Here is a 144,179-nt window from a genome sequence, read left to right on the forward strand (position 1 = left end):
CTCACTAAAGTTCCTCAAGTACCTCATCAATACACTAACTATACGAAATACCAGGTTTTAAAATAATCTGAATACCACCCCAGGTCTATTGTGAATTATGTTTTTTAAAGAATACCTGAACAAACCTGGCTCAAGCAAAGGGTACCACTGGGTAATGTCTAAATAGAAATGAGTCAAAATTATATAAAAATGATAATCAGAATATCATTTATATTAAATTATGGTAAGGTTTATTCAAGTGAATATGTTTACAAGGCAAAATAGAATATATACACCAACAACAAATATTTTCAACTGGTCACAGGAATTAGGGTAACTGAAACAATTTCACACAAGATACCCTGACCCCAATTGTTACATTTGGTCTTTAACTGGAGAAATCTTAGCGAGTTATGTTTTTATTTTCAGCTTACAGATACTGTTTGTTGTAGTTCTTTAATCCTTCAGAAACCAAGGACTTTTTTAGTGGAAAATTCATTCACTGATTACATGGACTGTCTTCACAGCAGTTTTTACCTGTAGGCACCAGGGTGCATGCCTTTCACATAGAAAGAACTGTAGTGTAGGATTGTAAAACTCAGCGAACAGCAGCAGAGAGCACCCAAATTACCCTGAAATCAGATTTTAAAGATTGTTGCTCTCTCAAAGATATAATGTACATTCAGAAGTTAGGCTTGTGTTTCTTGACTTCAACCATAAGATGGTGGATGTTAATTAGTTCAGAACGCACTGCCAGTCCTTTGAATGGAGGCTGAGAGAGTACTTTGTGAAAACGGTGATAGTACTGAATCAGTTGTGTTAGGGCACCCTGCGAAGGTATTAAAATAAAAAGAAATTAAAGAGCATAATAACAAAATATACACAGAGGTACAAATAACTGATAAAATGCAGGCAACACGCAAAAAAGTGCTTTAACAGGGTAATGAGCCATCTTGAGAAGTCACAATATGTTCACTGTGCCTTGGCACCGTTTCTGTAACTTCCAGGAACTACACTGATAGGCTAAAATTACACTCTTTAAAGTGAATTTCATAATTTGATGTTTTGATGCAAAGTGCTGTTCTGGGCAGCCCACCATGGTATGTGGTTTCTTTAATGTTCTTCTAAGCACTTATTGAACACTTGTGTCTTCTGGATGGAGGCACTGTCATCCTGGAAGTTTCCACTATTATCAGGACAGAAATGCTTAATAAGAAGATAAATATGATCACACGGGAACTAATATTTATCCACAAGCATAAAAATCTCCAAAGCTAACCAATCAACAAGTAGTGTACTTTGTTAAATACACAATACAGTTATACTTGAAAATAACACAGTATGACATTGTAGTACCTGCACTCTTGAGCATAACAGTGTTTAAACTGTGTTCTGAGAGGTTTCAAGAATGGATGACAGAAGATTTGTTGTTGAATAGCACAGGCAAGTAAGAATGTCACTGCATTTTGTACACAACAGCAATGACTGTAATAAACCAGTAAGACTTACTTTAGTGTGTGCCACACTCATCAACTTGTTGAAAAAAAAAAGTAAAGGCTAACATATCTGACTTTATTGCTTGCTCCACTGTCCATTAAACAACTGCTTGATTTGTTTGAACTTGGTTTAGAGAATCCAGCCCCAAGCCTCATGACACTTATGTAGTTCTCAAAAGAATGTTGTCATTGTAATTTCCACTTGCCATCCTGGATCAACACTGCCATATGATCAAGATTTTTTTTTTTTTTTGCATATCAAAATGTACATTTATGTAATAAATTTGATCAGCATGATTTTTGGAATTTAAGAAAGCTAAGAGACTGTACATCATTTATTACAGGATGTCTAAAGATACTGTGTCAAACTTCCATCATAACTTTTTTTTGTTCATTTTGTTGTCAGAAATACAAGTCTCATGTTACCTCAATATATAAAAGTAACTTGAAACTTCGAAACATCTTATACTGACCTGAATGATGCCAGTGCCATTTTTAAAGTTAGTGAAGGACCGCATGACATCTTGGCTAAGGTTTTCAACGGATTGTTTCCATGAACTAGCAAAGCCTCTCACCAAGTGGCTGGCACGTGCTGAAAAAAAAACCAAAAACAATTCAATAAATGCTCATTCATTTCCACAACCCCAGTTTCCATTAAAAGGAATATCTGATGTAAGGCAGGTAACAACCCAGGACTGAATGTCAGTCAATAGCAGGGTATAATCATGCATATTGCCACATTTACTTACAACTCAACCAACCAACTAAGCTAATATGAACATCTTTGAAAAACGGAAGACCTAGAGTAATGCACAAAACAAAAAAGAGTAAAACATGCAGAGAACGATTAAAGTTCAAATAAACAATGACTAGTCTGGGAATCAAAGCCAGGTCCGTGGAGCATTGAGGCGAGGTTAACCAACATGCCTCACTCTATTTCAGGTTATCTTCAATGAATCTCATCAATCTGCATGAAAATACCTTACCAACCAGCAGGGCTCTGCATCACATCATTTTCTCATTAATCCTTGTTCATTGAAAGCTTGTATTCCTGCTGATCTCTTACCTTCCTCACTTTTCAGTTTTTCCATCTGACCTTTTTCTATTAGAGCCTCACTTTCTTTCACAAAAGCAATCATTCCTCCAAATGGTGGGGACAGAATCTCCTCAATAAACTCCTGTTTGAAAGAAAAGTCTACATATGTCTACATGTTCACAAATACCATAAGCAATACTAGATACTCTAAACAAAATTTATTTTAGAAATTTATTTCCAAGGTATACAGTATATTCCTCAGGAATACAAATGATGAAGAAAGATTTTATGAAATTAACTTGTGACTAATGCACATGCATTATAGAATTAAACTTGTGAAAATAAATCCATTTAAGATGCTTTGGGTAAAATTAGCATACTTGACCATTGTATACTGTACTATACCCACTTGTGTCCTTGCCAGCAGCAGTTGCTGGAAGCCTTCCACCTCTTTGCTATCATCCGCAGCTCTCTCCTGTGGGTGTAAACAAGATACTTCAGTCATTTCCCTGTGACAACTGCATTTTTAAATGTAAGCAATCCAGGTCATCAGTTAATTGGTTATGTATGTATTCAATTCTACTCAGCCAGCATTTAAAAGGCGATAGATAGATAGATAGATAGATAGATAGATAGATAGATTTATTAATCTCAAAGGGAAATTCACATAATCCAGCAGCAGAATACTAATACAAAAATAATATTAAATTAAATAGTAATAAAAATGCATGTAAAAGCAGACAATAACTTTGGGTAATGTTAGCATTTACTCCCCCGGGTGGAATTGAAGAGTCACATAGTGTGGGGGAGGAACGATCTCCTCAGTCTGTCAGTAGAGCAGGACAGGGACAGCAGTCTGTCGCAGAAGCTGCTCCTCTGTCTGGAGATGATCCTGTTCAGTGGATGCAGTGGATTCTTCATGACTGACAGGAGTTTGCTTAGTGCCCGTCGCTCTGCCACAGATGTTAAACTGTCCAACTTTACTCCTACAATAGAGCCTGCCATCTTAACAAGTTTGTCCAGGCGTATCTTAAGTCATTGAGTAATACAGTAAGATGATATAAGCAAAAATCTGAAATGTTGATGACCACTTTGATTAACAGGTGGTAAATGTTGAGTATCCCTAATCCAAAATGCCAGGGACCAGAAGCACTTCAGATTTTGGATATTTTTGGATTTTAGAATAGTTGCATATACATAGTAAGATATTCTGGGGACATCTTTGTTCAACAAGGGAAACGCAGCCAAACCAAATAAGAAAACTCTTATTACCTAGCCATCATTATAATGTCCATAGATGTGACAAACACATTAAACCTCAAAAGTCAGAAATATGACACATATACTGCATTTTATTTCCCTTTTAAGAGGATAAATGCTGCATATTTGCACTGAAGAAAGTTTATGGTTTTAGTTTATATAGGCTACCTGTTCTTACTTCTCATGGAACAGATCGACAGATCAGGAAGATTTCAGTTAACTTTCACTTCATCATGCCCGCTGTTGTGGAAACTATTAACTGGTGTGCATACATAAAATATAAAAAGGCAGTTTAAAGAAGTGTCCAGTTTCACTAATGTAATAGAAGCAATTTACTGAACTCCCACCACAATAACGGCACCTAGCGAGAATGAAGCTGCTTTTGATAAAAATAAGCAGTGACATTCCATTAAGGTATAGTGCAGGAGCTAGCATTTCACTCATTTCCTCTACGCAGAGCAACTGTCCCATGTCACTTCATGGGGATGTTGATAGCTGATTGAATGATGACGCTTCATAATGCTTGCTGCATCATGAAGGGGCCCAAATACTGATCATCAGTCCTGTGTCCTAGCTTTAACCTCCATGGCCCTCCGGGTTAAGAATGAACAAACCAGTTTGGAATCTGCACCTAAGCTGTTCACATACACTCAGCAGTAAAAAAAAACCTGTCCTGGTTACTTTATGAGGTCAGTTGTCTGCCTTAATATAAAATGTCCCTGAAATGTATTATACGTCCTCAGTATTGGAGAAGTTCTGTTTTTTGAAAGTTGGTCAACAAAGCAGCAGTGACTTTACACGTAAAACATATTCTATAGCAAAACCATTTAAAAAAAAAAAACACACAAAAACTACCTACTTCCTTCTTTCAATTCCTAGAAATGTAATATGAAGATACTGTGCAGCACCAGATCTTGGAGAAGTTGGTTAAGTGCACATTCTGTGTTTTACTCTACTAGCAAGCTAATTAGATATACATGCTATAATATAGTTTATATTGGCAAGAAAAGATGAAAACCAAATGCTCAATGAAACATAATGAATGCACACATGCTTTTCAGGAGAAGAAACAGAATACAATACATTTACATGATATTACATATAATTTAAATTATTAAAAATTCAAACGGATCAATATAATTAAATATTGCTGAAAAAAGTTTAACATTAATATGAAATATTGCAAGATTTATAAGAAATTATCAAGTATAAGACTTGCCGTAAAAAACACAGTACCAGTGAATTGTCAGAAGAAATTATTCAACATAATCTTTTTCCAATGATTTGATTTTCATCACATTTACATTTATGTATTGATCTTATGTTCTTATTCAAAGCTGCTTACAAGTCACAAGTATTACTTTAGATATTTTTAAAGTACTTCAAATCAGTTGTGGGTGTTCAGCAGCTTCTCAGGTACAGGCCAATGCCTTAGCTTTTAGTTCAACAGCTTGTTTCCCTTTTAAAATGCCTTCATTGTCCATGACAAATAAATAAATTTTTCATTTTTCTGATTCTCTGGTTTGACTTGAACATTGTTAGTGTACAATGTATGATTTTATTTATTTTTTAATTTCCATTTTGCAAAAATTTTGTCAGCGAAAGAAAAATGAAACACACTCCTTGAAATAAGACTTTGTAAAAGTTTCTTTGAAGCTGCCAGTTTGGTTCAGCAAACCGTATATTTAGTCTTTAATATTCTGTAACAATTATAGGTAGCAGAGTATAATCGAGGAAAACGTAACACACAGTGATGTCAGTGAACAGGTAAAGACACAAAACCATTGATTGGTTTTACCAAGAACGAAAAGATGAAAAGAAATGACGAAATTCAGAATCCTGCAAGAGTTTCTTGAGACAAAGCCCAGAAGATATTTCTCTTACCATCAGCACACTAAGCATCATATCATAGTTGTTAATGAGGAAGATGAGTTGCTCCTTTCGAGATGGAAACTCAGCAGCCATGCGCAAGACAAAATTTTCTACCTCCACCTGTAAAAATTGAACATATAGAAAGAAGTGATAGTGTTTTTTTGGACTCTATCTAAACATCTTGCACTCATGTACAAAAAGAGCTGAAGATGCAATCCTGTTTCAGTGTACATTTGTATTTATTACCTGCAGCTGTCCAAGTAGTGCATTAGTCTTTTCACTTGGAAACGTCTGGTTGATACTAACGATTGCAGATGAAAACTCTGCATACCTCCGTGTAATCTAGGTAGATAAACCAAAGGAAAAAGAACATTTGAGTTTTTCTGTTGTTGTGAAAGAAAAAACATCTGCATTTACTTGATGTATAAGTGGGTTAAGCACATAGATGGATGGCTGCTAGTTAGTAATAAGGGAAAAGAGCAAATGATCTGCTGTATAATAAAGAATGGAAAAACAGTGCAGACAATAGAAACACCTCCAGTCTATCCACAAAAAAAAGTATAACTTTATCAAGATTATTAAAAGATAAACTAAGACACCAGCCTATTAATACACAGTAAGGTGTTTTATATGTACATACAGAAATTCACACATGCCAATTAAGATGTACAAAACAGTTAAATTCAATAAATGAATTAAACAGTGTTTCACTGGTTAGACCAACTTCAACATATCTGCCGAAGACATTTAATTCAGACTTTTAATAGCGGCGGTATAGATTTTAATCAGTGCCCAGTTCACATGACTGCAATCTTCACTTACATAATGTGGCCTGGTGTCAAGTGTTCCAAGTCTCTGGGGGTCGGTGTTACGAATACTTTGAATATTTAGTTCCAGGATTAATTCAAACCTTGGCCACAGGATTTCCAACACTGTCTCCCAGTATCTAAAAGAGTCCCAGATGACTAATTAAATAAAAAGAAAATTTCCAGAAACTCCAAAAGAAATTATAATTTATATTAAACCAAGTCAAAAAAAACTAAAAATAGTTTTGTTGAAAAAGCAATGACATTTCTTTTGTAAAGATAAAAAAAATAACTGCATTTATTGTGGGTGTTAATAAAGCTACTGCATTGTAATATCCATCCATCCATTTTCCAACCCACTGAATCCGAACACAGGGTCACGGGGGTCTGCTGGAGCCAATCCCAGCCAACACAGGGCACAAGGCAGGAACCAATCCTGGGCAGGGTGCCAACCCACTGCAAGACACACACAAACACACCCACACACCAAGCACACACTAGGGCCAATTTAGAATCGCCAATCCACCTAACCTGCATGTCTTTGGACTGTGGGAGGAAACCGGAGCGCCCAGAGGAAACCCATGCAGACACGGGGAAAACATGCAAACTCCATGCAGGGAGGACCTGGGAAGCAAACCCAGGTCTCCTAACTGCGAGGCAGCAGCACTACCACTGCGCCACCGTTCCGCCCGCATTGTAATATATACTTTAATAATTATTTTTGTTCATACAGATTTATTTTTCACTTAGGTAAAAAAAAAACTGCTTTTTTATTTCATCCATTACTGTATTATTAATAATCATTGTCATGCTGCATATTTTTCATATATGAATGTCTTCTGGATTAAATAGGTGAAAGCAAGAAAAACTCTGAAGCGGGAATTGGTACAAAAAGTAAAATAATTGTGCAAAATCTCTATATAAATATTGCAAATAAGCAAATTTCAAAGCCTCTACCTGCTATGACAAATGAACATTTAAATTACTACAATAACTGAAACGAGAAAGAAAATACAGTAGCAATAATTGTGTTAGGTACATTTGTAAACAAACAGCTTAAATTGCTTTTTAGCTTTCACAGCTATGAAAATAAACAAACAAGAGTGCTACAAGACAAATTCAGAAAACAAAATACAACACCTGCTTATGATTTCATTATTCTGTATGTGTCAAGTAATGAAAATAACAGCAAAATAAATTAACATTTACACTTGCACAATAACGTGTAGTTAGACAGGTGACTTGGTTTAACATGGACAATCTTGAACACCTTTTCAGTCCCCTGACTGCATTATGACAGAGTTACTTTGAAAGAGAGATCATATACTGCAATAAATTTGGCAAAGTCTTTTTGGTTGCATACACAGTCTGTGGTGTTAACCATTTACAATGTTGATTTAAAATGGACATGAATACCCATGTTGAGCATCTGATTAGTACCATGCCAGAATAGTAACTTTTTCAAAGAACAGAGTGCAACAACAAACTCCTGATTTAATTTGGGACACAAAATGCCAAGGCATTGTCCTTCCCCTTCTTGTCCTCTTACAAAACCTATCAACATTTACTTTTAAAATCTGTAACATAACTGTATTTATGTTTCCCCAGCCTTAACCAATTTCAGTTCCACTTAGAGGGGACACATTGAATCCTGTCCACAGCATGCTCAAAAGAAACCAGATTGTTCATAACTGGTTACTAGACAGACTACTTGACACTACTGGCAACTGCAAAAATATTATTACTATACTGATTAAAACGTGTTCAAAACATAAACTTGCATAGGTACATTTTCACATGGTTGTTGTTGCTTTAATAAAATTGTCTAATGGGCAGTAAATATTTTCATGAAACTAAAAAGGCCATACGCCTGAAATATACCATGTTGTGGAAAAGCTTTAAACCACTGGATTAGTTAATCCTTCTCCCTGCACCAGAAAAATGATTTTATAACTTCATAGTCCATAATTTCTTCAGAATCAGATGATTCTACTTTAAAATAGCTATACCAGTTCAAAAATCAATAAAACTTTCAAACAAGTCCATCTGTTTCATTGTATAGACAATAGGTTATTCAGCACTCGTTGTCCCCAACACTTAGGGATGACTTCAGAAGACAGAATGTTCACCCTCTGCCACCCTAACAAGTACAAAATCAATCGACCATAACACCTATCTAGTCTATTCTGTCAAGATGGCAAAGCTCTTGCCTTTTAAAGCCCTTGCACGAGGTAGCAGAACAACAAAATTACTAAACATTAGTGTGCTGAAGATTTTGGCTAGGTGAAGCTTTTACATAACCTTTGCCTGGTAACCTGATGAGTGATAAATACAGTATGTTTAGGGGTTCATACAGAAGAATTCCAAGATGTTTGTCTTAAGGCTTTGCATTAGGTCATACTATGAATAACGCATTTCATTTAAAATCTTGCAAAAGAATTCCCTAATACAACTGAATAGATTATGCATGTGAACGACCAAACATACTTACTTGTCTATAGCTGGTATATTCCTTTTGACAGTGATAGCTCTGAATCTCAGGATAATGTGAATGCACAGAAATATAGCAATACTATCATAACAGTCCGACACATAGGTAGCAATATGTTTCTATAAGAGAAGAAACAGGCAGGCTTTAAAGAGATAATACAGCCAGTTGATCTATGGGAAAAGAAAATATCCTAATCTTCTCACCAGAAACATGGCAAGTGTTTTCCCCATTATGGAGTTGAAGAGATCCTGAGCAGAATTCCCTGTCACCATAAAAAAGTCGCATAGAAAAAGGTATTCACGACAGCTGTTGTCCAGTAAGGCATAGTGCTGACTGCGGAACAGTGTCTCGAAAGGATACTGAGGGGGAAAGATAGTGTTAATTGGGCAATATACATATACAGAAACTTCTGTAAAAATCTGTTTATCATACATCTGATCTGCAGATATTTAAAAGTGTATAATATAGTCTACCTTTTTCTAACATCACACTTTTTCATTCATTCATAACTAAGAATAGCTGTTATTTGCACTTACCCGAGCATCACTCTTTTGAGCCGCATGAGGTACTAGGATGGGAGCTTCCAGTTCAGTGGAGGAGATTATGCTTCCTCGATTGCCTAGTGTAAAAATTGTGTTTCTGTTTTTTAGGGAAGGTTTGGAAAAGAAACGTTTACTTGGATTAAGGAAAAACACAACCAATATGTAATGAGCATTGCAGAAAAAACTGCTTATTCAAAAAGAAACTGTTAAAAGTGTTTATAAAAAAAAATTTGGGAAAAGATTATGCTACAGTGGTAGTCATTCAAATAAAAGTACTTGGCATCAGGACACTTGTTGACCTGCTTAAATCGAACATCAGAACGTTTTTCCCTTTTCACTCAAATACCAGTTTATACTTATCCTATGAAGGCCTGCAACTCAACTCTTTTAGAAGCACCCATTATACGTCTATACTAACCCACAACATTTTTTACACTTAATCTCTCAATGGCCAAGAAAAGATTGCCAAATATCTGAATGGCAATTCAAAAACATTTGTTCCTTAGATTAGGAGGGCCTATTCCTGTGTTAGGAGTTTTCACTGATTGTCTTATATGCTTTTACTGTGAAGTGCTACCCAACTTCCACATTCACAAACTCTCAATAACAATTGTTTTTGCTAAAAAATTACAGTGGCATACCAATTCTTCTGTGGTTTAACCAAAAAAAAAATCAATTATAAATGTTTACTAGTATATTTTAACAGATGCTTCACAGATAGCATCATAATTTTAAAACATTTTAGTAAAATAAGCAACTAATTAATTCTTTAATATGTGAAAAAAATAAAACTTCAAAAATTAAATAAAAAATTGAATAAAAATTTATGTTTGATGACTGATTAGGGAATAGGTTACATACATATGTATTCCATTTCCTCAATGGGACAAAAAATGTAATGCTACATCCACATGTTGATACACATTTCTATATTGTCAACACTGAATGCACCTAACTGGCCTGAATCAGAACACATAAAGCTTATCTGAATTTCAGCTTGCATCAGTTAACAGACTATAACTCCAGTGCTCAAACATAGTCTTGAATGTGAAGTGCACTTTAATTTTATAGTCAACATTATTAACTGTAATAGTATCTCATTTTAATACTGTCAAAATATAATAAGGGTTAACATATAAGGGACCCAAAAAATTCCGGAATTGTTATTAAAAAATAAATAAAAACAGAATGGCATTAAATATACGCAATTCCCTTTCAGCCAATGTGTATCACATCTCAAGGGAAGTATTTTCACATGTCCCAGCACTTCTTCCTTTCCTGAAAAAACTTCCTTCACTTATTTTTTGTCACAGGGAGTGAGATCAGGAGAATGCAGAAAGTGTGAAGCAACAACCACATTGTTTTTTGGTCAGGAACTCTTTGAGTGACAAAGCAATGTGTGCAGGTCCATTATCACGGTACAACAGTCTTTGCAAATGCACTGTCACAGAGCAAAATGCAGCTTTGCATGCACCACTTCTCATGATTTTTTTTTTTATGGATGCTTTCCCACAGATGTCTCAGAAGTTCAGTGTAATTGATGTTGCTTATTAACTGACCAGTCTGTTCATGGGGGAACTTTATTAAAAAAATCTATTCAAGTTAAAAAAAAAAAAAAATGAAAAAAATTGCCAAAGTCAAGTGGGCATTTGTAGAATAAATGGCAGAAATACACATCTTGATCAACACAGCACAATGACACATGGCAGATTGATCAACAAGTCTGTAGGCCTAAAATATCCAGCAGCAAACAGTTGATAACATCCTACTCTTGTGCTATTGATGGATTCCGGGAATTTGTGGGTACCCTCCTCATATATTGACAGACACACTTACATTTGGACCATTATCTGAATTATCACTGTGAAGGTGTGGATTTTTTTTTTTTTTTTAAATAAGGGTTAACTTTTCCAAAATAATCACAATAATGTGTTCTGCATCACTGTTTCACTGTTGTAAAACTTACTGTATTATTAAAGAATGTACTAAATTACCAAGTAGCGCAAAAGTATTACAAAAACACAGCTATAAAAGAGAAATAGCAGGAACCAATGAACCTGATCAATGCATTACAAATACAACAGTTGCATGTTTTATATCGTTTTTCTATTTCCTTTTGCACTTTGTTTATACATACAGTAATTGTGACTATGTAACATGCACTTGAAGGATGATGGCTGTCATGTTTCCTCTTACAAATACCTAATGAAGGTCATCAACCAAATAGTTCAATCCTTACTGTAAGCAATGGTGTGTTAACATTAAAAGAAGGGGAGTTTATCTTAAAAAAAAAAAAATAGAGCCATCTTTCCTTAACAGAAGAAAACAAATTAATATATCAAAATGTTCACATTAAAAAAGGGGCTATCCTTTGGCATAATGCAGATATTGTAAAGGAATTTAACCAAAAATGGTTGTCATGAGAGGTAAAGTCTGAAGTCTGAACAATACAAATTAAACAACCACAAGTGCCTAGTAAGAGCCCATACCTACAGCATATACAACTTGTCAATATAAGGAACAGTTTAAATAATATAGACTACCAAGAATTCCTTCACCATTGACTGTGCTTGAATGGTTCTTTGAGATGGAAAGGTCAAAGATTTCTAAATCTTGTGGCAGAAATTTGCATAAAACAATCATGGTTTCAATACAGGAAACAGCTGGTTCTGCCAAATTCTAACAATTGTTTACACCGATTTCTGTCAGATTTTCCCAGTTTTTCTTCTTTCCTTGCTAAAAGATTTGATAAAATTTTGAGGATCTACTTTTCAATGGATAGCATATAAATTAAAGTAAAAAAAAAGTTTACACATTATTGATCAAGATGCATTTTAATGTGCTTCACATGAGATGTCACATACCTCGTAGAAGAACATAATTTAAATTCTACTTTGATCTTTTATAAGATTTTGCAAAATGACACAATACTAGAGAGAGGAAAATGGAAATTAAGAAATAGAGTCTCTATGCTTAGGCTTTACACAAGTGATTATTTTTTTAATTTAAAAGGATATCTTTCTTGGCAGTGTCCTCTACACCCATTAAGTCATCTTTATCAGCTACTTCTTCATACTGTAGAAAATAAAGGGAAGAAAAATTAAAATATCCCTCAGGTTTTATTGATATTTATTAAAATGAATAAACACCCTTTTGTTTTCACCTCCAAGGCAGATTACTGTATATGTCCCATACTGAGGTTTATTTACAATCTGCCACAGATAAGGAAAAAAAAATGTGAAGCACAAAAAGAATTCACAGTTAATGAATAAAAAAAGGATTTAACTGTTGTCTAGGACTTGACTATTATATACATTATCTCTAAATAAATAACCAGGCGGGACGGTGGCGCAGTGCTGCTGCCTCGCAGTTAGGAGACCTGGGTTCGCTTACCGGGTCCTCCCTGCGTGGAGTTTCCATGTTCTCCCCGTGTCTGTGTGGGTTTCCTCTGGGCGCTCCGGTTTCCTCCCACAGTCCAAAGACATGCAGGTTAGGTGGATTGGCGATTCTAAAAATTGGCCCTAGTGTGTGCTTGGTGTGTGGGTGTGTTTTTGTGTGTCCTGTGGAGGGTTGGCACCCTATCCAGGATTGGTTCCTGCCTTGTGCCCTGTGTTGGCTGGGATTGGCTCCAGCAGACCCCCGTGACCCAGTGTTCAGATTCAGCGGGTTGGAAAATGGATGGATGAATAAATAAATAACAAAACTTGTAATGTGTATTTCTTTAAAGGAAGGTCCTGTTTAAGACATTTTTTAAATACTTCATTCATATTACACCACCATATGTACAGCATTTTTCCACTTTGTTTCAGCTTTTGGAAAAGAGTAACTTCACTTTTCAAGAAAACAGGACTTCTGAGTATTCAATGTGCTTACAAAGCTGAAACAAGCACAATAAATCCTTAATCTAATTTACCTCACTTCAGTAAACATGAAATTTAACTGAAAAAATGTTCTTAATCTGAATTTCATTCTTTATGCTAATCTATTGAAGACCTTTACTCGAACAAATTACATTGTTAGTTAAAACACAAATGAGTTTAAAATATATTTTTACTTCACCTCGGTTGTCCTGAAGTGGTTTATTATGTGGTGGGTGAGGCAATGCTCTGTATTAGTGCATGCTGTATCTATTGCCCCAAAATCAGAGAATATTGTGCTGGGCTCCCATAGTGGAGAATGGAAACATGTCAAGCAATACTGGTAGAGCAAACAAACTTTTTCTTTCCTCGATCAAATATATTTTTAAGTGCAACTGAAATACAGAAGCAGCAGAAGTGTTTCAAACCACTGCTTATAAAATTTTATCACCGTACCTTCAGAAATGCTTCCCTTTTTAGCAGTTAAAATCTTGCAACACCATCAGTATAAGACCTTTAGAAACCTGACAATCTCTAAAACCTTGGTGTTTAAAGTACTACTACAGCATATTAGCTTCAAAAACTTATTATGCTTACATTTCATTTAAAAAAAAAACAAATATATGAAACTGTACATTAGATTATAAAAAAATCTTTATAAAAAAGTCTTTATATTTATACTTTTTATCAAACTTCACACATTTTAATACTAATGTTGTTTATATTAGTCATATTTTTTTTCATATTAACTGTCACAAAATGTTTGAAAAATAAGTTCCTCAATAAATATAATCTGCAGTAAAAAAAACAAAACCAAATGAGTATTTAGCAAATTCAGTGTTATGGCAATTAGTCAAACTATATCACCCCTTTTCATAAAAGGAAAAAGTATTGATTTGTTTGAAGTTCTTTAACCTAACCTAATTCTTTAACACTACCAGCATGCATGATATGGTTTATGTATCGTCCAATTAGCTGTTATAGTGTTTATAACTAATTCAATTTCTGTTGTGTGAAAGTGATTTATGTGGTATATACAATAGCTATATATAGTCAGTTTTTAAGTCAAACAAACACCAAGAAGGAAAAGTTTTCTAGTGAATTTGCACAGCAATAGCAAAAAAAGACCAGAATTATATGTTGAAATGATGTCATGATGCTTACTTGAACTTTCATGAGTCGTCCAGTATATGATTTGAAGTAAGAAAAGTAGATCTTGCACATAATGTCGACATATTCATCACGGATCTCTTTGGCTACATGACGCTCATTGGCCAATAAGAACTGATAGAAAAATCTGAAACATTACAAGTCATTGTAAATCATAGTGATATTCATTTAGACATTTGCTCAGCAAAAAAACAAGTTAAGGAAAACACATGTCATAAAACCTTCCACTCTTGAAGTGTACAAATTAATAAATAAATAGTTCTGGTACCTATATTTAAGTAGGGCATTCTGTGGGATTTGATAGTTAGTCATGGGCTTCCTGAATGAGTAGATTTTCTGCAGGATGAACTCACGAATCTTGGTAACAGCCTAACAGACAAAGGCAAATTGTTAAAATGTAGCATAAAAAAGTAGCAATTGATAAAATTATTAGGAGGTGTATTTTAGTTGTTTTGCCAGACTAGTGATCTTACCTTGATCTTGAGCTTTTCCAGAACTTCTTGCACATCATTACATGCTAGTGTTTCTCTGAAGGACTGTTCTTTCACATAGTTAATCTTGTTATCCAGCTCATGAAGCTGCTCTACAAATTCTTGCTCAGTAACAGGTGTGTCTAAAATTATTCTAAACAGGAACATAAAGCAAACACTTTAGGACTTGATGAGTACAGTATGAAAATGTCACAACTCAAGTAAGATGTATGAGATTTACAGTTATCAACTAAAATTAGTCTATGCCAGGCAAAGATAATGGAAATGTGTACTCTGTCAAAGTTTGACTAGCACTCATCATCTGAGAATCTAACTATAAGTTTTTACTCTCAATACCGTTTTACACTTTACAAGAGTATGCTGCTACTATGAAAATATGAAAATATTTTTAGTCTTAATACAGTTATTTTATCAGTAAGGGTGCTTTGTAATAAGTTCTTGTTAACCTTTAAATGTGGAAGGGTGTGGAAGAAACCTGTGTTATTTCATGGAAAATAACTTTCATGCAATGAGTTTCTAGAATATTACATGTAGGAAAGTTGTTCAAATGATTCAAAGACATAATCTCATATGACAAGTATATGAAGGTCTCTATACCAAGCATGTAGCAAATATTAAGTGAAGAAGGGAATGCAAGTGTATGATTGACATGAATAGTTCAGATTTTAGCCATCACCCATACTGATGTAAAACTCTTGATGAGTTTTGAACCCCTTTATTTTTGCTGTTTCTGACATCTTGTGGATATGGTAGTACACAAGAGGAAGGGATCTTGAGAGTCAATACAATATGATTTATCTCAAAATTCCAAAACCTGAGCATTCACCACCCAATGGTTACCAATGACAGGCCTATAAGTCACTCTCCTTTTGGTCTCTGAAGTAATCAACATATATACAGTATATATATACACACACAGTATATATATATACATATGCCAACATTCCAGCAGCTTATTGTAAAAAGCTTGTGGAGGGCTACCCAAAACATTTGGCTCAAGTTAAACAATTTAAAGACAATGCTACCAAATATGAACAAAGTGTATGTAAACTTGTGACTGACTGAAATTGTGTTAGTCAAAAAAAATTAAATCTGTCTGTGAACATTGTCAGAAAAAATTACCTTTGCCCTGCCCAAAGTAGATGTCTTAAACAATATGCCAAATATATAGTTTGTTAGTATAATATCTGTGGAGGAGTTATAAAGTGAGTTTTAAAGAATTCACTCAAAGTGTATGTAAACTTCTGTCTTCAACCATTTATGTTTAATACACACTTATTTTTTCTTCATCTGGGATCATTTAACTTATTCCTGATAATCAGCTGGTTCCATTCAACAACAAAAGGAAAAACTTAAGACTTGTCAGACTGTTAACAGGAAATGATACACTTTTATGCAGGTGAAGTATACCTCATCCTTAAATATTTCATGGTTGGTTTTCAAAATGAAATAAAGCTGACAAAACTATACACTTACATCAGCTATAGCTGCTTATTTTTATTTTTTGACTCTTAACGTACCCAGTAGGCCTACACTAATGGCCACTGCGCTTTGTTTAGTAGGAATTCTTAAAGTTAGTCTTCTACATAACACCTTTTTCATTTACTTTTATCTCTGCCTCAAAATTTTTATTTCTCAGTGCTTTTTTAAGTTATTGTATACATTATTGTAATGTCATGAGTTGCACTCTTTGGAGAACATTTTAACAATATTCTGTAGTTGTAAAATATAGAATAAACTGATTGAAAAAAATCTGTTCTTACGCCATCATAGAACTGGGGACCATTAACTCATCCACCAGCTGACTCAGTTCACTGCGTACAGACTGACGATTCTTGAGTTTGATATTCATGGCAACAGACTGTTCCTGGAGTGTCTGAATCTCTGAACTGATGGAAGACAGGTCACTCTGGAATGAGCTCAGCATCTGTTCCATTCGCTATGCAATACAATAACAAATGCAATAACTGGAATTAGTAGAAGGAAGTAGGAATTTTCAAAACACACATTTTAAGTTGCAGGTGCTTTTAAATGTATTATCAAAACAGTATCAGTAACAACGATTTAAAAGTTACTTTATAAAAACTGGAAAACAATACTGCATTAGTATTTACTATATATATCACACAGTAAGCAGAAATTGAGTATCTTAACTGCTATGCAATATCACAGGAAACCAATTCCAGTCATTCACAGTTTATTGTAAAACAGTGTATTCTAGATGCAGCAAGACTGCAACATTGTCCCGATTGGCCAATTCAGATTAACTTGTTGTATGTTTAGACCGTATAAGCATGTAGTATGAAATCAGAAAAGGAATAATGAAAAGAAAAAGCTCCACTACTTTATGCAGAAGACATTCAAGAGCAAAACTGAATGTTCATTTATCAAATAATTCAAAGCACCATATGACCTTGGTGAAGTCTGATCTTTGTTGACAGGATGGCTGTTACTCAGTACTGAGTTAGGAATCACTTGTGAATAATGACAAAAGGCAGTAATAACCTGGTGTGCTGTGCATAACTGATAACTAGGATTCATACCGATTACATCAACATGGTTAATATTTTGGATAATATATTTATGTATACTATTGAATACATAATAAAATACTGAGGTCTAGTTGTGTGTGTGTGTGTGTGAGATCCACTTCCTATAAGCGATCTGATTGGTCAGTTTGGTTTTGTTGACACAACTGAAGGAAGAAATGTGATTGTGAGACACACAAAGATCAGTAAAAATGTAGGAGGCATGCTGAGAGTCACCATCAAAGAAGGTAAGTATAAAAGCAGACAAGCAAGACAGACCCCTCAAAATGACAGTGTCTGAGAAGCAGGTTTAAGGGGAACACACTCGACAGATGAAGCGCTGGTCAAGAAAGGTTCAGACACACAAAGATACCGAGGAAATGTGCTGAAGGTACATGTAGGGCAAGAGATATGAAATGTTTTAAAATTTATTCTATGAATATACATATATGCACACACATATATGCTGCACATTCTATATATACACATATAAATCTTAAAGTTGTCAATGATAAAACCTCCACTCAAGTAAGTAGTCATGAATAGGCACAAGGAGGTGTTTTTGATGGGGCTCTTTTACTTTACTGTATTACAATAGTCTCATGGGCAGTATCGCATTTCTCTGCAAAAGACGGACTACTACAAAAGCATCAGCATCTGTATGTTTAGTTCTTATGTACTCACCTCAAGAATAGAGTCACAGGCTGTAATCTGGTTATGCAGAGAAGCAATATTCTGACTCTCTTTGATATCTTAAGTTATATACAGTTAAAGAGTGGTTTTTAAAATATTAGTATGGAAGTCTGAAGAACTGGTCAAAAATATACTGAATCTGTAACTTGTACAATTGTTGGTACAGTATAAACTTTATAACCCCCATGTGAGATCCATTACAAACATTTTAAAATTATTTACAGATATCACTATTCAAACTCTTGAAATAAGCAATGAAAAGTTCTGATTCTAGAAGGATATTGACCTTGATGAAGTCTGATCTTTGTTGACAGGATGGCTGATACTCAGTACTGAGTTAGGAATTGTAACTAAGTAGACTTGCATACTTTGGAACACAAATTACATACTGTATATACTGTGCGTGACTACTAAGTATTTACTATACATGATTACTATGTAGATAACTGAACATTCAAATTTCAAATACCACAAACATTAAACTGAAGAAAATATCTTCTTAAAAGACTAAATTAAACATGTACCTACTGTACAGTATATGCCACGTTATAGTGTTATATTCCTTCGCACGGCAGTCATAGTGTGACACAATTTGCTTTGTACCTCGTCATTGTAAATGGTGGCCTTCCCAGGTGAACACTGCTGAGGGCATATCAGCTACACGAATGTGTTAAGCACCATGATCAGATGAGGACTGATCAAATGATGATGGTACCTCACTTTAATTTTCGATCTCAATCTCCAGATCACTCGCAACAAAATCAGTCAGATTCAGCACTAATACACAAAATGTCATCCATGGAGTATTTTGTTTTGTGCATTCACTTTAGTCTCTCGCCAGATGTCGATGCCATTTTAGAGGTTATTTGTTCTTCACTACTCATGCACAATCAGGGAATTGAGGTTAAATCAACAAAGCTAACTTTCCTTCTAGTAATGGTGAATTTTCTCACAGTTTACAGCCGATCACTGTCCTCTACTCCTGAATTTTGCCAAAAGTCGACATTCACCCTGAAAGAGTTAAAGAATCAAAAGTTGCATTGTATCATTCTTAAGCACCTACATAGGCTGCTGTTCACTAAAATATAAATATTAATATATATGGAAGATATTGGTTTTGAATGTAATGTACTGTACAACTAGACTTAATGTTTGATTATCAAAGAGAATAATAATTTCAAAGTGTGCCTTCCTTGCACTCACACTAACTTTAAACCACATCACCTTCCACTTCTGTTACTTAGAATATTCTAAAAGGATACAATCTTTGATAGAAGCCTGCTCAATGCGCTGTAGCTCCGATTCTACTTGCTTGGAGTATTGCCTGAGATCAACTCCCTAAGAATAAAAAATACATTGAGTAAAATAGAGAAGTAAGGAGAGGGTTAACAAATTCAACATAGCCAACTTACTGTTTTAAGGGCTTCTTTGACAAGTTCATCTTCAAGGTTGGCTTGGATATGAACTTGAAATGAAAACACAAATTCTGTTATCCATGGCAGGTATTATTTTGACAACATAAAATATTTAAATTACACAGTCAAACAAGTAGACTATTACAATTATTGTGACTATTATATGAGCAACTGCATTATGAGGTTTCAAGAAGAAAACAGAGAATTTGTATAAATTAACAAACTTACATGGTTCCGGCTTGTAAGACATTTCTTGGATTTGTCTTTTCTTAAGTCATTTTGATAATCTTTTACCATATAATAGTGATATCTGATCAAAATTATGGCTACCTCCCACTTTGACTTTATTAACTTGTAATGGAGTACACCCATACTTTTACAGTGTAAATGTCCAATTTATAAAATCTATCTGGATTTTGTTTACAGATAGTTAGTTAGGTAGTTATCATGCAATAATTACAACAATAAAAGGAGTTGTCGAAGAAGGAAAGAATTTCCCGTTAAACTGGACAACTATTACATACAGTAAATAATTATTAGATTTCAACATAAAATTCTCTTAATCCAATTTAAAGTTAGTGGGTTGAGATAATCCTAGCAGACTTTTAGCACAGGACATAAAACACTCTAGATATATAGGTCACTATAATTTAAAACTCTTTCCATTTAATTTTATATAAAGTTTTATGGTGTCCAAAAGAAACAAAATGTTGTGTGCTTCACTGCACTTGTCATCTATCCATTTGTCAGTTTCCACATTGGAAATATAGATCACATAAAAATAAAGAGCAAGATGTACATAAAGTAATTTGCCATCTACAGAAAAACTAGAATGTTTTAAATTTAAAAAAATAGAATACGTTTATGGGCTGACCTTTACTGATTGTAAGTTATGACACTTTTCTGAGGAAGACAAACAATTTAATTTCAGTGACAGACTTACTTTATTTCTCACCATGTGGAAATTAAAACTTCAGATTAAAGATTACAGAGTACAATGCATGAACATCTGAATAAGCATAAACACTGCATTTTTTTACTGTAGTAATGACATGAATACAAATAATACAGATGAGTCAAGTATGAATAAATATCAACTTACTGTCAACTTCATCAAGAATAAACTCATCTGAGGTAAGGTCAAGCTCTCCCAAGTTCAAATCAGACATCTCCTCTATATCAGCCTTGCCCTAACATTGTTAAAGATATGTGATATATGAGCACACCCAAAAGAAATTAAGAGTTTAAGGTCAAGTTCAAGCAAACATAAGACAAAAATTTACAATAAAACAAAACGATTCCTGTGTATGTGGTATACGAGTGTGCTACAGTTCTATTAAAGCTAATCTATACCATTAAAACAGCCGAACTGCTGAAAGTACAAACATACTGTAATAGAATCTCATAATTCAAAATAAATGCAGTGCTTTAAGTCTTGTCAAAGTGTTGTTTGACCTTACTAACAGAGCTTCCATATCTCCGACAGTCTCTTAATCGAAACATTCTTTCATTTGATTACTTCAAAAGTGTCTTATTACATAACTTTTCTCTTTTCTAAGGACACTCCAAAATGTTTCATGGACCTAAGCAGATGAACTTTACTACGATCTTCACCTTTGTTTATTTTCAGATATTGTATGATGGACACAGGTTAGCTGTGTTGACTCATTTTCTACCTCATTATTGTTTAGCTGATAATTAAGGTAAAAAGAAAACAATTAAGGGATCTGAGTGTCAAATAGCAAGTCAAATAAAATGAAGGCAAAAAATGTTAACTAACAGCAAAAAAATCATTAATTAAGAAAATGGTTTAAATGAAACCTTGCAGCCAATGCAACCATCCAGTAAGGGGAATCCCATTTTCTGAAAATTCCTTGAAGACTGTACATAGCAGCAAGTGAAATGAAACGTCAACTTAAATAATCTGGTACCATATTCTGAATCACTTTATTTAACTGCATTCTTATTACAGCAAGACAAACATATACATGAAACTAGCATGTCGGTTTTAAACTGTCTAATGCCACTCTGCAAAGCTAAAAAGAAAAGAATTGATCTAATGCACAAAAGTTTTCCTCATGGACCACTGTGTATAGCAGGTTCAACAGTAAGTTGATAATATTATTAAATATTATTTGACTGATGTCTTTATCTGAGGCCACGTACAACATTTGAGATACAATTGGTTATATTTCTTTTGTTTTTCCAACTGGCTCACAGGCAGGAGAACTGACATGCTCATGGTCACACTATGTCAGTGGCAGGATTTGAACCCATAACTTCAAGCTTTAAATCCAAAGTTCACTATAGTAAAGTCCACTGTGCCACACTGCCTGCCAATAATTTAAAAAAATCCCTACAAATTTTGCATACACTAAAGCACTTAATTACATAATTCTTCTGATGAAAATTGACACCGACTGTCTTACATTTCCACAGCTCATTTATAAAGTATATAAAAAAGGAACTGAAACACCATTCATAATGTACTGCACACTCCTGTCTACAGCATAACATAGTGTTTAATTACTTAAAATGATTACATTTAGTTGCTGCAAAGAATGAAAATGGGTGCATATAAACTGTATGCCAACAAATCATCTAATAAATGAAACACGATCGTATTCTGTTTAACAGCTGAAACCTTACACGTTTTTAACAAAGTTATTGACAACAGCCAACTTAAGCAACATTTCGCTATGCTGCGTAAAATACACAATATATACAATAAATGCTGCATATTCTTATATAATTGTTACATTAAAATAGATCATGTCATATGTTAGACGAACACAGGCAACCTGCACAGCCGGTTTAGGCAAAATTTGTAAGTGAAGACCTGCAGGTGTCGAGAATGGACTTTTATAAAAACACACACAGCTTCCAACCGTATCGTCCGCTTACTACCTTGAATCAAAACTCACCTCTCCGTGCAAGGCGGTAATGAGGTGATGATCCCCGGCGGCGCCCCCGCTGTCACTATTAGGCCTTATCTCCACAGCCGCCATGGATATCAAAATAAGGACCCCTCCTCTTCTCAGCTGACACCAACAGGAAACCTCACACTTCGACCTTTACGCATGCGTAATAATGGCGTTCTTGTACGCAGATTTAAGTAGATCTGCGTAGCTGTGTAAGAGTACTACGTTAAATATGTCAGTAGCGCAATCAGTAAAACATATAAAGACGTAAAACATATATTACAGTCACGACATAGCTGTAATAAACTGTTAAATATTTGTTTTTCATAGCCACTTAAAATATAGTCTAAACACTGAAAAAAGTTATGAGCGTAAATATGTGTCTGAAACAACAGCGTACTAACCATCAGAAAGAAAAATTAAAATGAATTGACTGTGGATTATTTATGTATTTATTGGAAAGTAAATCATGCTGAATTTTTGGTAATTGTTATTTGAATCTCAGCAGAAGGTAGTTGATGTTTCCCAGCCGGACAGACTGTGGACGGAACACGCTGAACTCACATTTCCGTTATATTCTCGCGCAAACACCGCCTCTTCCTTTTCTCCCCTGGTCGAGCCGCCAAGATGGTGAGTTATTGGTGACTGGTTTGAAAAAATCCACTAACATCACGAGTAAAGAACTCCTTTACGTTGTTTTTTTTTGTGTTAATGTGTTGAGTTAAATGTTATAGTACCCGACTAATCGAATACTATAATAAAATGCTTTTATTTCAGTTGATTATTTATCTGTAAGCTGGGCTGAGAAAATGCTCGAATTTCACATTATGAAGAGCTTTCGCTTTTTTCGATTTATTTGAGTGCGTATTGATTTGAAATGCATCAAACGTTTTATTCTGCAAGGATCGTTTCCATTACTGTTTGATAGTGTTCAACCGTTGTACGTTTTGTAAAAAAAAAAAAAAAACATTTCCAAATCGTTCACACAAGTGGGCCTTTAAAGATAACGCGGCGTCTGGTTTGGAAGGAACCTATAATAAATAATGAAGGCAAACTGAGCGAGTAAGTCAGATGTCGTTAGTTATAAATGTGTATGGACGCAAGCAATGCACAGTACGAGTGAATGTGCATTAGGTATCATCAGTAGTGCCAGTAATTTTACACGTTTTCATAGGTAATAGTCGAATTTGAACCTGGGCCATCAGCGAAAACGTGTGACGCAAGTCGAAGTGCTTCGGATAGTTAGTGCTGCTGTACAGTGTTGTTTCCTTTAATTTTTCTTTCTATAGTGGGTAAGAAGGGGTAGTATATCTGCGCTGTCATTCCACGAAGGCCATATAGTTGGGTCACGGTTAGGATGGATGACAAGAACGAGTTATGGGTGTTGGGTTTGCTTTGGAGTATATTGCACCAGTTTTTGGTTTCCATTTTTTTTTTTTTACTGTTTAGTATTAAATGAGTTATTTAATAATAGTAATTGCGAATTTCCCCTTGGGATTAATAAAGTGTCTATCTTATTTAGAGAACAGGATAGATTTCCGCTTTCTCGTGTTTGCAAAAATTTCAGTTAAAACTCATTATACTACAGCTGCCAAAAAGCGAATGCACGTAACTGATGATTACTACTTTCCCTTTTCTCAGAGTCTCGTAATCCCAGAAAAGTTCCAGCACATTCTCCGTGTTCTTAACACCAACATTGATGGGCGACGGAAAATTGCATTTGCTCTTACTGCCATCAAGGTGGGTGATGATTTTGATTCACCTGTCATCAGTTACTGTCTGTTCCTCAGATGAGAGAAAAATGTTCATCTGCTCACGTTTGTATTTAATTTCTTTAGGGTGTTGGCAGACGTTATGCTCATGTGGTACTGAGGAAAGCCGATATTGACTTGAGCAAAAGGGCTGGAGAATTAACAGAAGATGAGGTAAATGTATTTCATTTGCATTTTCAGTTTTGATGCTTAGTCTTTGGATAGTTTTGTTTTGCAGTCTTGTTCTGCTGCAGTAAATTTTTGACCTGAATAGCCTTGTGCTGTTGTGTATTTTAGAACTTTTTTTTTAATCCTGTAATGTTCTGCACCTGTAGTGCAGTGTGCTATAATGTAGTTTTCAGCAGCGCTCATTTTCCATCTGTCTTCTTCTGAGACCCAAGGAAGTAGGTGATGATAATGATAATAAACCAAACAGTGTGCTGAAATAGTGGTGACTCGCATGATCGAATTAAAATTGGAGTGGATTCTGTGCCTGTGGACACCCACTGCACGCCCAACCTACATGGAAAGGGGTCTCTCTTTGAACTGCCTTTCCCAAGGTTTCTTCCATTTTCCCTACAAGGTTTTTTTGGGAGTTTTTCCTTGTCTTCTTAAGAGTCAAGGCTGGGGGACTGTCAAGAGGCAGGGCCTGTTAAAGGCCATTGCGGCACTTCCTGTGTGATTTTTGGGCTATACAAAAATGTATTGTTGACAGCCCTAAGTTTTTTTTTTTTTGGTTGTTTTTTTATTGCATAATTTTGAAAGTAGCTTCAGCTACTGAACTGTAGTCTGTACCCCTGTTGCAAGACCTGACTGCTCTGGGGAAACCTTGTGTTTTTGTTTTGCTGATTTGTGTTGTAGGTGCTGAAATAATTGCAGTTTAACCTTTTTAAGACAAAAGGTGATCCAAGTGGAAAATTTACTTTAGGAGGTCTTGTGGTTCAGTTTTCATTGTGCAGTGGCACCACTATCAATCACATTCTAATCACAACAATGGTATGTGGCTGATTGTCATAATTTTGTTTTCATGGTACATGCTGCCCTTGACAAGGTGGTTTTAATTTAGTTACAAGCTCTGCCGTTGTCAAATGAGTAGATTTTACTTTGTCTCAATATACTAGTAAATGTTCAGCCTTGGAATGGCATACATATATTGACTCTGAACTGAAATCTGCGACACCATCAGCATAATGCAAGTATTCCTAAAATGTTGCTTAGTTTGAATGTTTGAGGTTTTATTTTCAAGCCTACTTAAACACCTGCTAGTTGTACCTCAGTGATGACTCTTTAACTCTGAGTACTGGATACTGCCACTGAAACTGAACTAGACAAAACGAAGTATAGTTTACTGTCTGTGATAACTTTTTTAAAGTTTAGATATGTACTAGAAGAAATGGGCTCCACTTTGAGTAGTATAATATTTATAATGGACTATTTAAGTATCAAAAATGTGATAAGTGCCATATTACTTTGCTGTGTGTGGTTGTTTTTTATTTGCATATTGTCAAAGAAAACTCTGTATTCCAGAATGTAAAACTGGTACTGAAAGTTGTACTATGAAAAGTTAGTCTTCCCTAAAACAGTTTTTAGACTTGATATCTAAAGCAGGCGAGCTTAACAGAATGTTTTTGACACTGGCAATGGGATGCGTTGATAGATTTGTGTAGTTTCCTTTGATAAATACAGTTTAACCTTGGTTCTGTTGAACAGCAGTGTTGAGATATATAAAATAAAAATGGAATGATGCATGATGAAAAAAACTGTGCTAATCACACCAGGACAGTTTCAGAAATATTGCATCGGTCTACTGTAACCTAAAAATATCCCACAATCCAAGTGTAAACACTCGAAAGGTCCTCTGTATGCATGCGACTACTTGTACATTTTCCTAAAGGATATGCTTTCATCTGACACAGATGATCCCATTTTGTCCACTGTTATTGATGTTGTACATCTGTGCTTTAGTCAATGCATAAAAATATATTGCATAATGATTTTCTTAGAGCATATGGTTTGCTATATAAATGTTTGTAGCTCTTAGTATTCCAAACATTTGGTGAAATTACTTATTTTTGAAGTTGATCAAGTGTAAAGTTGTTTGTTGCATTGTGCCAGAAATGTCAATTGGAGTAGCATTACAAAGGAACTACAAAGTAATTAAGTGATATGTAGCAATTTCTCAGTATTTTTAAGTTTTACAAGTACTGGACTAAACTAAACCGGTCTTACTCTGGTTACTCTGAATGGTGTGACTTGCCTTATATACTGGCTTATACTTAGCAAATTGAAGGTCTTTGAAGCAGCTTTGATAATTCTACAAAGATACAGTGCCAACTGATAAAAGGATCATACTTGGCAAAGTTTTAAATTGCCACATTGTATGTAATTTGACGGTTAATGTGAAATTCTTGCTTTCTTAGGTTGAGCGTGTGGTCACAATCATGCAGAACCCTAGGCAGTACAAGATTCCTGATTGGTTTCTGAACAGACAGAAGGATGTCAAGGATGGCAAGTACAGCCAGGTAAAAATGTGTTCCCTCTTAATTTATGAATTCTTTTTTCATATAACTGCTGTATTATGAGTTGAGGTTCATGTTTATCCTATACACAGTGAAATTCTTAGATTTTGATAGTAATGCACATTTATGGTGCACGAAGAGTGACTTTGTTGCATGTTTAGCACCTGCTGGTAAGAATTACTATATTTTGTACATGTTAATATAATGCTTCTGAAAACCAATGTATAATATGTTGCCATTCACTGCCAATGTATTTTTACTCAATCACTTAAAATTGGACATTCAGTTTGCCCATTAACCTCCATATTTTTTTTCAAAGCTGAAAATGTCTTCCTGAATTTCATTCTCTTAGGTCTTGGCTAACTCTCTAGAAAACAAACTGCGTGAGGATCTGGAAAGACTGAAAAAGATCCGTGCGCATAGAGGCCTGCGTCACTTCTGGGGGTATGTAAACTCTACACCATTTTCTATATTTTTAAATTTCATATTCGTTAAGTCATAATGTCTTCTATAAGGCAACTGAAATGTACAGATTTAGAACACTGCCAAGAATTTTATTTTATTTTATATTTTTTTACTTAAGCAATTGACCCCCTTTTTTTTTTCTCCCCCCTCCCTCTCTCTCTTTTAGCCTGCGTGTACGTGGTCAACACACAAAGACCACTGGCAGAAGAGGACGAACTGTTGGTGTGTCCAAGAAGAAGTAAATAGGTTTTTCAATAAAGGATGTTTATTCAGTACAGCTCCTTTGTGTTTTCATTTTCTTTAGTGTCATTTCCAATGTGTATTAAGTTGGTGGTTTACTCACAACATAATGGTTCAGAAATCCTCAAATATATGTAGTTTATAATTTAACCATACAGTAAATCCTAAGATCACTGCAAAAAAAATTGCTTTATGGCCTCTTGAAGGCATAATCATTTTACAGTTTGAATTATATACAAGAATACCTGTTGATATATCTTCCAATTTTGTTTGTGCTTTAGATAGCCTTTAAATACAAGTTTGACCTGATTCTTCAGAAATTTCTAAAGCCAATTTAACTGGATAACTTGCTGTCCATACACAACTTAAATTGTAGTGCTTTTTTGTTATGCACCATATTGCAAGCAGAACTGTTAGCTTTCTGAAAAAATGAGTAAAAGTGTGTGGGGTGTTTGAGGAGTTGGATGGATGGACAGACAGCTAGGCAAGGGATTCTGTATTGTGAACCTGGATCTATGCTGTGTCCAAGTGTGCATATTCTGGCACTTTCTTGCAGTCGCACATTAACATAATTTTATATGTTAAGTCAGCTCAGACTTGCTAAATTTGTATATCCACAGTGTAAGGTATCATTAAGAATATATTGCATAAGTTGTTCTGGTGGTTAAATTTGTATTTCTTTTCCACATCAAACCTAATCATGTAACCATTTTTAAACTGATTGTCCTTAGCCAGGATCGAACATTCAAAACCTGTTGCAAGTTATCCAGTGAACATGCTCAGTATTAGTATCCTTTAAAGAGGAAAATTGATACCACATGTTGTCACTTCAATAATGAATAGAAAAATGTTTTTATCAGGGGTCTGGAAATCTAATTTTTTTCTACTTGTCCACGGACAAGTAAACTTAGAAAATCCACTTGTCCGCCAGTTAGATTCGCTTGCCCATAAACAAATAAAAGTGAAAAATAGTTTATTTTTTCTGATCTCTTTAATTGATACCAAAACTTACTTCCATTTTAAAACTGAAAAGTTCTTTCAGGGAGTAGTATTTTGCCACCTTGCTCTAGAACATTATATAAAAGATTCCCTTATTTTAACTCGCTAATGAACAATGCCTTTATTATAGCTACACTAGTTTCACATATTACAGTTACATAACAGAACACTGTCCTGATTAATTTTCTGCCATGTTCTTCAGCTTTTGTCTTGAAACATCTCCCCCAAGAATCTTTACCATCTCAGACAGCATGGGCTGAATGCTATTCATTTCTGCTTGAGCTGAACTGCACGGTTCCTGGACTGATGGTCCTGCAGAAGTGGATGCTGATGACTTTTCAGGTTTTTTTGAGTGATGTGCCTGTTTCCAGGTGACAGCCAGAATTCCATAGCTGGTAGTGGGTCAAACTCTTCTAAAGAAGCAGTATTGAACAGCTAGCATAACGCTCAATCTCCGAGCGTTCAACTTTAGAAAATGCTTTTTCAATTGAACCAACTTTTCTTCCTTTTAAACTCATGCTTTGACATACAGGCAATATGTTTCGCAGATAGCTGATGCGACAGTAGTGTGTCTTTTCTGTCGACTTTCTTGCCAGTAAATGTGGATGTTTTGTCTGCAACAAGTGGATACTGACGGCAAATTTGGCAAAAAAACGGAGTCGGTGTCGTCTGCATTTACCCACGGCAGCTCTTTGAGCCATTGCGATTGAAAAGACTGTTTTCGTTTTTTATCATACTCTCGGTCCCTTTAGCTTTTGTTTTTGTTTTTCTTGCTCTCATTGTCAGGTTTTTACGGAAGCGTATTAGAGCCACGGTGAAAAACAAAATACGGACACAGTGAAGAAAAAAGTAAATGTCGAGATTAAAGTTGACATGTTGACTTTATTCTTGTAGTTTTTTGTCAGTAGAATGTCAAACTAAACTTCATTTTAAAATGAATGTTTAATTTACTAGATTTTCTCAAACCCCGTCATAAATTACTGTAGCACATTAAATGCTTTATATTAAGTGTTCCCTGACCCAGTTGTTAATCTCTACGCGCTTCTTAAACTGACTTCCTCTTGCACTGAGAGGCAGCGGCAGTGATCACTGCACATTGACTTCATGGTATTCCTGCTCTATGAACATTCAGAAAGATAAATACTTGATATCATTTTCACGCTGAAGTGTATTAAAGCATGCATTAAACATGGGTGGCGGGGAGCACGGTGGCGTGGCTGTAGTGCTGCTCCCTTGCATTAAGGGGTCCCCAGGTCTATGTTCAGTGTAAAGAACTTTATGGCAGGTGTGAAGAGGCTCCAGAAAACTGGATATATGAATGGGTATCACAGGTTTAACTGAAATATGCAAATGTTGGGTTTGTGGTGTGGTGGTCGGAGACACGAATGCAGAATTCAATGATGTTCTTCTGAGCAGGCTTTCTTTCTTGCATGCGTGCGTGCTGTGTCTATCTGACATACTAAACCTTCAGTTCCTATTCTTCCTTTTTCTTTCTGCACATAACTAATCGCCACATGATACACGTCTCTGTGAAATTAAAACTACTTATAAACTTAGACCTCAGAGTTTTCAGAACTTTAAATGTATTAAAGCATGTGGGGATGTGGTGGTTGCACTGCTGCCTCACAGCAAGGGGGTCTCGGGTGTTCCCTGCCTTGAGTTTGCATGTTTTTCTGGTGGGTTTACTCGGCGTGCTTCAGTTTCCTTTCAAAGTCATGTAGGATATGGGGTTTTGTTATGTATTATTGACTCTGCTACTGTATGTGTTGCTCATATTCACCCTACGATGTGCTGGCGCCCCATTCAGGATTTGCTCCTGCCTCGCACACGATGCTTGCTGGGATGGGCGCAACCCTGAATGGATGGCATAATTAAACATGTATAACACAGATTTTTTTATCGTTCTGAAAACTCTGAGGTTTAGGTTTATAACTAGTTTTAATTTCACGAAGACGTCTATCATGTGGTGATTGGTTATATGGAGAAAGAAAGGATGGATAGGAACTGGGGGTTTAGTACGTCTGATAGAGACAGCACGCATGCAATAAAGAGAGCCTGCTCGGAAGAACATCCATTGAATTCTGCTTTCGTTTCTCCGACTACCACATCATAAACCCAACATTTAAACAATATTTCAGTTAAACCTGTGTGATACCCATTCATATATCCAGTTTTCTGGGGCCTCGTCAAACCTGCCATAAAGTTCTCTACACTGAACATAGACCTGGGGACCCCTTAATGCAAGGGAGCAGCATCACAGCCATGCTACTGTACCCCCCGACCACCCATTATAATGCCTGCATTCTAAAGTGCTTGGCTAACCTATCTGATCATCAATGGAAGTGTCCATAATTTCAGAAGCGTCGCCTTGTAAATGGTTCTTATCCACCACAGTTGGAGACAAAGCCTGGACTTTGACAATATCCATGGTAATTTTACAGAATTGTGGATAATGTTCTAACCTAAGAATCAGGTTCAAAATTAAAAATTAGGGTTATGCAAGCAATCTTCATTAGTGTATGTTAATGTAACCACTTGCACCTGAAACATTGAGGATGTAGCAGTGCTGTAAAATCCGTTACTAACACGAATCGTTCACATACTACCAGTTTTTATATTTTGATAGAATACTCAAGCATTCAGTATTCTTGTCAAATATTTATAGTCCAGAACGGCATCACCAGTGCCAGACCTGGCATTATGGTGCACAAGGAAGGTTCAAACACAACACACAGCCAGTTTAGAAATGCCAATGTCTTGTGTATGTGGCTTGTTTTTTTTTTTTTTGTTAGTAGTATAGCTACCAATATGGTTCTAACAGGAAAGAAACAAAGTGCAAAACAACTTGAGGTACTCGCAGCAAGTATTTGAGAATGTTTTTGGTCAGCAGAATATTCTTACTGTAAAGTATCACTTTTCCCTTTGTGTTTTAAAATAGTAAAATCGATTCTGAAATTTTTCAAGTATGGAAGGCAGAAGTTTTTGAGATATGATAGGTCTACTTATTGATCAGGAGTTTGCTGTACTATGTACATGTGATAATTAACCTTAAAAACCTATAAGCTTTCTGTCCACCTCCTCTTTAATCGTCCCTTAATCCACTCATGGACTTTACCAGCGTAATGCCTGTCAAAGTATGACCGTCTTTAAGGTTGCCTTTCTTTATAACAGGAATAGTTGCGTTTGGAGTGTAGAGAAAATGTCAAAGAAGTAGACCGTGTCCTAGAGAGTCAAGTCATTGGCCTGGTACTGTACTCTGAATTACTGCTGTTTTAAGTATTTAAAGATCCCCAATTGTAGTTAATTATTAAGGAGAATTTTAAAGTTTTAAATTTTTGTATTATAGACTGATTCATCTATTTCTCCATTTTATAATCCAAGTAGTTGTGTTGGGTTTGTCAGAGTAGCACAGTAGTTAATACTATCAGTGGACATAGCCACTGTATATTTAGTCCTTAAAAACAAATACTGCACAGTGAAATAGCACAGATTGTTCATGAACCTGCCAACCATTCTTACACAGTGTAACTTTACAGTTCATGCCTGTTTCCAACCAGATAGTACAAATGAGTCCTTAAGAGAAACAAGGCACCTGATTTACTGATGTCAGAACTTGAAAAAAATCTTGATGTATGCCTGTTCTATGGGTGAAATGGAGGGGCCACATCACAGTATAATTGTTGTGCTGGGGTTTTTTTTTTTTTGTGTTTTCAATTCAGTCATTTTTATGCTCTTTGCATCCAGTAGCTTAATACCAAGTACTGTATTTTTAATTGTATTATGTACGCCAGGTCATCCATATTTCTCATAATTATACAGAAAACATCCTTGAATGTTTGCCAGTAGATTTAAAATGGTAGTGAAGTGCTAACTTGAAATATTTAATTTCTAGAAATTACGAATTTATCAATCAATCAATCAATCAACATTTATTTATATAGCACATATTCATACAAAAAAATGTAGCTCAAAGTGCTTTACAAAATGAATAGAGAAATAGAAGACACAATAAAAGATAAACATAAGTCAACATTAATTAACATAGAATAAGAGTAAGGTCCGATGGCCAGGGTGGACAGAAAAACAAAAAACTCCAAAGGCTGGAGAAAAAAATAAAATCTGTAGGGGTTCCAGACCAAGAGACCGCCCAGTCCCCTCTGGGCAATCTACCTAACAAATTATCCACTAATCCATATGTTTTATTTATACATTAATCTTTGTATAGCTTCTTTAATTTTTCATTTTGCCTCTCTAAGGTGTGGTTCTGCCCTGGCTATAAACCAAAAGTATCACCCCCAAAAGTCCAAAAAATTCAAGTGTCAATTTGACTGACAGCATATGGAGGATCTGTACTTGAATTTAGGGTGTGAGTGCCCAGCTAACTGCCCAGCCGGGACTGTTGTGGACTGGAGTTCTGTGCACTGTTACCTGAGGATGTGTACATCTCTCAAATATTATGCCCATTGGCTTTAAATATAGCAGTGGTTAATTTTGATTTATGCTCTGTTGGTTTATGAAGAGCCATGTTGCTTTGTGAATGTTCATGTTTTACGGCCTGGAATGGAAAATGACAAATCTTGAAGACTACATGTATTATTTAGAAGAGGACAAACACCAAGAGGTGACAAGTTTTCTGTAGGGAGTAAGTAAAAGTCAAATGATAGGCTGATGTTTGTGCATGGAAATCTCAAGTACCATGATCCCCAATGTTTTTACAAGAGCAAAAAAATTGTGGGCAGAGATCCTAACAATCATTAAAAAAATTCTTAAACTAGACTGTTCTTTATAAAATCTAACATAAGCGATGTTCTTCATGATTTTGTCATTTTATTATAGAGAGTTAAGACGCATGCTGTAGTGTGTACTTCAATAACGAGTGTGATGACTTTATGTGTAGAGTTATGACAGAGTACCATGTCATCAGTAATGGGTGTCATTGCCCACAACATGCCTGCACCCCTGGAAAAAAAGGAAGGTGATGAAGGGTGCTAGATAAATTTAAATACAAAACAGCCAGTAAAGACATCATCATCATAATAATACAAATAAAGATAATAATCAAAATTTGCAATTAGGCATTACCAAAAAATGACACAATAATAGCAACAAATACAATAACACTATACAGGTATGTGTATAAAATGTCTATCCCTTACAAAAATGAAATATACGTAATATATACTGCTCAAAAGAATTAAAGGAACACTTTTTAATCAGAGTATAGCATAAAGTCAATGAAACTTATGGGATATTAATCTGGTCAGTTAAGTAGCAGAGGGGGTTGTTAATCAGTTTCAGCTGCTGTGGTGTTAATGAAATTAACAACAGATGCACTAGAGGGGCAACAATGAGATGACCCCAAAACAGGAATGGTTTAACAGGTGGAGGCCACTGACATTTTTCCCTCCTCATCTTTTCTGACTGTTTCTTCACTAGTTTTGCATTTGGCTACAGTCAGTGTCACTACTGGTAGCATGAGGCGATACCTGGACCCTACAGAGGTTGCACTGGTAGTCCAACTTCTCCAGGATGGCACATCAATACGTGTCATTGCCAGAAGGTCAAGGCCAGAAGGTTGTGTCTCCCTGCACAGTCTCAAGGGCATGGAGGAGATTCCAGGAGACAAGCAGTTACTCTAGGAGAGCTGGAGAGGGCCATAGAAGGTCCATAACCCATCAGCAGGACCAGTATCTGCTCCTTTGGGCAAGGAGGAACAGGATGAGCACTGCCAGAGCCCTACAAAATGACCTCCAGCAGGCCACTGGTGTGAATGTCTCTGACCAAACAATCAGAAACAGACTTCATGAGGGTTGCCTGAGGGCCCAAATGTCTACTGCGCCCTGTGCTCACTGCACAGCACCGGGGAGCTTAATTGGCATTTGCCATAGAATACAAGAATTGGCAGGTCCACCACTGGCGTCCTGTGCTTTTCACAGATGAGAGCAGGTTCACCCTTAGTATATGTGAAAGACATGAAGAATATTATGCTGCCTGTAACATCGTTTAGCATGACTGGTTTGGTGGTGGGTCAGTGATGATCTTGGAGGCATATCCATGGAGTGACTCACAGACCTCTACAGGCTAGACAACGGCATCTTGACTGCCATTAGGTATCAGGATGAAATCCTTGGACCCATTGTCAGACCCTACGCTGGTGCAGTAGGTCCTGGTTTCCTCCTAATGCACGACAATGCCCGGCCTCATGTGGCAAGAGTATGCAGGCAGTACCTGGAGGATGAATGAATTGAAACAATTGAATGGCCTTCACGATCCCCTGACTTAAACCCAATAGAACATCTGTGGGACATTATGTTTCGGTCCATTAGGCGCCGCCAGGTTGCTCCTCAGACTGTACAACAGCTCAGGGATGCCCTCATACAGATCTGGGAGGAAATGCCACAAGACACCATCCGTCGTCTCATTAGGAGCATGCCCCGACATTGTCAAGCATGCATACAAGCTCGTGGGGGCCACACAAGATACTGAAAAGCATTTTGAGTAGCAGATATTAAGTTTTTGAAAAAATGGACTAGCCTGCCACATCTTCATTTCACTCTGAGTTTAGGGTGTCTACACAATTGAGCCCTCTGTAGGCAGAAAACTTTTATTTCCATTAAAAGACTTGGCATCCTTTTGTTATTTGTATAGATATCCAACTTCATATTGAGATCTGATGTATCTAATGTGTTTCTTTAAAGTGTTCCTTTAATTTTTGTGAGCAGTGTATCTATAGTCATATGAAGAAGTTTGGGAACCCCTCTTAATTCTTTAGATTTTTGTTTATCATTGGCTGAGCTTTCAAAAAATACTTGCAGGCAAATCCACAACTTCATAGAGATGCTGCCACTAAATATTTGCAGGCAAATCCACAACTTAATTCAGGGAATGCCTGTTAAACATCTTAGATTCACGAGTAGCGATTTGGGTAGTGAACACTTTGATGAATGAAACCTGTTATCTTTACAACGGTTGGCAAACACGGAATGTAACTTGAACACAACACATGTACATTATATTGAAAGATATGTCCACATATTTTTGGGTGTATTGCAATATATTTCATTTTAGGATCTTTATGCAAGAGAAAACTAATAAACTTTGGAGTTAGGCTCTCTCTATATTCCAACATCATGTTACTTTCTACATTTGTGAAATTTCCAGGCCTGTAGGTTTATGTACAGAATAAGAACCATTCAGAGTGTATTTCACATTGTGATAAAAGTAAATTTAGTTTCTGCATTTTAGAAATATCACAAAACTTGATGCATTAAAATGATGTTGACTAATGAATTATAAAAAATAACTGATATGGGTGCGCTACTTAAGAAAACTGTAAACGGAATAGAAATTTAAATTTACTAACTGGCCGTAAAGTCTTCATTTGTCAAAAGAAAGCAATTTTAAGGTAAAATTCTTGCATAGGTGCATTCAATTCTATACTTATAATCTGCCCATCAAGCATTTGGTGTAAAAACTTTAGTGTCTATCATTGACGTTCTGTATTCTTTAATTTAATGCCTTGATATTAGCATTATTAGTTGTATGTTTTCAAAGGGCACAGCCATTTTATGCATTGTTTCACAATGAGCCTTTGGTGATGCATGACATTATCATGTTCAGACAGGCATTTAAACTTTACATTTTTTAAAGAAAAAAACAGCACTAGAACAAACAAATAATAATAATACTAATACTAATAGCATTAATGTGTACCATCCCAATGGATGTTGTGAGGGCAGCCATTTTTGCACCAGTACACTCGCCACACATGAGCTATTAAGTGGTGAAGCTTTCTTAAAAACAATCATAATAGAAATGGTAAGAACAGTTGAAAACTTGAATCTTATTTATTACAAAAGCGGACCCCACAAATTAATTTACTTGAAGGGATCAGGGAGTTCATAGCATCTGGTAATTTGTTTATAATCTTAGAAACAAAATGGTTCAATTGACAATCGTGCAAAATAAGAATGAGAAATGTGTCCTCACTGTTGAAACCAATTAAAAAGTAAACATAAGTATTTTTGGATAAAGGGAGGTGATGTGTTGAGATCACAACACAGACCTGATAATGGTGAAAAGGATGAGATGAGGAAGAAAGCCCAGGGCAAATCATTTGTACTGACCTGTTTAACAGCTCCTGCAAGTGGTCAGATAAGAATTCAGATTTCTGTAACTGTAACCAAGGCCTGGTAGAAACAGATAAATGTGTTCATATGTATTAAAACAAAGCACTGAAAAGAAAATGGCAGAATACTTTGTGTATTGCAAAGTACACTTTCTTCTGCTACAAGGGTAATTGGAAATAGGGTCTATTAGTAAATGTTGCCACTGCAGATTAATTAAAATGGATCATATTTACTTTTTCATTTATTATTGTGTGACAGAGCAATATTTAGGAGATAAATGAGAAGGAATTGAAATAGGCCATTTGATGATCTATTTCCAAGTGGCTATACATTTTCACTTGGTGTCTAAACAAAACAGCATGTAGATTAAAATTTAGCTTAAGAAAAATGACTAGCTGTTTTTTTAACAAGACACAAAATGTTCTTTGATTTTATAATTGTTCTTCAGTGTTACTAAAATTAATTTGAATGCATTTTCTGTACCATTGCTTTTAAAGAATTCCCCCTTTAAGCCTGGTGTACATACAGTACCTTGTGTCTCTAGCGACCCATGATGTCATGTTTGCAGCTGTCACCGGGTCATATGACGTAATATGGACGCAGTTCTGCTGGTATACCTCATTCATTTCATCCAAACTAATTTAATGCCAATAATATGCCAAAACAGATTAAAATTACTTTATTTTGATCATTTATTCGCCTAAAACATATAGGGTTGTTAGTGCTGCATTTGTAAACAGCACTTCAACAAAACCTACTTTTTTCAAGATTTCTTTGTATCTATGTATGTTAATTACAGCTGCATTTCTGTTGTGTTACTTTTTATGCAGGCATTTACGAATTTAGAGCGGTAAGAGATAAGAAGAGAAATGACATGATGTTTATCAACAAAGTCAGCCCTTATAAGAGTTGTGTCATTGATAGAGTCAGAGAGAAACTGGGAGGCGCCCAGTAGGGAGACAAACAATGAACAACAACAACACAGAGTTAGGCTGTGCAGAGTGTTACTGTACTGCACAGGATTTGTAGAGGGGCTGAGCTCAGTCAAGGAGGAAGTAAGCACTGAGTAAAACAGCACAAGTTATATCACCTGTAACAAAAACAGAAGAAAAAGGGGATAAAAACGACAGAAGGTGCCATAGATGTTCAGTATCCCTGGACTGCAAAACAATTGACCCCTGCAGTGTGTGCTGAAAGCCATGTTGTATTGATCTATGACTATTGTGGTGAGCAGCAGACTATGACTGTATATATATATATATATATATATATATATATATATATATATATATATATATATATAAATGAGATATATAAGTATTAAAATTAAAAATAAGTAAATATTAGAAATTTGTTTAAAAAGAAATAAAGTGTTTGGGGAAGAGGTTTCAATAATACTTTGGACAGTTACGGTTATTTGTGGTTTGATAAATATATATTGTATTGTAACTACAAAGGTGTGCCACTGAGCCCTGAACCTAAGACACAATATCACCCAACACAACACCGGTTTAAAAATAATAGATTTTTGTTTTCACCAACCTCAATTCCAGTATACACAGCCACAAATGCCACAATTATAACACAGTTATTTTAACTGCTGCATCCCAACTCTGACTTGCTGAGGTGAGGTGGTGGGCTCATTTTTATGTCAGACCTAGGAATATTTCAATTGCCACTGCATTGTCTGTTGGGAGCAATTCTGGGTCATGTGGAAACCAGTGTTGTCCTCCCAAGGCAGCACCCTCTACCAGCACCCAAAGAACCCCACTAGGCTGCACTTCTGCACCCAATTCCCATCCATCCCTATGGGTATCCTAACATGGACCAGCCTAGAGGAAAACTGCCACCTTCTGTGTGCGGGGATGCATTTCTCCCTGTATCCACCTTCACCCAGTCCATCCATTATTCCATGTGCCCAGCCAGGACACAGATTGCAAGGTGTTATGGTCTGGTTTTGTCTCCAATCCCACAGTCCTTTCATAATGGCCTCCTGGTTGGGCAAGAAATTATCCTCCTTCCCAGTCAAGATGCCCATCCATCCTCCGTAACACTTATAGTATATATATAGTGATAGTGTTAGATGTAATAATGCTTGTTGAAAGTCCCATTCATGCAAGGGTTTACTGCTGAAACAGCTAAATCAATATTGGCTCAGAAAATCACTCAGCTAGGTTTTGAATGACTCAAGCAGGTAGTTTCCACATCTATCTTTAATACTGTTCTCTAGACAGTCTCCAGTAACTATTTTCAGGTGAAGCACTTTCACAGGATTTTCTGTATGTGCTAAACTAGATACCTGATGGTTTACCTCAAAATGAAACTCAGTAGTATTAATTCTGCTCTTCTGTGATGTCTTTTTCCTTTTTCAGTAACTACCTTGGACACAAATCATATATTTTCTAGGGAGTCAACAATTCATTGCACAACAATGATGACCTATGTTAGCCAAATATTTCCACTGATGCCTCCAGTATGGACAAGAAAGTAAAAAATGTAATTGAATTGAATAGAAAAAAGTAGTAAGCATCATTATTAGAAATTTATTTTGAATTTACAGTCATATTACGAAGGACTTTCAAAAGGTTTCCGCACTTGTTTTTAACTTTATTATTAAGGATTTGAAAAACAAATTACGTCAGTGGTTCTCAACCTGTGGGGGGGGCACGAAGTAACAAAAAGGGGGGCGCAAAGATGTGAAAAAAAGAAAACAAGAATCAAAAATATTACAAAAACATCTGTTGAAACCAAAACAAATTAACATAAACTACATTCTGATACTAGAACAATAAATATAGAGTTAGATAAATGTCGATAAAAGTTAAGTAGGTATAATAAAATATGCACCTACATTTCAAAAATATGTTGGGGGGTGTGATTAAACCTGTTATGAAAACTCGGGTCACAAATACTTAAAGGATGAGAAACGCTGAATTACGTCACTTTTTTACGATGCAGTTTTCACTGTGTCGTACCAACTTTTTAATGCCCAATTACTATTCCTGCATTCACCATTTCCAATGAAAATATAAAAGTGCGTAAACTTTTTAAATGTCCCTCATATCTGGTCCCAGAATCTGCCTTTTGGATACTAAGATCAATGAGAGTACCTTAGAATGAGAACTGAAGTGTGCATTGAAACACGTGTGATTCACTGAATAAAGTAGAAAAGTCAACAATAGTGCTAGATCATTATTAGTATAGTGTTTAAAAATAAAGGAACAGGTATTAATTGGCCAGCTGCTTTCCTGCAGTTTTAGCTCCAAATGAATAAACATACTTCTTGTTTAAGAATATGGACAACAAATGGGCATGGAAACAAGACAGAGATCACTAGGTGCACAGGGTAACACAGCCTTGAGTGCTGTTGGAAAATGTTAAATTTGTAGGACTAATTTGATTGTGAGTGATGAACTGCAGGCAAAAAGGCAGTTGGTAATATTTTCACTTTATAGTTAGTGATTTTTGTAATGCTCTATTCAGCTTTGGTTTCTGGCTTGCTGTTTATTCTGCTGGTGGGTGCTCAGTCTTGAAATGAAATCATTTCCCAAGGTTTCCAGGAAGAAAAATGTTTGATCAGGATAACAAATGGCAGGGTTAAGTCATGTGGATAGTTTCAGAGAGAGAAAGAGACACACAAACACACCAGCAGTAAGAACCTTCCTACAACATGCCAGAATGGGCTCACAGTGATTGCTATGGAGAAGGAAGGAAACGAATGAGACAGAGAGAACAGCAAGAGAGAAGGAGATGCAAGCACGTAATGTGCCTCCCTGGAATTCACAGGTGTTCGTAAAACTCCTTGAAAAAAGACTAGGGAGCACACTTACAAAAATGAATGTAAAATTCTTGGTTGAATTCTTCTGACAGACTTGTCAGTGGGTTGAGTTGAAGATGTGGCCTTTTAATTATAGTTAAAGGCCTGGAGTGCCATGGAATGCTTCTGCTTGTAGAGGGAGTTTTATCACGGTGTCCATTGAATAAACAGAAAAAAATATTCAACTGGCAGGACGCAGAGCTAGTATATCTGTGCTCAAATGGATGAGCCATCTTCCTGATAGACCAAGATTAAATAGATCCACAAGGCCTGCAGTTTGGTTGTTTTTCTGTGTATTGTACTTTACAGTGCTTTTTGTATTTATAGCTTGCTTTAGTTATTTATGTTTAATGAAGGTATCTTTTTACCTAATTAATAAATTTCTGGGTGTGAAGGGTGCCATGAAAGCCATTTTTATCACAGAGTGTTTAGAAAATTGATCTACCAATAAAATATTTTGTAGACTTTTTCCTGGCAGATGTGTAATTTTTAGTGTAAATTTACTATTCCAGCTTGTATTTATTACCTTTGGGTGATTTACTTCAGTGCTGGGCAATACAAGGTTTAGACACATGCAGATAGAGGAAAGGCACTGAAGCTACATGTAGGACAAGATATAGCAAATATTTTAAATTATTCTATTACCTGTTTTCAACATGTAGCATGGCTAGTTTACAAATAAAATCAACAGGATGATGCAGCCGCCACCACCCCCCCAACCCGAGGCAGTAGCATAGATGAATTCAGTCATCAATTTAAAGTCTGGATCACACATTTCAGTTTTAACTGTAACATGTTCCCTTTTTAGTATGCTATTTACATACATCTCCAGACCTCTTTCTGCTTTTTCCACTCCATCTGATTGCATCAAATGTAACCTGTCCAGCATTAAATAGTATATGAAATGGGAGGGCCACAGTACCCAAACTCGCCATGAGTTGTGGCCCCCATTTTTGAACAGCATACAGATGCCAAATGAGGCAGTCCCTATAACAATTGTAAAATGCGTTTTGTGGGAATCTAAATGTATCATTTTAATTATTGTTATACTTAGATATGCTGCATGCTTTTACAGTAATGTTATACAAGTATATAAGACATCATTTGTTAACATTCTGATTAAGTTCAGACATTCCGGAGAAGCATCTGTGAGTGCTACAGATATCGTCAGCGGTGTCTTTTTAAAATTGAAACAAAACATATCAGCTTAACTTTATTGTAATTTAAAAATTCTATTAAATCAATCTAAAAGAAGTAAACCAAACGTATCTTCAAAACATATAAAACATTAAATGTTGCCAGATTTATTTACGAATAGGATTCATTATTGTAAATGAACACATTTTAAAATCTTCATCTTTTTTAACGAATTGAAGCTGCAATGCATACTACAGTGAGAAAGAACACAAGCGGAATGTGACGTACTTTTACATGGAAAAAGAAGTCAGACACATAGATCTTGTCTGATTGGCTGAATTCTGAAAGAATTGACAGATGAGCACGCCTAACGACATACCCTTCTCCAGTCAGATGACTTTCCTCAGCGGAAGTATGAATTCCCGAGTAGCCTAGCCAATCAGATTGGTACATCGGTTTTAAAAAAAGTCGCGCGACAGTTACGTCATTCCTTTATTATTATTTTTCCCCCTCCTTATTCAATGTGCGATGTTACGAATGATGCATTGTAGATATTAGAGCAAAGTGATGCGAATATTTGCAGGTGAGATTGGAGTTTGGAGGCTTTGTTTATAGATCATTTGCCATTATTGTTTACTTGATTTCTTGCCTGTTTGGTCAAAATAGTGTTTTTTGGCTGGCAGGTTTGTCTCGAACGCCTATGACCATCTGAACCGACTCTGCATGCCGTTTCTTCTTTTGACGGCGTTAAGCATGTAAGTCTCCTCGGTATAGCATTAGACTTTTAGAAAAGCTACTTAACCGTTCTTGATGAAAACAATGATTTAACTTAACAGTTTCATTTAGAGTGGTTTAGTTAACTCATTCTTTTGTTATTTTTATTTTTTACCTTACATCGAATTTAACGAACTGAACTTGTTTACGTTTTGAGAATAGTTTGCCTAAAACGTCTTTTTGGATATACTAATTTTTAACATTATACCACGGCCTATTATTTAACGGCTCGAGCACTTTTAAGACTATCAACTAAGGAAAGTTCATATCGTGTGTGTATTCGGTGTGGTACTCAAAAGATGTAGTTGCACAATTCAAACAGTCGTTGGTGTCTTTCATCCATTTTCCAACCCGCTGAATCCGAACACAGGGTCACGGGTGTCTGCTGGAGCTAATCCCAGCCAATACAGGGCACAAGGCAGGAACCAATCCTGGGCAGGGTGCCAACCCACCGCAGAAAACACACCAAGCACACACTAGGGCCAATTTAGAATCACCAATCCACCTAACCTGCATGTCTTTGGACTGTGGGAGGAAACCCACGCAGACACTGGGAGAACATAGGAAGCGAACCCAGGTCTCCTAACTGCGAGGCAGCAGCGCTACCATTGCGCCACCCATTAATTATTCCCATTTATTGAAAAATAGTTTTTGCTTTAAACTTTAATTGAGCAATATTTGGTGAATGAAACGTTTCAGGTGAAACTTTACACCTTAGTTAAGTATAGCAGTTACTTGACTTCATGGGTACGAAATAAAAACAGTTTAATGTTCATTTCCAAATAGTCTTAAAATAACAAACGCAGAAAAGGTGTTTACGTAACTCATCGGTGCGAGTTTTAATAGGATATGAGATTTCCTCAGAGTCAAAGACTGGGCCTTGGCAACTAACTGTACTAATTTAATGTCTCAGTACAACTCATTGTTTCCTTTTTACATTTCCCTTTGTGCCTTGTTGAGATCCTAAGTTTGCACATTGCAGTGCATAATGGGGGGGTCCATAAAAGTGTATCCAGTTTCTGGATTACATAACACGTACTCCATGTCAGTTTTTGCTGTTTGTGTTCAGCTCATTTTCTTTGTGTAAATTTTTATGACTTTGACAGCTATGGTCGGTGAAGCACTGAAGGCTATGTGACCCACTAAAGACTGTTTGGTAGTCATTGTCACTGGCTGGTATTTTAAATTATGTAAGGCTACCCATCTAATTTGAATGTGACTAACATAAATACTTGCAAAAGGTAATACTAAATAACATGTTAAATTTCATCTGCCAAATTGCTTTTTAATGCTTCATTAATTTTTTTTCTTTTTTGTGATCAGTCATGATTGCAAGCTTTGAAAGCTTTTCATGTTGCTGTTCTGTTTTGAACACCAGTGGTATTTTGTGTGTGCTTTAAGGCCATATTTACTAATATAGTGGCATTTGTTACTCCTATGTTAAGTAAATAGGTCTTCAGAAATTAGTGAATAATTTTATTAAACATATATTCCTAACATCATGATTTGAGCATTCCTCAGAAAGCGTGCACACCATTTTTCAAAAACTTTTTATTTGTGTAGACATTTTAAATTAATTCTCTTCCACATCCCTAAAGACTTGCTAATTACTTCCCTTGATGATTCCAAAGTGGTCCACAGTCAGATGTGATGTTTATGTGAATGGGCCCTACGTAGCCCTGAATTAGTTGAAGTGAGTGGTAGAATGTCATGATCTATTTAATTATCAAAGTGGTCTCTGTCTGTGCTTTTTGGTGGTGTTTCACTACCACCTACAAACATCTGGATACGTATAGAAAATGTTTTTTTGGTTGAGCATGAAATCATGTATGTAGTAGTGCTTCCTTCATTTTGGCACCACCAACAAATTGACAGAGCCTCCAATTTGTCACACAGTTTCCTCAAACATTACTCATTTGTTGATGTGAATGACTGCCTCAACTGCTTTAAGCTTCTTTTCAGTGCTCTGTTTTTCTCATACTTGTCTTAATAATTTGTAAACAGCTGTTTTCCTATATTTATCCCTTTTGCTTTTTCACCCACTTCACTGCTTTTGTAAAAATTCACAGATAGTAGAATCTTACACACTGATATCAAAGGTAGCATCCATATATTATTTAGTCTTCAACAAAAGGTTTATAACATTGCAGAAACTACCTCACAAAAAGAACTTGGAAACATTTTGAAAGTCAAAGGTTTTTTATTTTTTTTAAAAAAGCACTTTTCTTTCAATTTGTTTTACTTAAGAATAATGGTCTGTGCAAAAATGTAACATTTGTTTACTGTATAGGAGTAGTAATTCATTTCAGATTTCTGTCTAATTTTAAAGCTTTCTCTGCATTTATTAATATGGACCGTAAGGTCACTGGGTTAAATGTTACCATCTAACACAATTTCTTGAATCTGTACCTAAGTATTTGAATGAGAAAGCATTTGTGATGTCAAGCCATATTCAAAACTTGTCAAGGGTATACTGCTTGCTTCAGAGATTGTTTTAGGACATGAATATTACCTGCCTGTCAACCAGGATTAAGCTGCTTACTGATCCAGTATTTCTTTGGTGTGACATTTTGCTAGCTCTTCTCATAAGATTCTAGGAAAAGTAATTCAGTTTCTGTCATTGTCACAGATTTGAGATTCTACCAAGATGGCATCTGCAGTTTTTGCTGACAAGGAAAATGCAGAATTGGGAAGGACTGGGTCTGCCAAAGTAAATCCAAGACTGCAATCAGCACCAGGTAAGCCGACCTTGTGAGGGTTCAGACTTTAGTTCGATGTCTAATGCTGTCTCACTTTTACGGAACGTTGTGCCTAAGCCATATAAGCGATTGCAATCCTTAACACATTTTTGTATGAGTACTATATGTTTAGCAGAAGGATTGTTCATTTACCTAAATGAAAACAATAGTGCATATCAGTGTTGGATGGAATACTCAAAGTATTTAGATACTGAATATACAATTCTTATTGTAGTCAGATATGTATTCTGATTGAATACTCAAAATGTGCAACTTCTTCAGAAGACTTTATGAATACTGTCTGAGTGAGGAATTGATGTATAGCCTAGTTCATAAAAATGGTATAATAAGTTAAATATATTTAAACATTTACCTGAAAATGCATGTGAATCTCGCATAACACAAATGCTCTGTTTTTACTGTTCAGCAAAAACAAGGAAAAACAACTATTTTTCAGGAAACCTTTATTAATAAAAAGTTGAATTTCTGAAAAAAAAAGTGACTAGCTCAGAGTGCATTTTAGCCATTTCTCATTCTTTACGTGTTCTTTTAAAAAACAAACTTAATTGAAATTATCATTAAAAACAATCAGATTATGCATTTTTTTAACATGGCATAGTTACGCCTAATTAACCTGCCAACTAAATAATTCAGTAAAATAGTATTTACATATAACTTATGCACATCCTCATGTATACCTTAAATCAAATCAAGTGACATGCCACTTTCAAAAGATGTAAGAGTTTTATTTTCTCATCTAGAGATAGCATTTTATGCGTCCTCTTCTCTATTGAGGGATTGTTTTGACCACTTAATTGTTTTTTGGGGCCATTTTTTCACTGAAACAAAGGCCCTTTGATTCCTGGCATCTGCTATATTAAGAGGCAAGCGCACCTGAAATGTAAACTCCAGTTGGCATGCGCTGTGTTGTGTAATTACCTTACCTGGTCAAATAAAGTCAACTGCAGATCACAGTTCAGATCCCCATTTTAATTTTTTTGCCTGTTTCAAGCTTCAATTAGGATCAAGAGGCTAAAAGGCAGACAGAATATCCAGAATCAGCAGTGTGTCGCTGAACATTTGATGTTTCCTCCGCATCTATAGCGCTGCTGCATAAAACATCAAATAATTACTTAACTCCTACTCATTAATTAAAGCACAAATAAATATAAAGCAACAAACACTTTCAGAAAACTGGGCAAAAAAAAAAAAGATTTATGAAAGAGTTTAGCTCTCCTGAACAGAAACCAAACCACTAGAAGAAAGGCATGTCACAAACTTGTTTTGCATCTACAATGCTGCTGCTTCCAGCACGACGGAGCGAGAGCAAGCAATAGGCTTCCTAATGGAAATCATTTAGAACCTAATTTCCTGTATCTTGAACATTAAATTAACCAGTTACACACACACAACACAAGTAGCAAGTGAACAAGACACAAGGCAAACACTGCTCAAACAACTTGTTCAGGAGAGACTTGAGAAAGACAGCGAAAGTTGGAAAAAGTCTGAGGTCCTTGGAAATGTCTGGAGGCCACAGCAGATACAAGTATACCTACACATAACTTAATTCTCTTGGATTCAGTGTAGTGCTAGATGAATGGCACCTTCTAGGTTTGCTTTTTGAAATTTTATTTTTTTTTCTTAAGATTTTTAGATTCACAGTTGATTAAATCTGCAAATAGAAGGGCCGGCTGTGCATTTTTCTTTTTCAGGAAATGCACTTTAAAAGTGTTTAGCATTAAATTTCATGAAGTAACAGTATTCTTAAATACATCATTAGAAACTTACTGTAAGCTGAATCCTGAATGCACTTACTTTTATTTTATGAATACTTACTGGCGGTACTTGTATTGTACTTGTCCAGTACACCCCAAACCTCTGAATAGCATATGTATGTCTTTTAAACATTTTTTTTTTTTGGTGATTATTTTCTAGTTTCTAAAGGCATTGGTTTTGGAGGAAAAACATATCACAGTCTCCACTCTGAAAACCTAAAGGGGAAACAATCACAGTTGGTTCGCAAAGCTCTTGGAGCAGTGAACAAAACTGTATCTTCAAAACCTGTGACTGCAACGAAGAAAGATCTTTCTGGATCAAGAGTATGTCTGCATTACTTTATTTCATCAGAGAATTAAGTCACAAATTACATTATTTAATTATTGTTCTTTTTCTGATTCAGTAGTTTCTGTGGTGTTGGCTCTTCTGTGGCTTAACTTTATAGCATACTAAACAGTGTGTTATGATGTAAATTTGCAGAATTTGAGAAATTTAGCTAGTAATTTTTTTATACAGCATACTTCTGTGCACATGCCCAGAGAATATAATATATAGCTTAGTCCAAAAAAAAAAAGCAACACAACCGAAAAAACATGTTGAATCCAAAACACCATGCAATATGTATGTAGAAATATGCAATTTTATATTTACAGTTTTTTCCTAAGGAAACAAGGTTCTTATTGCATGTAAATACTAAAGTAATACTATGCCGAAAAATATTTTGTGTTTAATTAGTAGTAATGGTTTAGGAAAAATTTTAGCATCATGTTTTCTTAAAGAACAGCGATCAAAAAGTTTTATAATACAGTACAAGGCAATGGTGACCAATACTTTACTTGTATCATAAACATTATCTCCTTTCTCCACAAAAACATTCACATTTTTTCTTGTCCATCACTACAAACTATATGAGGAAGTAACATAAATGGAAAATAATTAATTTTTGGGTTGTGAATTGCTTTAAAAAATGAAAGAACAGGAAAACACTAAAAATCACTTAGGCAAAAATACAACACATTTCTGATTTTTTATGCATCATTGGTGATAACACATCTACTTCTAGCCAAGTGCCAGCAGTAATAATTTCATCAGAGCTAGTGATTCAGAGTGCCACTATCAGAGACTGACAAATGATGAATTAAATAGGCTTGGATACTGAAAACAATACTGACTGCTTAACCAATATCTCAAACAAATGTATATAGTACTAAAATGTCTCCTTCATTGAAATGGTGAAGACTTAGTATGCATTTGTTAACCTTACTAACACATCATTGCAGAAAGTTTATAGCTCCAATCTACGTACTAAACACACACAACACATTTGCATTGTTTTTCTGCATGTACCTTTGTGTGTGTTGTTGTGCTTTTTTATGTTAAGCTTTGTTGGAAGTAGAGGTTTTGAAGAGATCTTGTTGGCTTTGGGTTTAAAGTAGTTTGTTTCTAGATATTACCCAGTACCCATCAGTAAATTGTGTTAAATTAGACTAATTTTTGATGGTGTACATTATTTATTTAATTACTGTGTCTGTAGGATAATGTCATTTAAAGTGACAGAAATTAAAGTTACGTTTTCTTAGCATCTCGTTTGCAGGGCCCATTAGTTGTTCGAATTCCTTATATCCACTAATGTTTTTTTTTTAGCCAATTAAGAAGATAAGTGCTCCAGTTAAGCAGTACAAAGACTATACTGGGATTGAAAAAAACATTCCTTATGATCCAACAGGTAAGCACTGTTCACTAAACTTAAAGTTTTTGCTAAGTTAGTCCTGAATTTTTACTATAGACAGTGCATGTTTGCACATTTTATGAATACTAACTTCATTTTGCCAGCTATATGATGTCAAAGCGGAAGTATTAATCTGTCAAGCATTTCAGAGTTTTCCTTATAATGTGTGAATCTCCACTTTAATGTTTTTCTAGGCTATGATTTATTAAGGTGCAGTACACATTGTACTGTATATGCCTTTCTAATTACTGCTTAAATATATTTTCTGTAGAATTTGAGGACTACTATCAACTTCCTGAAGATCAGAGTATTGATCACTTGTGTCTGGCACGTCTTGCAGTTCCTGCTTACAAAGAAGCTGATGACTCATTGGATTTAGACTGTCCAATGAAATTGTCACCTCTGAAGATGGTAAAAGGTATGTGCAAGGTATCTAGAATATTACAATCATAAGGGAGAGTACTACTACAATAAGAGTTCATGCATTGATCATTGAGACAATTTGGTACTTACATAACTTTTTCCAAATTCCTTCTAGTGTTACCTCCAGATAGGTGTCATTGTATAAACTAATTGCCACCATTTGTTTTTCTTAAGGTGGCATTGTGGCAAAATTCTCAAGAGTGATATTCACATTTTCACAGTGTTTATGTGGGTTTTTCAGATCTTTTCAGATTTTTCAGTCTGGTTTCCCTACATCCCAAACACATATATATTAACTAAATACATTGGCTCAAAATGAGTGTGGTTGTGTATGAGATACTCAGTGATGGAATGGTGATACATCCAGGATTAATTCTTACCATTAATCTAATACTTCTGGAGGGGTTTTTACTCCCCTCAACCCTGAATTAGATTAACTAACTGAGAATTGTATTTTGTAATGCTTTACTTAGTCATCTATATGCTGACTTATGTCTTCAGTAATTAAATGAATGGCTAATATTCATTTATCATAATATCAATTATGGTAACAGAGTCCAACCTAATCACAGTTTCTCTTCTCCACAGCTGTTTTTATGGTTATTTTCTTCTTTTGTTTCATTTGCTCCCGTTATGGGTCGAACCAGCAGATCATTTGTTTATATATCTTCCTGTTCTCTGCATCTTTCTTTGTCATACACCACTATCTGCATGTTCTCTCTCACCACATCCATAAACCTCCTCTTAGGCCTTCCTTTTGCCTGACCGCTTCTTCCCTATAGCATCCTTCTCCCAGTATACCCAGCATCACTCCTCTGCACATGTCCAAACCAGCACAATCTCATCCCTCTGGCTTTGTCTCCAAGCCATCCAACCTGAGCTGACCCTCTAATGTACTTGTTCCTAATCCTCTCCATCCTTCTCACACCCAATGCAAATCTTAACATCTTTGACTCTGCCACCTCCAGCTCTGTCTCCTATCTTTTTATCAGTGCCACCATCTCCAACCCATATAACATAGCTGTTCTCACTACCATTTTGCAGACCTTCCCTTTCACTCTTGCTGGTACTTGTCTTTATCAAAATTACTCCTGACACTTTTGTCCTCCCACTCCACTCTACCTGCACTCTATTCTTCACCTCTCTTCCACACTCCCCATTACTTTGTACTATTGATCCCCCAAGTATTTAAACCCATCCAGTTTGGCCAACTCTACTCTGTGCATACATCCTCATCATTCCTCTGACCGACCTCTCATTCACTCACACTTACTCCATCATGGACTTATTGACCTTCATTCCTCTCCTCTAGAGCAGAACTCCACCTTTCCAGGGTCTCCACAACCTGCTCCCTTCGCCTATTATATATCACATTATCATTGTCATTCACAAACATCTTAGTACATGTAGATTCCTGTCTAATATCCTCTTTGAACCTGTCTGTCACTATTGCAAATGCAAGCGTTCAGAGCTGATCCTAACGTAATCCCACCTCCACCTTAAACGCATTTGTCACTCCTACCACAGACCTCACCACTGTCACAATTCCCTTTCCTGTGCCACTCATACATACTTCTTTGCCACACCTGACTTCCTCAAGTAACACCTGTAGTCATATGCTTTCTCCAGGTCCATAAAGACGCAATGCAGCTTCTTCTGGCCTTCTCTATACCAGTGTTTCCCAAACCCGGTCCTGGGGGGCCCCTCTGTGGCTGCAGGGTTTTGTTCCAACCAGATTTCTAATCAGTGACAACACCTGATAGCACTGATCTCATTTAATTATCTTTTTTTTTTCTCTTATTCTACATTCAGAAAAGCACAGCAGCATGATTTTTACATTTATAAGACATTTAGAAATATTTCTGCTTTTGCTATAGATTTAAATGCTTAACTCTCTTTTGTTGATTTCATTATATTTTGCCCTTTTTCTGTGCAGTTTTTCCCCTTCGTTGTAACTTACTAACAATTAAAAACGAGCAGAGCAGACACGCAGGCAAACAACACTGAAAGGCTGCTACTTTAGTGTTAGACCCACTGATTATTAAATGATGGATTAATTAAACAATTAGAACACCTTGAAAAGTAGAATGAAAATCACGATGAAAATATTGTTAAAAAGAAAAAAATACATTATTCCTATATAACTTCTTGGTACATTTTAATATATTTAGTTTTTTTGTTTTTTTTTACACCAAACTTAGTTTTCTAATTTCTATATTGTTCCCAAAACACAGAACTTGGGAAATAACACATCACTTAATTAGCCCAGGAGTCCAATTAAAAACAAAAGCTGGTTGGAACCCCCACAAGGGGTCCCCAGGACCGAGTTTGGGAAACAATGCTCTATACTTATCCATCAACACTCTTAGAGCAAACATCACATCTGTAGTGTTCTTTCATAGCATGAAACCTTACTGTTCCACTACTCTTTTCCATAACTTCATGCTGTGGCTGATCCATTTTATCTCTCTGTAGTTACTACAGTTCTGCACATCACCCTTAACTTCATGCTGTGGCTGATCCATTTTATCTCTCTGTAGTTACTACAGTTCTGCACATCACCCTTAATTATTAAAAACTGGTACCAATACATGTCTTCTCCACTCGTCAGGCATCCTCTCACTATCCAAGATTGCACTAAGGAATCTGCTTAAAAACTGTACTGCCATCTCTCCTAAACACATCCATGCTTCTACAGATGTATCATCTGTACCAACAGCCTTCACATTCTTCTTCATCTTAATCGCTAGCCTTAGTTCCTCCTTGCTAATCCATTGTACTTCCTGGTTCACCATCTCCACATCATTAATCTCTCTCTCTCTCCCTCTCCCTCTCCCTCTCCCTCTCCATCAACCTCACAAAGTACTCTTTCCATCTGCTCAACATACTTTCCTTGCTTGTGAGTATGTTTCCACCTTTATCACCCTAACCTGCTGCACTCTTTCCCGTCTTGGTTCCTCTGTCTAGCCAATTGGTACAGGCCCTTTTCTCCCACCTTAGTATCCAGCCTCTCATACAACTGTACAACTCATCATTCATTTTATCTTTAGCCTTCGCCACCTCTGTCTATACCTTACACCTCATCTGAGTGTACTCCTGTCTTTATTCATTTCTCTTATTATCCCACTTCTTCGCCAACCTCTCCATCTGTATACTCTTCTGTACTTCTCCATTCCATCACCAGGTTTCTTTGTCATACTTTCTCTGTCCGGATGTCACACGAAGAACCTCTTTAGCTGTCACCCTTACCCCTCCTTTTAGAAGTTCCAGCATTTCATCCTTGGCTCTGCCCTCACTCTCCTCTTCTTGATCTTCGTTATCCTACAGACCACCATCCTATGCTTCCTAACTACGCTTTCCCCTGCCACCACTTTGCAGTCTCCAATCTCCTTCAGACTGATCCTCTTGCACAGACTATAATCCAACTGTATGCATCTTCCTCCACTCTTGCACATCACCATGTGTTCCTCACTCTTCTTAAAATGCATATTCACCACAGCCATGTCTATCCTTTTCGCAAAATCCACTAATATTTGACCTTCTTCATTCCTCTGACAACATGCCTACCCATCACCTCCTCATCCCCTCTGTTCCTTTCACCAACATGTCCATTGAAATTTGCTCTAATCACCACTCTTCTCTTCCTTGGGTACACTCTCTACCAATTCATCCAACTCATACCAGAAAACTTCTTTCTCATCCATCACACACCCAACTTGTGGGGCATATGCTCTAATAACATTCATCATCACACCTTCAATTTCCAGCCTCATAATCAACACTCTGTCCAACACTCTTTTCACCTCCAAAATACTCTTGACACACTGTTCCTTCAGGATAACCCCTACCCCATTTTCTCTTCCCTTCCACACCATTGTAGATCAATTTGAACCCACCTCTGATGTACCTAGCATTACTGCCCTTCCATCTGGTCTCTTGCACGCACAATACAGGGTGGTGCAGATCTAATTATGAAATTTTCATTAAGCTATAACTTATTTTTATTACATGGAGAATTCACAGGTTTTTTCTGTCCTCCCTGGCCATTGAACCTTACTTTTATTCTATGTTAGTGTTCTCTTATTTTAATTCTTACTTTGTCTCTTTTGTCTTTCTTCATCATGTAAAGCACTTTGAGTTACATTATTTGTATGAAAATGTGCTATATAAATAAATGTTATTGTTGTTGAATGGAGGACAAGTGGGACATTACATGGAAAATCAGTGAATTAATTCAATGTAAGTCCATTTTTGTTTATTGCAAGATATTTCAAACAGTACTTTTGTCTTTCATTGTTTTCCTGCATTGCATTAAAAGTTGCATAATTAGATCTGGACCACCCTATATATTAACCTTCCTTCTCTCCATCATATTGAATAACTCTCGTTCCCTTTACCAGTCATGCTGCCAACATTCAAAGTTTTCCTCCCTTCCGTTCTCCTAGCCTTCCTCCTCTCCTCCTGCCAATGGACACCTTTCCCCCTCTTCTTCTCTTTCAGCCAACAGTAGCCCAATTTTCCCCAGCATTCTGTTGGCTAACAGTATTGGTGGTGGGTGTGGTTAATCTGGGCTTTGACCAATCCAGTTTCAAAATGTATGTCAAAATTTTACATGAGATACCTTTACTGACATAACCCTCTCCATTTATCCAGGCTTGAAACTGGTATGAAGAAACACACTGGTTTGTGCTTTCCCTTGTGGTTGAGTTAGCTGATTTTATGGTTATGTTGGCTACAAATTTTTAAAACATCTGTATTTCAATTGCAAAGCAGTCTCTCATCAGTCAGTTGGCAAGGTGTGTCACAGACGTTTCCAATATATTTCTGAATGTATATTTTGACTAGTTTATAGCACTGTGCATATGCACTGTATGTGCTACCTCACTATTTGTTAATGGGACAAATTAATGCAGCCCTCCCTATTGATTAAAGTCTAGACTGTTATTTGTTAGTTTGTATTTGCTTTTAGTATTATAGCATCTGAAGTGCTTTTTGTGTGCTATCATGTAGTAAGATTTTTTTTATATACTTTTGAAATTCCTAAGTTTATAAAAATGAAGTTAACACTGCAATATAAACTTGGCCACTTTATCACTAGACAAGTGTACCTAATAGGTAGGAGTTATTTTGCCTCCAGTGTAGCTTGAATTGTTCACGGCAGAGGTTCATCAAAATGCTAGAAAAATTCGTTAGAGATTTTGGTCGATGGTGACTTAATAGCATTATAAAGTTCCCACTGTTTATTTTTTTTGCCCATTCATTTATGTAGTGAGACTCCTGTCCCAACTCATTTCAACAGTGCTTAATTGGAATGACTTGTGGTGAGCGTGTGCAGTCTACTGGAGTAAAATGAAGTCGTCATTATGTTTGTAACAGGCTTGAGATGACACATGCATTGTGACATGTCACAATATTCTGTTGGAAGTATCCATTTTTAAAAGTGTACACTGTGGCCATAAAGGAATGATAGATGGTCAGAAACAAAGCTTAGATATGGTATGGTATCCAGGTGAAGGTTAATTGGTATTCAGAGGCATAGTAAGTGACAGCAAAATATTCCCTATGCTATTACACTATCCACCATAGATCAATGCTTTTTACTTCATGTTTAGAATATCGTATAAAAGCAAAAGCAAAAATCTAGATTTGTCAGGCTCAACAGCATTTTTTAAATTTTCAGTAGACCCTTTTTTTTGATATACCCCATATTACCTCATCTTTTCTTTTTCTTAGATGGAAGAAGTGGAAATTTTTGTAATCTTTTTTGCTGCTTGTAGTACAGGGTGTCCCACTCAGGAGTACAACTTTAATAATGCGAATTACTCGCGAACGCGTGAATGGAAAGTTGAGCTGTAAGAACTGAACATACCTGTATTTAGTGGAAAACAAGTCCACATTACAAAAGGTGCTGAAAATGTCCTCCCCCAACGTCCGCGCACAAGGAAACGCGATGCTCCATATTTGAGAATGTCCTCTGCAACATGTTACTGTCGATGGCCGCAATTTCAAGCTTGATGTTTGCTTTCAGTTGTTCGATGGTCCTGGGTTTGCTTGCATAAATCTTGCCCTTTAAATATCCCCAAAAATTTGGGGGAGTTAAATCGGGCGATCGAGGTGGCCACAAACCTTTCGAGATCACCCTGTCTCCAAAAAACAATCGGATCTCTTTCTCACTGACGTGAGATATGGCACGTTGCCCCGTCCTGTTGGAAGTAACTTTCTTGAAGTTCGTAGTCATCCAGTTGTTTCACAAATTTTTCAAATAAGGACAAGTATTGCATGCTTGCTTTCGCCACTCTGCAGGGTTGGTGTCTGGGGATAGACAGCCGTTTGCGCCTGGCCGCTGCCACATCCGGGGCCGCCATAGCGGCGCCCGCTATAGTGCCCGCCTCTTTATGACACAGAATCAATTCTTCATTAAATAAGGAATGTTTTGAACCTTGTTGCATGATGATATATGCACGCGTTGCAGAGTAATTCGCATTTTTAAAGTTGTACTCCCGAGTGGGACACCCTGTACATCTACTTGAATTTCCAATGTCCAATCAAGAGATGCACTGCTACACTCTACTGTTATAAACAAGCTGTTATTTGAGCATTTGTGAACTTTGTTAGCTTAAACAATGGTGGCCTTCCTCCTCTGACCTTTCCTATTAATAAGGTGTTTTTGCCCACTGAATGGCTACTTAGTGGATTATTTAATGTTTACAGTTTTAAGAAAATAGTGCAGTAGAGTGTGTAGTATGTAAACGTGCTGGAGAATAATTGCTCCTGGTATGCTGGAGCAATGTAATGTTTGATTGAAGCACAAGTAAACCTCTTGATCATGCGTGCAAACATTTCGTAATGAGTTGCATGATTAACTGCGTGTGTGCAGGCTAATTGTGTTCAAGCACAGATGTACCTAAAAGTTGGCCACTCAATGTTTATTGCTTGACGGGTTTTCAGTATCAGTTATTTTACAGTCATTTATGATTATAGATGCATTTTGTTTTCAATTGATTTTTATTTAATTGATAACCTAATTTCACTTTATTAGCTCAGACACTTCCTATTTAAGTGTTAAAGTCATAATTAACTTTTGCATATCAAATGTCTTAAATTTACCATGCTTGTGTTTTCTTTCAGAAACTGTTAACACAGAAGATGAATCTTTTCTGGAAACTCTCGGTGAACTAACAGTTTTTCTACCACCAGATATCTGAACTTTGTTTATGTTGTAATATTTTTGTTGTGTTCATATATTTCAATTTCAGTATCTTTTTTTTTTAAATAAAGTTTCTTTTTCCATTTAATTTAAATATAGTTATTCTGGATGTTTATAATAGTTGAGCTTAGGATTTTGTAAAATGTAGCTTCTCAGAATTGAATTAAGCAGGTCTGAGAATGTCTGTGTGTACATACACATGGTTAGCTAATGCCTAGCACTACTGTCCATTAACTCTGGATTGATTGATTTTTGCTTACATTCAGTGTTTGCAGGTCCTTCTGTTTTGACTGGTGGCCAGAATATCAAAAACCTTTTTGAATGTTAAGGCACCAGCTGGATGTCCCTGTTTAGTAAACGGAATAAACAAAAACTTTGCACGGTGGCACAAACTAAAAGTGACAACATAATAGCCCAACAAATAAACATTTTTTTTCCCTTGAATAATTTCTCAAAAATGCTTTAGTTTTCTTATTTTCAGGGCAGGAGTGAACCTTACTCTTGAAGTCCTGAAGTATGCTTGTTTTTCTGGAGAGATTTTCAAACTTCTACTGCTGTTCTTTTGGGTTTGCTGCCAGGGCTTGATGTAGTACTTGTATTGTTCCCAATAGCAGTTCCTTCAGTAATTCAAATGGAGTGATGGTAAATTGGAAAGGCATCCAGATGGCCCTGGAATTTTTTTTATAAGGCCTGTTGATCCCAACACCATTGGCACAATTACAGTAGTTTTACTCCACATCTGGCTCATCTCTAATTGCATTTCTTGATATTTGGTTAATTTTTGTCTTTCCATTTGGAGTATGAAGTAATCACTTGTGACTGAAAATTTAATGACCAGTGCTTTATCAGGCTGTTTTTGTTTGACAAGTAAGTTTTCCCTTGTTAGGGGAAGCACAGGTAACTCGTTGGATGCCATCCGCTGCGGACCATCTGGTTTTATAGAGCCATGACTGGAAAGGGCAGGGCCAGCTCTGGATGCTGCAGTTGGGTTAGTTGCCCTCACCAGGTGGCTTCTTGAGAAGCTGCAAGTGAAAAAGGAGAGGTGGTTAGTGTGTACCACTTACCTCAGCAGAGCCAGGAAGGGGATCCCAAAGCGCACATGCATGGATTTATATGAAGTACAAGTGCAATGCAGATTGTCTATAGAAATAAATGTATTTCTGCAAGTGCACCTACTTATTTTTTTAAAACAAAGATCTACTCCTTTCCAAATTTTTCAGTATTTATCAGTATCAATAGCGCTCTAATTTTCCACAGGAGGATTTTTTTTTTATTAAAGAAGCTTAATAAATAAATATGATAACCAAAAAAAACCCTCCCCCAAATACACACCAGCGTGACTTAAAGGAAAGAAAATTTCTGGCTTGCCTAAAGATAAAATTCATTGGCTGAATGAAAACCCTCAGTGTTGGTGTGTCAGAGAAGGGAAGTGCAATGACGCTCAGTTTTGTTTTCATTCTGTCTTTCACAACTAATATATGACAGGACAAAAGTTCATTCCATAACTGAGCCTGCCTTTTTAATTAGCTTGTTAATTTAGTGACCCTCTCCTGAAGTGATGTTACCAACCCAGCACACCACAGGGTAGAAAATTACACCATCTATCACAGAATATGTAAAAGATGTCAGTTCCCATATTAAAGGAACACAGTCTCTTAAGGAAAAAAGAACCTGCTCTGCCCTTTCTTATATAGTTCTCTGTCATTGGAGACCAGTCCAACTCCAAGTACTTGTAAAACTGCACCACCTCTCCATCTACTCCCCAAATAGCAACCCAACATAGTCACTTTGGCGTGGTGAAAGTCAATAAGCAGTTACTTGGTTTTGTTGATGTAAAGTTGCACCCTCTAACAAGGTTCTCCACCTGACTCCTATAATCTCTCTCATTCTTCTTGTCAATGTGCCCATTACTGCAGAAACATCAGAATTTCTGCAGGTTATATGACCTGTTGTTCTAGTCCGAAATTTAGAGAGTGAACAGAAACGAAGACAGCACTGTTCCTTGTAGTGCTCCAGCATTATTCACGTCTGTATAAGAGATACAAAATCCTTGAGACTCACAAGCTGTGTTCTGTCTGACTGCTAATTAATTATCCAGGCCACCATAGGCTAATCCACTGATATACCCCTGATTTTATTGTTAGTGAGGGTACAATTGTTTCAACACAGAAGGTAATATAGTCAATGATGCAGTGGCTGAGTCTCTCAAAATCATCCCTATGTGGCTAGCACAGAGCCATTTCAACTGCCACACTCCACTTCTTTACTGTCCAGGTGGTAACTGGATACTGTCTAGTAACAGGCTTGTAAGTGGAATAAGATGGATCAGATTGTGGTCAGACCAAAGCTGCCACAGGTTTACAATTCATCTTTAACATTTGAATACAGCGGCTTCAGCTTGTTCCCTCGGGTGAAATGTGACGCAGACTGCTGGATGTTTGTCATGAACCATGTTACTTTGGAAGGAAATGAAGTCACCACTTACTATAACTGCAGGGTCCAAATGATTCATCATTAGATCGTCGATCATTACTAAGTGAATCATTTCTGTTGTGGACTCTGTTGTGAAACTTCTATCCCTAGTCAAATAACATGAATGTCTAAATTACACATTTTAGTTTAATATGCTACCTTTTCCATCATTCCATATTAACATAGATGACCAGAACCCCTCATGTCTGTTTTCCACATTGCAGTGAGTCTATCCAGCTTTAATAAGAAGCTACCCCTTGGAGGTAGTAGCAAAGGAGAGAATGAAAGCAAAACTAAGCCCCATTGTGACAATGCTGCATATCCTTTCTGACACACTAACACTGAGGACTTTCAAGCAATGAATTGTTCAGCAGAAGTGTGTCAAACACTACAGGACTGCTTTATACCAACATCAATACATCTGAATAACGCCTCACTGTACTATTAACTGCCAAGTCAGAAGTTTTATTTCGTTTTAGTCATTCATTTTGTACATATATATATATATATATATATATATATATATATATATATATATATATCAAACACCAGCCACTTTATTAGGAACACATGTTCAATTTTTTTAACAAAAACATCTAATTAGCCAATCACACAGCAGCATTTAAGCATGTAGACATTGTCAAGATGACCTGCTGAAGTTCAAACAGAGCATCAGTATGGGGAAAAAACACGATGTAAGTGACTTTGAACGTGGCATGGTTGTTAAGTGCCAAATGGGCAGGTCTGAGTATTTCAGAAAATGCTTGTCTACTAGGATTTTTATAAACAGCCATCTCTAGGGTTTACAGAGAATGGTCTGAAAAAAGGAAACTATCCAGTGAGCGGCATTTCTAAGGGCATAAAATACCTTGCTGAATGAGTTCACTGTACTCCACTGGCCTCCACAGTCACCAGTTCTCAACCCAAATGTCCTTGCACCCCCTGGCGGTGGCCACAGGCTCCAACAGGGTTGAGATCCCATGCTTATGACCCGTGGCCCCACTGGAAAACGAGGGGGCTGCCCTCTGTCGTCCCAAAGGAGAAACTGTCCTGGAAATACTCTCTCCCCAGTTCCTTCACAGGGGGCTCACCCTCTGGTCAGGTTACTGTATCTGTAATAGATCAAGACATAAGAAAAAAATGCAGGGCTTGAAGTTGACACCACAATTTGCTATTCTTTGGTTACTGGTGTTCCTCATGCAGTTGTTTACATGTTAAAATACTTCCCATATTTTTAATAGATTTAAATAGGTAAAGGAGGCAAGTAAAGCAGCAAATAACTGAATAGTAGACAGTGTTATAAGAAAGAGCAAAAGAAATTTGACAAAAGAAAGAAGACCATTGAGTCCATCAAGCTCATTTGTTTAACAAGTAGTTAATCTGTTCCAATATCTTATTCGGATACTTCTCAAAGGTTTCTGCTTCAACTACATGTTTTGGTAGTTTGTTCCACATCTCATTTAGTAAAGAAGTGCTTACTGGCTTCAGTCCTGAATGTACTTCTCCTTATTTCCCACTGGTGTCATCAACTGCATGATTCATTGAGAAGTTGAAAGAATTCTGCTGGATCTACTTTATCAATGCCTTTGAGGTTTTTGAAGACCTGGATTAGGTCCACATGTATTCTCCTCTGCTCCAGACTAAACAGGTTTCATTCTCGGAGTCTGTTAAAGTAGGAATGTCCTTAAGTCATGGAATGCACGTAGTTGGTCAACTGCTAATAGAAGCTGTACAGTTTGTGTGTGTGGTGAGTAGCATTGTGGATTTGCCATCACTGGTGACTGTACTTGGTGGGAGGTGAATAGAAACAAGGAAAAGGCACACATTTTACATAAGCCTAAATCCATCTTGGTTGCAATAATTAACGCGGATTTGGCAAAGGTTTTGGTGAACAAAAAAGAAGATTTCATAATTAACTCGAGAAATTTGCCAGCAGGTTACTAACCAGTTAGCAGGCAATATTTATTCTCTGTTGACAGTAGATTGGCATACTGCAAATCTTTGTCAAATTACTTTGATGAAACCAATACACTCCCCACTCACTGATTGTAGTCAGAATAGGTGCCAGATACTAGGATGTTACCAAATCTGGATAAGGCATGCCTTGGGCACCAATCATGAAAACTTTTAAGATTAATAAAAACAGGAGAATTAAGGATTGTTACATTCAGGAAAGGGTGGCACTATAATACAGTGGTAGCACTGCTGCTTTGCAAAAGGGAGACCAGGGTTCACCTCCCAGGTCCTTCCTGTATGTAGTTTGCATGTTCTCACTGTGTTTGTGTGGATTTCCTCCCACAATTCATATTTACGGATGCAGGTTACGTGGACTGGTGACACTAAATTGGCCCAATGAGTGTGTGTATATGTGTGTGTGTGTGTATGTGTTCACTGTGGAAGAATAATTATAGGGTAGCATAGCATTCATCTTTTAAGAAATAGCATAAAGGGATAATAAATGTCGTAAACAAGATAAAGGTCAAGTGAACAACAAAATATACACTGAAATACTCGTATAAGAATTGGTTTAGGAAAAATACTGAAATGGTCAAGTAAATAAAGAATGCACCAGAAGAAAGGCTGGTGTAATATACAAAATGTACTGAAGGATGACTAAGAGATGAATAAGAAATCAGCAGATGTCCTATAAACAAGCAGAATGGACAGTTGCTATATGCACAGAAATTTCAAGGGTGGTGGCTTAACCCAAAGAGTATAAGAAGAACCAGAATATAATACAATAGACTTTTATTTTATATAAATCATTTGGGTGTAAATCAACGAACCATCCATAGTAAATGTTTACATTGATTGACACTGTATGTAAATTCAGTAGTTTATAAAATGAACCTCAATTATTCTTTGTTTCTCTGATCATTCTGACCATGCTGTAACAGACTGCCTTTGAAGAATGCTCCCTCCAAGGCATTTTGACAAGGAGTAATTAAAAGATACAATGAACAGCTTTTCTCCTGCCTGATTACTGAATTGTCCTGTTAAAGGACATTTCTTTCTTAAATAAGATGTTAAATTTCGACCACATCACCCTGCATGCACTGGTGTCCAGTGATTGTTCCTGCTTTGTGCCCCCATGCTTGCTTGCTAGACTCCAGCCTGCCGTGTTTTTGCTCAAGTATAAGTGGGCTTAGAAAATGGTACGGTACAATGATTAATACTGAAATGATTAAAAAAAAAAAAGGTTGGCCACTTCCATAAGTCATAAAAATTATGAACCCTGTGATTTAATTACATGTAAATTATAAAGATTTAACACAGAGTTGTATTAATAACCCAAATGAGGCTTTACTTTACTGAGAAAATGATCTTTATGTCAAATATAGTGAAATGGAAGGAGAAAGGGACTTTTGTCCTCCTGTTTCTTTCCACAGTGAGGTGATCAGGCCTTGTTTCTGTCTAGTTGGCTGACAGAAGTTTTATAAGGTATGCAAGACATACCATGGGATTGTGCTGTAGAAAATATGAATTAAAGTCAGATGTAATGAGATTCACTGCATCTTTCTGAAGTTCTAGCTCTGTAATAGATTTGTACTGTTGCTGTGCAATATGTGCATAATTAATGCACTGCAAAGAATGAAAATCCTGCACATTACTATGTTCATATCTGATGCAGCTTCGCTACAGGTGCTTTACATGTTTTGTGTGGCATCAGTATTTGCGCTCATTTTGGTCTTTTCAGAATGTGATGAATGTGACAGAATGCAACTTAAATGCAAAGTTATTAAGAGTAGATTAAAAGAAAAAGGATAGCATGGGTTCTTCAAAGCCGTACATGTTCCCTGTGGTTCTCTAGTTTTCTTTCCATATCCACTGGTTTTTTTTTTAACAAATCTGCATTTATATGTGTACCAGTTCTGTATTTTGTAATTAGTATAATCTATACTTGTATTTTAACTGACGATTGTTCACAGCACTCTATACCTACAGTCAGTGAAGAGCTCCATACAAAATATCGTACTGCATTGTACATTCCTGGGTTGGGTGTGTGCATCAGTGTGTCCTGTCCACGTTTATATAGGGTCAACATTCTCATGTGTACAGAGTACTGTGAAATTCTTTCTCTATATTCAAATCAATTTGCAACACATTGTCACCAGAGAGTATAATTACCTTGCCTTGAAGCTTATGTATTCCTTAACTGAAAAAATCTCAGAACATGTCTGTCATAGCAATATACAGTATATTTTGGTGGGCTCCTACCTTGCACCTACTGCCAGGAAGCTGTGTGCATATTTATCAAACATTTCAGTATTACTTATAGGAACTGCACTAAAAGTCTGCCTGGGATAAGAACTTGTCCTACTCCACAGTAGAACATTAGAAGAACTTATTTAGTGTCCTATGCCCACTCCCAGCCATAAGTTGTAGTTTATCTCTGAGAATGAATGATGTCATGATTTTACAGGACGCTGAGCCACTTGTGAAGGCATTTTGTAATTTTCTAGAAAAGCTAAGGCTTCATCACAAAGATAATAATAATTAAAGTAGTAGGAGGAGAAGCAAAACATATGGTAGGATATTGCATTAGAGCTGAACGTAACTGTTGCTACTTCTCAACAACATCTGGAATAATACAGTTTGCCTCGATGGCCACCTGTGTGTTGAATGCAGTTTGCTTTAGTATCACCTCACATAAGAATATCGATGAAATGTATATATCTGTGTATTACCTCACACGTTGTAAAGGCATTCAAAGTTTGTGCAAATATCAAGAAATGGTTGGCTGCAACATACCCAAATCATCGCTATTGCAAAGCTGCATTCTCCCTGTGGCCAAAAAATGTAAAGTTAGTTTCATTTCAGCTGACAGCTAAATCACATAATGTACCAAATTTGTTATGAATATTATTCCATCCCTGTTAGATCGATCAATTATCTTTTACATCACTATTGTCCAGCAGTTCCAAAACATTCAACCTTCCCCACGATGTGTGCTTTGATCTCTGCCTGGATGCCCTCTTCTTGCAGCTCCTAACTCTTCTAAATCCTGGTGAAACTACTAGTAGTTTCCTAAATTGAAAATAAATAAAATGCTATTACTCCGGTTTCATCCCACAGTTCAAATACATGCAGGTTAGATGGACTGGCAAAACTAAACTGGCCATTGAGTGTGGTTGTGGTGTGTGTGTTCACCCTGCTATGGCCTTGCCCCTTATGCCAGCTGAAATAAGTTCCAGCACCCCTGCAACCTTATTCAGGACTAACAAAATGACTGTTACTTGTAGTCCAAAGAGGAAGATCAAATCTCCTTCACTCTTTTTGAGATTTCTAATCCAATTAGGACTATTTTCCTACTCTGAGACGCTTGATAAATACCAGCACTGAACTGGATTTAGGGGGTTAACAATAAGGGAGATGGAGCAAGATTTCCAAAGCATGATCAATAAATACGATTGGAGTAGCCAACTTATTTTCTCAGTTTGACCAACACTATACCTACCATTTGAACCCTTTTATGACAGGTATATTATCAAGCAAGAAGAGAATGAAGAAATAAAACTAATATTTTTAGAATAGGAAAGTATTTATATAAAGGAGTTTTTATGTTTTCCGTAAAATTTTATGTAGCATCAAATACAACTACCTGTGTTTCATTTATCAATCATACAAAGTAATGGTACACAAAATATTCCGCAACAATATTTTGTCTAACATTACGTTCTACAGCTGTTTAAAATAGCTAGCCATTCAGAAGCGGTTGCTTCCTGCCTACTTGAAATTAAGTCCATAGCAGCGGGCACTGAGGCATATTCATACACGGAGCTAACAGCAATCAACCCAACAAACATATCTTTGGGATATGGGAGGAAAATTGTAGTACAGTATCCGGAAAAAAAATCCACGGGATTGGAAGCAACAACATAGGATCTAAAAGGCTTCTTCGTCGCTAACTATAATATAACACGAGCAAGCATAACTAAGATTCAGCAGTTTGTTTTGTATCATACAGCGACTCTTTACAAGCATAGCTCCACATCACTCGTTTCATTACTTTTGTCTACTCCTAGTGCTCAAATTGTTAACATCCACCCTAAGTCAACGTCAGAAAATCAGGTCACTGACGTATAATGACGGGGACCGTCATTGCAATGTGCGCGATGTGATTGGTTAGTCAACGAAGTCAGCACGCGCTCCGGAGATCGAGACTTCATTGGGTGAATCTGCGTCCTTTCGCGGAAGGAAGTGGAACAGCAACCAATAAGAAGTCAGCGACTTGTTTAAAAGAGTCTCATAAGGCAGTCTGTCTTCAGTTATTGATTTGTTTTTTTCTGCGTATATTTTTGTGAGAGGAAAGATTTGCTGACGGTGACAAGTAAGGTTGTTTCTTTCTGCTACATAGTTAATTGTAAGAGTAGATAGTTTTAGAATGGTTGGTGAAGGAGTTGTTCAGGATTACTCTTAACTACGTCATTCTGAATTCTCGATGGAAGAGTATATATCGTAGTTTGTGTTGGCCATCTGTAATGGAGGGGTTCTTTCAAACCGTTTACACTGTTATTAAAGCCTGATTAATTCTTGAGGCTGTAGGTTGTTTTAAAGACCTACAACTAATCCGTAGACGTGCTCGTTTTGTAAATAAGTTTTTCCTTAAACCTTCAACTTATCTTTATTTGGATGTACGTTTGTAAATTTTTAATCACTGTTACTGATTTAATTTCAATAAGTAACTGTTTGTAAATAACATTTACATGCATAGTTCTGGAATGAAGGTGATGTGTGGTATTACACCGCTTAGTAATAATTAAATGCCACTGTATTGAATGTGTTTTGACTTTTCCAACCCTTCATTCAGTCGGTTTTCATTGTGTCATCCCGTGCTAGTACTTAAACGTTTGGTCGCCAGTCTGAAGTTTTTCTACGACTCCCTGATTACTTAAACTTGTATGTTACTTGCTGTGCTGAACAGGTGGCCTCCGAAGAAAAGCTGTCTTTGGTGTTATTACAAGATGGCATCAATCGTTTTTATTGATAAGGAAAATGGAGACCTAGGAAGTACCGCTTCTGCAAAAATACGACCACGGCTGCAGTCTGCACCCGGTAAGTTAAATCTTGGCCATAATAAAAAAAACAAAAAACAAAAAACTTAAGTCCAGTTAACCTTGTGTAGTGCTCAGTCTCGGATTTCTCAGTATTATGTTAAACTAGTTTATTGCTTTAAAGGTACTCGTAATTTAAACGCTCTTCTCCTTGGCCCCAAGTAAAAATACATGTTTATATTTAACAAGTTCCCAACCCCTCTATTTTGCATGTATTTTGAAACAGTCGGTGTTAAAGGCAGCAAGATGTTCGCAAAAGCATGTCCTACTCCTCATCCTGGAAAGCTGAATGGGAAACCCCCTCAGTTGATTCGCAAGGCTCTGGGAGCAGTGAACAAAACGGAGTCGTCAAAACCAGTGGTTGAACAGAAAACCTCTTCTATGTCAAAAGTATGTATAGTTTTATTGCACAATATTCGTATGTAAGCTGCTTTGACTTTTATTTAGATGTAAAGTGGGAAATGGCTTGTTGCACTATTTTTATGATGCACTGCTGTAATTTTAAGATGTGTGAAGTTTGAAATTCTAGTTTGCATGTGAATTGTTTAATAGTACACTACACTATGAGGTGGTTTGTTTTAAATGTATGGACATGTCAACATTGAATATCAATTAAGCAGTATCTACAGAATTATTTTGGTTCGTCATGGTACAATGAGAAATTTGACCTGGTTTGTTAAAATCAACTGATTCACTTTGTGGAAAGTTTAGTAGCTTTGGCATTAACTTATTGCACCCTTTGGCAGAAACAACCTCAAATAGGTCTTTCCTATATCTGTACCAGTCTTAGACTGGGAGGCTTTTTCCCCCACTCCATGGAGAATTTAATCCACTATGCAATCGCATGTGTAGCCTGGCCTATCCCCTCCCTGCATCTCAAATCCTTTCCACCAAGGAATACCTCAAGGTTCATTTTGTTTTGGTGTCACTGTGGTCCCCCTATGGCTGAGCCTCATCCTTTGTCATTCTACCAGAGGGTGCTTGAGGAGAATGTCAGAATTCATAGTACATTTTGTGATAGTGAGCTGCCCAGGCTTTGAAGGAACGAAGCCCCAAAGTCTAGTTCATTTGACTAGTCTCATTGATTCCAGCCGCACCAACTGTACCGTGCCCTGGCCTACTTGAAGAGGTGGTCCTGAACATGGTTCAGTAATTCTTTGGGAACAAATTGCTAAATGTCATGTCTGCTTTCCATGCTCGGGCATCAATGATGCAACAAGTCTGCAATTCTCATTTCATTCAATATCTTGAGTTAGTGGTTTTTATTCTTGCCTTACACATGAATGTGAATTTTAGTTGGCAAGAAAAGCTGTGAATTTCTCCCTTCTCAGTTAAACCTCCGTGCACCATGATTGACGGCCAAATGCTGTACTGCACATTTAAATCTGTCATGACGAAAGCATGCCTGGGCTGTGAATACGAAGCACATTGAGTATACTGTAAGATGCACATTGATACTCTAGTGATCACCATGTTTAGCAGAGTACAACACTACATTTTTATTTTTTGGCATGAAGACAGATGTAAAATTAAGTATAGTGCAGAGTAGGGCTTAAAAGGTCACTAGATCTCCATTTTGATGAAATTGAGTGGAAAGGGCAAGCTTGTCAATTGTGGCTTAACTTGGAGGTTCATTTTCCAGAATTGCTATAACTTGTATCCTTTGGGTTTTTGTGTACATTTCATATTTCAGTGTCTAATTGTTCCATTCCTCCCCTCTAGCCTAAAGTGTGTGCTCCAATTGCTAATCCCAAAACCTATCCAGAAATTGAAAAGTTTCATCCATATAATCCAGCAGGTAAGTGTCTTCTGGGTTTGGGGGCTAACTTTTCATCAGACTGGCCATAAAGCCTTTCAAAGAATGCTGAAATTACTACACCGTGGTGTTTCCAGTTTTTGGCAGATGTAACCCATGGGGTCTCTTGTATGCAACTGGGTTGTTGGTATTTAAGCAGGTGTTGGTAATTCTCATTTCCTGTGTGCTACAAAGGGTGCTAGGCTTAATGAACAATGACAAATGTGTGCTAAGAATCTCGCTTAATGAGTTTTAAAGTTGAGTGACCAGGCAATTAAAGAATCCAGATTAGTGTTAATCTAGTATGATGGTACACTTTAAACCTGTGGTCCCAGCCCACTTTCACGTACAGTGATCTTGTGAAAACTATCTTAACATTATATACAGAAGGCTAATGTTTTTACTGAAGTCAGTTTGGCATGTTCTACAATGGATCTAGCTTTTCAGTGTAGTTTCCAGTTATTGACCATGTTTTTGCCTTTATTTCACTTCAGTCTTGTGGTGTCCATAGTATGACAAAAGGTCCTTTGATATTGGCAGTACTTTGTATCATGATTTGATGCAAGTTAAGGGGTAATAGGTGAACAGTCCAACATGATGCAGTGGCTTTGGTCTCCTGGAACTTGAAATAAGCACACCCAAACATCATGAGTTTATATAGTTTCCATCCAAATAAAACTAAACTAGGATTCCTCCACCCCCCACCCGGTATCCCTTAAGAGCTGTTGACTTAAACCGTTTCAATTTTGCTGCTAGGGTGTTCCCTACAACATGATGGGTGAAGTAGGCCCAGGTAAATTTTGGGAGTAATTGAAATTGATTGTGGTCTAGTTATAGCAAAATCCATGTCTCTTGGAGCATTTGGTGTCAACCATGAAAACTCCTCTATTATAGCATTGGCTGAGAACTTTAAATACTTTCTTACATAAACCATGCAAGGTTCTCAAATGGGAATGATAAGTTATCAATGCTGGACAGTGGCAAATGTAGTGGGGTAAATGTTCAAGTAAAAGCACTTGTTAGTTGCAACTGTCTCGGTCGTTTTATATGGTTGCTGGTAGAGCTGAACAGTTTAATTTATTCATATGGCTTGGTACATGTAGTGCTGTGAATGTGCAAAGAAATGTAATGCAAACCCAAATTTACACGCACAAGTTCTATGTGAAAACATCAAACTGTAAGCCTTTAGCAAGTTTAACCATAAGCTGAGATCTCCCAAAATTACACTGTGCAGAGTATAAACCCAGATGAGCCTGAAGACCCATCTGTTTAAAATCCTGTGTGGGAACACTTTGGGTTCCCAGTGAATTAAAACCACAGTGGAGAATTGGCTGTAGATCGGACAGACTGTATTCTACACATTCAATAGCGCCCCCAAGATCCAATCATTGGAGCTAGGCAAAAGTCCAACTACTGATTCCTGTTAAGCTTCCTCTAGATGGCACTGCATACAGAAGCAATCAACATTTACATTGCATCAGCTATGCACCCATATGCCAACCAAGGCTTCAGATATTTAAAATGCTTGAGCCTCATTACAACATTTATCCTGTGTGCACAAGCCAATCGATGGTCCCTGCACTTTACCAATGGGCACAAGTTGTCCACTGCACCTGCTGAAGTGTTGGTTGAATCTCCTGCTAATGAAAGCTGTCTGACTGCCCAGTTTATTAGCTCTGAGTGGAAAATGAAAAATCCAGTTCTTTAGATGTTCAGTATGTTTGCTGTTTACATTGCATATTAAAACTTTTTTAGCAATACGTAAACGTTTTATGCACTTAGCCTACAATGTATTAAGCAGTAATCAACTAGACCTACCTCAGGGTTGGGGGATGGAAAGGTTTGCTTCCTAAACCCACTCCAATCTCATTGTACCAAACCATAATCATTCTGTATTGTTCAACCCCTAGTTGCTAGGTCAATGTTACAAGCTCATTCAATTTTGCTGAAATGGTTTCCTGTTGATGGCTGATTCAGCAAGTGACTCACAGGAGGGACTTGAAGACCAGCCCTCAATCAAATTGTGGAGAATTTTGTCTATTTCCAATGGGTCTTTGGGTTTACTGTTTACATAAGTTGATTTGGGAAGCAACTATAATTTGGCAAAAACCTTCAATTTGCAAGTTTTAATCTAGTAAATGTAAGCCATGTGGATTATGACATGAGTAATGACTTTAGTGTTTTTTACATGGATGTTTTCCACAAATCGGCCACTAGCATTGGTCACAGATTGATCCCCATTTGAAAATCTCGGGTCTGCTTCCAAACAGAAACCTGGATTAAAATTCTCCTACAACCACTTGAGTACATGAGGTAAAATTTAGAACATTTGCGTGAAGTGTTTCTTAAAGCTTTACTCTAAACAGTACATAAACAATGAAGGAATTATGTTCAGTAAAGTTTGAGTTACTGGCAAATGTTTAACTGCACTAGTCCATATCTTAAAACTGGCATGTTAAAAAGGCCTTAATATGGAGCTGGTGAATTGAGAACGTGGTTCTTCAGTTTTGGGAATTTGAAGTCCTTAAAGAGGAACCAGTGTTAAAGTAGTTGACAATGCTTCACTCGTGAATACTTTGTGTACCTTTTTGCTGTAAACTAAGACCTTCTGTAAATAAGCTTCCAGTGTAATCTGACCTCTAAATTTAATATGCATCTTGTCTGTTACAAAGTTTTTAACAGGATAATCCAATTTTTTTTTTTTTTTTGCAGTGATCGAAATTCAAACCTCAAAACTGCATTTTGGCTTAAAGTTGACCTATTGATCAACCATTTGCTTATGCAAGCCAATGGTTGAATGAGATGCCATATTACTCTTTACAGAGCTTTTAGTAATTTGGTTTGATTGTTTAGTAGGTATAGATTTTGGGTGCCACTCTAGGGTGGAGGAAGCAAGCTTCAGAATCTAAAATCCTATGGATTGAGGCCACTTTTAATGGCTGCGCTAATTGCAATTCAAATTTAATAGTTATTACTTGAATGGCTTAACAGAGTTAACATGGATTAAGGTATAACCTTCCCTTTCAGAGCATGGTTTCACTTTTTTCACTTCTACCAACTCCATCTTAGATTTTGAGGATTGCTATAGGCTTCCAGAAGAGCAGACGATCAGTCATCTTTGTCTTGCCCGCCTTGCAATGCCAGTTTATGAAGAAAAGGATGATCCTCTTAATGTAGAATGTCCAATGAAATTGTCTCCAGTGAAGCTCTTGAAAGGTAACTTTTTTCAAAATTTTAAGGATCTATATTGGCTAATGCCATACATGATTTGAACTAGTGTTTAGATTGGTGTACTCCAAAGAAGCTTTGCTTGTAATATACTGTCATTTGGAACCTTTCGGTGGTCCATGTCTTGGATGTTACTATCTTCCCTTAGTGCATACCAACTGTTTAACTATGCCAATTAACACTTGCATAAATAAGGTTCTACCTCTTAATGGGTTCGGGGGTGTGTGTGTATCTTAGTATTTGCCTCCTTCTCTGACATCTTGCAGTAATCCAGAGTAAAATGGTTCAACTTCTGGCTAACCAGACATTCACCAGGTGCATGCTTCTGTTCCTGTGTTGCATCAGAAGTGGTATGGTATTAAACACAATCTAATACAAACCTATTGAGCAATATGAGAGCTAGCTTTGAACCATGTGGATTCTGTCTTGCTTTAAGTTAAGTTGGCACCTGGTTGGTTCTTCATCTAAAATGTCAAATGCTAAGCAGGATGGAAATCAAGGGAGGTTTAAGTCGTTATGCATTTGTTGTAATCCAAATCCTCCAGCTGAACCAATACAATAGTCTGAGGTCCAATATGTTGCATGGGCCTAGAAACCATTTTGGTACTGTTGAGTGGTTGTGGAGGGCAGCAAAGAATGAGACCTTTAATGTTCCAATATTACAAAGACTAAAGGTTTTTTGTGTAATTTTTTTATAGTGATGAATTTTTGAATTGTAGGTAATCCAACTATGGAGCAGTTAGTGCTTGACTAATTCTGATTTTAATATTGGTAACCTTAATGTTTGAAAGTACTGTGGTGAAATGTTTAAATGAGTCTATCCAGACTAGAAGAAACTGAGGTACATTAGTGTGTGAGATGGTATAAATTTAGGAGAAAGCAAGCTGTTTTTGATTACAATGCTGGGATGGGAGCCTGCACGCTCATACCAGATTCAACAATGGATGGAAATGCAGAAGTACTTGGGTGCATATCGGAATCGAGCAAAGAAAACTGACAGTCTGTAGATGTTTTGCGTCACTGCAGAACATGATTGAGCTGCCAGTGTGGAATACATTGATTTGTGTGAATTTCTGGTTAAATTGTTCTAAGCATCTGCCGTGTATACATTTTATATACAGCTGGACTGGCACATGAATGTACAGGATTCAATACATAGTAGTTTAACAATATATACCCAATTTCAGAGTCCTTGAGAGAACTTTGCTTTTGTGTTAAATTTTGGATAATGGCAGAACAGTACTTTTGTCTATCCAGTTCTGTTTCATGCAATGATGCTCCTGTAGAAAATGTGTCTGCTTATGATGGCTGTTAAGGATCAGTTTCCTGTTTACTTGAATGGAACCAAGAATATGCATTACTTTTAGTCTACTTTGTGTAGTCTCAAGCATGCCACGAATGTAGAAGACACATTTCTTAAATTAGGTTCTTGAAGCAGTGAAGTAAATGCTTTTCTGAGATCTAATGTTATAAAACAAGTCTAAGGTAGGGGTGTGTGTGGTGGGTTTTTAAAACCAAAAGCCTACCATAAGAGGTTTCTTCAAACATAACACCTGCAACTTCAGATTTTGCATGTATAATGCAAATTACTGCATTGTGACATTACTACTCTTAAAGGATAAGATTTCAAGTCCTGTTATAATGTAGAACTTGTTACACCAGTTCCTGTTTAATTGCCTACACTTGATTTTTAATTGTTAATGACTAATCCCCCAGGTTAGTGAAAATTAGTCAAATGAATTTGATTCTTGCAGTGGATGGGGCTGGTTTGGTCTTGTCAGTACTTAAAGTTTGAGACACAAATGCTGTGGGGTAATTGGTTTTCCTACTGCTGTACGAAAACCAGAATAAGATGTAAAGAAAAGGAAAATATATGCAAGTTTAAGTGTGGTTTATATACTGGACATCTCTCCAATTTGATCTGCAGGTTTCAGTTCAACATCTGTATAGAAATGGTCCTAATCTTTTAGGATTTGGAATATCCTTTTCAGTTCTCCTGTTTGCTGAATGGGAGTGGATGGAAATCAGTATCTTGATTTGTGTAATCTTGACAAATCTCGGTTAAAATTTATTTTTTTTTCTCTTTAGAAACGTCTTGCACAGATGTGGATTCTTTTCTGCAAACAATTGCTGAGCTAACGGACATTCCACTACCATCACTAATGGACTACTGAATTTAATGTTGCTGCCTTTTAAATTGGAGGGGTGTGGGTGTTTTTGTAACTTTTAATTTTATATTAAAGTTTGTTTCTTAAATGGATGTCCATGTTTGCCCTAGGTTTTATAAGTTACTTTTTTTTTTTAAACTGGAATGATCTTCAGACCCTAAGTAACTTTCAAACCCTTCAAGACCTCTTTATGCAAAGGTAATATGGATGGTAAATATCTCTGGAAAATAGGGGTTTGGCAATTGTCTCTACAAGCGAATTGTGTAATTCAAGGCATGAATACTGTCCTTTAGAGTCGAGCAAAGCTAATCTTTAACCCCAGCAGCCAGTCTGAATGCTACATGTATAATGTGAAATGGGCATAGTAATATCTTGAACTAAGCCTTTCACCATTTCAAGGATGCCTACCATATGTTAAAGCTTATAAGCCTGTCTAGCAAACTGTACAATTGGGTAGTGCTTCGGAAGCCTGGCACTTCATGGGGTGGTTAGATGAGCTACTCCAAATGGACTCGTACTTGAAGTCCAGAAAGATGCATCATGTTACTAAGTTCTGCCTCTGTTTTCCTTGTTGAACATTTTTTGAAGGCTTCTGTGACTCCGGCATTTTGGTTGAGGAGAGACGTCGGGTTGTTGGTCTCATTTGCACTGAGCATTTGTAATGGATTTAAATCGGCATAAATGCTTTCTGCCCGGACTTTTTGTGCTGCTTTATGGTGAAGATTGTTCTAATTTTAAAGGATATTAAGCAGTACACTAAGATGTATGGGAAGGCAATTGAAACCCAAGTATTGCTATGTGAAAGTTAATTCGTAACTCATGTGGTAATGTTGCCTAATGTCTTACTGTGGGTAACTTCAATTAGCATTAACTTTTGAAGTCCAGTGAGCTTGAATTACTTGCCATATGCAGTCATTTTGGTATTAACTTTTTTATGTAAATATCCCTGAGCATTGGAAGTGGTTCTTTAAAAGGAGATTATAGATCTAGAGAGGCCCATTTCTATAGAGCTTTTAGGGAGGTCATTTGTGGGTATATCAATCTAATAGATCCATCTGGCAAGTGAGTTTGATGTGAGATAGGATAGATATGCTTTACAGCTGCTTAATCCATCGATTTGACCTAGCTGAGAAAAATCTTGGCCTTTGTTTTGTGGCTTTTAATGTCCACTATGGTCAATATTGATATGGTGTAATTCTTGGGACAAACAATGAGAAACTTAACATACTGAAACAGTTTAGCATGTTTAATTTCTAGATATGAAATTACATGCATCATGGAAAATTGAAAGGTTGATTTGATTAACCAACTGAATGTGTTGTAAACTAAATTTTATTGAGGTGAGGTTTTGGCTTTTTTAATAGTGCCATCTGCTAGAAAATTGGTGGCAGTGTCCCACCTGCCCTCAGAGCTCCTATTGTATGTGTTCCTTTTAATCCTACAGGTTATGGGCTAAGATTTATTAAACTTGTAATTAAGTCGAGTTGGTCTCGTCCGATGCGAGAGATGGACGTCTGAAGTGGAGCTCCGCTAGCAGTGGTGCTATTTTTCATATTTGCTTATTATTCAGAGATATCCTGTATTTATTCAACCCGAGAGGGACCGCTACAGTATATGTAAACACATATAAACATGGCCAACAAGAAGGGGGGTCCGAAAGAATCGAAGACGAAAGCTACATCCAAGCTGCGATCAGCAAGCCCTAGTTCGAGATACGGCCTCTCAGACAGACCTGGATCAGATGGGCGAAAGTACAGACTCCTCGGGACCACGGTCCGCTACATCGTCGCCGGCTGAGAGCGAAAAGGAGCGAAGGTGCGATCGTGAGTGCAGATGTGGATAGCTCGCCGATTGGAGAGGATTACCTGAAACTGGAAAAGGCCGGGAGGTCCGCGGCTTCAGTTACGCAATTACGCGGGACTGGAGCAGCGGGGACACCGGCTTCAGCAGAGTCTGCTGCTTCATCTACGGCACAAGAAGGCACATTTCAGCTATCTGAACTGAAAGTGTTGCTCGCTGAGCTCAGGCAAGATATAAAGAAAAGCGAGAAGGCTAATGAGAAAGCAACGGCAAAGGCACTTGAGAGACTGAAACAGGAATTAAAACAGGAGATGAAACAGGCCAATGAATGTCTGCGACAGGAAATCCAACAGGCAAATGAAAGGCTACGCCAAGAGGTACAACTAGAACTTCGACAGGTGCTGGGAAAATCGAAGAGCGCATTGAGAAAAACTCAGTTAAACTGAGCACGCTTTCTGATCGATTGGAGCATCTTAGTGAGACATTCACGAATCGGATCGAAATAGCCGAACATCTAGCTGCCTGTGCCGAGGAAAGAGCAGTAAATGTCAGTTCGGAATGTAAAAAACTCGGAGAAAAACTTGGAGACAGACTGGCTGCTTTAGAAGATGGGAATAGAAGGTATAATGTCAGAATTGAAGGCCTGCGGAGAATCGAAAGTTTAAACCCGTGAAATTCAAGAACTGAACTTTTTCTAAAATAATCGGGGACTTTAAAGCAGAATCTGAGATAGCAGCGCTTACACGACGCTGATCAAACACCGTCAGACCCCGACCAAGATCTTTTATAGTTCGTTTTGAACGATTATCATTTAAGTTAGAGGTGATGGAACTCCTCAGGAAAAAAGGGGAAGATATTATATATGAAGACTGCCACATTCGCGACTTCCCTGACTTCTCTCCAGCAACAGCTATTAAACGCGCCGCCTTCTATAATATTAAACAGCGCTACGGCAAGCCAATGTCAAATACGGCCTCCTGTATCCGGCAAAACTGAAAGTGGAATGGCAGGGTCATTTCTATGTCTTCGCTAGCAAGGAAGAGGCAGAAAATGAGTTAAGAAAGCTGATCCCGGGACTATTCTGATACATAATTGTGAGTCATGGCGGTAAATGATAACGCTAGGATTAATAATCTACTGTCTGATCTATTTGTTTTAAAATACGGGTTTTTTTTTATCAGCATATATTCTCATATTCTTTTATTATTACTTACTTATTACTTATTACTTAGTATTACTAGGGCGCTAAATGTTTGTTTTATTGTGCTTAGTTACGTTTTCCTCCTCTTTTTTTTTTTTTCTAATTATTTCATGTGTACCCTAAATGAGACTGTTCAATATCATACCCTTGGTTTGCTGTTATTGCTATTACTGCATTAAGACTTGTTATGCTTGTTTTGGACACATCTTTAACACCATCACCTGGGTTTATTATCTGGGGTATCATCTTAGTGCACATGTATGTATGTATGTATGTATGTATGTATGTATGTATGTATGTATGTATGTATGTATGTATGTATGTATGTATGTATGTATGTATGTATGTATGTATGTATGTATGTATGTATGTATGTATGTATGTATGTATGTATGTATGTATGTATGTATGTATGTATGTATGTATGTATGTATGTATGTATGTATGTATGTATGTATGTATGTATGTATGTATGTATGTATGTATGTATGTATGTATGTATGTATGTATGTATGGGTGTGTGTATGTATGTATGTATGTAATGTATGGTATGTATGTATGTATGTATGTATGTATGTATGTATGTATGTATGTATGTATGTATGTATGTATGTATGTATGTATGTATGTATGTATGTATGTATGTATGTATGTATGCAAAAGGGAGGGTGGGGGTTAAGGGGAAGAGAAAGAGAGCAGGCTTGATCTATATCTAATCTATCATCTCAATCTTTATAATTATAACTATCAACGTAATAATAAGCTGCATGGCAACAACTCTTGGGGAATAGGAAATTAAGACCTAAACTATTTCACTTCCAGTTAAGACTATAATATGACACCAAAAACTCAGAATCAGTGTCTCCATGATGGGACAGTTAACTCGTAAGCTGGAATGTTAAAGGAATGTTCCATTCTAGTTTTACAAAGAAAACTAGAGGGGTGGGAATTCTCATACATAGAACAGTACCATTTGTAGCATCAGATGTAGTATTGGATCCTGAAGGGAGATATGTGATGGTCATGGGAGACTTATCTAACTGTAAAATGATTTTGATAAATGTTTATGCACCTAATGTTGATGATAAGGAATTTATACAAAATTTATTTGCATCCATTCCCAATCTGAACACTCATAAACTTATAATGGCTGGGGACTTTAATTGTGTTCTAAATCCACTTTTAGATAAGACTTCTCCACAGGGGAACGCAACTAACACCGCAAAGATAATTACAAAGTTTATAACTGATCACAACTTATCAGATCCCTGGAGGTTTTAAACCCAAATTCAAGAACATATTCTTTCTACTCACCAGTACATCATTGCTACTCAAGGATTGATTACTTTATAGATAATAACTTCTTGCCTAAGATTAAATCTTGTAAATACGATGCTATTGTTATTTCAGACCATGCTCCATGATCTTGGAGCTGAAATTACTAAGCCCCATACACTCACCCCAAGAGATGGCGCCTCAATCCGCTTCTATTAGCTGACGAGAATTGTACTGAATTTATATCCAAACAAATTGAATACTTTCTAGAGACAAACACATCCCCTGAGATCTCTGCAGGAATACTCTGGGAAACTCTTAAGGCCTTCTTAAGAGGACAGATTATCTCATATCTTTCCCACAGAAATAAACCGCTAAGAAAGTAGCAGAGATAAAAAGCTAAATTACTAAAATAGATGAAGAACATGCCAGACTACCAAGCGAGACTCTACATAAGAGGAGGCAGGCTCTACATTCAGAATTAAACCTCTTGACAACTAAAGAAACCAACAACTAATTTACAAATCCAGACATCATTATTATGAACATGGAGAGAAAGCTAATAAGCTTTTAGCAACAAATTCACAAGCAAGATGTACGCAACGCAATCTCGTAATTACTAACACTAACGGAGATAAAATCATCGAACACAAAAATATAATGTACACTTTTAGAGACTACTATAAATCCCTATATACTACTGAGTTTAAAGAAGACAATATACAATCTAATGCATTTCTGGATAAATTACAGATACCACAAATTGACGCTTTTAGTGTGGAGGAGCTCGATAAACCTCTGTCATTATCAGAATTACTGGATGCTATAAAGTCACCCAAGGTGGAAAAGCAGCAGGCCCTGATGGCTACCCTGCAGAGTTTTACAAGAAATTCTCCGCTCAGCTAGCTCCCTCCTATTAGCAACATTTACAGAAGCCAGAGATAACCAATCTCTTCCACAAACCTTTCGCCAAGCACTAATCACTGTCTTTCCAAAACAAAATAAGACTTATTACAATGTGCATCATACAGACCAATTTCACTTCTGAATAACGACGTTAAAATACTCTCTAAAATCATAGCTAGAAGGATGGAGAAAGTGCTCCCTCAGTAATATCACAAGACCAAACTGGATTTATTATTTACACTTATCTTCAAATCTTCGACGCCTGTTTAATGTAATATACTCACCAACTAAATCAAACACCCCAGAAATATTATTATCATTGGATGCAGAAAAGCATTCGACATGATTGAATGGAAATACCTTTTACTATTTTGGAGAAGTTTGGGTTTGGCCCAACATTTGTGCATGGATTAAATTACTGTATACTAACCCAGAAGCTTCAGTTTGCATCAATAACATTTGCTCAGACTACTTTAAACTAGAACGTGGCACAAGACAAGGATGCCCTTTGTCACCACTGTTGTTTGCAATTGCCATTGAACCACTGGCAATACATTGTCGAAATACTGATCAGATAAAGGGGATTAGCAGAGAAGGACTGGAACAGAAAATCTCATTATATGCAGATGACATGGTACTGTATATATCGGATCCAGAAAATTCTGTGCCTGCAGTCTTAGCAGCACTCACAGAATTTCAAAAGCTCTCTGGTCTCAGAATTAATCTGAATAAAAGTGTACTCTTTCCGTGAATTCGCAAGCATATAATATTAGATTAGACACCCTTCCTTTTATCATTGCAGAACAGTTTAAATACCTCGTAAACATCACAAGTAAACATAAAGCTCTTTATCAACAAAATTTCGTCGCCTGCATGGAAAAAATTAAACAAGACTTGCATAGATGGTCAACCCTTCATCTCACACTAGCTGGAAGAATTAACACTGTTAAGATGAATATTCTTCCTAAGCTCCTTTTTATTTCAAAACATACCAATATACATTAATAAATCGTTCTTTAAGCAATTAGATTCAACAATAACCTCATTTATTTGGAATTCTAAACATCCACGCATCAAAAGAGCGACCCTACAAAGACAAAAGGCAGAAGGCGGCATGGCTCTACCTAACTTCCAGTTTTATTACTGGGCGCAAATATACAGTCGATAAGAACCTGGACACAAATAGAAGAACATACACAGGCATGGACCGCAATAGAAGTAAAATCCTGCAGTACTTCTTTGTATTCCTTGCTTTGTGCTCCAATAAACACACGCTATCGGCAATACACTAATAACCCAATTGTGCTCCACTCACTTAGAATCTGGAACCAATGTAGAAAGCATTTTAAGACGGAGAAGCTTCTTTCTGTGGCACCCTGCAAAAGAACCACCTCTTTCAACCCTCACAAACATATGCAGTTTTTAATATCTGGAAAAATTTGGAATTAACTTGCTTAGAGATCTTTATATAGACAACGCCTTTGCATCCTATGAACAATTACATTCCAAATTTAACATTCCAGCTACAAATTTCTTTCACTATCTTCAAATCAGGAACTTTGTTAAACAGAACCTTCCAGATTTTCCTCATCTTGCACCCTCATCCACGCTGGAAAAATTATTGCTCAATTTCAAGGAGTTAGACTCCATCTCTACAATATATAAAATCCTTTTACAATCCCTTCCTTTCAAAGATCCAAGAGGACACTGGGAAAATGACCTCTCAATTAATATATCAGAAAAGGAGTGGAAAGTAGCAATGCAGAGAATTCACTCAAGCTCCATATGCAAAGCATACAATTATACAACTCAAAATTATATATCGAGCACATCTGTCTCACTAAAACTCTCCAAAATGTTTCCAGGGCATGATCCAACCTGTGAACGCTGCAAACCAAGCCCCAGCCTCACTAGGTCACATGTTCTGGGCCTGCTCCAAATTAACATTATTCTGGACAAAAATTTTAATTACCTCTCAGACGGTCTTGGACTCACAATCCCTCCTAACCCATTAACAGCTGTGTTTGGGGTTCTTCCAGAGGGTCTTAAAGTGGAGAAAGACAAACAAATTGTGATTGCATTCACTACACTGTTGGCACGCAGACTTATTCTGATAAACTGGAAGAACCCAAACTCTCCTCTTTAAGTCAGTGGGAAACTGATGTGTTATATTATTTAAAATTGGAAAAATCAAATACTCAGTTAGAGGATCTGTGCAGACTTTTTCAAAACATGGCAGGATCTAATCAGTAATATTTTGAAATGTTTATAAAGCACAGAGAATTTGTTGATTTAGGTATTTTTAAAAGCCTTAAATTTTACACCGCTTGGCTTGCTCTCTCTCAAGGGTGGGGATCGATCTGTTCTTAGCATAATTTTTTTTTTGTAAAACTTGATTGCTATGTATTGATTGTAATAAAATTAATAAAATAAAAAAAAAAAAAAAAAAAGCACATTTCCATATCCAATGAATGGAATTGGAGGGTAGATGGCATTGGGCTACACTCTTTCTGAAGACAGATGCCTTTGTTAAATTGCAGTTTAACTTTGGGTAGATGGGTCAAATGGACTAGAAAATTTGTCTGTCAGACTGACAATCTTTGCAAAGAAGGAAATTTAACTGATTGGGCATTGTAAGGTTAAATGGCATTGGACCACCCTTGTTCTCAGTTTTGGGGGAAACCATGCAGATACCTTTTGTTAAGGTGCACTTGAGTTTCCTCACAGACCAATAGGAGTACCTGGCTCAAACTGAATGACAAATGTCGCATTCCTATTTCTATTGACTAGGATTAACTTAATGTTTAACAAGTGCTGGTGAGTTGTGCTGCATTTTGCCACTTATTTTCGTAACTGTGACAAGACAAAAGGGCCACCCTAATTTTAATACTTTGGACCAGATGGATGCCTTTTTTAAATTCAAGATTTTCTCTCGGCCCGACATGATTAAATGGGTTATAGTGTCTGGCAGGTTGCCACACTAATCTGAGTATTATTTAATTCTCTGATCTCTGATGAGATCTCCCATAATCTTATGTAGCGCCTGTATTGTGAAGTCTGCACAACAAGGCAACATTCTTTATGAATATTGTCCATCCTGAGTGTTGTAGGTACTTTGGTGACTGAATTTGGCTATTAGAAAAAGCTGCAGTGATAATTAGATGTTTCCACTCTTCTGTATTATATACATAATTGGAAAATGAGTTCTAGCATTAAGATCCCCACCAGCCCCAAGGTGTCATACACACACATATATTTACACCCTCTGAATAACATACAGTATATAAAAATAAAATGAACTGGTAGGTGGTATCCTTCAGAGATTTAAGTCAGCAGGTCATCATACATCAGATCTAGGGGTGGCAATATGAGGAATCACGTACGTGTGTTGCATGGAAAAGTACTGCTAAAACAGAAAACTGCCACTGTTATGCTGAATTCTCCTCTCCCCTTTTGACTCGAAGGGTTAATTTTGAGAGGTGAGGGATGAATTTGACTCAACTGCATTAGGTTTTTTCCCTCACAAATGCCAAGGCTCCATGGTATGCACCCAGGTCACCCTGATGGTAGATCCAGTTACTGAAAGACAATTCTGCTTCAGATATGAATCTACTAATGTTTTCCTTTCATTGATATTACTTTCTATTTACTTTCTGTAGATTTCAGTCTTTTCAGACGTTCAAAGTGAATAACATTTACTACGACAGTGACACTAATTTCGATCTAATTTTAGCTTAATGATTACAATTTTTTTAGTATGCTTTAATGAGGATGTACTAATACATTTCCCATGCTTTTCTCTGTGCTAGGTCCCCTCAAATAGAGGGAAATGTGAAGTGGCATGTCATTAATTGAAAGATGGCGACAGGTTAATTGGCGGCCCCGCCACTGTTAACAGGTAAACTGGGGAGGAACAAGAAACAAAAACAAGACAAGCTACAAATGAGAAACTTGGCATTGATCTTGTTTGGCTGTTCACTGCAACAGCACTTAGTCCTGAGGATTGTCCTTGTAGTGCCTCACTACGTAGTCTGGTCTTAGTACACAGACCTGAGATAGAAGCTGCGGATCTTTTGGTATTTGAAATTTCATTTTAGAAGCAAAACCAAAAAGAGGAATTTTCAGATTTTGATTAAAGAATAAAATGAGGGAAAATAAGGTGTTTTTTAATTCTATGGTAACAAATAGCTGTCATAAATTTTAAAGTTACTGGATTTATTTGTTAAATTACCCTGTCCAATAAAGTAGCTTTTGTCATTAACATTAGACATAATGATGATTATAGTTATCCACTTAAACCATTTTATTTAGTTTGCTATGAGTCGTCTTCTGGTTGTTATGAAAGTTAAGTCTATAGTTACAAAACCATAAACTGACTTAGCAATTAAACAAAACACACAAAATAATACAATACATTGTTTCATGTTATTTGGTATTAGCCATAGCAACAGCCAGGAAGGGCCAGTATATGCTGCAGCTAGCCACATTTATTGTTATTAAAGTAATACATTAATATGTCGCTGAGTTGTTAGGTGAAACTGTCAAGAAAAAGTGCAGATTGAGGTGAATGAATAGAGAAAAGGATCTATTATTCAGAATTTTCCAAATGTTGTATTTATGCAAAGTGATAATTTTCAAATAGGGGTGTTTATTTGTATTTGAATTTTATAGCTATTCCCTTATCTATGTGCAGGTGTTGCATGCAAAGAAAATGAAAAGTGCCATTATCTACCATCTAGTATATTGAAGGCTGTACTGCAGAGTAACATGAGACCACACAACTTCTGGGTTTTTTCCCCCCAATTGCTCTTTGTACTTCTATACACAATGTCGGCTAAATACAGCAGGCCACTGCAACCAGTTCTGTCTCCAAGCACCACCAATCGCACATATGTTTAACATAAATGTCATGATTGAAGAAATATGAAAAACTGGTAGCAACAATTAAGTCTGTTACATGAATATTCGAGATCTCTCCAAATTTTGATCAGTCCTCTTACTTTGTCCTGTTGTCACTGTCCTGTTAGGTTTATCTTCATCTATAAATTATCGTAAAATGTGTCAAGATGAATGAGATGCTTATCTTCAGCAAAAAACGAACAAAAAATCGACAGATTACATGTCATCCATCTTTCAGTGGTGAATCTAATAGATCAAATGGAATGGTTTGTTTAAAAAGATGATGATAAACATTAAGCAAAGAGCAAGGACTTATTGGGAAAGAGTGCAAAAGCATGAATATGAAGGTGATTTTCTACATTATGGATTTACATGATTTATTTGCTTAATTATTGAAGGTGACTGCTTTCCCACTTTGTGTTTCATACTTTGAATTCCTCATTAAAATCTGCTACATTTAGAGAGAACAGAAAACAACCGAATGTCTTCATTGTTCAGGACAATGAGTTATGTGGTAATAGCATGAAATCAAAATTAAGGACAATTTCAGATCAAGTACAAATATTATACGTAATCTTTTTTTTCTTCTATTTTTTCCCACTTCTGTGTGGGGTCAATAAGTCTAACCAATCCCCTCCGTACAGCTCATTTTCCAGCACCTCCTCCCCAGTCAAACACTTTTCCTTCTGTCTTCCTTTACACTGTCCACCCATCTCTACTCCAGCTTTCCCTGCACCCTCTTCTCTTATATTTCCATTACCACCAATCTTTTGCTGACATATTCATTGTCCTGTTGATTGATTGTCAGGGGTTATGGCCTTCATGGTGCAAATAGGCGTGGGACAAAATATTTGTGAATGGTTGTCCTAGATAAGTAACCAACACCTTTTGCACACTGTGATATCTCTTTAATCTGTGAGCTCAACCCTTGCTAACTCTAAATTAGTAATGTGACCAAATGGGACTTTTAAGGCTTGGCCAGGAAATACCTGCTGGGGTCCTAGATGCTGTATACCTAGAGCTCCCATTTAGTGGTCCCAGTTGTTACTGCAATTTCATGTCCCATCCTTAATAGATGAGGACTGGTGGCCACCACTAGTATCACTACCCTGTTTCCATTTACTGTAGTGAATACTGATGGTGTAAATCATCTTAAATGAGGGCTTCAGAATAATACATGTATGCTAGATTTCTATCAAGCCTCATTAATTTTCACAAAAAAATGGTGCCCCTGCCTATACATCTCCTGGGTGCCGTACCTAATGGTACCTACTGACCCGTGCATTCTCACACTTAGTTTTGACTCTGTCAGTGCCAGCCTCCTTATTTTTTGGATCTTTTCATTTGGACTTTCTCCTGCTATGCACCATCCTGAAAGTTCTCCTGCCTGCAATACCATATTGCCTTCTGGACTTATTGATTGGGGTTCACAAAACTAATTTATGGCTATACCTAAATGCTTGATTTATTAGTGTATTTTTAGCATACCTTTGTTATGACAGAAAGATATTGTAATCTGATAGAAGTCTCTCTTTTTTCTAATTCTTTGTATCTGACAATTTGTTTGCTAAATAACATGTCCAGGCCAAAGCAAAACATTTGAGAAGATGCACATTAATTAGCTTTTCTAGTTTTTCTGTCTTTGAAATGAAGAAAATTGTGTGCAATATTTGTAAATTTTGGAATGCTTACATGGGAAAAGGAAAGCATTGTTTACATCATTACAATAGGGTAATGGTTGACTGATTCAAGCCATGATGAAGATTAATAAAGTTGTTTATGCAAAGGAAATGCAAATGTATCTTTCAGAAAATCAATATCTACTGCACAGAGCAATTTGAGTAGAGTAGAGCTTCAAACAAAATTAAAGTCATCAAATCTTGAAGACTGCGAACGATTCAAGAGGTAAGAGCAGAACAGCATTTATAAACTTTCTTTTTCTTAAGAATTTTGAGGACTGACTGAAACAAAAAGTTGTGGCACAATTGCTTAACCCAAAATGTAAAGATGAACGAATCACTGGCTCACAAAATGTTTCATGTCTGGGAGACGGAATGTCTTGAAGAGAGAAATATCTAAGAAGTTGTAGGAAATGAAAAAAGTGTTTGTCCGTCACACTGGATAACCTTTGTCAGAAATGGCAACTTCTTAGAAACACAAGCAAGCATATTGATACTAAATACAAATACCAAAGTCACAAGAGAATTCAAACTTTGTGATAGAGGTGCTTTTAGTTCATCTTAAAAAGCAATGTCGTTGATCTTTTTGTTGACTATGAACCGCCATTGAGTGGTTAAGGTGTTAGGGTTCAAGTTCATGAAGATATCTGGGTTTCTTTTTCTCTAAACAGTATATGTACAGTACCTTTAACAATGCCACCTTTGATCTTCGTCATATCAGCATGGTAAAAGCGCCACACTAATTATTTTTGTTGCTCTATTGTTGTCTTGGATTCTTTTCTCTAGGTCCGGACAATGATGATGTTTGATCAGACAGGCCATTTTGAGACAGACATGAGTTTGGGAACTATCTGATTTATTTCAAGCATTTCATTGTTTAGCTGGTTTCTGAGGATTTTGCGGGATAATGACCTCAGATACCTCATCAATTCCCATGCCAAGTGCGACATTGTTCTCTGTAATTAGAACAATCACATTGACACTTTAAATCTAATCTATTTTACTTTATGTACTCATTGTTTGCTAATCTGGCTCAAAAGTCTTGATTTACTAATATCTCTCCCTCAAGCATGATGGTCACTCAAGGTATTAGCAATATATTGACGAGAACATTGCCCAGTCAACACCACAGAGTATTAGAGTTGGGGTTTTGAAGACCTTATATCAAGACCTTATTATTATTATCCATCCATCCATTATCCAACCCGCTATATCCTAACTACAGTGTCACTGGGGTCTGCTGTTGTCAATCCCAGCCAACACAGGGCGCAAGGCAGGAAACAAACCCCGGGCAGGGCGCCAGCCCCCCGTAGTAGTAGTAGTAGTAGTATTATTATTATTGTTGTTGTTAATAATAATATTGATGATGACAATGATGATAATAATATGGTTCACACAAACACAGAAATGGATCCATGCTGATTCATTTATATTACATTTAGAGACAGAGGTTAGGTGACTTTTTATGATAAGTGACTTTGTTAGTAGATCTTTGATATCCATTAATGAATTTACTGAGTCTGCTTATTCTAATGAAAGTGAGGAGTGAGCCAAAACCTTTCCTAGTAACACAGGGCACCAAGACAGTGTGAATTGTCAATCATATTACTTTTTAAAGTGGGGAAATAAAACTATAATCTTAGGTACTCTGTGTAACTTATATACAGGTCCAAGGTGAAACTTGTTCTACCACAATTGAAAATTAATTTGGTTATCTCTATTATCCATTCATCCATTATCCAACCTGCTATATCCTAACTACAGGGTCATGGGGGTCTGCTGGAGCCAATCCCAGCCTACACAAGGCAGGAAACAAACCCCGGGCAGGACACCAGCCCACTGTAAGGGGACACACACACACACCAGGGACAATTTAGAATCGCCAATGCACCTAACCTGCATGTCTATGGACTGTGGGAGGTAACCGGAAGCAAACCCACGCAGAGAACATGCAAATTCCACGCGGGGAGGACCCGGGAAGTGAACCCAGGTCTCCATACTGCAAGGCAGCAGCACTACCCACTGCGCCACCGTGCCACCCATAGATAAACAATTTCCGTCATACATTTAATCTAGTTATTCTGTTATAGTTCCTGATACTTGAGGCATTAAAGGAAACAATTTTAATGTATTGCTAATCTTACTTTGGTTCTTTAACTTTTGGCAGGAAATATTAAAGCTACCTAGTAAATTTATTTTTACACTGTTATATTGGAACAGTCTGGATGAGAACAGGCCATTCAACCCAACAAAGCTCACCAGTCCTACCCACCTAATTCTTCCAAAATGACATTGTCTACTTTTGAACTTACCCAATATCCTACTGTTTACCGCACTACTTGCCAATTTGTTTCATTTATCTATGGTTCTGTTTGTGGAAAAAAAACATTCTAATGTTTGAGTGAAATTTACTCTTTAAGTTTCTAACTGTGTCCCCGTGTTCTTGTTGAATTCATTTTAAAGTAACAGTCTCAATCCACTGTATTAAAAACCTGCATAATATTAAACACTTCCATCATGTTTCCTCTTAATCTCCTTTTTCTTAAACTGAACTGGCTGAGCTCCATGACTCATACCTTGCAGTCCTGGAATCAGTCAAGGAATCTTCATAATGGACTTTTTCTATTACTTCAATGTCATTTTTGTAGCCTAGAGACCAAAATTGTAACCAGTGTATTATAAAACTTGAGAATAACCTCCTTGGACTTATACTCTACACATCATATTATATAACCTAACATTCTGTAATATTTCTTAATGACTTCTGAACAGTGTCTGAAAGTGTAAAGTCCACTGTGACTCCTAAATCCTTTTTATAAGATGTTCTTTCAATTGTCATACCTCCCATTGTGTATTCAAACCTAACATTTTTACTTTCAGTGTGCAATACTTTACATTTAATCAGATTAAATTTCATCTGCCACAGATCTGCTCAAGCCTTTGCTGTATAAGTCCGCCTGTAATGATTCAACAAATTCTAGATTTTCTGCAAATCTTCTTAGCTTGGTATCATCTGCAGACTTTACCGGCTTGTTATTTATAGTCCTCTCCAAATCATTTATATATACATAAAAACAGTAGTGGTCTTAGCACTGACCACTGAGGGACACTTCTCTTAAATTCACCAGATTATGAAGTTCCTCACACTAGAAACATTTGCTCCCTGTGTCTGAGCTAATTCTGCTCCCATCTACACACTACACCCTGAACTATCACTTCTTTTAGTTTGACGCCAAACCTCTAAAGTGAAACCTTATCAAACACTTTCTGAAAGTCAGGATAAATAACGTTGTATGCACCACTCATTGTATTCTGTTGTTACTTCCTCATAGAATTCCAGCATGTTAATTAAAACACAACCTCCCTGTTCTGAAACCATGCTGACTGTTTAGTAAAACTCATTTTCTTGCCATGTGTTGCTCAATCTTATCTTTAATGATCACTTCCATTAATTAAATTTGATGCATGTTACGTTTACTGGCCTATAGTTGGATGGATCTGCCCAGTCACTCTTTTAATAACATTACTAAGGGGTTCGCCCCCTGGTCATTTTGCTCGCGAACCCCCCCCAGGCATCTCTGTCACTCGTGTTGTGAAGAGGGGGTCTGAACGCACACCAAGGAGATGTGGTCGCTCCTCCAAAATCGCCTCTTAAACGGTAATAGAATGGGAAACAAATAAATTTTTTTTACCCCCTTTTTGCTCGATCAGCTGCTGCTGCTGTACAATGTAATCTGCATCTCATGCGGTGCTTCGAACATTTAAAAGCCTGTCCAGCAGCTGTCCTACTCTTTGTCTGTTATTTCTGGCCCCAGGCATGGTTAAATCTCTTGGCACAAAGTCTTATCTCACGGGATGTGAGTTCTTGTTATTTTTTTGTTTATAATTTAAAAATGGAATAAGAATCTGAAAATCTAACAACATCACATTAAAGTTCGATAAAGTCTGAAAAGAATGATACCAAACAAATATATGTAGGTTTTAAAATACAGTAAACCCGATTTAAAGTGTGACAAAAAAGTGACATAAAATCGTTGCACAAAATCATTGCACTTTTAGACTTAGGATTTTATTGATATAGAGTAAGTAATGGAATAATATTTCCCCAGTGCTCAGTGACTTCCTACAAATATTAGTCAAGGGTTTATATATGTACTCGTTAAGTTTAGAGCATTTACTATTTCACTGTCAATATTTTTCAATTCCCCTTTACTACTCCTCATACTATACACTTCATCTCATCCTTGACTCTCCTTTTACTCCTAAAATACTGAAGGAATGTCTTTGGGTTGTATTTTGCTTTATGTAAAATATTTAATTTATATGTAATTGCCTTTTAGCCTCCCTAATACTTCTATTTATTATGTATTTTATTTATTTTCTTATATTTTATTTGTATTTATGCTATTTGTTTGTTTCCTTTTATTCTATTATTGTAAAGCACTTTGGCCACAGCATTCCTATGTTGTTTTAAATGTGCTATATAAATAAATTGACATTGACCATTTCAACTCTTTCTTATAAATGAACCCTTATGCTGTTGCCCTCTTATTTGCTTTACTTTCCTTAATACTAAGAACTATTCTATCCAGTAAAAAATTCTATTTCTTACTAAGAAAACTGCTAGCGGTTGCATTTCTAAGTTTAACACTGTTGTGTAGGCACTTGTCTCCTTTAAGTGGCTTGTAAAATTAGCATTGATGTACAAATACAGCACATTGAAAAAATTAAAAAGGGAACAGCCTTAGACAAATGAAACAAAGCAGGGTCATAAAACTACCCAAATGTGCAAACCAGTGCAAAGGAGTACACTAAAATAACATTGCAGTGTTAAACCTGCTTTGGTGGGTGCTAGAGACCATTCTGACAGCACTGAGCACTAGTCTGGCTTATCCAAAAAGATCAGGAAAGTTGATATGACAGCTCTTTCGAATGAGGAAGGACACAGGGGGAGGTGAAGGTTATAAAAATGAGTTTCTGTACTTTCTATTGTTCTTTTTAAATTTCCCCCCGAAGCAAAGAGCTTAGGCAGACATTTACTCAGTTGTGTGTGTGGGTGCGTTTTTGTCATTTTTGCATTACTGTTGTCAGCAGTTTATATCTAAGATGGGTGCTAATAGAATTATGGTGTCATGGTAATTAGCACTGCTCCCTTATAGTTCTAGATACTGGGTTGTTGTGGGTTTTACATGTTGCCTCTGTGTTGTGTGTTTTTCTCTAAATACTCTTAGAACATTCAGAAGATATGTAAGCTAGATAAAATGGCAAGACTTAATTGGCTTGGAATGAGTGAGTGTGAGTGTTGCTTTCAGTGTGTCAAGCCAAGGTTTGCACCTTCATCCAGTGTTGATGTCTCTTATCTTATATCTCAGTATAGACTCTGAGAAACTGCAATTGGATTACACAGGTCCAGGAAGGGGATGAATGGATGATCTCTTCATCACCCATTGTTACATAAACAGCACTTTTAGAGTTTTTAAGAGTGTTTTGGCTTGAATATAAGTAACAGCATTAATGCGTTTATATAATAGAAAATGTATTTGCATTTTTTTGTTTGTGCTTTCATCTTTTTGTTTATGTTTTCATTTTTGTTTGCATTTTGCAATTTGGGGCCACCGTAGAAAAGCCATTCACCAATTCAGTTATGTAGTGAAAGGTCAAAGATAACATTTCAATCTGACGTCCTTACCTCCCTCAATGTAACGCTCATTTCATCTGATTTTTTTTTTTGCAAAACAAAGAGTTGTTTGTTGAAATGTTACTCTGAATTTTCATTCATTCAATTTGGCATTCAGCAGCACAGGCTGAACATCATAAAATTAAAGAAGATTAAACACACCACCATCCAAAGGGGGCAGCTCTACAATAACCTAAAGCAGAAGAGGGCATGGCACTACCTGACTTTCAGTTTTATTACTTGGCAGCAAATATACAAACTATATAGACATGGGGCTTCATGTATAACGGTGTACATAAAATTCACACTAAAACATGGTGTACAGACAAAAGTGGAAATGTGCTGTGACAGATTATGGGTTAGCTCGCACCCTTGTACCCTCAGACTACACGTCAGACACCAGGTAAAAGTCCAATAATGATATTTATTACAATAATAATGTGCACCAAGCACCCTCCACTCCCAAATACTCCAATAACAATAAACAATCACAATTAACAAATCCTCCAACCTCCCAGACACTTAGCCACCCTGCCTCCCAACTCAGCTCGTCTGTCTGGGATCCCCCAGAGTCCTTTATACTCCTTGACCCGGAACTGTTTGTCCCTCAGTCCATGTGACTTTCTATCACTTCCAGGTCAGGTAAAAACTTCTCTTTTCCTCATCCCGGAAGCACGTAATTTCTTCTGTCCACGTGAGTGGGACGTACTTCCGGAGTGTACGGAAAATAGTCCCTTGGCCTCCCTGCAGCGACTCCTGGCGGCCCCCATGGTATCCAGCAGGGCTGTGCATTTAAAGACCACTGTCCATAATTCCCTGCTGGCATTTGGGGCACCTCTACGCTGCAAGGAGGGCTCCATCTGGCGGCCTGGAGGTATTGGCCGGGGTACATGGCCGGCCATATCTTACAGTGCGTACACACAAAAAGATCCAGATGCATAAATATGTACATATGCCAAATCCCAAAGACATAGAGTTTAACACATGTGCAAACGCCTACAGCCCCACCCTGCCTCCTCCTAGAATTTTGCATAATTGAATATGCAAATTAATATAAATATCACCTTCCATTCAGTGCTTGGTTAAAAGGCAATGGCAAAAGCACATGAAAAAAAGAGTGGCAGAGACACTTGAAAGTTCAAGTTCAGGAAGTCACACATTGCCCGAAAGGAAATAGAAGTGGTCAGATATCACATTCGACATGAAAAGGCGAGTCACAACCCACTATCTGTTTATTCTATTTCAGACAATATTACAAAAGCTAACCCCCGTGTGATGGGCAGGCGGTGATGACACTGCTGTGTCAAGTACATCTTTGGGTGCTGGCTGCACACAAACCTCTGCCTCAGAAACCACTGAGAAGCCATCTGGCTGTGTGCTGACAGACTGTCCAGGAGTCAAAAATGCAATAGTGGATGCTGTAAGAGATGAACTAAGGAATATAAGGGCTGTAATATGTGATATTGACCACAAATTAAATTAATTGGTTAAAAAGTAAAAACTACATCTGATTACCTATTTTTACATTCTGCTAATAACATTCAAACGAAGTTGTAATGCTGTCCGATCTGGCTAATCATTTGGTGGGTCATAGCGCATCTGTTCACATACATGCTTGCACAATGTGACACACTTACTGTGCACTATAGAGCAGCACATTATTAGAGTGGACATGTGACGGCACCGTGTGCAACAATGGACTGATTCTTTGCTCTTCACTTTGAGGTGACTCGCTATCCTTAAAAGGACTGCTTGCTTTTTGCCACACTAGTTGGAAAAAGCACCTGTGACTATGCAGAGCTGCAATTTAAATAGGTTTTCCAGCTATATATGATGTATTGTCAGCTCTTTCTTTTGATGATTCATCCCTGGCTTATATAACTTGTCCGGTTTAGTTGCAATAGCAATGTGCTTGCATTTGACCACTCCGATTACATTTGGAAAACTAGACAATCCTGCGAATTGCACTTTTATGTTTGCCAGTTCAATGTAGAAAGCACTTTAAGATAGAAAACCTTTTATGTGTTGCACCTATACATAACAACCACCTTTTTTCCACCCTCTCAAACATATACAATATTCAATGTCTGTAAAATTTCTTGGATTTAAACACTTAGAAACTTGTACATAGATAATGTCTTTGCATCCTACGAAGAATTATGCTGCAAATGTGACTAATTTCTCCACTACTTTCAAGCTAGAAACTTTGCTAAACAGACCCCATCCAATTTTTCTCACCTCCCGCCTTGTTCTATTCCAGAACAATTATTAATCAGCCTTGAAGACTCAGATAGCATCTCTATAATTTATAAAAACATTTTGGGATGGGCTCCAGCAGACCTCCGTGACCCTGTGTTAGGATAAAGCAGGCTGGAAAATGACTGACTGATTGACATTTTAAAGTCCCTTCCTTTCAATGATCCCAGTGTACATTGGGGAAATGATTTGTCACTCAATATTTCAGAAAAGGAGTGGAAGGCAGCCATGCACAGAATACACTCGAGCTCTATATGTGCAAAGTATTCAGTCATGCAACTTAAAATCTCTTATCGAGCAGATCTATCTCATTTAAAATTATCCAAAATGTTTCCAGGGCAAGATTCAACCTGTGAGTGTTGCAATCTAGCTCCAGCCTCACTGGGCCACATGTTCTAGGCATGCACCAAATTAACAACACTTTGGAAAACATTTTTTGCATGCCTATCAGACAGCCTTGGTTTCACAATCCCTCTAAACCCATTAACAGATGTGTTTGGTTGTCTCCCAGATGGTCTTAAAGTGGAGAAGAACAGACTGTAATTTCTGCTCTACTGTTCTACTAGCACTTCTTTTCTTGCTCCTTTCATAGAGTAGCTGCAATTGCTGGCTCCTCTCTCTTTTTCTTGGGTGGGGGTCGAATTTTGCATTGATTTGTTAATTTTTTTTTTTAACTCTATGGAATGTTATCTGTTTCTAATTAAAATCAATAAAAAAAACATTCTAGATCTATCACAATTTAGTGTGTAGTTGTGAACAGCAGACATATAATAATGTCGTGTTTTGATTTTACTAAAACTTTAAAATCTCAGTATTTGACTTTAAACTTAAATATCAATTTTAATATGTGTTTGATTGCTAAACAAACAAATCCTTTATAAAGCGGTTCCAAAAGGAAAATATGTACTGTAACTGTTAGCTATTTTAGTAATCACTCCATTTTAAAGAATGAATTGTTATTGCTTGGGGAGACTAGTTTTCTTGAGAAACATCCAGCCATCCATTGTCCAATCCCAGCCAGCACAGGGCGCAAGGCAGAAACAAATCCCTGGGCAGGTCGCCAGCCCACCGCAGGGCACACACACCAAGCACACACTAGGGACAATTTAGGATTGCCAATGCACCTAACCTGCATGTCTTTGGACTGTGGGAGGAAACCCACGCAGATACGGGGAGATCATGCAAACTCCATGCAGGGAGGACCCAGGAAGCAAACTCAGGTGTCCTTACTATGAGGCAGCAGCGTTACCACTGCACCACCATGCCTCCCTCTTGAGAAACAGTAAATAGTAAATACTACAGATGGTTAATATAAACCCCTGGAAAATTCTGGGAAATGAGTTTAAACCACCTATTCTTTTTCAATTGCTCTTCTTCTTCTTCATACTGTATGCTGTATGGTGAATATCATTCTCTTCCAATTTGCAGCTTCCTGACATGGGGAAATTGATATGGATCATTTTTATTTTAAGAGGTAAGTCAGAAAGAATTATTCTATTCATTTCTATTAATATAAAACTAAGTTAATGTGAAACATGAAAAATGCTGAAACATCTTTTTTGAAGTCCTGGGTGCAAATGAATGTGTTAAGTTTAAAGACATGGAAAGAAAGACTCCATAAAATACTGGGATGTGTCAGCCAGCAGCCACCAGTCCTAGTGGACAGCCACTTTACTGGTCTGCTCTGTATCTTGGGTAATTTGTGATAGTAGTGCTCAGCCTATCTTTTAGAAAATCTAATTTGATAGTATATTGTTGCCCAAATATATTCCAAATCATGGACTGAACACATCTCTTTTGGTTCAACATTTGCTTAATTAGCACAAACTAGGAAAACCAATAAAGCTAGACTTATGTATATTTGGTAAATGTAATAATTAAATGGACTTTCAGACATAAAACATTGATGGTATTGGTAAATGCTGTAATCTTACAATGATAGGGTAACAGGCAGAGGAGATGTTAACTTTATTGACTTAGTAATCCAATAGATTTATTGGGGCCTCATTCAGGAACAAGCACTAATAGAAACCTCCATGAAACACGCAAATTAATCATAAAAATCAGCCATTACCTTGGCTGTGATGACTTTCTTGAGGTGAACAAAAAGAGGCAATTCAGATGATTGCCCTCAAGTAGTAACTTCAAAGTTTCAACCATAAAGTTGAAAGAACAAAAAAGAGTTTTACTTCTTATTACATGTAAGCTGGCAGTTTTCTACAAATATAATCCTCACAGCCCTGTTAATTAAAAATGTGTTTTTAACCAGCTTCAAAATCAGACTTTAGAATGTGATGACAAATCTAGGATCTCTTTAAGACTAAGTCAAAGTAAACTAGTAAACTAATAATTTAAATAAACATTCCATTAATTCTGACGCAAGAGTGAAAGTTTAAAATTCATCACAAATGCAGTGCCTATGCATGCCTGTATACAGATGTCGACATTTGAAAATAAGACTGAAGATGCTAATGGAGCTATACAAGGGGTGGAAATCTAAAACAAGAAATAGTGTTTGATTTGCCTTTCTCATTTTGAGCTTGCAAAACCAATGACAAATAAAAATATATAATAGCCTGTGCTTCGTAATCAAGATGAGTTTGTCAAGTTAAAAATGACAAACTTTAAATACACCCTAGTAGGGTCTTCAAGTAGGGTGTTCAGAAATGTGGCTTAAACAAAATCATAGGTTACTAGCCTATTTGTTTCAAATACATATCTTTGTTATATTACTGTTCTTTTAAGGTTTTTTTGCTAGTACTTTGGATGTTTTTATACTTTGTATATCCAGTTATGTAATTATGTAAATATACAAGAGATGTTCAAAAAGCTTCCACACTTTTTAAAAATCTACTTATTAAGAATTTCAAAAACAAATTGCACCACTTTCTACATAGTCACCTTCATTTGCGCTGTACCAACTTTTTAATGCCCAATTACTACTCCTCCCGCCTTCACTGTTTCCAACAAAAATATAAAAGTGAGGAAACTTTTTGAACATCCCTTGTAATTATATAATTCAAAGCATTTACATTTACAGTATCTTGAATAAAAAAATATTGATATACTGGCAACAAAGTACTATCCAGTCGTCATGCCTAACTTGTGTTCGATACTGCCATCTGTGACAACTGTGACAGAAAAAGCAGTTTTAGCAACTGAAATGATGGCTGTCCCAAGCACTTTGGACAGTGGTCTTGATTAGTTTGTTTGTAGTTGCCTATGTTATTATTATTTACCTGTTTGTCAGGTGTTTCTGACTTTTGACAATATTTTAACTCAGATTCTTTTCTTCTTTTTAACTATTTATTTCGTTATGTTTAGCTTGACTGGTAACATCACATTTTCTCCAAAGATCCATCAGGCTTATACTTTTATGGTGGCTATTTTCTACCACTTTGTAAAAAATTTAAAATCTGAGCATGGTTGATTTTTTTTACAGCATATTTAGCCTATACATGTTGACATTCCTATTTGAAGATTTGGTTAATTTATCAAATAAAGTACTAGTATAGTGACTGGCGTAGAATATACACTAAAACATGGCATAAGGACAAAACTAGAAATGTGCGTACGCACAAAAAATTTAGATGCATAAAACTGTGCATAAGAAAAGTTCCACCCACTTTCTCTTAATAAATCACAATCACAATGCACAAGCATGAACTTATGCCCCACCCCAACTCCTGCCAGAATTATACCTATTTGAATATAAAAAGCCCCTTCCATTTAGTGTTTTGTTAAAAGACAATGGCAAAAGCACATGTGAAAAAGAAGAATTTCAGTGAATGTGAAATTGAGGTCCTGCTCAGTGAAGTGTAGGCAAGGAAAAAATTACTATTTGGTGGCTTAAGTAGTGGAATAAGCAACAAAAGGAAATTGATGGAGTGGCACAGCATGGTTCAAGTTCAGAAAGTCACACAGTGATAGTAAAACTAGCTATTCTTAGAACATTGAGTGTTCATAAATTTTAAGGAATATTGAAAAATCCTCATTATACATTTTTAACAAACCCATCCTGGGTCTCACCAGTCCCAGCAAGCATCAGGCGTGAGGCAGGAACAATCCCAGGACAGGGTGCCAGCTCATCATTGGGTGAATATGAGCACATACATAAACTAGTAGCACCAAATCCCCTAACCTGCATGCCTCTGGAAGGAAACTGAAGCATGCGGAAGAAACCCACCAGGAAAACATACAAACTCCTAGCAGGGAACACCTGGGACGTGACCCCCTTACTATGAAGTAGCAGCACTTCCACACACCTCCATGCCCCCACATTTAATTAGTAACAGTATACATTATTAAAATAAAGTTAACAATTTATCTCTAAAATGTAATATACATTCTTTAATGCATTTCATCATAAAAATGATATCAAGTATACATCCTAGTATTCTAACAGCACACAGCTTAAACAGGATTGCTCTTAGAAATCTAAATCGACTTAGAAGCCAATCATCATCATTGGACAAGAAATCAGTATGATTTGTAAACACATGCTCTCTTCTAATTATTCCATTTGTGATGTCTTCTAACAACACTAAAGCATCAAAGGTAGTTGGAATAGTTTGACCATTCCATGCACCATTGTATTCTTATAGACTGATTACAATTAAGTGCCTTAAACGTATAAACGATTTGCAATTAATTTTGGTGTATTTGATAAAGCCCACATCATGGATGGGAATCTAAAAAAGAAAGGGAAAACCACACAGAAACAGCAACACTGCTTTGATGCTGGGTGCCACCCATTTACAAAAATGAACAGAAATGTGCGTACACATGGTCTGTTTTGACATGAAATTGTTCATAGCTTTAAAACAAGTTTTGTTTTTATACATCTTGATGCAAGTGTGGAAACAGGTGTATGCAACATTTTTGTGCGCACACACCATTTACACATGAGGTCCCTAATGAGTAACATTATATTGCTTGTTTGTGTGCCATGTGTAATATTAACAAGAAATAAAACTATAGAAATCAAAGTTTTGAAGTTAAAAATTATCTTAATAATTTTGAAAATGTCAATTTAAATATCCAAATTGATGGGAGAAAATTCATTACAATAATTTATGTTTTAAAAATTATACCTAGAGTATATATTGTTGCATGCAGCATGAAATGCATTTAGGCAATTAAATAGCCTAGTTTGAGTCATCATCCACCATGCTTGTGGTGCTTATTTAAATAAAGTAAACCATTACTTGTTTTCAGGTAATTTACACAAATATCATGAGATATGTGTTTTTTTAATAAGCTAATATTTTTGTTTACAGCTGTTATCTGTTTTTGAACAAAATATTTCTTGATTAAACCCTGGCTTAATTTGCTTAGGGATGTTAATTTATTCTTATTTTAAGGTTTATAATTTTTCTTTAGATTAAAGGAAATGTATCTTATTATAGAAAATCTTGCCAATTCCATTTTCTCACACATTGTCAGATTATTTTGCTACTTTAATTCCATTTTCTTGCACAACAGGAATATTGTATTTTAAATCTGAAGGGGCTTGGGGTTGAAAGTAAGACTGCCAGATCTTCTGATTTTGTTCAGAAAAGTCAAACTTATTTGGACTTTTTTGACATCAAAACTTTATTTGTAATGTTTTTCATTTGCATGCTGCTTTCTGATATATTTACTACTTGAACGATTATTAATTTTCTTTGTTGTGTGCTGTTAGCAGTTGATTGGACATACACACCACCCAGGGAGTAAAGTGGGCCAATCCAGGAGCAACTATAAGGGCCAATGCTGGTTTTGGGCCACGTGTTTCCCAGGTTTTTTTGCTTCATACAATTGAGGCACAACATTCATGTTGCATATTTTCTCAGTAAATGTCTATTGAAGTCATTCAAAATTACAAAGTTCTCCAAATTCCTCACTAATTTACCTTTTGGGTTTCTTTTTCCCATCTGTGCCTTTTCTTGAGTCTGATTTTTAAAGCTACTATAGTAACTTCTAGACTTATAGAGTAAGAAAAGTGATTTATATAATGATTAAAATAGGAAACAGGTAAATTAAATAAAACTAGCCAATAGTGTATTCAAGTAACAGGATAAAACATCTGTAAAAATGAAGTTCTTTATTAATTTCTGCATTTCAGTATGTTGTAGATCTGAACATGTGTTCCATGTGGTTCTCAAAAAAGTTCAGAAAAGGAAAAACATTTCATAATAAGGGTTTTGTCCAATTTATGGATTAATTCTTGTATTCTTACAGCTGAATGAATCACATTATTGTTGTACACCACATTATTTTGCTTTTTGTCAATTGTTTAACTTTTTTTATTCCAGACTTCATATTTCTTATTTCCTGCAGTGAAACAGATTTGTATTTTGTATCAACCCCCAAGTCATGGAATGCAGCTCAGACCTTCTGTAGAAGTAACAACTCGGATCTGGTAACTATTACAAGTCAAGAGATGAAACAGCAGCTGTCAACCATTTCAAAAAACTATCCTAATAATAATTATTATTCTTTCTGGGTTGGGAGTTATCATGATATAGACATCTGGCGGTGGTCCAATGCAGAAAACTCAAATTATTACAACTGGAAAAGGAAATTGTTTTGTGCTTATGCTAAGATGGACGGCTCCTGGATGGATTCATACTGTGATGTTTTGAAGCCTTTCGTGTGCTACAAAGGTACAAGATACGTAATATTTAATTTGTAAAACTGGTAAAATTGTAATATTTAATACCATTATAAATGTATAAATACAGTATAAACATTTTTTTTTTACTAATTGAAGTGCTTTATTTTTGAAGAAACCCTTATTCAGGTATTTTAATAGTTTTCAACACTACAAATAGATTAAATATTACATTTAAATTTAATTCCACCAGTAAAACAAAAGTAAATTTTCTAATATTGTGTTAAGTGCGCTCATATACTGTATAATGTGGGTTGGCACGGTGGCAGAGTGGCAGTGCTGCTGCCTCGCAGTTAGGAGACCAGGGTTTGCTTCCCGTTCTCCCCGTGTCTGTGTGGGTTTCCTCTAGGTGCTCCAATTTCCTCCCACAGTCCAAAGACATGCAGGTTTAGGTGATCCTAAATTGAGCCTAGTGTATGCTTGGTTTGTGAGTGTGTTTGCCCTGCAGTGGGCTGGCGCCATGCCTGGGGTTTGTTTCCTGCCTTGCACCATGTGTTGGCTGGAATTGGCTCCAGCAGAACTCTGTAGTTAGACCCTGTAGTTAGGATATATTGGGTTGGACAATGGATGGATGGATAATGGATGGGTATATAATGTGAAAAGCACTTACTCTGCTTGTCATGTCAATCTGTCTCTGAAACAATTTGGATTTCTGTAGAAAGTTGTCAAATTTATTCTTCAAGGAAATTTGCCAAGATACTGCAGGTTTCAAAGAAAATGTCTCAGATACAGTACACTGTTCATAGAGTTGAAATTTCAAAATATCTAATCTATGAACAGTGTACTGTATCTAAGAAATTTCAAAATATCATTTTAGAATAAGCTCTTTAAGCACAAAGGAAGCAATTATTTCTGCATTTCTTTTTCTTCTCCATTCATCTCTATTTGCTTATCAAATTCATCAATTTAGGTATGTTTACAAGCCTTAAGTTTTACTCCGTTGGCCATGATCTCTCTCTCAGGGATGGGGGTCGACTTGTTCTTAATCCTACTTTTTGTAAAAAATGATTGATTTGTATGGAATGATTGCAATAAAATGAATACAATTTCAGAAAAAAAAAGAAATTTCAAAATATCTTATTGAAAAGGACTGGCAAATATCCAAACTTGTCTATCTTAAAACACAGAAACATTCTGTGCAACTTAATTTATGGATTAATTTACTGTTTAAATTTTTATTTGAGCGAACTAACTTCAACTGCATTTTGAGAAAAGGAATTATGTAAGCCTAGAGTAAATACATACCGCCTTAGTATTTTACGTTATACTTAAAACAACCACATGACTGCATTATGTGCACCTTAATGATTTATTATTTTTCTGACACTGTAACTTATCAGCAGATCTCCAGACCTGGGGCTTCTTGTATAACTGGTGCGTATGCACAAAAATGTTGTGTACGTCTGCTTCCACGCTCACATCACGATGTATAAAAACTAGTCTTAGCATAAAGTCACACACATTCTCATGGAAACCTCCACCCTTACCTACGCACTTTTCTGCTTGGTTTTACAAACTGGTGTTACCCAGCATCAAAGCCGTACTACTGTTTCTGTGTAGTCTCCCTTTCTTCAGATTCACATCATTGATATGGAATTTATCAAATTCACCAAAATTAATTGAATATCGTTTATACATTTAATTAATTTGATTGTAATCATTATGTAACAATATAATGGTGCAGGGAATGAACAAACTATTCCGAATACCATAGCTGCTTTAACGTTGTTACTCTCAGTGCACCGCTCACAGTATTTTAACCCATTGTATGTGTGTGTGGTATCATAGCTGCAACAGCAGCTGATTGGAAAGCTATTCGGTGGGTTGCGTCGAGAGCGCAGAGGATTATCAGGCTACAGCTTCCAGCCCTGGAGGACTTTTATAGCACACACTGCCTCAGGAAAGCCACCAACATCTGCATGGATTCCACTCAGCCATGCTACAGTCTATTTGAACTTCTCCAGTCCAGCAAATGCTTCAGTGCCTTTCCTGCGTGGACCTCCTGGCTCAGAAACAATTTCATCCCAAGAACTATAAACGCACTCAATCAGTCCATCAAGTGCTCTCAGTAGAATTTGTTGTACTTAAAATTACAATTACCTCACTGTAAAGTTGCACTGCAACTGTAACAATGTACAGCCTGAGCCACTTTATGAACCATTTGCACTGCATGCACATGTTTATTGTACTTATGCTTTCTTATTGTATATTTTTCTTTATTTTTTATCGTATTATTATTATTTTGTCATTTTATAGGAAAATAAGTTTATGGAGGATTTGCATATTGAATCTCATTGTACCATACAATGACAATAAAGGAATTCACTTCAATTCAATAGAAGAGAGCACATATTTATAGATGATGGTAACTGGCTTCTAAGGCAATTTAGATTTTTCCAAGAGCTATCCACTTTGAGCTCTGTGTTGTTAGAATACTAGGATGTACTGTATACTTGATATCATTTTATGATAAAGTCCATTAAAGTATGCATATTACATTTTATAGATAAATCATTAACTTCATTTAAATAATGTATACTGTTAATAATTAAACAGGTGAAGGTACGGTGGTGCAGTGGCAGTGATAAGTTGGTGACCCATCCAGGGATTGTTTCTGCCTCGCGCTTGATGCTTGCTGGAGCTGGCACGACCCTGGATGGATGGAATAATTAAACACGTATAATGAAAATTTTTCAATGTTCCAAGTATTTGAAGAATCAGCACTCTAAGCTTACAGCTAGATTTACATTTATTACAGAGCTCATTGTGTGGCGATTGGTTACGTGGAGAAAGAAAACAGAAGGACAGGAATTGGGGGTTGGTACATTTGACAGAGACAGTACTGTTGTAATGCAGGCATCTTGCAGGAGTCAGGAACAATCCCTGGATGGGGCACCAGCTCATCGCTACCGCTGCACCACTGTGTTCCCACATGTTTAATACATTCATTTATGTATTTTATAATGCAAATGATATCAAGTTTACATCTTAGTGTTCTAAAATGTTCAGAGAGCTGTAATATCATGAATATAATGTATTGTGTGTGGCAATCAGTGCCTGCGTGCTCCTATCTGTGAAAGAGAAAGCCCGTAAGGCACGTAGTGAATCACACACATAGAACACAAAGCATTTGCCATGCTACTTTAGTGGCGTTGGGATTTGAGAAACTCTAGTAAATTAAACATCAATTTTAAGATGAAGTTTACTACATACTACTTTAATGACAAAATAAACTATGAGATTAAAGTGGAAATTTTGAGATTAAAGTCAACATTATTACCTTTTTTTCTTCACTGTGTCCCTATTTTTTTTCTCTCTGTGCCGTAATACACTTCCATATGACATTTAGATGGTGGGCTACGACTCGCATTTTCATGTCAGCTTTAACATCTGACCACTTCTTTTTTTTCGGGCACTGTGTGACTTTCTGAACTTGAACTTTTGAGTGTCATTCCATCAAGTTCCTTCTATTGCTCATACCACTGCCTAAGCCACAAAAAAGTATGTTTTTCTTCTCTACATCACTGAGTTGGAAAACCACTTCGCATTTTGTGAAGTTCTTTTTTTTTTATATGTGCTTTTCATATTGTCTTTTAACAAAAGACTCATCTGAAATGGCTTTTTATATTGATTTACATATTCAAAAATGCAAAATTCTGGGAGGAGTTGGGATGGAGTGGAAGTGCATTGAAGTTGACTTACACACGGTTTTGTGCATCTGAATTTTTTTGTGCATATGTACATTTCCACACCTGTTTTAGTGTTAATTCTAAGCACAGCATTATAAATAAGGCCCCTGGTTACCATCAAAAAAGGGAGACAACATTTTTACCTTTAGACTTTAACTCTCTATCCTTTAACTCTTTATCATTCTCAGACTTTTTATATCACAGTCACAGACCCACAACTAACAAATTAAATTAAATTGGAATCTACTGACTATGACACCTGTTGAGTCACCACAAGTCTAACACATACATATATAAATATATACAGTGCATCCGGAAAGTATTCACAGTGCATCACTTTTTCCACATTTTGTTATGTTACAGCCTTATTCCAAAATAGATATTTTTTTCCTCAAAATTATACACACAACACCCCATAATAACAACATGAAAAAAGTTTACTTGAGGTTTTTGCAAATTTATTAAAAATAAAAAAACTTTGAAATCACATATACATAAGTATTCACAGCCTTTGCTCAATACTTTGTCGATGCACCTTTTCGGGTTATGAAGTGTTTAAAATTATGAAGGGAATTAGTACAGTGGATCGAGACTTGTATTTTAAAATGAGCTCATCAAGAACACGGGGACACAGTTGGAAACTTGTTAAGGGTAAATTTCGCACAAACATTAGGAAGTTTTTCTTTACACAAAGAACGATAGACACTTGGAATAAGCTACCAAGTAGTGTGGTAGACAGTAAGACGTTAGGGACTTTCAAAACTCGACTTGATGTTTTCTTGGAGGAAACAAGTGGATAGGACTGACGAGCTTTGTTGGGCTGAATGGCCTGTTCTCGTCTAGATTGTTCTAATGAGTTGCTCTGGAATGATATACACAAAGAGACATATCCGTTAAGTGCCTTGAATGTAAATGTTTGGGTTTAAATTGAACACAAGTACATGAAGCTAGTGCACTGAATACAAATAAAGGAAGCTAGAGTAATTGGAAAAAGAACAGGAATGATACGCAATGATATGATATAAGCAACGGTCTGTGACATGGTTTGCATATTTGTAGCTAGAAACCCACAAAGGAAGAAAATGAATCACATATCCTAAAATAGTCTTTTATTCCTGAGGTTTCAACACCTGCCAGGTATCATCATCAGACGAAAATAACATACAGGAATCAAAATAATATATAGCAAATGAGAAAGAAAGGGGTAGCTAGGTGTAAAAGGGGTGGATTAGTAAGGTGGGATTTGTAGTCTTAAAAGTATTTTTATCATTTGGATAATTTTCTTTGTAAACTTGCATATGCTGGGGTCATGACCAAGTGTCTATTAATGGCATTTTCATTTCATAGACACAATTCAGCCATTTCACTGGCACTCTTAGTATTTGCCTTGAATCTCACTTGCACTGTGTCCCAATTAAGTGTATGCCCGGTTAACTTGGTCTGTGCATATATCAGTGACTGTGGGCCCTTCCTTTTGACAGCATTGAAATGTTCTTGTATACATGTTGCGAGTGTTTTTGATATTTGTCCCACGTATACCACTGGGCATACACTGCATAGTATATTGTATACTGTGTTTCATGTCTCTGCTACAGATTTTTGGCATTAAAAAAACACTTGCACTCTTGTACACTCATGCTACAAGTACATCTGAATGCAGTGAATTAATTGCTATGAAATTTCTTCCAAAGCTTGTTTATCCGTAAGGCATCTCCTAGGCCTACTGGTAGCCTTACTACTACAAAGTGAAACTGACGCCATTGATGAAATTCAGTAAATCACTGAGCCATCTGCACTTGAATTGGCAGCACACAAGCACACAGAAGCCAATGCTGATGCTTGCAGGCTAGCCTAGTGCAGCGGCTGAATCCTAGGGACAGTGATGCTGATTCTGTAGGGAGTGGCAGTGGTCATGAGCTGGCTGCTCAATGAATGTACGACAATGACTATACTCAGCTCCAGCGTGCTGGCAAATTGCACTGAGAACTGACTATAGCCGGTTCTAGCATTCAACGAATGTACGTCACCGAATATGCTCGGCTCTAGCGTGCTGGCAAATTACAAAGGGAACTGACTATAGCTGGTTGTGGTGGTTTAAGGGTTAAACAATGCTCAGTTGGTACCAGAATGCAAAAGTGTGCCAAAAAATATCCCCCACATCATTATACCACCAGCATAAGCCTGAACCTTTGACACAAGGCAGGATGGATCCATGCTTTCATGTTGTTGATGGCAAATTCTGACCCTACCATCCAAATGTCAAAGCAGAAATCGAGACTCATCAGACCTGGCAATGTTTTTCCAAGTTTCTATTGTCCAATTTTGGTGAGTCTGTGTGAACTGTATCCTCTGTTGCCTGTTTTTAGCTGACAGGAGTGGCATCTGGTGTGGTATCCTGCTGCTGTAGCCCATCTACTTGAAGGTTCAAAGTGTTGTGTGTTCAGAGATATTGGTTTGTAACAAGTAGTCATGTGAGTTACTGGTGTCTTTCTATCATCTTGAACAAGTCTAGCCATTCTCCTCTGATCTCTAGCATCTAGAACAGCGGCTCACTGAATATTTTCCCTTTTTCTGACCATTCTCTTTAGATAGATAGATAGATAGATAGATAGATACTTTTTTAATCACAAGGGGAAATTCAAGCCCTAGAGATGGTTGTGCGTAAAAATCCAAGTAGATCGGCAATTTCTGAAATACTTAGATCAGTCCGTCTGGCTCCAACCACCATATCACAATCAAAGTCACTTAAATCACCTTTCCTCCCTATTTTAATGCTTATTTTGAACTTCAACAGGTCATTGTGACGATGTCCACATGTCTAAATGCATTGAATTCCTGCCACATGATTGGCTAATTAGGTAGATGTGTTAACAAGCAGTTGAACAGGTGTACCTAATAAAGTGCCTGGTCCATGTATATAATTATGTATTTTACAATCTTAATTAACAACTCTCTGATTTATTTAAACTTTTAAAAGAAAGAGACTACAGTATATTACATTTCTCATTGTGATTCACCTAAGGTTTATGGTAAGTTAAAATTATCACTTTTCTTTTTTGCATGATTGGTTTGATAACATTTCCTTGAAAATATCCTATCATTGCTTCAGTGAATTGTGTTATCTTTGGTACAAAGTCACACCTTTTCTGAATCCTAGCTGAAAAAAAGTCCAAACTCTTTAATAGGCTAAAAGAATTTTCCTTTGTTCCAACAAGATGAAAGCTGTTTTTTTCTGCTATCTTAGGATGGCCATGCATGTGAGGTGTTTGAGTTGAAATTTTTAATGATAAGCAACATGCTCCAGGCATTTCACCCAAAATAATTTTCAGGAAGCCCTTCACCACCAATTTTGCATAGTTTAAGAAAGTGCATCTATAATAGTAGTTTCAGATCAACTTCCCATTCCAGTATGATCAAATAATGACCAGCTGTAATTAGTACAGTGTCTTTATGTTGGGAGTTCACAAAAGTACAAATGTACCTTTTCTAGAAGTGTCATAGCAAGTTAAAGGCCAAGGAGGGCTTGAAGATAGTCTGCAGAATACATCCAGACTAGAAATTAACATGAAAAGGTTCTCACTGGGAAGCTTTTAAAGTGACTCAGAAATTACAAAAGACAAGTGTCTCTGTAAGGGAGATGATGCTATTGAAAAAACATCTAAAGCCACCGTAAGTTAAGACTGCCAGTGATTACTTGAGTATAGCATTAGAAAGTAAACTGTGAAGAATCTCAGGGAAAGATAGTGTTTAAACATAGACCAATAAAGAAAGACAGAAAATAAAATATATTACTTGAATCTACATCTAAAATCTTGTCCCTGGTTTAATTTATTGGCATCACAATTGCTGATCAAAGAAAGATCACAGTCATTGGGTTTCACCAATCAGATTGTTGAACCCAGGTCTTAAAACTTGTCTCTGACATTTGAAAGGGTGGTCTTGTGGGCTCTGGTTTCATCTATTTTCAGGGACTATGTATGATGAGATTTGAACCCGTATTGACTCGTATTAAGCCATGTTATCTATCTGATCTGTCATGATTCTAAAATGGGTGTGTCAGTAGATGTGGGGCCACCAGGACACACAAGTCAATCCTGGGTGCCATACTGGAATCTCTACAGGACAGCCCACTTGAACACAAATCTCGCTATGTTCTTTAACCCCCTTTTATCCCAAAAAACATGCAAAAAGCATTGGATTTTCTTTGGCATGAAAAATGACATTTTTATTAAATCTCAAAAATATAATAGTGATACAAATAATACTAGTAATGATGAATAAAAATAATAATATGAATATAATACAATTTATTTTTGTATACCCAAAATCACACAAAGAGTGCTGCAATGGGGTTTAATGGGGCCTGCCTTTTGACAGCCCCCCAGCCTTGACTCATGCAAGACAAGGAAAAACTCCCAAAAAAATTTGTAGGGAAAAAAATGGAAAAAACCTTGGGAAAGGCAGTCCAAAGACAGACCCCTTTCCAGGCAGATTGGGCATGCAGTGGGTGTCAAAAAAGGGGTTCAATACAATACACAGAACAGAACACACATAATCCTCAATACAATACAATTGTACAGCAGTAAAATTACAAGTGCAGAGCAAAATTCAACAGTAGATGATTTGGCTTTGTTCAGAGTGCTGGAGACTTGGTCATCAAGTTGCCTCCCCCATTTGGCCATTCCACAGCTGAAATAGTTCTAATCCGATGAAAGGACCTCTCTTTCCCACAATTTCTGCGATCCTTCATCAGGGATGACTTTACCTTAGGCAGGCAGAACAACTTGGCAGAAGAGAAACAGAATAGGTGAGGGTTAGTATCAAATTATAACTGTCATGTTACTTGTGTTTTAGTGCTAATGACTAACAACAGAGATGCAGTGTGTACAGTTAATAGGCAGCTCTAGTCAGGATATGATAAACTGAAGTAGTGAGTCTTCAGCCAGGATTTGAAAGCTGAGACCGAAGGGGCATCTCTTATAGTAGCAGGAAGACCATTCCAGAGTTTAGGGGCCCTTTAACTAAAAGCTCAACCTACCACTGTTATTTTATTAATCCTTGGTATCATAAGCAGACAAGCAATATTGAGATCTTAATGTATGTTCTGGTTTGTAAGTCATGATACGTTCAGATGGGTAAGCCGGACCCTGGCCATTTAAGGCTTTATTTGTTAAAAGAAGGATTTTGAAATCTGCCCTAAACTTAACTGGGAGCCAGTGTAAGGATTTAAGAACTGGAGTTATGTGTTCGTATGTTCTTGTTCTTGTAATATTTCTTGCAGCAGCATTTTGAATTGATTACTCTGTATCCCACTTATTTAGAAAACACCTTAATTTCTCAACAGTTTTAAGATGGAAGAAACATGATTTGGACAATTTTGCAATGTGCATTTTAAATGACATGCTAGATTCAAAGATAACTCCTAGATTGTTGTCTGATCCAGTAAAATTAGTGGTGATTCCAACTGAGTTAAATGATGACAAAATATTGTTGCAATCAGCATTATTCCCTCCAATAATTAACATCTCAATTTTATCAGTGTTGAAAGAGAATTAGTTCTCATCCATCCACTCCTTTAATTCACTAGCACAACTAATTAAAGACAACATTGTAGAAACTTCATTTGGTCCAAAAGAAAGGTATAATTGGGTGTCATCTGCACATAAGTGAAAATTAACATTATTATTCTATTAATGATAGATCTCAGTTGAAAACAGTAAAGGTCCAAGTACTGAACTGAAATTAGACTTCCTGCTCTGTTACAGGATTAAAATTTCTAAAGTGTTGAATGCAGTATGAGAAAGGGTCTGCCAGGCTAGTATGCGGTTTGCACTGTGATGCCGAGATCTGGGATCTTATATTTTCAATTTTCTCATTAAAGACGTTCATTACGTCTGTACTGTTAATGTATGTTGGTATTTTGCATTGTAGATCTGAATTGCCATTTGTTAAATTAGACATTGTTCTAAACAGTACCCAAAGATTATTATTGTTATCTATTATTTTAGAATAGTAGTCTGAGCAAGCTCTAAAGAGAGCTTTTTAAATATTTTTTAACACTTTCTGTCCATGCAATTTGAAAGACCTGCAGCTTTGTTGTTCTCCATCTGCCCTCCAGTTTCCGACACTCTTACAGTATTTAAGAGCTTGAGTGTTCTCATTGAACCAGGGTAAGTTTCTATGTGCTTTGAACACTTTTGTTTTAGGGGGAGCCACTGCGTCCAGAGCATCACTTAAAGTCATATTATAATGTGATGTTAGCTGATCTAATTTGTTTTCCAAGTTTACAATTGAAGTTAACTGATCTAATTGGTTTTCCACAATTACATTTGACTTACTCAAAGTATCTATACATTTTGAAGCAGAATTACAATGGATGTGAAGTTGCCTAAATTTTTAGAAGCAATTTGCATTTTGTCACAATGAATTATTCCAAGGCCTCCTCCTCGACCTGTATGTTTAGATTTATGAAGGAAGGAGTATCCATCTGGTGACGCCTCAGCTAGGAGAACAGTTTCAGATTTACTAAACCAGGTTCCAGTGAGAAGACATCATAAATCATATCCCATCTATATAATCTTGGTAAAGGGCTAGATACTATTAAATTCTGACATTTTCTTTTAGCTTTGGTGCATAGAGAGATGTTCCCCTTTAATACCTCAGATTGTTGTAAATAAATATCATTAGTGCTGACATGTAGCAGTAAGGTAGATACTTCAGCAATACGATCCAATTGGGCCTCTATGTCAGAAATCTTCGCCCCTGGGAGGCAATTAACATTAACCTCTGGTTTAACATAGTTTGGAATTCTAATATTATGCACTATAGACTTTCCAATTATGAGCACTTAGATGTTCTCAGGATCCAAAGGCACACTGCAGAGTGCTGAGAATCTGTTCTGGATCCGAATTGGTGATCTGAGTGCTGAGGGACTAAGAATTTTGGCTTTTTAGACTCATTTTCTACCCACTCACCCTGTGGCTGAATTGGTGCTGCTAATTTTTGCCGCGCATTAACTACAGTGGGACCTGGAGAGACTGAAAAAACAGCCAAATTTTCTAAACAAAGAGAGTCAATCCAGTTTTCTGTTCGCCTAATTGCTATCAGGTTCCTAATGCGGTCCTCCAATTTGCATATTTTCCTGGCCAACTCTAAATTGACTAAACACTTTTGGAAGGTGAAGCTGTCTACATTGTTGGCCGGAAAAAATGTACTGTACATGATGCAGGACACACAACATATAAACGTGCCCTTGACGGGCAGAAAACAGATGGAACTTATGTTTAGTGCTGAGTTCATTTTCTCTGTTTCTGCAGTAGGTTTGGTGCTTTCTGTATTCAGCTGAATAACTAGGAGACCATCGGCTTTAAGCTTCCACCACCCAATAGGCGACTGACTTTGACTTCTCACTGCCAGTTACTTCTCCTCGTCGGATGTTGCCTTTACTCCAGTTGAACTTACTCTGGTGTTTTGTTAAGAGCTACATGCATGTGGGAGAGGCCACTGCTCTGTGCTTTCACTTACTGGTGTTCAGAAGAGGTGGGGCAGTTTGTGTCAGGGTGCGGATTTATAATTGTTCATGAAATGAACAATAATAGCAAAAATAATAATAACAGTAATAATAATAGTACTAATGATGCCAAAACAGTATATAATCTAAAAATTAGTCTTTTGTGTGGTAAATCTTAAAGCACGGGGAAAGATACAATCCAATGTCACAGTAAGGACAATGATAGCATGTTTTTTGTGGATTTTCTTTCCAGACTGACTAGTTTTTGAACAACACACTGCACAGGTACATGTTGGATTCTGCTTCCTCTCTGTTGGTGGTATATAGTCAATAAAATGTCTACCAGTAAGACGCTCTGGATTGATCTGCAATGTACTGAGTCAACCGCATCTCTTCAGCTGAAGTGTGGAGGTGGATGTGCGGCAATGATTTGTTGTACAAGCTGGCATCTAAAGTTTGCATTAGATATAGTTTTGAGCCAAAATGAAGTACCACATTTCTCAAGGTCATTGCACAAGGTAGAAGCAGCTGAGTGGGTTGGGGTGCTTTGATAGGCGATCCCTTGTAGTTTCCAGTCGGCAACATGCCTTGGTCTGGTGTGCACCATGCTTTCTTTGTCGTAGCATTCTTCAAAAATACCAAATCCATCATCGCTATGCAACGTGCCTTCCAAACTCACTTCAACATTCCTCCTAACAGTGACCTTAATTGGAAAATTGGAAAACAATTCTTCAATGGGTGGCTAAATTTAGACAGAAGGGTACAACATTGAACAGAAAATCTCCATGATGTCCTCGGACTGTACGAAAGCCTGAAAGCATCCAAGCTGTAAGGGCATCAATTTTGCAGTCTTCTAGACATTCAGCATGAAAACATGCTTCTGCCTTAGGCATTTCCAACACTTCTTTGAGGAGAATTTTATAAGAGGACCTTAATTTCCATCCATACAAAATGATGGTACTGTAATAGGTTTCTGAGAGACACTGGGAGAGCTGTAGAGAGATGTGTGCGAACATTCTGCAAACCGTTCATCAAGATGGCAAATTCCATTTCCATGTGAATGGTTGCATAAATAAACAAAACCTTCTCTATTGGGCTGAAACCAACCCTTGTGAACTTCATCAGAGACCACTGCACAGTGAGTGTGTTACAGTTTTATGCGCAGTTGCAGAATTTGGCATTGTAGGCTCTTACTTTTTTGAGGAGGGGAGAGCAACAGTCACTGTCACTTCAGAACGTTACACTGAAATGCTAGAGAACTTTTTGTGGCCCCAACTGGAAGAAATGGATGTGGTGGATGCCTGGTTTCAACAGGATGGAGCAACAGCTTATATGTTGCGGAGATCTGTGCAAGCTTTGCGGGAGATGTTTCCAGGGAAGCTGATCTCCCTGCGAAGTGATGTTCGCCTGATCTCGCCCCGTGCGATTTCTTCTTGTGAAGCTATCTCAAGCTGAAGGTATACACACACCGACCTCAAAACCATGAAGCCCTCAAGAATGCTATTTGCCTTGAAATCGGCAAACGAGTCATGTGAGCATTCAGATATCAACTTGAAGAGTGTATTGCTAATAATGGTCAACACCTTGAAGATATAATTTTTAAAACACAAAAAAAAATTCTATTTTGCATACCTTTTCTTGTGTCATAATGAAATTTATTTAATTTTGTAGCGTTTTTGTAGAATAAACGTTTGAAATGTGGTACTTCTTTTTGGCTCACCCTGCACAAATGCACTCCAAATGCACTATTCCACCAGATGACAAAATATCTTTTTGTAGTATTTCTTTTGTTGCCTGAAGTCAATTATTGATCCACACAATCTACGCCACCCATTGTGCTATTGTGTTGACAACAGCATAGGGCTTAGTAACCTGCTTGTTGCCTTTTGCTTGTATAGTGGCTGTAACTTCATTATGTACAGTGCTAAGAAAACAAACATCTTTCTTGTCTTTCCATTTCAGCGCAAGCACTTTACCTTTTTGCCAAGTTACTAGCACACCTCGCTGTAATTTAGCTCTTCAGGCATGCCATGACAGTTGGGATGCACTATCCTGCATGCTTCAGTCTTTCTTTGCAGCAAGATGTCAAATAGCTCTGGCGAAGTATAAAAATTGTCCATGGTTACACATTAACTTTGATCCAGCACAGCATCTATCAAGTCCGCACTGACAACATAGCAACACTGTACTGATTGTAGTTCTGATCAAACTTTGTCTCTTTTCCTGTGTACAGAACCAAATTCCAAATTTATCCAATTATAGATTCACAAAACATATAAAACTTTATGCCAAATCTTCCTCTTTTTGATGCAATGCACTGTATCCATGACAGCCTGCCCTTATAAGTCATGAGACTTTCATCAATGCTGACGCCACGGTCTGAAATGTAAAGATTCTGAAATTTTGCTGCAATGCTCTGGTATATCTCCAAAAGTTTTTTCAGTTTGGGTGCTGGATGGATATTCTCATCAAAGTCTTCATTGTTGGTAAATTGCATATATTTCATAATCAGTGAAAACCTACCCTCAGACATAATTTCTCCAAAGAATGGTGTTGCCAAAATTTTGTTCTTGAACAGTTACCATCGTCACTCAGGTTTTACTACAAGTCCATGCAATATCAATAAGCCTAATAAGGACCAAATATCATCACCAGTTACTGGTTCCCATTTTTTTCAATGGGAAGATTGCTTAGGCGTAGTTATTTGCACGATACCGTTCAACATAACAGTTCATCTCAACAACAATTTTGTCGGTCACATCATCATCCAGGAATAACTTCAGGTAAATAAGTTCATCTTGGTTGTCTTCGTTCACTGTTATTCATGGCTGCCACACAAAATCAAAATGAGGTAATACTGGTTTACTTGAAGCAGTGTCAACAGACACCCAAATGTTATTCATCAGAATCACTTTTGGGCATACTGTCCATTTCAATTTCACCACCTGACAGATTCAGTTCCTCATCACTGCTGATGAGAGGCTCCTCAACATCCTCAACATCACTGTTAGTATTACTAGTGTTGTGATGTGAAATTTTGCCTATCAGTTGATAAATATTTTGTATGTCTTGTGACTTAGGCAAATCAATGTAATATTAGTGTTACATTAATGAGAAGCATTCATGTTTAGGAATGAGTGTCTTTAAATTTAACGACAGGGTTAAAGTGCCTCAAACAAGTTTGGTAAGTGTTTCTTTGCTAAAGTCTCTCTCTCAACCTCCACACAATGCCAGGCTGCCTAACTGCCAAGCTGTAGCTTGACATATGGTTTTGGGGGATGGTAGGTGTGAAGGTGTTCTATTCCCCCATTGGTCTGAAGTATGGCTGTTTGGAACTGGCTTGTATCAAAAGCCTTTAACACTAGAATTACCAGAGCCTACGAAAAAACTCGTAATTCCGTCCCACCTTAAACTGCTTCTTAAATCCCTTCACACCTCTCCGCCAGCGCCCTTTGTCTTCTAAATGTGCTGATAAAGAGCAGCCGGCTATTCCATCCCCCCACCAATTTAGAACGTGCACGAACTTCTCTCAGCTCATGCCTTGATTGAGTATCTGGGAGTGAAGTGGAGTTTTAGAGTGGAAATAATAGATCGTTGTTTGGAACACACGCATTTCATGTCTGTTCCGTTTCTACAGTAATCTGTGTCAACACATTGTTAAAACAGAAACTTTTTTATATTCTAGTAGTAGATGACAAAATGTAGGCATAAACTATATAATGTATGAAGCCTGAAGTCCAAATAGCAAAGAAACATTTTCACAAGAATAACACAATTGCACTTTTATTCAAACATATAACTGCAGAAAGAAAAAGCCGCCTTAACATGCGACATTGACACCAGTTTACTATAATTGACTCCGTGGTTCAATAGATACAGCCCCCGCTTGTGAATCAAGGGGTCACGGGTTCAATCCTGCGCCCCTCCCTTTTGAGAAGTAAACTGTTCTTAGTCTTACTGTTTTAGAATAAAAACATACATTTGATTTCAGTCTGTAACAGCCGGTGCAATTTATGATCTTTGTAAAGGTTAGCTTTTTTTTTTATTCACTTTTCACTCTCTCAGTCGTGTTCAGAATCAATCCATACAACCCCATCTGACACGGCTGTTTTCACTAAAGACGCGCTTATAGCTCTGCAGTGTACCACGATGCATACTAACGCCCAAACCCCCGGTTCTGACACACAAACGCTGGCGAAGCTGCCTTCTTCGTATCTCACCGTCACTTGCTTTTCTTTTTATTCAGTTTTATTGAGTGTTCCTGCTGTATGCTTTTTCTTTTGCACCCCAGGACATGCAGAAGAAAGAATGGTAAAGACCAGTAACTTCGGCGCTATATGCAATCATCAGACACTCCCCATCTGCCCGTGTCGTTCAAACACAGGAACATATATTGGTGTAAAAGTATAACAAAAGTGCACTTTTATTCAAGTGCACTTTTTCCATCGCCTTTTTCTGTAAGAAGCAGTGTACACACTTCTCTCTATGCTGTGGTTTCTATTACACACCTGAAAGAAAGACAATATATGTGAAAATATAATCGCACTAATGCAATATTATTTGAAAACGAACAGCGTCAGATCGGGTGTGAATTTATGCAGGAACTGGAAATTCTCTGATGCGGGACCTTCCCCCAGGGAAGAAAGTACAGTGTCAGGTGCTCATTCAGTGTAATAGAAACCATAGCACAGAGAGGTGTGTACACGGCAACAAGTACACGTGTCGTAAATGTAGGAAGGACGGTCCTTGGGTGTGTGGGAACTGTTAATATTTGAATGTGATGATTTTATATAGCACGGAATGAAAATCTGCACTTCTTAGCATTGCACCATGGAAGATGTCGTATCAATCGCCTACTGTATCTTGGAGGGGGCGTTAGTATGCATCGTGGTACACTGCAGAGCTATAGCGCGTCTTTAGTGAAAACAGCCGTGTCAGATGGGGTTGTATGGATTGATTCTGAACGCGACTGAGAGAGTGAAAAGTGAATAAAAAAAAAAAGCTAACCTTTACAAAGATCATAAATTGCACCGGCTGTTACAGACTGAAATCAAATGTATGTTTTTATTCTAAAACAGTAAGACTAAGAACAGTTTACTTCTCAAAAGGGAGGGCGAGGATCGAACCCGCGGACCCTTGATTCAAGCGGGCTGTATCTATTGAACCACAGAGTCAGTTATAGTAAACTGGTGTCAATGTCGCATGTTAAGGCGGCTTTTTCTTTCTGCAGTTATATGTTTGAATAAAAGTGCAATTTTGTTATTCTTGTGAAAATGTTTCTTTGCTATTTGGACTTCAGGCTTCATACATTATATAGTTTATGCCTACATTTTGTCATCTACTACTAGAATATAAAAAAAGTTTCTGTTTTAACAATGTGTTGACACAGATTACTGTAGAAACGGAACAGACATGAAATGCGTGTTCCAAACAACGATCTATTATTTCCACTCTAAAACTCCACTTCACTCCCAGATACTCAATCAAGGCATGAGCTGAGAGAAGTTCGTGCACGTTCTAAATTGGTGGTGGATGGAATAGCCGGCTGCTCCTAGCTTCTCTTTATCAGCACATTTAGAGAACAAAGGACGCTGGCGGAGAGGTGTGAAGGGATTTAAGAAGCAGTTTAAGGTGGGACGGAATTACGAGTTTTTTCGTAGGCTCTGGTAATTCTAGTGTTAAGTACCATGAAGCCCTATTGGCTCTAGAGGTTGGACAGAAAACCTATAAATCTGCTTGCTTTACCTCACCCTCTCTCTCTTTCACCAAACTGATGAAGACCATCTCACACCATGAACTGAAAAGGACAACACAATGAAGAGCACAGTTTGGCAGCCTTATTGATACAGGCGTGAGTCCTGTTCTGAAGAAAGCTGACCACAAATGATGCCTTAACTAGAGACATTTTTAAGTAACTAACAAGGCTGTGTGCCGTTTGAAAATACACATCACCATTTATCAGATTGTATGGTTGCCAAAAATTCAAATGTACTTTGCATATTGTTATTATTTATGAATATTATCAATAATACATTGTTTAAATTGTAACTTAACTCCTGCTTGTCTTTTACTACACCTAATTGCCTGAGGTTATAGATGTAGAAGGGAAGGTGGGGAGAAGTTATATACTATAATACCTTAGAAACAGTGGTAAGACTGTGAGATTTGAGGCATTCTGACAAATATTTCTAATACAAAAGGGGAAAGTAGAGTAATACATTTCTCTACCAAGACAAAACAACTAGCAAGAGCACATAACACTTGGGTTTCTGAAACACGTTTCTTACAATGTGCCATTATTATAAAGGAGGTTACTGATCACAATTATATTTAAGAGCAGAAGACGCACCGACACCTTTCCCCGTGTGATAAATGGATGTAATGCTCATGCAAGATGCACCTATAATGTTGCCCAAGTAATGCTCGGGACTTTGGCTGATAGCACTTTTTACAGCCCAAATGATTCTCGGTTCGAATGCTTATTCAAGACATATCTGTACAGTTGCCCAAGTGACATTCAGGAATAACGCTTTTAGCACAGTTTTAACAGCCCGAGTAACACTAGAGTCTAATGCCAAGGAGGCAATATAAAGCAGTCACTCAGTGTTGGGAGAAGAGGCTATTGTTTTTTTTTTTGTTTTTTTTTTTATTTTATTAATTTTATTGGAATCCATACAAAGCAATCAAGTTTTTACAAAAGAAAAATTGAGTTAAGAACAGGCTATTGTTTTTGTCTTGTCTGTGCTACTATCTGCATCCAGTCAGTTTCCAATTGCAATTTCCCTACATAGCTGGCTTGTTCATTTGACAGTTGTCTCCTTTTTCATGTTCATTTTGTCTGCTTTAGATAAGAGGAATGTGGAAGCAGTCAACCATTTAACTTGTGTTTTATAGTGAATGAAGTCAGGCAGGTTGTAAATTCAAAAGGCCGGTTTTTGATGAGAACATGGCACCCTTTTCCAAACTCCATGCTTATCCTGCTTACTGGGAATGTGCACCCTTTTTTGCTTTGCACTCACCCCAACCAAAACCTATCTTCTATGGGGGAGGAGCGAAAGCTTTATATTTGTCAAAAATTTCAATCTCTGTTTTCGACAGATCTCAACATTTTAGGATCTCCTGATTCCTAAAACATCAATATGTTGATGATGGGTGTGTGTCTGTCTGTGCATGTTTGTGTCTCACAGTTTCTTGAGGATGGTCTAGTGAAAAAGGCTGGACGGAAAAATACCAAACTCGAAACCTAAGTCTGTTATGAGATGACGATGTCCTTGTTAGTGTTTGAGCCAAATCATGCAAGGGAAGAGGCACTCTAAAGGAACCCTCAAATACCATAATTCTGCAGTTAATTATGACTTCTTCTCGTCAATTGCTATCGTAATGACCTATTTTATGATCAGCATCAGAGTGGTAAATAATTACTGAAATGTTATAGAATAGTTTATTTAATGTGGTTCCTAGAAAGCAAAGCCTACTGATGCTTATGTCCGAAATTTTAAATATTAGAAGTACAAGTGTCATGAGAAAGATGAGTTGGTCTTTGCATTCACAAATGCCAGAATTTCAGTATATTTTAATGGCTGTAAAACTGTCACATCTTAAGTTTGACCATCTGATTTTAATATTTTGTTTTCTTAATTCTGTATTTATGAAGGACTTTGTACAGGATTAGAAGTGTCAGCCTTATGACCTTATTAATGATGGTACAAGTACATTTATAAATGTGAAGTAGAGCAAATGAGCAGATGACAGAAAGCTGAAGAACAAAAACTGTTGTAGGTGACAAAGAAGGCAAGATTAAGTCAGTATAACTTGTCAACTTGGACACATCAACGAATATAATTTAATTTGGAAACTAATTCTACACATATTTAAAAAAAACTAAGTCATCATTTGGAAAAATATGTTTATAGTCTGCATTTGTTTAATTGAAACAAAACTACTCTTGATACTGTAGAGTAAAAATGAAATTAAATCAGCTACTAGACCAGCTACCAGAAACTAGATATAATTTGAGCACCTAAACTTCAACTTGATTTTTTTAATATTTATATACCTGCCCTAAGAAAAAATGAATGACTATTAAATAATGTTTAAATGCTTATGTTGATTACATACTAGCACTCTAACTTACATATAGTTTGAATGTCAGTAATTATTTTATTGTATTAACAGAAACAAAGAATATCAAGAGGAGCTATTTCTGGATAAATGAGAGTGTGTCTTGGAGCAGCGCTCAGAACTACTGTCGGGTGAATTACAAAGACCTGGTCAGTATAAGGAATGAGAATGAAAACCAAAAGATAATGAAGACAGCACAGAGGGGCAACTTCTGGATTGGCCTGTTCAACAATCAATGGAAATGGTCTGATGGAGGAAATTCAACCTTTCAAAACTGGGATCAAAACTGGCAAGGAGATGATGAAAGTGAACAATGTGGGGTTATTACTTTAAATGGAAAGTGGTCTGGCTATCCCTGCAGCACTCGGCGGTTCTTCTTCTGCAGTAACAGTAAGGCAGTCTTAAAGTTTTCATTACCAGTAGATTATTACACATAAAAATAAGGTGAAGAGAGTTTAAGCTTTAACAAAGCATAAATACATGGATTTCACATAAAAACAAAGCATACTCAGTTGTTTTATTTTTGTTCAAGTAATGAAACACATTATTTTTATGGAATAGCAGGTGTAAAATTAAAGAGAAAATAAGGATATGTTTTGACTCCTTTTTAACTCTTCATTTTTTCCTACTTGAATAAAAAAACTTGAAAATGCAAATCTGCATGTACACAGTGTTGTCCATTTTTGTTAATTATTCTTATACATAATTGAAATACTTAATACTGTATGTAAAAAACAATAAAAAAGTAACATTCACATGTGTACTTGTTTTTAAGGTTCCTGTGGGCCTCTCTCTTGCAACACAACATATCTGTTTATATCAATTGGGATGAGCTGGTATGACGCCCAGAGCTATTGCAGATCACACTACACAGACCTGGTCACTGTTGAGAATCAAACTGTGAATGACCAGCTGTTACAAATCTCAGGACAAAGACAGGGCTGGATTGGGCTGCGACATGGAAATGACACTTGGCAATGGTCCAATGAAGACCAGCTGACCTACAGAAATTGGAATCCAACCCTTTACTGTGCTAAGGTTCAAACAGATGGCTCATGGGCAGATTCCTTTTGTTATGACCAAATCCCTTTCATGTGCTACAAGGGTAAATATATCTGGTATAAGTGGACGTTTTTGAACTTAAGACTCAGGACACTCATCAGAAAGTAGTCTAGCAAAAGGTGGTCAATGGATGGCATGCTACTTGCATTTGTTAAACTTGTTACAAGATAAAGACCTACAGCCATGATTTTATTATTGCATTATATTTGAGCTGTCACACTGATGTGCATATAAAAACTAAATGACATATTTAAAACTTGTTTAGCAGGATGTTAGCATCTAAAGCACTATTCATAAGTTTAATTGCATTGTCATCAGAATGGCAGGCTCAGACACTTGCACAGACACAATCTATCTGAAGTTTACTCTTTCTCTCTGTGCAGGGTCTTTAGGATACTTTGGTTTCCTCCCACATTTTTAGAAACCCATCTCTAATTTGCATCTTTAAGTTACCGTGAGTGTTGATGTACACCTAGCAGTGAACTGGCTGCTAATGTTGCTGGGATAAGCTCAGACAGCAGAACTTACTGGGAATGGAAAAGAAGTGAATGAATATTAGAGAAGTTTTTGTTCCATAAAGCTGCACTATACAGGTTTTAATGCTGATGTGAAAGGGCCTGCATAGCATTTATAAGTATTGTCTGCAAATATGGAGACTGCTAACATGCTATTTTAATTCTTATTGCAGGTATTTTTTTTATCATATAGAGTATTTTCTCTGTGTGACAATTCATTTCTTATTATGGAATTTTTCTGGAAAGGCCACATTCATAATTTATATCACATTAACAACTATGTCCTTACTTTTTAAATTAAATTTAGCCATACTGTATATCCATCCATTTTCCAACCCATAGAATCCAAACACAGGGTCACAGGGGTCTGCTGGAGCCAATCCCAGCCAACACAGGGCGCAAGGCAGGAACCAATCCCAGGCAGAGCGCCAAACCACCGCAGGACTCACACACCCACACCAAGCACACACTAGGGACAATTGAGAATCGCCAATCCACCTAACCTGCATGTCTTTGGACTGTGGAAGGAAACCAGAGTACCTGGAGGAAACCCACACAGACACAGGGAGAACATGCAAACTCCACGCAGGGAGGACCCGGGAAGCGAACCTGGGTCTCCTAACTGCGAGGCAGCAGCGCTACCACTGTGCCACCGTGCCACCCTGTATATACTGTATATACTGTATATTGTTTTTCTTTTTCAAATTTGTATCTTTGTTTATCTTCTATCATGAAACACACAATGACCATCAGACTCTGTGGCCACCATTTGGTACATGTAAATTGCACAGATTCATTTAGGCCTAAACATAATTTATAAGAAAACAATTTGAAAGACAGAACTGCTTTCTGATATGAAATTCTGCTAAGATATACAGTGACCTAATCACTAAAATAATGAACATTTCATGACTTTCAAACATCACTTGCTAATTCAGAGTTTATTTTACAGAAACTAGCAACACAAATGAGAGGTATGTCTGGATCAATAAAGGAATGAACTGGTCCAGTGCTCAGAACTACTGCCAAGTGAACTACAATGACCTGGTGAGTATAAGAAATGAAAGTGAAAATCAGGAGATAATGAAGAAGGCACAAGGCAGTCCATTCTGGATCGGCTTGTTCAACAACCCTTGGAAATGGTCTGATGGAGGGACATCAACATTTCAAACCTCCAATAATTATTGGTGTCATTATGGGTACAGCTGGGAAGGACAGGACCTCTGTGTAATTGGTACACATGATGGAGAATGGGGAGAGATTGACTGCGCACAGTCCAGACCCTTCTTCTGCAGTAAAAGTAAGGCTCTCTTGAATCTTTTTTACTGTCTTAACTTTTGCCAAATGATGAGACAGAGAGGAAAAGCAATAAATATATGTAATAAATAGAAATAAATGGAAGTACATTAAATAGTAGTAAGCAGTAACAACAACTTTTCTTGTTACTCTTCCAGCAAGGAATTTTGTGCATACACAGTATATGCAGGTATTGATTTTTAATATACTGATATAACTGTCCCTGTATCTGCATGGGTTTCCTCCGGGTACTCCGGTTTCCTCCCGCAGTCCAAAGACATGCCAGTTAGGTGCATTGCCGATGCTAAATTGTCCCTAGAGTGTACTTGGTGTGTGTGTGTGTGTGTGTGCACCCTGTGGTGGGCTGGCGCCCTGCCCGGGGTTTGTTTCCTGCGTTGCGCCCTGTGTTGGCTGGGATTGGCTCCAGCAGACCCCTGTGACCCTGTAGTTAGGATATAACGGGTTGGATAATGGATGGATGAGTGATATAACTGTACACTTCCCAGTTAAACACTGATATCACATTGATTAATGGCTTCAAAATAATTTCATTTATGTACTAGTTGGGGGCTTAATTTAAAAAATGCTGGTCCACTTTTTCTTTGACATTGATTTGTATTTACTTGTGTATGATTTTATTCATCTGCCATATTTGCAGCATACCTCTATCATTACGAGAGAATATTTAAACTTTAAATATTGCAAGTTATCTGTTTTTTCTAACTTTTATTCACTTTTAAGCACTCTTGGAAGTTTGTTTCTTCAGCCTAAGCAAGCTTTTAATCTCAGTGTGTTGCTATAAATGTTACATTATAAATGCAAAGGAAGACCTGTGGCCTCATGTATAAATGTTTTGTATGCCTGTTTCCACATTCACTTTGCATACAGCCAGGCACATTTTCACAGCAGCCTCAGACTATGTGTACACACATTTTGAAGTACCTTTTGTCCCTTGAAAGATAACAAGTCACCTTAAAGAGCCATGTTAAGAGCAGAGAATCAATCCTTTGTAATCTCAGCTTCAAAGCTACACTATAAAGGCACCTTTAGAGAATGAATTTGCTTATGTAAATAGAAAACAATTCCACTTTATTATTGTGCTGCTGTATAGTCCACAGAAAATGTGTTGTATTGTGTAAGCATGTAGGGTGCTGAATAATGTGGCACACAATCATGGCTTGCCTGAACCTGAAGAGATGAGGGATGATGAACATGATCCACCAAATGATCAGCCAAATTGGACAGTGTTACATCTTTGTTTGAACATGATTAGCAAAATGTAAAATGAGGTAATTAGAGGCAGTGTTTATTTTTTAGCCAATTAATTTTATTTTGTGGTCAATATCACATAGTACAGCCCCTATATTCCTAAGTTCATTGGCCACATCTCTTACAGCATCTACTATTGAATATTTTGACATCAGAACAGCGTCCATCAGCACAAAGCCATACGGTCGCCCTGCAGTTTCCATAGGCAGAGGTACTCGAAGATGTGCTGGGCAAAACAGCACTATCATCACGTGGACTTGAGTCCTTTGCACAGGGGTCAACATTTGTAATATTGTCTGAAACAGAATAAACAGGCTGTGACTTGCCTATCCATATCGACTTTGATATCTAACCACTTTTTTTATTTTGGGCATTTTCTGAACATAAACTTTTGAGTGTCTTCACCACTCTGTATCACTTGATCAGTTTCCTTTTGATGTTTATACCACTGCTTAAACCAGCAAATAGTACATTTTTTCTTGCCTCCACTTCACATTCCCTAAAATTCTTCTTTTTTATATACATGCTTTTACCATTATCTTTTAACAAAACACTAAATGAAAAGGATTTTTTATATTGATTTGCATATTCAAATATGCAAAAGTTTGCACATGTGTTAAATTTCACATTCATTGAGATTTATAAAGTGGAAGTGCATAGAACTTGGCGTATGCACAGTTTTATGCATTTGGATTTTTTTATGCATATGCAAATTTCCAATTTTGTCCATATGTCATGTTTTAGTGTGAATTCTACACATGGTGTTATATATCAGGCCCCTGGACTCGAACAAAATTTGTTTAATAAATATGAAAGATAATCAAGTATATGACTGTTGAGAAAATGGTAATCAACAGCTTCTTCCTATCCCTGTTTTACCACCATGCACATCCTGCTGTAACTCATTCTCTCTATTGTGGAAACTTCTCTTTAAATAATAGTCGAAAAGAGCATTCTAATGTTTCCAAGATGGATGTTATTTATTATTACAACAAACCTGAAGGAGCCCAGCATAAGATCTCTGTGCTAGGCTCAAGTTAATAATGGAGAGCATTTAGTTTATAAAGCCAGGATCATTTGCATAGCACAATTACGAAATACATTAGGTTGTACTAATCAATACACAGATACTACATATCTTTGTAAATCTAAAGGTTCAACAATCTTTGGCAATCTGAGGTAAGGAAAGTTAGAGGTCAGTGGTAGTGCAAGTTTTTAAAAAACAGTAAGGCAGTGCAGACCCCGTGAGTGTATATGTATGTTTAGGAAAAAGGCATGTGGCCATGGAGATTCTTCATGGGAGAATTTGCTGATTGCATTCAGCGTGTAAGAAGGCAGTAAACACAGCTGTCCCTCATTGAGGCCTCCATGGGTCGTGTGGCACACCAGCACTGACTGGGAATAAAAGGGATCTATGAGTAAGAGAAAGGGAAAAAGAGGCTGAAAGAATGAGGGAGGTTAAATCAAATATTAGGGAGGAAATAGGACGATGAGATCAAAGCAGAGCTAGTGCAAGTGAAAAGAGGCAAGGTGGTTGGTGGAGTCCCATAGATTCTGAGGGATGATGGTGGGACAGATGCCAAGGGATGGTGGCGGGAACATGAACCTAGGTGTGTAGACCGCATTTAGTGGCATCTCATCTTCTTCGGCTGAGTAGACACCATTGATGTGCAGAACAGACAAGGCTGAAAAAGGACATAATGAGGCTCACGGCTTTTAATGAACTTGATCCTGACTGTGTTTGAAATCTTGATTTTAATCTGTTGGATTATTTACGCTGTTTGTAACAACAACAACATTTATTTATATAGCACATTTTCATACAAAAAATGTAGCTCAAAGTGCTTTACATAATGAAGAATAGAAAAATAAAAGACACAGTAAGAAAAATAAGTCAACATTAATTAACATAGAATAAGAGTAAGGTCCGATGGCCAGGGAGGACAGAAAAAAAAAAAACTCCAGAGGCTGGAGAAAAAAATAAAATCTGCAGGGATTCCAGACCATGAGACCGCCCAGTCCCCTCTGGGCATTCTACCTAACATAAATGAAACAGTCCTCTTTGTATTTAGGGTTCTCATGGAAGGACTTGATGATGATGGTCATGTAGACTTCTGGCTTTTAGTCCATCAATGTTGGAGCATCATGATGCTTTGAGTAGGTGGTGGTGGCGCAGACCGCCACCACAAAGAAACCGGAAAAAGAAACAGAACAGAGAGTAGGGGTTAGTACGGATTTTAGAGCCACCATGAATAGTTATTATGATGAATTGAATACACAGAGTATCAGGATTAAATTAAAGTGAAGTTATGAGAAGGCCATGTTAAAGTAATGAGTTTTCAGCAGTTTTTTAAAGTGCTCTACTGTATTTGCCTGGCGAATTTCTATTGGCAGGCTATTCCAGATTTTAGGTGCATAACAGCAGAAGGCGCCTCACCACTTCTTTTAAGTTTAGCTTTGGAATTGTAAGGAGACACTCATTTGAGGATCTAAGGTTACGATTTGGAATATAAGGTGTCAGACATTCCAATATATAAGATGGAGCGAGATTATTTAAGGCTTTATAAACCATAAGCAGAATTTTAAAGTCAATCCTGAATGACACAGGTAACCAGTGTAGTGACATCAAAACTGGAGAAATGTGTTCGATTTTCTTTTCCTAGTTAGGATTCTAGCAGCTGCATTCTGCACTCGTTGCAAATGATTTATGTCTTTTTTGGGTAGTCCTGAGAGGAGTGCGTTACAGTAATCTAGTCGACTGAAAACAAAAGCGTGAATTAATTTCTCAGCATCTTTCAATGATATAAGAGGTCTAACTTTTGCTATGTTTCTTAAGTGAAAAATGCTGTCCTAGTGGTCTGATGAATATGCATTTAAAATTCAGATTACAGTCAACAGTTACCCCTAAGTTTTTACTTCCGTCTTAACTTTTAATCCTAATGCATCAAGTTTATTTTTGATAACCTCATTGAATCCATTATTGCAATCACTAAAATTTCAGTTTTCCCTTTATTTAGCTTGAGAAAATTACTATTCATCCATTCAGAAATACCAGTAAGACATTGTGTTAGTGAATCGAGAGAGTCGGGTCATCAGGTGCTATTGATAAGTACAGCTGTGTGTCATCAGCATAGCTGTGGTAGCTCACGTTGTGCCCTGAGATAATCTGACCTAACGGAAGCATGTAGATTGAGAAGAGCAGCAGACCCAGGATAGAGCCTTGTGGAACACCATATCGGATATCATGTGTCTTTGAGATGTGATTACCACAACTCACAAAGAATTTTCTCCCTGCCAGGTAGGATTCAAACCAATTTAAGACACTGCCAGAGAGGCCCACCCATTGACTAAGGCGATTTCTAAGAATATTGTGATCAATGGTGTCAAATGCAGCACTCAGATCTAAGAGGATGAGAACAGATAAATGGCCTCTGTCTGCATTTACCCGCAAGTCATTTACTACTTTAACGAGTGCAGTTTCTGTGCTGTGATTTGTTCTGAAACCTGACTGAAATTTATCAAGAATAGCATGTTTATTTAGGTGGTCATTTAACTGCATAATGACTGCCTTCTCTAGAATTTTACTTAAGAAAGGCAGGTTAGAGATGGGTCTAAAATTTTCAAAGGCAGAGGGGTCAAGATTATGTTTCTTAAGAAGGGGTTTAACTACAGCAGTCTTAAGACAGTCTGGGAAGACCTCCGTATCTAATGACAAATTTACTATGTCAAGAATATTGTCAATTAGCACGCCTGATACTTCTTTGAAAAACCTTGTTGGTATTGGGTCAAGGACGCAGGTGGAGGGTTTCAGTTGAGAGATTATTTTATGTAAATCAGGTAAATCTATCCTGGTGAAAGAGTTTAATTTGTTTATAATGGAGTACGGGGCTTTAGGAGGATCCAGTGTTGGGGAGATATACTATGTTATCTCTAATATCATTAATTTTTGATTGAAAAATACAGCAATGCCTCACAGGTTTCACTGGAAGTATTATGGAGGCTTTCCTTTGTGTTACCTAGGTTTAGCAAACGATCAATCATAGAAAATAAGACTCTGGGATTACTAGCATTGTTATTTATAATCTTAGAGAAATAGAAGCGCCTCTCAAGACGGACTGTGTTATTGTATTCTGTTATTTTAACCTTCAATATCTCATAGTGGATAGTTAGTTTAGTTTTCCTCCATTTACGCTCCCCTCTTTTTAAATCAGACACTCTTTGGGTCTTCCATGGAATAACAATGCTAGAAGATTTTTTTTACTGTCTTTTCAGGTGCAACTATATCAACAGCAACTCTCACTTTAGTATTAAATTTTTCCACCTTACTATTTACATTATCCTCGCTATTATAGTTGGCACTATAAACGGACTGATTGCTTAAAATGTTTGTAAGTTTTAAAGCTGCTGCTGAGTCAAAGAAGCGTTTTTTAACAATATGCTTCTCATGAGTGTTTTCTATCATTATTTTTATATTAAATAGTAGAAGCAAATGGTCTGATAGACCCGTATCAATGACCTGCTTTATATCAACTTTAGTCCTTTGGTAATTACTAAGTCTAACGTATGACCTGCTTTATGTGTAGGCTGACTGACGAGTTGTCTCAAATCAAAAGAGTCCAGGAGGTTCATGAATTCCTTTACTTTTAGGTCGCACTGATTATCGATATGAAAGTTAAAGTCGCCGACTATTAAGAGTGTGTCATAGTTAGTAATTAAAATTGACATTAAGTCAGATAATTCCTCAAAGAAAGACAGGTTAAATTTAGGAGGTCTATATACGGATAAAACTAGAACGTGAGAATCTCCATGAATAACAGCGGTGAGATACTCAAAGGACTTAAGTTTACCAAAACAGACATCTTTACACAACCGGCGCGAGTAAATGTTTGCCAAGCCACCGCCCTTCTTTCCCAGTCGGTCTGCACGAGTAAAACTGTAATCCAGAGGCGCAGATTCAATTAAAACAGCCGCACCGTCTGAGCTAAGCCATGTTTCACTTTAATACAATCAATTTTTCTATCATTACAATACATTACAATACAGTTTATTTTTGTATAGCCCAAAATCACACAGGAAGTGCCGCAATGGGCTTTAACAGGCCCTGCCTTTTGACAGCCCCCCAGCCTTGACTCTCTGAGAAGACAAGGAAAAACTCCCAATAAAACCTTGTAGGGAAAAATGGAAGAAACTTCGGGAAAGGCAGTTCAAAGAGAGACCCCTTTCCAGGTAGGTTGGGCGTGCAGTGGGTGTCAAAAGTAGGGGGTCAATACAATACAATATACAGAACAGAACAATTCCTTAAGACAGCATAATAATAAAAATTTTAGAAGTACGGTTTAACAGTAGATGATATAACATAATTAGGTTTGGATATTTTTAGAGTCCTGGAGACCTCATCCATCTAGCTGCCTCCCATTTGGCCATGCCACGGCTGAAACGTTGCTCCGATGAAAGGACCCCTCTTTCCCATGATTCCTGTGATCCTCCATCAGGGATGACTTTACCATAGGCAGGCAAACAACTTGGCAGGTGGGCCGTGGCACCAATTGCCACATTTGGGTACCGAGAAAAGAAACAGAATAGGTGAGGGTTAGTACTGAAATATAATTATCATGTTACTTATGTTATAGTGCTAATGACTAACAACAGAGATGCAGTATGTACAGTTAATCAGCAGCTCTAGTCAGGATATGCTAAACTGAAGTAGTGAGTCTTCAGCCGGGATTTAAAGGCTGAGACTGAAGGGGCATCTCTTATGGAAGCAGGAAGACCATTCCACAGTTTAGGGGCCCTGTAACTAAAAGCTCGACCTCCCACTGTTATTTTATTAATCCTTGGAATCCTAAGCAGACCGGCATCTTGAGATCTTAATGTGCTCAGGTTTGTAAGTCATGATAAGTTCAGACAAGTAAGCGGACCTTGGCCATTTAATGCTTTATATGTTAAAAGGAGGATTTTGAAATCTGCCCTAAACTTAACTGGGAGCCAGTGTAAAGATTTAAGAACTGGGGTTATGTGTTCATATTTTCTTGTTCTTGTAATAATTCTTGCAGCGCATTTTGGATTAACTGGAGGCTGTATAGAGAACAGTTTGAACAGCCAGTGAACACCGCATTGCAGTAGTCAATCCTACTAGAGATAAATGCATGAATTAATTTCTCACAATCCTGTTTATTTAGAAAGCCTTAATTTCCTAACATTTTTAAGATGGAAAAACATGTTTTGGACGACTTTGTAATATGCGCTTTAAATGACATGCTAGAGTCAAAGATAACTCCTAGATTGCGGGCTGATTCAGTAAAATTAATTGGGATTCCAACTGAGTTAAATGACGACAAAATATTGCTGTGATCAGCGTCATTCCCTCCAACAATTAACATCTCTGTTTTATCTGTATTTAAAGACAAGTAGTTCTCATTCATCCATTCCTTTAATTCACTAACACAACTAATTAAAGACAACATCGGAGAAACTTCATTTGATTTAAATGAAAGGTATAACTGGGTGTCATCTGCATACGAGTGAAAATTAACATTATGTTTCCTAATGAGAGATCCCAGTGGAAGCATGTAAAGTGAAAACAGTAAAGGTCCCAGTACTGAGCCCTGCGGACACCATATTGAACTTCTGTGTATAATGATGGAGTACTGTCAGCACATTTCTGTACATACTGGAATCGATTTGATAAATAAGAACTGAACCAAGCGAGCACGGGGCCTGTAAGCCCAACATCGTTTTCTAGCCTGTGCAGTAAAATAGAATGGTCAATGGTGTCAAATGCTGCACTTAAGTCCAACAACATAATTACAGTGGAATTTCCTTCATCAGAGGATATCAGAATGTCATTTACAACCCGTGTTAGTGCTTTCTGTACTATGACCAGTGCGAAAGCCAGACTGGAATTTCTCAAATAAATTGTAACACTAAGGTGTGACTGAAGCTGACTGGCGACTACTTTCTCTAGTATTTTAGAGAGAAATGGTAAATTTGAAATAGGCCTATAGTTATTTAGTATGTGTGGGTCTAGGTCTGACTTTTTAAGTAAAGGTTTAATGACTGACACTTTTAGTGCATCAGGTACGTGCCATGCAGTAATGAACTATTGATAAGGTTAGAATAGGCTGCAAGAACATCCATTGCACTTTTACTAGTTTTGTTGGCACTGGATCTAGGGAACAAGTAGTGGGCTTCATTTTAGTAATTAAAGTTAAGACTTCCTGGTGAGTTACAGGATTAAAATTACTAAAGTGCTGAATGCAATGTGCGACAGGGTCTGCTAAGCTAGTATTTGGTTTGTACTGTGATGCTGAGATCTGGGATCTTATATTTTTAATTTTCTCATTGAAGAAGTTCATAAAGTCTGTACTGCTAATATCTGTTGGTATTTTGCACTGTTGATCTGAATTTCCATTTGTTAATTTAGCCACTGCTCTAAAAAGTACCCTAGGATTTTTATTATTGCTATCTATTAATGTAGAATAGTATTCTGAGCGAGCTTTAAAGAGGGCTTTTTTATATTTATTTACACTCTCTGTCCATGCAATTTGAAAGACATGTAGCTTTGTTGTTCTCCATCTGCTCCAGTTTTCGACACTCTAATTTAAGAGCTCGAGTATTTTCATTAAACCAGGGAGAGTTTCTAGATCGTTGATAGAAAAAGTCTTGTTAGTTAAAGCTCAAACATTTAATAGTGCCATATTTAATGCCTTGGAGGGGCAGAGCTGAATTCTACGTCGCTATTGATATTTGAGACAGAAACTAGGTTATTTTTGTTAGTGCCACTCTGTGTGTATTTTTTATGTAATCTATAATCTGTTTTTATAGTTTTAATGCATTGTTCATCTAAAGTAGTAATTGCAATTAAATTATTCATGTTAATGCCGCACTGCATAGATTTTTTACGTGCATTAAGATTGGTGATTAGAGTATTAATGTTGTACACTTTTACGGAAGACTTTGTTAAGCCATTATCATGTCTTGTAGGATCAATACTGACATGTGTACACAGTACAATGTAATCTTACTTCCACGTGCTAATCAACATACAACATGTTGCCATTCTCCAGCACCATGATTGGTGGCTATAAAACTACCTTACCACAGAACATCTGTCTTTTTTACTTGAAAAATTTCAGAACACACTTGTCTCAACAAATCCAAGAAAAACCCAACAAGACATCAAAACATGTATATATAATACATTTTTAAAAACTCACTTGATTTTCACTGATCTTTGTCATGGCATTAGCTAGCTTAGCTGGGCCCTTGAGCTCCCTTTTCAACTTTCCTCCTGTTCCTTTTTGAAAGTTTTTAGGTCTTTTCACATTTTTATTTTGGAACTCTGCTTTAGACTTTTGGCTCTTGTTTTTAGGGCTTTTCTCTGGGATTAGTAGACATTTTTGAGAATTTTTGATTACCTTTTGTTCATTTATACAGTAGTTTGTTATTTTGTATTTTTTGATTATTTAACAATTTGTGCGATGAAATTTATGATTATTTTTGAATTTGTATCTTTGCATAATTTTTAGTTTTAAAATGTTGCTTTATTTTTTTCTTTCTTTAATAAATTCATATAAGTTTTAAAATGACAACGTTAGACAAGATGTTCTTGGGTAGTAAATGAGTATTTCAATGGGTGGGAAAACTATAAATTTATTATTAATTCCAAAATAAGTTCTATGAATTTTCTTTATTGTGAGGAATGTAATTGAGGTTCACTGAATTTGGTGATTGATGGTGAGGTGCACTGTATTGGTTAAATGGGGAAGTTGCCGAACACAGTACACCGTGAATGTTGCAAAAAGAAAAGGAGGACAGTGCAATTTAAGGTAAAGTGTTAGTAGTATAAACCCATGAAAAGGGAAGCTGGCCTGTTTCATTTGATTGTTTAAAAAACCTTAGTTGTTTAATTCTCACTTTATAGTCACATTAAGATTATTTTAATAGTAAGGAATAGTCCCTAGTGTGCTTGGGGTGTGTGCGAGTGTGTGCCCTGGTGGGCTGGCGGCCTGTCCAGGGTTTGTTTCCTGCCTTAAGCCCTGTGTTGGCTGGGATTGGCTCCAGCAGACCCCCGTGACCCTGTAGTTAGGATATAGCAGGTTGGATAATGGATGGATGGATGGAATAGTAATAGTAGTAATAATGCCATTATACCAAGTCACCTTAAATTATTAGCCCACAATTAATAAGCCAAATAAATTAATACATTTAAAATTTTTTGCAATAATGCTAGAAGTGTTAAATGTACCTGCAAATAATTATATTGTTATAAAAAAGAAACCCAGCTAAATCTGAGGGATATGGATGAGTATAACAAACATTGTTGCTGTTATGATTGCCACGAAAAATAAAATGACTTTCTTTTGAGAAAAAATTTAGGAAATGAACAATTTGTGTAACCTTTTTAATGTGCCAAAGTCAAATGTCAGGAATTCTTTTAGAACCAAAATATACAAGCAAAATATGCTTATAGTATTTATACATTTCTGTGTGAATCATTTTGGGGTTTTATACATACAGAATTCATAGATTACAGATCTATGATACAGATCTTCTTACAGATTTGCACCTGTGACACAACAGGATGTGATTTTTAAATAAGATGATGTTCTCACTGTCAGTCATTCCTTGGTGGATGCAAAAATCTCTAATTTTCCTTCGTGCCAGTTAGCTTTAATTCAAGTAGGCTCTAGTGTCAGGTTTTTTTCTTTGGTTTTGTTCCCCAATAACCTTAACCATACAATTTGTTCTGTTCTCTTGTTCTGATTACACATTCTTATCATTCTTATTTGATTATTTTAAGGTTTAAGAATTGTTTTTTTGTCTGGCAAAATGTTTGATTCAGTATATTCATTACTTACTGAGTGTTTTTAAAGACTAACAAGTAGTCATCGCTCAGCACTCTCAGGCAGGGTATGCCTAATAGATAGAAGACATACAATAACAGATAAGCTAGTCACAGGGTCTTCGTGCTTTACATCTGAGAATGACATAAGCTGCTGTGTGCCTCTAGGGAGGCTCTGTAATGAAGAATTGCACCACTTGGAGCGTAAGACCATCTTAAAACTACTGCAGCTACTAGAGTTCAGGTTGTATGCTTTATGTAGTATTTCTGTTTCTCTTCCAGCTTATGATCTTACATTTAAATTTCATTGAACAAATGAACAGTAGTTAATGTTTTGCTTGTGGTTTCCCCAGGCAAAAGTGTGATATAATAATATATTTTCGTATATCAACATATGAGAATAAATGCTCAAACGTAACAAAAAACATGGAAGTAAGTTTTTTTTTTAAACTAGCAGGGTGTTTAAAATAGTACAGTGTAAATGATTGAAATCATAGCTGATACTAATAGGTACCTTTTGATAGTCACATATTGTTGCATCACAAAAGTGCCCAGTGGGCCAAAAGGCAGCATCATCTTAAAATGACTTGTCCCTTCAGTACATACTGCACAGATGAGGTGCATGTATTTCATATTTTAATTTTAAATGTGCAAACATTTTATTAATATACACAACATTGATAGGATTTAAATTTATGAGAAGTGCAAATATATACTAACTTTGTATAAGAATATAGGTGTTTGAAAAGTTTTTGGCCTTAACTTCTGACCAATGAATTAGTACCCCTGACTTCAGCAAAAAGCTCCCCACTAACAGTTGTGATGGTAAGTAGACACCACCTGCCTGTTCTGCTCATGGGCTCCTATGAAGTGGACACGCAGAGGACAGCTGTGTTCTTTTATGAATAATTTCATATTGACACCTCATTTAATCAGCAGATGGTACAGTACTTTATTCATCTAAGCACATATTTCAAGCAAAAATTGACAAAATATGCAGTAATTGTACACTCTTAAGTACTGTAAGTACTACAATGATTAATAACCCTTTTTGTTTGAAAATTTCCTATTCTTCATATTGTGTTTTCTTTATCAACACCTTCATATATTTAAGGGAGTGTGGCACAAAAAATTAAATTTTTTTAAATTTGCTTCTAAATATGGGAGCTATGCAGACTGTACTTGGTTCAAAAGCCTTTTGTCGCGTGGGTGTCAGCACCATTTATGTTAGTAAGCCTTTTTCTTTCCCCACTGAAGTCTTTGCTGTCTCAAATGATGATTTATATAAGATAATTCCAGACTTTATTGTTTTTTGATATTTAGTGATGATTCTGATTACTTGATGATCTTACATTTACTAGGAGTATCCATCCATATTCCAACCCACTGAATCCGAACACAGGGTCACGGGGGTCTGCTGGAGCCAATCCCAGGGCACAAGGCAGGAGCCAATCCCGGGCAGGGTGCCAACCCACCGCAGGACACACACAAACACACACTAGGGCCAAGTTAGAATCACCCATCCATCTAGCCTGCATGTCTTTGGACTGTGGAAACCGGAGCACCCGGAGGAAACCCACGCAGACACAGGGAGAACATGCAAATTCCACCTAGGGAGGACCCGGGAAGCGAACCCAGGTCTCCTAACTGCAAGGCAGCAGCGCTACCACTGCGCCACCATGCCTACTAGGAGTATACAATAATAATTAAAGTTTAAATTTAACTGCCATGTACTGTATTGTACTGTACTGTATTTGTGCGAGTGTTTATGTATAACTGATATGAACGTCGATGAATAAAATTGTTTGTATTGCTATGTATATTCTGTTATGGTTACCAAAGTACAGTATAGATATTTAATAATTAAGTTTTTTCTAAATGAGTAAATTGTAGTTTTACTTGTGTAATTTTTTTTCAGAGTCTGCTTTTTACTTTTGCTTAAGTCAATTTTTGACTAAGTAATAATGATTCTACTTTTGTAGAATTATTTTAGTACTCGTTCGACCTTTGAGTGTTATAGTATGGTGATGACATACATGGACTTAACTTCTTTGATTTTCATACATTTTATAAAAAAAAAAACTTTAAACTTTGTATTAAATATTGAACTGATAGCGCTTAACAGACTACTTTTTCCAGTGTATGTATAATATAATATTATAATATATATAATTGATGTCAGACTCTAATACTGAATGTTATTATGTGTCTGTTCTGAAAAGACAAAAAAAGGGCGATTCTGAGAATCAGTTTTGAAAGTCACACCAATGCAGATGTCCAAATTTTCAGTGATGACATCTTAAATGAGGTTTGTAAATCTTTTTCATCTACTACTGTACTGTTTAAACTATTTAAAAATTAAACACCTGCTTTTTAGTTACTCTGGCCTCTTTCTACTTCATAGAAAATATAAAAATATGTTTATTTGATTTTTTTTTGTTAGCTGGATCTGTGCCGTTTTTGGCAGAAAAGTAGAAGTATCTACAGTATGTGCTTGAAAACATGTGCTAAAAACTAATTCATGCTGTTGGAATTTTCCTTATCCAGAACCCTTCAAAACACAATCAAAATTCTTAATGAGACTAAAGCTTCCATCAACACTAGAAATATACACAAAACTAATACAAGGAGAGAAAAAAAGCATTTAGGGGATGTGAGCAGGGCAAAGCGATTATTCAGCACTATTTTCTGTTCAGTCCCCTAAACAGGGCTACAGTGGATTAATGAAAAATTCTTCTGTTATGTCTGCTGAATCACTGACATTTATTTCAGTAGCAGAGGTCAAATATGTAAGCATTAGACAAATGTGAAAAGATCGTGATCATTATCAGAAAATCATATTATATACAGTCAGTCAGTCATTCTTCATCCTGCTATATCCTAACTACAGGGTCACGGGGGTCTGCTGGAGCCAATCCCAGCCTACCCAGGGCAAGGCAGGAATAAACCCACCGCAGAGCACACACACACACACACACCAAGCACACACTAGGGACAATTTAGGATCACCAATGCACCTCACCTGCATGTCTTTGGACTGTGAGAGGAAACCAGAGCACCCGGAGGAAACCCGCACAGACACAGGAGAACATGCAAACTCCACACAGGGAGGACCTTGGAAGCAAACCTGGGTCTTCTAACTGCGAGGCAGCAGCGCTACCACTGCGCCACCGTGCTGCCCATATTATATACAATCATGTATACTTTATGGTTTTACATATTGGGATATAAATAAAAACTATTAAATTACACAACCTCTGCTGACAAATACTGTAATACAACATATTTTACTTTAGCATTATTTATTCAAGTTGTTAGCCAATATGATTATGTGATCAAGTAAGTGCACCCTCACTGCTTTCATATCAACTGAAAATGTAATGAGATGAAGGTGCAGCTAATGAAGTGAACTTGACAATCTGATAACACCGAAGTGTGACTTCCTCCGTGTTATGGTAAAACCTTTTACAGATTCATATATTTTATTAATTTTTAGAGTCCTCAAACATCAGTATCTTGACATCATAATATGCACTCTTGTATGTTTGTATTGACAGGTTCAGATAGGTAAGTAGGGTATAGGCCATTTAAAGCTTTATATGCAAAAGAAGGATTTTGAATGTCAGTGTAAGGAGTTAAGAACAGCAGTCATGTTGTGACACTTTAAGTAATGATTCTTGCAGCACCATTTTGAATTAAAGTCTGCTAATTGAATTATGTAAATAGCCTTTGAATAACATATTGCAGTCATTCATTTTATTAAAATGAATACATGAATTAACTTGTCAGTATTATTCACACAAATTAATAACAGTTTTTTTTTATCTTTGTTCAAAAGACGACTAAAACACAATAGGAAGTTAGTTAAAGTACTTCTCAAGCCTATTGTAGGTAACAGGTTGGGTGGTTAAAGCTGTCAATGACTGTGCTTCACTCCAAAAGCATAATACGTGTAGCATTTCCAACACCAGAAGATATTAAAATGTAATTTACAACACAAGTTAGTGCCATCTCTGTATTGTGATCAGCGTGAAACCCCAAATGAAAGTTCTCATGTACATTGCAGTGAGTAAAATCAGATTAAAGCTGAGTAGCACCTAGTTTTCAAATACTTCAGTAAAAAAAGTATGTCTATAATTATTAAACATACTTGGACTGGGTTAAATATTTTTTAATTATCTGAATTATCTACAGAAAATGAGGACATTAAGAGTTTGAATACTAATTTTCAAATTATTACATTAAGAGAAAATGTTTTTTTTTTCCTCAGAACAGGATGGCTGTATCCAGTACTTATCATTTTCATATTAGGAGTTTTCAATCAGTTTTCATTTTAGCCCTTTCTGTATATAAACATATGTAGAAGAACATTGTGTGCAGAAATGATTTTAGTTTAAAAACCAAACTGTTTATAATTTCAGTTCTTATACTGTAGCTGTGTCTCTGGAACTTTGAAAGCTGTTAACATTATAATTCATTTCTTCCTTAGTTAAAGAAATATTTTCCCCAACAAACTCTAATGAACAGCAATATTTCTTGGGTGAAGAGTGACGAAGGTGTAATTTTTACAAAAGAAAAGAATAAAGGAGCAACCTAAAGGTGAGAAGGAAGCTGTTATTGTTACGATCCAATGGTATCAAAGTGAATTCTCTGTCTAATTCAAACACCATAACATACTGCATGAGCACCACTGCAGGTTTGTACATTCTGTTATACATTTTGTATGTCTGCACTGTGTGCTCAAAATCTCAACATCTTACAGCAATCTAACACCTGTGATACAAGTAATATGCAATAACAGTGTAGAGAGATTTTCCTCCAGCTCTTGGTTTGGGTTTGGAGTCAAACTTGTTTATGTATTTTATTTATGTATGATGACAAAATTGGAAGCCATCATGAAAAATCCCCTCCAAAGGGCCCACTCTTGTAGCACTTTTAGCTGCATGTTCATTCTACCAGGGTGTGCTAAGAAGTGCCTCTGGGGGTCTTTTCTGCCCACTGTCATCAGGAAATTCAGTGCTTCCTCCCAACACCCCAAACTAAATGCTGATACTCTTTAATTTAATGTTGCAATTTTCAGTTAATTGTGCAGTTTCTACACAATACACATTATTTATCTATTAATTGACTAACTGTTTTATTGTATTATTTGTCCTATGTGTCTGTATCCTTATTTTTTATGTTTCTGCTCCTGTATGCATCTAAATTTACCCTTCAGATTAATAAAGTTTATTTAATCTAATATACAATAATCATGACCTTATGTATGACATTATGTCAAGCCAGGGCCATATTGACATCTTACAGAGAAGCACTAACTGCTGCCAGGAACACCCATTATGGCAGAATAATAGAAAGTGGCCACGATAATCCAAGGGTTTTGTTCTCTGCAGTTAATAAACTACTCAGACCCGCATCTGGCACAATTACCTCTTCTACTGAAGTATGTGAGGAACTCCTCCACTTTTTCCATAACAAAATTAAAGATCTAAATTATTCAACTAACATTAATCCATTTCTGTTTATATCTGCCCCTGTTTTATCTGTATTTAAAGACAAGTAGTTCTCATTCATCCATTCCTTTAATTCACTAACACAACTAATTAAAGACAACATCGGAGAAACTTCATTTGATTTAAATGAAAGGTATAACTGGGTGTCATCTGCATACGAGTGAAAATTAACATTATGTTTCCTAATGAGAGATCCCAGTGGAAGCATGTAAAGTGAAAACAGTAAAGGTCCCAGTACTGAGCCCTGCGGGACACCATATTGAACTTCTGTGTATAATGATGGAGTACTGTCAGCACATTTCTGTACATACTGGAATCGATTTGATAAATAATAACTGAACCAAGCGAGCATGGGGCCTGTAAGCCCAACATCGTTTTCTAGCCTGTGCAGTAAAATAGAATGGTCAATGGTGTCAAATGCTGCACTTAAGTCCAACAACATAATTACAGTGGAATTTCCTTCATCAGAGGATATCAGAATGTCATTTACAACCCGTGTTAGTGCCATTTCTGTACTATGATCAGTGCGAAAGCCAGACTGGAATTTCTCAAATAAATTGTAACGCATAAGGTGTGACTGAAGCTGACTGGCGACTACTTTCTCTAGTATTTTAGAGAGAAATGGTAAATTTGAAATAGGCCTATAGTTATTTAGTATGTGTGGGTCTAGGTCTGACTTTTTAAGTAAAGGTTTAATGACTGACAATTTTAGTGTATCAGGTACGGTGCCATGCAGTAATGAACTATTGATAACGGTTAGAATAGGCGCTGCAAGAACATCCATTGCACTTATTACTAGTTTTGTTGGCACTGGATCTAGGGAACAAGTAGTGGGCTTTATTTTAGTAATTAAAGTTAAGACTTCCTGATGAGTTACAGGATTAAAATTACTAAAGTGCTGAATGCAATGTGCGACAGGGTCTGCTAAGCTAGTATTTGGTTTGTGCTGTGATGCTGAGATCTGGGATCTTATATTTTTAATTTTCTCATTGAAGAAGTTCATAAAGACTGTACTGCTAATATCTGATGGTATTTTGCACTGTTGATCTGAATTGCCATTTGTTAATTTAGTCACTGCTCTAAAAAGTACCCTAGGATTTTTATTATTGCTATCTATTAATGTAGAATAGTATTCTGAGCGAGCTTTAAAGAGGGCTTTTTTATATTTATTTACACTCTCTGTCCATGCAATTTGAAAGACATGTAGCTTTGTTTTTCTCCATCTGCGCTCCAGTTTTCGACACTCTAATTTAAGAGCTCGAGTATTTTCATTAAACCAGGGAGAGTTTCTAGATCGTTGATAGAAAAAGTCTTGTTAGTTAAAGCTCAAACATTTAATAGTGCCATATTTAATGCCTTGGAGGGGCAGAGCTGAATTCTACGTGCGTTATTGATATTTGAGACAGAAACTAGGTTATTTTTGTTAGTGCCACTCTGTGTGTATTTTTTATGTAATCTATAATCTGTTTTTATAGTTTTAATGCATTGTTCATCTAAAGTAGTAATTGCAATTAAATTATTCATGTTAATGCCGCACTGCATAGATTTTTTACGTGCATTAAGATTGGTGATTAGAGTATTAATGTTGTACACTTTTACGGAAGACTTTGTTAAGCCATTATCATGTCTTGTAGGATCAATACTGACATGTGTACACAGTACAATGTAATCTTACTTCCACGTGCTAATCAACATACAACATGTTGCCATTCTCCAGCACCATGATTGGTGGCTATAAAACTACCTTACCACAGAACATCTGTCTTTTTTACTTGAAAAATTTCAGAACACACTTGTCTCAACAAATCCAAGAAAAACCCAACAAGACATCAAAACATGTATATATAATACATTTTTAAAAACTCACTTGATTTTCACTGATCTTTGTCATGGCATTAGCTAGCTTAGCTGGGCCCTTGAGCTCCCTTTTCAACTTTCCTCCTGTTCCTTTTTGAAAGTTTTTAGGTCTTTTCACATTTTTATTTTGGAACTCTGCTTTAGACTTTTGGCTCTTGTTTTTAGGGCTTTTCTCTGGGATTAGTAGACATTTTTGAGAATTTTTGATTACCTTTTGTTCATTTATACAGTAGTTTGTTATTTTGTATTTTTTGATTATTTAACAATTTGTGCGATGAAATTTATGATTATTTTTGAATTTGTATCTTTGCATAATTTTTAGTTTTAAAATGTTGCTTTATTTTTTTCTTTCTTTAATAAATTCATATAAGTTTTAAAATGACAACGTTAGACAAGATGTTCTTGGGTAGTAAATGAGTATTTCAATGGGTGGGAAAACTATAAATTTATTATTAATTCCAAAATAAGTTCTATGAATTTTCTTTATTGTGAGGAATGTAATTGAGGTTCACTGAATTTGGTGATTGATGGTGAGGTGCACTGTATTGGTTAAATGGGGAAGTTGCCGAACACAGTACACCGTGAATGTTGCAAAAAGAAAAGGAGGACAGTGCAATTTAAGGTAAAGTGTTAGTAGTATAAACCCATGAAAAGGGAAGCTGGCCTGTTTCATTTGATTGTTTAAAAAACCTTAGTTGTTTAATTCTCACTTTATAGTCACATTAAGATTATTTTAATAGTAAGGAATAGTCCCTAGTGTGCGCTTGGGGTGTGTGCGAGTGTGTGCCCTGCGGTGGGCTGGCGGCCTGTCCAGGGTTTGTTTCCTGCCTTGCGTCCTGTGTTGGCTGGGATTGGCTCCAGCAGACCCCCGTGACCCTGTAGTTAGGATATAGCAGGTTGGATAATGGATGGATGGATGGAATAGTAATAGTAGTAATAATGCCATTATACCAAGTCACCTTAAATTATTAGCCCACAATTAATAAGCCAAATAAATTAATACATTTAAAATTTTTTGCAATAATGCTAGAAGTGTTAAATGTACCTGCAAATAATTATATTGTTATAAAAAAGAAACCCAGCTAAATCTGAGGGATATGGATGAGTATAACAAACATTGTTGCTGTTATGATTGCCACGAAAAATAAAATGACTTTCTTTTGAGAAAAAATTTAGGAAATGAACAATTTGTGTAACCTTTTTAATGTGCCAAAGTCAAATGTCAGGAATTCTTTTAGAACCAAAATATACAAGCAAAATATGCTTATAGTATTTATACATTTCTGTGTGAATCATTTTGGGGTTTTATACATACAGAATTCATAGATTACAGATCTATGATACAGATCTTCTTACAGATTTGCACCTGTGACACAACAGGATGTGATTTTTAAATAAGATGATGTTCTCACTGTCAGTCATTCCTTGGTGGATGCAAAAATCTCTAATTTTCCTTCGTGCCAGTTAGCTTTAATTCAAGTAGGCTCTAGTGTCAGGTTTTTTTCTTTGGTTTTGTTCCCCAATAACCTTAACCATACAATTTGTTCTGTTCTCTTGTTCTGATTACACATTCTTATCATTCTTATTTGATTATTTTAAGGTTTAAGAATTGTTTTTTTGTCTGGCAAAATGTTTGATTCAGTATATTCATTACTTACTGAGTGTTTTTAAAGACTAACAAGTAGTCATCGCTCAGCACTCTCAGGCAGGGTATGCCTAATAGATAGAAGACATACAATAACAGATAAGCTAGTCACAGGGTCTTCGTGCTTTACATCTGAGAATGACATAAGCTGCTGTGTGCCTCTAGGGAGGCTCTGTAATGAAGAATTGCACCACTTGGAGCGTAAGACCATCTTAAAACTACTGCAGCTACTAGAGTTCAGGTTGTATGCTTTATGTAGTATTTCTGTTTCTCTTCCAGCTTATGATCTTACATTTAAATTTCATTGAACAAATGAACAGTAGTTAATGTTTTGCTTGTGGTTTCCCCAGGCAAAAGTGTGATATAATAATATATTTTCGTGTATATCAACATATGAGAATAAATGCTCAAACGTAACAAAAAACATGGAAGTAAGTTTTTTTTTTAAACTAGCAGGGTGTTTAAAATAGTACAGTGTAAATGATTGAAATCATAGCTGATACTAATAGGTACCTTTTGATAGTCACATATTGTTGCATCACAAAAGTGCCCAGTGGGCCAAAAGGCAGCATCATCTTAAAAATGACTTGTCCCTTCAGTACATACTGCACAGATGAGGTGCATGTATTTCATATTTTAATTTTTAAATGTGCAAACATTTTATTAATATACACAACATTGATAGGATTTAAATTTATGAGAAGTGCAAATATATACTAACTTTGTATAAGAATATAGGTGTTTGAAAAGTTTTTGGCCTTAACTTCTGACCAATGAATTAGTACCCCTGACTTCAGCAAAAAGCTCCCCACTAACAGTTGTGATGGTAAGTAGACACCACCTGCCTGTTCTGCTCATGGGCTCCTATGAAGTGGACACGCAGAGGACAGCTGTGTTCTTTTATGAATAATTTCATATTGACACCTCATTTAATCAGCAGATGGTACAGTACTTTATTCATCTAAGCACATATTTCAAGCAAAAATTGACAAAATATGCAGTAATTGTACACTCTTAAGTACTGTAAGTACTACAATGATTAATAACCCTTTTTGTTTGAAAATTTCCTATTCTTCATATTGTGTTTTCTTTATCAACACCTTCATATATTTAAGGGAGTGTGGCACAAAAAATTAAATTTTTTTAAATTTGCTTCTAAATATGGGAGCTATGCAGACTGTACTTGGTTCAAAAGCCTTTTGTCGCGTGGGTGTCAGCACCATTTATGTTAGTAAGCCTTTTTCTTTCCCCACTGAAGTCTTTGCTGTCTCAAATGATGATTTATATAAGATAATTCCAGACTTTATTGTTTTTTGATATTTAGTGATGATTCTGATTACTTGATGATCTTACATTTACTAGGAGTATCCATCCATATTCCAACCCACTGAATCCGAACACAGGGTCACGGGGGTCTGCTGGAGCCAATCCCAGGGCACAAGGCAGGAGCCAATCCCGGGCAGGGTGCCAACCCACCGCAGGACACACACAAACACACACTAGGGCCAAGTTAGAATCACCCATCCATCTAGCCTGCATGTCTTTGGACTGTGGAAACCGGAGCACCCGGAGGAAACCCACGCAGACACAGGGAGAACATGCAAATTCCACCTAGGGAGGACCCGGGAAGCGAACCCAGGTCTCCTAACTGCAAGGCAGCAGCGCTACCACTGCGCCACCATGCCGCCTACTAGGAGTATACAATAATAATTAAAGTTTAAATTTAACTGCCATGTACTGTATTGTACTGTACTGTATTTGTGCGAGTGTTTATGTATAACTGATATGAACGTCGATGAATAAAATTGTTTGTATTGCTATGTATATTCTGTTATGGTTACCAAAGTACAGTATAGATATTTAATAATTAAGTTTTTTCTAAATGAGTAAATTGTAGTTTTACTTGTGTAATTTTTTTTCAGAGTCTGCTTTTTACTTTTGCTTAAGTCAATTTTTGACTAAGTAATAATGATTCTACTTTTGTAGAATTATTTTAGTACTCGTTCGACCTTTGAGTGTTATAGTATGGTGATGACATACATGGACTTAACTTCTTTGATTTTCATACATTTTATAAAAAAAAAAACTTTAAACTTTGTATTAAATATTGAACTGATAGCGCTTAACAGACTACTTTTTCCAGTGTATGTATAATATAATATTATAATATATATAATTGATGTCAGACTCTAATACTGAATGTTATTATGTGTCTGTTCTGAAAAGACAAAAAAAGGGCGATTCTGAGAATCAGTTTTGAAAGTCACACCAATGCAGATGTCCAAATTTTCAGTGATGACATCTTAAATGAGGTTTGTAAATCTTTTTCATCTACTACTGTACTGTTTAAACTATTTAAAATTAAACACCTGCTTTTTAGTTACTCTGGCCTCTTTCTACTTCATAGAAAATATAAAAATATGTTTATTTGATTTTTTTTTGTTAGCTGGATCTGTGCCGTTTTTGGCAGAAAAGTAGAAGTATCTACAGTATGTGCTTGAAAACATGTGCTAAAAACTAATTCATGCTGT

At 36.7% G+C, this 144,179-nt stretch overlaps 4 protein-coding genes across 6 annotated transcripts; 3 read left to right on the forward strand and 1 right to left on the reverse strand.

The window, feature by feature from the left end:
* Positions 1 to 204: 204 nt before the first annotated feature.
* Positions 205 to 22,753, reverse strand: vps52 (VPS52 subunit of GARP complex). The gene is made up of 20 exons (XM_039768811.1): positions 22,561 to 22,753; positions 20,739 to 20,826; positions 19,634 to 19,686; positions 19,484 to 19,559; positions 18,213 to 18,280; positions 16,764 to 16,939; positions 14,983 to 15,133; positions 14,778 to 14,878; positions 14,504 to 14,636; positions 12,500 to 12,557; positions 9,477 to 9,610; positions 9,144 to 9,299; positions 8,941 to 9,059; positions 6,466 to 6,589; positions 5,890 to 5,985; positions 5,656 to 5,763; positions 2,921 to 2,986; positions 2,542 to 2,653; positions 1,949 to 2,067; positions 205 to 808 (listed from the first exon to the last, which is right to left on the reverse strand). The coding sequence occupies exons 1-20, from the start codon at positions 22,642 to 22,644 to the stop codon at positions 662 to 664; spliced, it is 2,169 nt and encodes a 722-aa protein (XP_039624745.1). The 5' UTR covers positions 22,645 to 22,753; the 3' UTR covers positions 205 to 661.
* Positions 22,754 to 23,076: 323 nt separating this feature from the next.
* On the forward strand, positions 23,077 to 27,569 carry rps18 (ribosomal protein S18). The gene is made up of 6 exons (XM_039768812.1): positions 23,077 to 23,187; positions 24,199 to 24,297; positions 24,396 to 24,482; positions 26,729 to 26,830; positions 27,180 to 27,271; positions 27,459 to 27,569. Exons 1-6 carry the CDS (start codon positions 23,185 to 23,187, stop codon positions 27,532 to 27,534), a joined length of 459 nt encoding a protein of 152 aa, XP_039624746.1. The 5' UTR covers positions 23,077 to 23,184; the 3' UTR covers positions 27,535 to 27,569.
* Positions 27,570 to 42,079: 14,510 nt separating this feature from the next.
* Positions 42,080 to 56,705, forward strand: LOC120539079 (securin-like). 3 transcript variants are annotated; one of them, XM_039768814.1, is made up of 7 exons: positions 42,080 to 42,197; positions 42,281 to 42,369; positions 45,018 to 45,126; positions 47,062 to 47,225; positions 48,547 to 48,628; positions 48,903 to 49,049; positions 56,183 to 56,705. In XM_039768814.1, the coding sequence occupies exons 3-7, from the start codon at positions 45,036 to 45,038 to the stop codon at positions 56,257 to 56,259; spliced, it is 561 nt and encodes a 186-aa protein (XP_039624748.1). In that variant the 5' UTR covers positions 42,080 to 42,197; positions 42,281 to 42,369; positions 45,018 to 45,035; the 3' UTR covers positions 56,260 to 56,705. The 3 variants fall into 3 exon arrangements, with proteins under 3 accessions (XP_039624748.1, XP_039624749.1, XP_039624747.1); XM_039768815.1 differs by having other exon boundaries at positions 42,298 to 42,369; XM_039768813.1 differs by lacking the exon at positions 42,281 to 42,369 and having other exon boundaries at positions 42,081 to 42,197.
* An 8,252-nt stretch (positions 56,706 to 64,957) lies between these two features.
* On the forward strand, positions 64,958 to 73,038 carry LOC120539081 (securin-like). Its single transcript, XM_039768816.1, has 6 exons — positions 64,958 to 65,064; positions 65,659 to 65,789; positions 66,015 to 66,178; positions 67,511 to 67,586; positions 70,653 to 70,799; positions 72,900 to 73,038. Exons 2-6 carry the CDS (start codon positions 65,699 to 65,701, stop codon positions 72,983 to 72,985), a joined length of 564 nt encoding a protein of 187 aa, XP_039624750.1. The 5' UTR covers positions 64,958 to 65,064; positions 65,659 to 65,698; the 3' UTR covers positions 72,986 to 73,038.
* Positions 73,039 to 144,179: the final 71,141 nt, after the last annotated feature.

Source organism: Polypterus senegalus, chromosome 11 (assembly GCF_016835505.1).
Source record: "Polypterus senegalus isolate Bchr_013 chromosome 11, ASM1683550v1, whole genome shotgun sequence".
NCBI classification, from domain to species: Eukaryota; Metazoa; Chordata; class Cladistia; order Polypteriformes; family Polypteridae; genus Polypterus; species Polypterus senegalus.

Excerpts from the sequence above, each read along its gene's own strand:
- vps52 (XM_039768811.1), bottom strand. The coding sequence starts at position 22,644 with ATGGCGGCTGTGGAGATAAGGCCTAATAGTGACAGCGGGGGCGCCGCC. Across the intron at positions 9,300-9,476 it reads CTCAAAAGAGTGATGCTCGG|TATCCTTTCGAGACACTGTT; the intron begins GTAAGTGCAAAT and ends TTTCCCCCTCAG. Across the intron at positions 2,987-5,655 it reads TGATGCTTAGTGTGCTGATG|GAGAGAGCTGCGGATGATAG; the intron begins GTAAGAGAAATA and ends TTACACCCACAG.
- rps18 (XM_039768812.1), top strand. Across the intron at positions 24,298-24,395 it reads TTGCTCTTACTGCCATCAAG|GGTGTTGGCAGACGTTATGC; the intron begins GTGGGTGATGAT and ends TAATTTCTTTAG. Across the intron at positions 27,272-27,458 it reads GGCCTGCGTCACTTCTGGGG|CCTGCGTGTACGTGGTCAAC; the intron begins GTATGTAAACTC and ends TCTCTCTTTTAG.
- LOC120539079 (XM_039768814.1), top strand. The coding sequence starts at position 45,036 with ATGGCATCTGCAGTTTTTGCTGACAAGGAAAATGCAGAATTGGGAAGG. Across the intron at positions 45,127-47,061 it reads AAGACTGCAATCAGCACCAG|TTTCTAAAGGCATTGGTTTT; the intron begins GTAAGCCGACCT and ends ATTATTTTCTAG. Across the intron at positions 49,050-56,182 it reads ACCTCTGAAGATGGTAAAAG|AAACTGTTAACACAGAAGAT; the intron begins GTATGTGCAAGG and ends GTTTTCTTTCAG.
- LOC120539081 (XM_039768816.1), top strand. The coding sequence starts at position 65,699 with ATGGCATCAATCGTTTTTATTGATAAGGAAAATGGAGACCTAGGAAGT. Across the intron at positions 67,587-70,652 it reads TCATCCATATAATCCAGCAG|ATTTTGAGGATTGCTATAGG; the intron begins GTAAGTGTCTTC and ends ACTCCATCTTAG. Across the intron at positions 70,800-72,899 it reads TCCAGTGAAGCTCTTGAAAG|AAACGTCTTGCACAGATGTG; the intron begins GTAACTTTTTTC and ends TTTTCTCTTTAG.